General features: G+C 39.5%; 4 protein-coding genes across 11 annotated transcripts in view; 1 reads left to right on the top strand and 3 right to left on the bottom strand.

The window, feature by feature from the left end:
* Positions 1-11,703: 11,703 nt before the first annotated feature.
* On the bottom strand, positions 11,704-51,236 carry EOGT (EGF domain specific O-linked N-acetylglucosamine transferase). 2 transcript variants are annotated; one of them, XM_025377928.1, is made up of 18 exons: positions 50,293-51,236; positions 49,107-49,536; positions 48,676-48,731; positions 46,342-46,565; positions 45,130-45,230; positions 44,413-44,521; positions 41,821-41,915; positions 41,075-41,179; positions 37,483-37,589; positions 33,843-33,946; positions 24,430-24,522; positions 23,999-24,070; positions 23,785-23,871; positions 22,944-23,012; positions 17,255-17,316; positions 14,197-14,316; positions 12,861-12,963; positions 11,704-12,290 (listed from the first exon to the last, which is right to left on the bottom strand). In XM_025377928.1, exons 4-18 carry the CDS (start codon positions 46,549-46,551, stop codon positions 12,144-12,146), a joined length of 1,584 nt encoding a protein of 527 aa, XP_025233713.1. In that variant the 5' UTR covers positions 46,552-46,565; positions 48,676-48,731; positions 49,107-49,536; positions 50,293-51,236; the 3' UTR covers positions 11,704-12,143. The 2 variants fall into 2 exon arrangements, with proteins under 2 accessions (XP_025233713.1, XP_025233712.1); XM_025377927.1 differs by having other exon boundaries at positions 49,253-49,536.
* A 6,918-nt stretch (positions 51,237-58,154) lies between these two features.
* On the bottom strand, positions 58,155-89,259 carry TMF1 (TATA element modulatory factor 1). 2 transcript variants are annotated; one of them, XM_025377925.1, is made up of 17 exons: positions 88,799-89,259; positions 84,216-85,426; positions 81,333-81,436; positions 80,579-80,705; positions 79,656-79,761; positions 76,444-76,586; positions 75,746-75,912; positions 75,467-75,623; positions 71,786-71,878; positions 70,309-70,465; positions 66,599-66,791; positions 65,205-65,274; positions 64,879-64,971; positions 62,998-63,099; positions 62,562-62,714; positions 61,069-61,194; positions 58,155-60,348 (listed from the first exon to the last, which is right to left on the bottom strand). In XM_025377925.1, exons 1-17 carry the CDS (start codon positions 88,938-88,940, stop codon positions 60,205-60,207), a joined length of 3,288 nt encoding a protein of 1,095 aa, XP_025233710.1. In that variant the 5' UTR covers positions 88,941-89,259; the 3' UTR covers positions 58,155-60,204. The 2 variants fall into 2 exon arrangements, with proteins under 2 accessions (XP_025233710.1, XP_025233711.1); XM_025377926.1 differs by having other exon boundaries at positions 84,225-85,426; positions 88,799-88,943.
* Positions 89,260-91,559: 2,300 nt separating this feature from the next.
* On the bottom strand, positions 91,560-116,956 carry UBA3 (ubiquitin like modifier activating enzyme 3). 5 transcript variants are annotated; one of them, XM_025377929.1, is made up of 18 exons: positions 116,888-116,956; positions 116,666-116,707; positions 114,347-114,467; positions 112,034-112,114; positions 108,323-108,405; positions 104,757-104,837; positions 100,747-100,790; positions 100,108-100,172; positions 99,515-99,670; positions 98,609-98,711; positions 98,339-98,452; positions 94,081-94,134; positions 93,604-93,640; positions 93,437-93,518; positions 93,008-93,108; positions 92,826-92,889; positions 92,677-92,731; positions 91,560-92,354 (listed from the first exon to the last, which is right to left on the bottom strand). In XM_025377929.1, exons 1-18 carry the CDS (start codon positions 116,905-116,907, stop codon positions 92,266-92,268), a joined length of 1,392 nt encoding a protein of 463 aa, XP_025233714.1. In that variant the 5' UTR covers positions 116,908-116,956; the 3' UTR covers positions 91,560-92,265. The 5 variants fall into 5 exon arrangements, with proteins under 5 accessions (XP_025233714.1, XP_025233715.1, XP_025233717.1 ...); XM_025377930.1 differs by having other exon boundaries at positions 98,339-98,449; XM_025377932.1 differs by lacking the exon at positions 112,034-112,114 and having other exon boundaries at positions 116,888-116,932.
* A 4,072-nt stretch (positions 116,957-121,028) lies between these two features.
* The window catches only part of ARL6IP5 (ADP ribosylation factor like GTPase 6 interacting protein 5), a 22,144-nt gene continuing 14,696 nt past the window's right edge, over positions 121,029-128,476 (top strand). The window contains exons 1-2 of one of the 2 annotated variants that reach the window (XM_025374720.1): positions 121,086-121,704; positions 123,991-123,997. In XM_025374720.1, coding sequence (XP_025230505.1) covers positions 121,629-121,704; positions 123,991-123,997 — 83 coding nt within the window. In that variant the 5' untranslated portion in view covers positions 121,086-121,628. Of the gene's footprint in view, positions 121,713-123,990; positions 123,998-128,476 lie in introns of both variants that reach the window. The other variant, XM_025374719.1, reaches the window with a different exon arrangement.

The following is a 128,476-nucleotide window of genomic DNA, read 5'->3' as shown; positions in this document are numbered from 1 at the left end:
GAAACTACCATCAGAGTGAACAGGCAACCTACAGAATGGGAGAAAATGTTTGCAATCTACCCATCTGACAAAGGGCTAATATCCAGAATCGACAAAGAACTTAAACAAATTTACAAGAAAAAAACAAACAACCCCATCAAAAAGTGGGCAAAGAATATGAACATACACTTCTCAAAAGAAGACATTTATGCAGCCAACAGACACATGAAAAAATGCTCATCATCATTGGTCATCAGAGAAATGCAAATCAAAACCACAATGAGATACCATCTCACACCAGTTACAATGGGGATCATTAAAAAGTCAGGAAACAACAAATGCTGGAGAGGATGTGGAGAAACAGGAACGCTTTTACACTGTTGGTGGGACTGTAAACTAGTTCAACCCATTGTGTGGTGATTCCTCAAGGATCTAGAACTAGAAATACCATTTGAGCCAGCCATCCCATTACTGGGTATATACCCAAAGGATTATAAATCATGCTGCTATAAAGACACAAGCACACATATGTTTATTGTGGTACTATTCACAATAGCAAAGACTTGGAACCAACCCAAATGTCCATCAATGGTAGACTGGATTAAGAAAATGTGGCACACATACACTGTGGAATACTATGCAGTCATAAAAAAAGAATGAGTTCATGTCCTTTGCAGGGACATGGATGCAGCTGGAAACCATCATTCTGAGCAAAGTATCACAAGGACAGAAAACCAAACACCACGTGTTCTCACTCACAGATGGGAATTGAACAATGAGAACACTTGCACACAGGGTGGAGAACATCACACAGTGGGGCCTGTCATAGGCTGGGGACCAGGGGGAGGGATAGCATTAGGACAAATACCTAATGTAGATGATGAGTTAATGGGTGCAGCACACCAACATGGCACATGTATACCTATGTAACAAACCTGCACATTGTGCACATGTACCCTAGAACTTAAAATATAATAATAATAATAATTATTATTATAAAGACTCTGGTTTCCAGGTAGGGCCTTCTGTGGTTTCTAGGTAGGGGTCTTCTCTACCACATTCACCTGAGTAATGAGTATTATCATAATAACACCTGCTTCAGGAGTTCCCCTCCCCCTCCACCAAGCAGCAATTAATTTTCGTAATTTTGTTATTTCAAAAAAAAAAAAAAAAAGGACAGCTTTCGTTTCCCCACTCCTGGTAGGCATTTTCCTACTGTAATTGAAAACACTGGGCCGGGCGCGGTGGCTCAAGCTTGTAATCCCAGCACTTTGGGAGGCCGAGACGGGCAGATCACGAGGTCAGGAGATCGAGACCATCCTGGCTAACACGGTGAAACCCCGTCTCTACTAAAAAATACAAAAAACTAGCCGGGCGAGGTGGCGGGCTCCTGTAGTCCCAGCTACTCCCGAGGCTGAGGCAGGAGAATGGCGTAAACCCGGGAGGCGGAGCTTGCAGTGAGCTGAGATCCGGCCACAGCACTCCAGCCTGGGCGACAGAGCCAGACTCTGTCTCAAAAAAAAAAAAAAAAAGGCCGGGCGCGGTGGCTCAAGCCTGTAATCCCAGCACTTTGGGAGGCCGAGACGGGTGGATCACGAGGTCAGGAGATCGAGACCATCCTGGCTAACACGGTGAAACCCCGTCTCTACTAAGAAATACAAAAAACTAGCCGGGCGAGGTGGCGGGCGCCTGTAGCCCCAGCTACTCGGGAGGCTGAGGCCGGAGAATGGCGTGAACCCGGGAGGCGGAGCTTGCAGTGAGCTGAGAGGAGGCCACTGCACTCCAGCCTGGGCGACAGAGCGAGACTCCGTCTCAAAAAAAAAAAAAAAAAAAAAAGAAAACACTGGATTATGTGAGTATTTCTTTCTCAGCCCATCTCTCAACAAAAGCAGATGAATAATCCCCCCACTAACACAGGATGAAGAACACACGCATTTTGTATAAAGACTTTAGGATAAGGCACAGAACAACCATTTTTCCATCAGAACCACCAAGTGGCTATTTTACATAACATGAGTTTACCTGTGTGCATATATTTGTATATATCCACATTTAATTTGTCATTTCATCATCAACTTGATGAGCAGAAGTCTAGACTAGATAGCTAGAGCTCAGATAACAGGTCCAAACTCCTCACTGAAAAGCTGAGAATGCTAAGGCCTGGGGAGGAAGGTTGGCAGACAGGGCCTTTTTAGTTAGTGAAGTTCTCAGATGATGTTGATAAAATTACCGCAAGGCGAGTTCCAATCCTGCAGCCCTGGAGCATCTGCCAGTTTTCCCAGGGGGCATCATTTGCCATCTGGTCTCACCCTTCTCACTGAGGGTCTACATCTCAGACTGTCAACTCATCACAGGGCCAAGCATTCTGGGGTTGTAGACCTCAGTGGCCATTGGCATCATGGCATCTCAGATTAAAGTTTGGCACCTACACAAAGGTTTCTCTGGGGTACATGGGCACATGGCCTTGGCTTCCTATATGTCTGCATCTTCTTCCTCCTCTTCCTCCTCTCCCTGCCACTTTACTGTTTATTAAGGACTTGCCAGGTTCCAGGCATTAAGTGTGCTTTCTTACATTTCCCTGGGAAGAAGCTCCCCTGACTGCTCTAGCCCTCAGGATAAAGTGTTTCTCTTGGTCAGGAACATTGTTGAGTTTAGCCTAGACAGGGCATGATGGCTCACACTTGTAATCCCAGCACTTTGGGAGGCCGAGGCAAGCAGATGGGTTGAGTCCAGGAGTTCAAGACCAGCCTGGGCAACATGGTGAAACCACATCTCCACTAAAAACAGAAAACAAATTAGCTGGGCATGGTGGCACATGCCTGTAGTCCCAGCTACTTGGGAGACTGAGATGGGAGATCATGTGAGCCCAGGAGGTAGAGGCTTCACTGAGCAGTGATCGTGCCACTGTCCTCCAGTCTGGCTGACACAGGGAGACCCTGTCTCAAAAAAAGTTTAGTCTAAAGCTGCCTTCTCACATATTTAAAGTTCGGCCTAAAAGTTTCTATGTACACAGGAAACTGTATCCTAGATGGAGGTGTAAACAGATTGTAGCCTACTCTTGTGCCAATCACAGGGGCAATCGAAGGAGGCCAACTGTTCAAACCATGTTAAAACAAGAAAAACACCAGGCTGTAACTAATCTGGCTGTTTCTTTACCTCACTTCGGCTTTCTGTCTATCACCTTCCTTTTTCTGTCCATAAATCTTCCACCGTGTGGCTGCACTGGAGTCTGTCTGAGCCTGCTCTGGCTCCGGAGACTGCCTGATTCCCGAACGTCCTTTGCTCAATTAAACTCTGTTAAATTTAATGTGGCTGAGGTTTTCCTTTTAGCAACATGTTCCTTCCCTTCAGGGCACTTCTCTCCCTTTTTCCTCACATACCCTCACTTGTGTGATTATCTGACTAATATCAGTCTCCCCTATTCCTTACCATTGTGTTCTCAGCAGAGTGCCTCATACCTGGAATGACCAAATAGCTCCTCACAACCACCTGATGAGATTGGGCCCCTTAATACCCTCTAATTACAGATGAGAAAACTGAGGCTCAGTGAGCTTAAGTGGTTTGCCTTAGGTACACCTGTAAAAAGTAGCAGCACGGGGCCCGTTTGAGGCCAGAGCCTATATTTTCACCCGTCTCCCACACTGCCACTCCTCATGAGTCTGCAAAACCCCTCTAATTTCTGTCAGGATGTCGTCTGCACACATTTGCCAAACATCACTACCTTACGGAAGACTGTCGGTGGATGTCAAGATGTCTCAATGGGCGAAGCGGGTGTTATCTTCAGGCTAATTTGGGTTCTCTTCCAAGGGTCAGGCACAGATCCTAACGAAGTAAGTCCAAAATCTGCTATGATGTCTTACCACATGGGTCTTCACTTGGACAAGACACTGTTACCCAAGAAGCAACTAGTCAAGTCATTTCTGTAGGATTCCTGGCTGATGGGTGCTATTAAGTTTCAACAGGAAAGCAGACTTTTACACCACAGACTTTTAAATGCTATTAGAATTTAAAAGAAGGAGGAAGAAGAAAGGAAGAAGAAGGAGAAGAAAGACAAAGAGAAGGAGAGCGTATTTCCCAGCTATGGGCTCTTTTCACTACTTTAAAAGCAAAACCATCAAAGAATGGGCACCTTTCTCTGGGTATGACTTTTATCCCCTTGTTCTCTAGATTTATTGCTTGCACCATGTAGCTTCTACCATAAAACTCTTCTTTCCAATAGACTGCTATCTGAATTGCAAAAGCAAGACTCTCCAGTAACATATAATCTAGTAAAAAGTAAATATCATAGACTAATAAAGCGATTTCTGAAGGCGATTTATTTGCATAGAGATACCTGACAGGGAAAACCAAAATTCCGTCTCAGAATCTGGTGATGATATACTATGAGATGCTCCATCATCACACCTTTTAATTTTACAGAAAAGCAGTTGTAGCAACTGGAGGAGGAAATACGCTCAGTCTCATTTCTGCAAGGTGAACCATAAACACTTCTAAAAGCCTCATGTGTAAACTCTCTCCCAGCACATTGCTGAATATCACTTGAATATTTGAAAAATGATACGTAGACAAAGGTATTTTTCTAGAGGATTCACATTTTTCCATCAATGTAGAATTGCCCTTGCTGTGAATAACTACTTGCTTTCTTTTCTCCCCATTTTCCACGTGCCTTAAGTGAAAGGTTGCTATGGAAGATGTTGACTTGTTTCCTTAGTTTTTCCATTTTCCTCCTCATCCTGCCTTCTTTTAGCTGGCTTTCAAATGTTAATTCTGGCATTTCCCTGTCTCGCCTTAGATCTGTTCAATGTGTCCCCAGTACTACTCTCATTTCACCTGTCACCTGCTTTATTTACATGTCTATACCACTTTAACTTCGGGTTTTCTTCTGGGACTTGCAACAGTCACCTTTAACTTCATCCCCTACCTGCTGATTCCTCATCCAATGGCCTTATATCAAACTGGCCTGATTTTGCTGGCACCTTTACTTAACACTGTGCTCAACTTGGATTTCCACCCAAGACAGGAGACACTTCAACTGAATTGTGTCCTTGCCACTTACTTTCCAGATTTCTCTGAAAACTACAATTACTTCTTACCTACTCTTGTTCTGCTGATTGAATGATCTCAGCTTCAGGGGAAACAACACAGTGATGTAATTGGCTGGCATTCAACTTGGAGTAAGACAACAAAAGTCCAAGTCCCTCAACCTCAGTTTGCTTGCATCTTCATGGCATACTATGGGGATAACATGCAGTGTTGGCGCTGCTGTAGCAGTGAAGTTCTTCCAGATTGTAAGGATGAGCTGATCCAATCCATAACCTAAATGTACTAGTGGCTTCATGGATAACTGGAAAGTGACTCATAATTGTACCCCATACAGGAGGAGCCCCAATAGCTCAGATCTGGTGTCTTTGTCCCAGGAACTTTGGCAATCTCTTTGCATCTCACCTTCAAATGTTCCCAGCAGAATGGCTCTGGATGGGTCATTTATTTACCATTTATCTCGCAGTCTCTTGATTGAATAGACTTTGGCTCAGCTGTTGATTCCTGGTCCAATTAACAGGGACCAAGTAACACAGTTGATTTAACTCAACAAATAAGATACAACTGACCAGAATAACTGCATGGTGAAGGCACTGCCTGGCCCCCCTTTCCCCAGAAGGGGGCTTTAGCCATGGCAAATGCTTAGGGTAGCCTGCCTGGAGTGGGATTCTTGCAACACCAATCCTCATACCTCTTGAAGAAAAGATTCCATGGTCAAATAAACTTGCATGCAGTGCAGTGGCGGGATCTTGGCTCACTGAAACCGCTGCCTCCCGTGTTCAAGCGATTTTCCTGCCTCAGCCTCCCGAGTGGTTGGGACCACAGGTGCACGCCACCATGCCCAGCTAATTTTTATATTTTTAGTAGAGACAGGGTTTCATCATGTTGGCCAGGATGGTCTCGAACTCTTGACCTCGTGATCAGCCCACCTCAGCCTCCCAAAGTGCTGGGATTACAGGCATGAGCCACCACGCCCGGCTGTAACCTATTTTTTATGGAACATCTTATGGACACTCAGTGGAAGATACTTTGGCAAATTCTGGCTTAGACCTCATGAACTGTCTACTGCCACCAGCTTCATCAGTGTCTCCAGAACAGCAGTTCCCAACCCCTATACATCAGAACCACCTGGGAACATTTAACAAAATATAGTCAGCCAGACTGTGCTGCTAGGGATTCTGATTTACTTGGTCTGAGGAGAGGTCTGGAGATCAGAATTTAAATGCTTCCCAGGTATTAGACCCTTAAATAATAACCCTATATGTAATAGCGCAATAATAGCATTTACTAAACATGTTTTGTGCCAGGCACTAGGTAAGTGTGATATTATTCTCTTATTTTATCCTTATAGGAACCCTGCCTAATGTATATTACCACCAATCTACAAGTAAAAAAATATAACCTAGAAGACCAACATAAATTTGGTCTGGAGACGGGTGGATCACGAGGTCAGGAGATCGAGACCATCCTGGCTAACACGGTGAAACCCCGTCTCTACTAAAAAAATACAAAAAACTAGCCGGGCATGGTGGCGGACGCCTGTAGTCCCAGCTACTCGGGAGGCTGAGGCGTGAGAATGGCGTAAACCCGGGAGGCGGAGCTTGCAGTGAGCCAAGATCAGGCCACTGCACTCCAGCCCGGGCAACAGAGCGAGACTCCGTCTCAAAAAAAAAAAAAAAAAAAAAAAAAAAAAAAAAAAAAAATTTGTTCTGAAGAAGAATTGAAGAGTTCATGTGCCAGCTATAGATCCTAAATAGAACTAGAGTCCTCATCAAATTATCTACCAAGTCAAAAAGAATGCATTCCCCTAAGCAGCTTCTGTCACTAGAAATCATCTTCTGAGAACCAAGCACTCTTCCCACAAGATGATCAGGAGATATTATACAGGATCCAGCTATTGGTGGCAGCTAAGCAATTTCACATTTAAACCTGAAAACCCTCCGTGATCATTTTCCTACATTCCCTCAAATCAGGAATAACAAAATCCATCACACTCAGAAGAAAGGCCTTACTCCTAACACTCAGGTGCCTGGAATCTACAATGAAATTCAGACATCGGGCTTCAGGCCACCCAAGAGGCCATTTGAAAGGGCTTGACTGCCACCTTGTGGTCCTGTGCACTACCAGCCAAGGCGAGGGCACACAGCCAGCGAGAAAGAGTATGTGAGCAAACTGCTTAAACCCACTTCTGTTTTGACAAGAATGGTTATAATATCTTTTGACATGGCCCAGTAAGCTGAAAGAGAACAAAGGTATTAAAATATTCTGGCAACAGCCCTTGCTTGGGAGTAGGTTATTTTAAACAATTGCTTTCTCCCGGGCAATCATATCTGAGTTGATTTGTGTATATGCTCCTAGTTTAGAAAAAGTATTTTCCATATTTTCTCTCTACTGACTAGGTTTCAAAAAATAACTATGTTGGGCCAAGAGTGGTGACTCACACCTGTAATCCAAGCATTTTGGGAGGCTGAGACCAGAGGATCTCTTAAGCTCAGAGTTTGAGACCAGCCGGGGCAACATAGTGAGATCCCATCTCAACAAAATATGAAAATTATCCAGGCCTGGTGGTGCATGCCTGTAGTTCCAGCTACTTAGGAAGCTGAGGCAGGAAGATCACTTGAGCCCAAGAGTGACCTATGATTGCGCTGCTGCACTCCGGCCTGGGTGACAGAGGGAGACCTGTGTGAAAACAAACTAAAAAACAAAACAAAAAATTCGTTTTGTAACGGCACGAAAAGGCCCAACTACAGGACTGTTTTCTCCATGTTCTATATCCCCCAACTAATTTCTCCCTTATCTTTCCCTTCCTTCTTCTCTTCCTCCTTTCCTTCCTTCCTCCCTTTCTTTCCTCCCCGACCTCCTTCCTTCCTACATTACATGTAAACATCCCTATCTAACTCGAAATTCCTTCACCAAGAAAGCCCTATGTCCAATCCTTCTGCTACTGACTGTGTGACTTTGGCCAAGTTCCTTAACCTCTACTTAAACATCTTAGAAGAACGGTTTTTACATTTCTAAAAGACTGCAGGAGGAGGGCAACAAATAATAACACGCAACAGAGACCATATGTGGCCCACAAAGCCTAAAATATTCACTATCAGCCCTGTACAGTGTGCTGACCCCTCCCCTAGACTTCTACCATGTGAAGTACACAGTATCAACTGCAAGTATTCTTTAAAAATAGACATTAAATCTGAATCGTAAGGAGACTTTAGATCCAACTTCCAGTTGACAGGAAGCAGGAGGGAGAGTAGGACAAGCTAAACGCACCACCTTGGTACCACCTCACCTGCTAGTGAATGTGCCGCTGAGCTCCCCTCCAGACTGAAGCACTCAGTCCCCAGATTGCTTGAAATGTGGCCGCTGATGGTTCACAGCTGACCTCCTCACCAGGCCTTGCCCTCAAATGAAGGGAGTGGCCTTGCTAAGGCCCCACCCTTCCCTGGGATGGCCCCTATTTGAACTTGTTATGTGCATTTCTTGCCTCATCTGGGGACCTCACTGAAGGACCACACCAGCTCTACAGCACCCCACTGAGGCCTCACCTGACATTGCCCCTCTATTTCTCCCTCTGCCCAAGCCTGGACCCCTTACATCCTCACAGGTATTGTGAGAACCTTCCCCCGCAAAAAACTATCTGCATTCAAATCTCCATCCCAGAGTCTGTTTTCCTAAGCCATCCCTCCACACCCTATTCTCAGCATAACAGCTGTTATAAGGCAGGTCTTTACCCCTTTACTCAGATCCCTTCAATGGCTTCCATCTCATCAGAACCGTGCCATCTACACCCTTGTTGCATTATCTCTTGACTTCGCCTCCTACTCCTCTGCCCTTGATCACACCAGCGACACTGGCTTCCTTGCTGTTCCTCAAACATACCAGGCATGCTCCTGCCTTGGGGCCTTTGCACGTGCTCTTCTAGCTTCCTGGAATGTTCCTTTTCCAGTTATCTGCATAACTCCATCCCTCACCTCCTTCTAGTCTTCAGTCAATGAAGACTTCCCTGACCCCCTACTTAAGTGTGCAGGACTCCACCGAACCCCAGACTCCACATCCCTCTTTGGTTTCTCCATAGCATGTATCAGAATCTGGCACACTATACATCTTATTTATGTTAATGTCTGTCTCCACCAGAATGTAAGCTCCATGAGGGCAATGACTTTTATCTAGTCGTTTCTTTGCTATATTCCCAGAACTTACAATAGTAACTGATACAAAGCTGCGGCCCAGTCAATATTTATTGAATGAACAAGTAAATAAATGAATGGAAGACTGTGAACGTGGAATCAGAAGGCTTTTGATCTTTAGGGAAGTCCCATAACTTCCCTAAAATGGAATGGAAGACTTCCCTAAACGAATGGAAGACTGTGGATGTAGAACCAGAAGGCTTGTGATCTTTAGGGAAGCAATCTTCACATGAAAAACAGGAACCATAATTCTCATGTCATTTTGGTAATGATTATACAATGTACCATTTATAGAGGCATCATGTAATAAACTGCTAAATAAAAGGTATAATTTTTGATCAAACTGAATTCTTCACCAGAGAGGTACTTAATTTTTATAATCTAAGAGCTACCAGATTGCCAAAAAGGAAGCACAGAAACATTCAGACACAGAAAACCTTAACAATGGTTCTGATATTCAAATAAGATATAAAACGATTTATTCCAAAGCCATACCCAAAACATACAATGAAATGCATCCCTGTTAAAGACTTAATAAAAAGAGCAATCTTTACATTTTACAATGTGAAGAACTTCTGTTCCCACAAAAAGTCTCATGAAAGTTAATTCCATAAAGTGTCAAATGTATTTTCCTGTTTATATAAAATGTACTCTTTAAATGCAAAATATTCAAATACAGCATTTTATTTCGAAATTGTTCTCAATTTCTGAAATTCTCACTACTCTACAGCATCCCATTTCCACATGCTTCTTAAAATGAGGTAAGAAGACAAACGGTGAAACCTTTTTTTCAGAGCATTTTTTCAGAAGTCAGTGCCTTGCTGACGCGAAGTACAACATGCTTTTGTCATTCCTTTCATCTGAAATATTTTCGCAGTGGTTACTCAGTATTTTGCACACACAAAAAACTTGCAATACCTGTCATTTAAAAATCTGTAACATGTAATTCTTTTTATACGATTTTAAGATCTGAATCAAAGCTATTGCTACAGTGATTCACTATTTTCTTTACAGGTACTTTAATAAATATTCCTCAATTCTAGAAGACTATTCAAATCCTTTAAAGTGGGGGTCAGCAAACATCTTCTGTAAAGGTCCAGATATTTTGTTTTGTGTGTCATTTTTCTGATGCATATTTTTTACAACTGTAAAATGTTTTTAAAAAATTATTTAGCTATTCTGTAATTTGCTACCCCATTATTTTACAAAATAGAACTAGTCTCTAAATTAGACTACTCAAGTGTTAATAAAATGTAAACTTCACATTGTACAGTAAAATAAATCCACGGTTTCTGACTACTAAATTGAAAGTTCATAAGCAGTAAGAAATGAATCCCATTCAAAGAGTAGGGCTACATTCCAGATATTCTTTTTAATCAACGACACTTTCTTGTGGCTTTTCACTTTGATTGAATGTCACACATCTGTAGTTTGTTTTTTCTTGGTCTTACTTTTTATAGGGAAAAATTATCCTCATGAGGCTAATTTGAAGTTTTTGAAATTAAAGACTAGAATACTTTGATGCTGACAGAGGTAGATGCACACACACTGGTATATGCAGTTACAAATACTCACATAAAATGGAAACCACTATTTCATATACAAATTAATCACAAATGCACTCCATGGCTAAGGAGGAATCAGTGGAAACCAGATAGAAGGTATGCAAAACAGTCCTACAGAATGTTCTAATTTTCTTTTACCACATATAGTTGCTACATTTTAGGAAAACATGACTTGAATATGAAACATGTAAATATAAATTAGTATAGTGGCATGATTTATTCAGGTTCTTGATGCATATAAACTGGAGGTGACTAAACTCTGATCTATGTAACATGGTCCTATAGCTTGGTACTGAGAATCACAACTCTGCGTGTGTGTGTGTGTGTGTGTGTGTGTGTGTGTGTGTGTGTTGCATGTTTTCCTTTCCTACTACAAACAGTGTTATAACCAGATTATGGCAAATAAAAGAAGAGTTGTAAATTTACCCAAATATATAATAAACAAGTTGGAACACTCTGGAATTACAGTCATATGATATTCTACAAAAATATTTACAAATTCTAAAGCTGAAAAAGTTGAAAACTTTGGCATCCGTAAAAAGAGAAAGTTCAGGGCCATGCGTGGTGACTCACACCTGCAATCCCAGCACTTTGGGAGGCCAAGGTGAGAGGATTTCTTGAACCCAGAGTTCAAGACCAGCCTGGCCAACATGGTAAAACCCCGTCTCTATCAAAAATACAAAAATTAACCGGGCGTGGTGGTACACCCCTCTAATCCCACCTACTTGGGAGGCTGAGGCACAAGAATCACTTGAACCCAGAAGGCAGAGGTTGCAGTGAGCTGTGATCATGCCACTGCAGTCCAGCCTGGGTGATAGACTGAAACTGTGTCTCAAAAAAAAAAAAAAAATTAGCCAGGTGTGGTGGTGCAGGCTGTAATCCCAGCTACTCAGGTGGCTGAGGCAAAAGAATCGCTTGAACCTGGGAGGTGGAGGTTGCACAAACTGAGATCATACCACTGCACTCCAGCCTGGAGTTAAGCAACCTATATCTTTAACGTTATAAAGTCAGCTTCATGAAATTTGGGCTTAGAAAAATCTATTAGGTTATATATATCTATTAGGTTTTTTTTTTCTGTTTCAGAAAAAAAAAAAAAGAAAGAAAGGTAAAGTGTACCAGGGAGTCCATGCTCAATTTTTGAACTACAAAAAGATTTCAGTGCAAAATTATTGCTATTGATAAATAGCAATGACACAAAAACCACATGAAACACTTAACGTCTACAAAACACATAACAATATCCTGAAGGTATGTTTTGGCATAGAAAAGGTAATTCGGGGATAGGAAATAACAGATTGCTTTACTGATTTAATTCTAAGTCTGGGTGCTGGAGTGTTTAAACACTCTCTTTTTGCAAACAGACTCAACATATTTATAGCTCATCACGTTTCTTTTTAAATGGCCACTTTGGGTGTTGCAATACGTGGTCTGCAGCCTGAAGGACAAGATACATAAATTCTTCTACATCGAAAGAGTAGTTGGTGAACTTCGGGTGCTCTCCCAGGGTTGGATGGTGGCCCTGCAAAAACAAACCAAAACACGAATCCATAACTCACTAAGGGCATGGTTTTCTCTACAGCAAGAAAATTATGTTACTTTGGCTAAGGCAACTAATTTATGTTCTACATCAGAGACCAGCAAACTTTTCCTGTTAAGGGCCAGAAGATAAATATTTTCAGCTCTGCTGACTCTAAGGTCTCAGTCACAGTTACTCCACTCTGTCACTGAAGTGCACGAACAACTAGAGACAGCGCATAAACAGACAGGCATGACTGTGCTTTCTTTACAAAAACATGTCATGGGCTGGATTTGCCCACAGGGCTGTTGCTTCTTGATCCCCTCTCTATATATAATCTAATAGATTTTTCTAAGCTCAAATTTCACGAAGCTGCCTTTATAACATTAAAGATACAGGTTGCTTAATTCCCCCTTTTCTCCTATTTGCAAATATAAAATAAAACAATTCAGTATTCCAGAGAACAGTTTATCTTTGCAGCACTCGAGTTCAATAACTGTTTTTCATATCAATAATTGGATACTTTAAACCAATTAAAAATGAAGCAAGGTAAGTTTTGTGACTGAACTTTACCTTATCCTGAGGAAAGACTTTGTTCTGCCTTTGCCAAGTGATGTAGTGAATGCCTCTCAGCCTGGCCAAGTCTAAGTAACAGCGTTCATCTTCACAGTTGTACCTAAGGACACAAGGGTGTCACAACATGAGGCTTTTGTCCAAGGTTTCTGCCAAATCAACAACTCCCTGTGAAAATAAAATGCAGCTCCCAAATATGTCCTTGCAAAAGGTTGTAAACAAGACTGAGGAAGATAGTAAACAAGACTGAGGAAGAGAAAGTAAAAATATTCTCTGAACTAAATGAACTTAACTTTCAAAAAACAAAATAGGGTCATGGAATGGAAAGAACTGACCTTGTTCAGTAGGGCCTGCTGCCTATGAACTTGACATCACCTTATAATACCTCTGTCTTCAAATGTATTTAAGTGGCAAGGGGGATAGGTAACACTTCCAAGGTCATATAACTGAATAGTGAAGGATGCAAAAGTAGAACCCAGGTCCATTAGACTCTAAGGCTTGAGTTTTCTCAGTTACATTTCCCTCCCTTCTCTCTCCTTTTTTCCATCCTTCCTTCTCTCTCTATAGGAGAAATGACAGAGACAGAATCCATTATCTGGCTATTTCTCTACATATATCATATATATTTTTGAAATGTTTTGCAGGGCATTGGAAGTTCATGACAACTTTTTTTCCTAAATAGCCTCCTATATAAATACAGAGTCAAATCATTTTTCAAATGAAACCATAGAATCCAGATATTTAGCATAATGGGGGGAAACAGGTAACAGTAACTGTTATTAGTGTCTCAAGACCTAAAATGGAACACAGTGTCAATAGCAGAATTATTATGAGAGGGAAGGCCATGTCTCCATAAACGAACCACTGAGTTAAAAGCATGCCCTGGGCAAGTCACTAGCACCCAAGGGCCTCAGTTTCCCTGTGTATGGGATCAGCAAGCACTAAGTGAAGTGATTGGCTTGTGTTTTGGAGCTATGTTGTGCATGAGCCATAAATGCTTTCTTTTAACACAATAACTACACTGTTTGCAAGAAGACGCTCAGAGTTTGGGAGGTATGCATGAACAAACTCAGGATAAGGAAACCACAGATTCACATCTTCCGTATCATGCTGGGGATGGGAAGATGAAGGGGTAGTTGGCTTACTAAGCGCAATGGCAGGCTACGGTCTTTGTATTTTTAGCTTCAGGCCTTTTTTCTTTCCAGATGTCTATATGATGTGACTTCTGTTTTTGAATGATTAAATATTAAGCCTTTTGATGCTCAGAATGAAAGCCTTAGCATGCATAAAAAGCATTATCAGTTGCTTCAATGTAAGACTGCCTCCAAACACTTACAGTTCAAATACAGCAGCCCAGTCTGGAAGGAAAAGTAAATGGGTCAGACCAGCTCCATGCATTCCAATAAATATGTCCGTGTTGTGTGTGATCCTCAGTTGATCCAAAAACCCAAGTTCTCTGTGAACATACAGAGTAACACGAGAGAGATGGGGAGAAGAGAGAAGTATCAGGTTGAGTTAGTTCATGATTCACAGTAAGGATATTTATAAAAGTGTATTGCCCATTTTAAACCACATTCCATTTTTAGAAGCATTTTTTCCAATTTCAAGTGCTCTCTAGTAATTAATAAATTTCTTAATAATTTAACATATTTTCTAAGTAAGCTCACCTATCCTTTTAGGTTTAAGCATATTTAGTTTTAAAGGAAACTTTAATATCTGTCTTAAATGGAAAATCAGTGACATATGACATTAACAAAATTGTAAAAATTGACACAATCAAACTAAGTAGTGTTCAAATCGAGATAGATACTATTGCAAGACAAAGCTCAGAGCCTGAGGCCTGCTCTTTCTTCATGAAAAAGAGAAATTGGCAAGTGTTAAAGAGATGTTATGACACGCTAGCACTAAATTAAAAACTATTTCCTTAGGATAATATAAGGACTTCTCAAAAAGAAAAATTTCTCCTTGTGTGATTTAAGTTTTTTAATGCCAGCTGGGTACATCCAAAATTATCTCAGATACCATCAAGGCATTATCCTGCCTTTGGAACAGACAAACACACAATTTTATGCATGTTAGGACTGTACAAGTGTTCTCTAAATCCAAGACACTAATAAGTGTGTAACCCTTGAACCAAAAATCAGTCCCCAAACAGTTCACTGAGGTGAGGCTAGGGATAAATGCTGGAATAAGGGTGACACTCTGAATAAACAGAAAGAAATGAGATCTCCCAGCCCCATTTTACCCAAAGTAAAGAAAAAGAAATGATCAAGATTATTTTGGATCTAAGAAGGGAGGGTGAATTCCCTTTTACACCAGCTAACAACAAAACTCCGCACAGGAAAAGGAAGACAGCTCCATGTGTATATGTATCGCAATGAGAACATGTGCCTCAGTTTCTCCAGGAATGTGAACTGGTGCCAAGGGAAGGACGGCCATTCACCCAGATGAACATACCCCTGGAGCTGCCAGTTGTGGAAACGCCTGTGGTCAGCACTCACCAATCCCCATGCTAACGTGTTACTAATATTTCCTGCAGACTGGCAAGATACGAATTCATTGTCATTCTTGCTTATCTGAGAAACTACAACATATCCTTAAAAGCCAGTCAATGATACAACCTCAGAGGTGCCCTCCCCAGTTCCTTCCATTTCTTCCCAGCCTCATCTCAGTGAATGGTTTTGGGACTGATGTGGGGGCCCCATCTTGGCTCACTCATTTCTTCAAGCAACACTGACACAACATTTCTTCAGCACTGCAGAGTATAATCTGTAAAATGGGACTGGATGGGCCAACTCAGAAGACTGTTGAAAGCATGAGATGAGATAAATAATAGCTGTTTTTACGATTGCTATTTATCTCTATTCAGTGTCTGAGATCCTCAAGACCAGGGCTATGCCATCCGCCATCATGGGATGGGATTCCTACTGCTGAGACTGGCGACCAGCTCATGGGTCCCCAGTAGAGATTTACTGCACAAATGAACTAATGTATGAATGAAGTGCAAAGCTCCCATGCTTACATTCTCTGAAATTAAGTGTATCTATATTAGATATCCACATGCTGGGACGTGTACTTCTTTTAACTGGAAAGTCTTCATAGTGTTAGATTTGGGAAACACAGCTGTGATTGCAGGTGGACATGGAGACAAAAGTTTTCACTTTTCCTTTTGATCTTTTCTATACTGCTTGACTTTTTCAACCAGAAACATGTACTACTTTTACCAGTAAGATGTAATTCTAGCAACAGGAATTACCTAAACTGTGAATAATAGACATATTCTGTCTTTCTAAGTCTTTTAGTTGTATTAAGAGTTTTAAAAGAAATGTAAATATTTCATAACATTTTTAAAAATTTCATGTTATTCTGACCCTCAAATTATCCCCATATAAATAATTTTAAGTCAGATGTTGAAATCTGGCAGCAGGCAGGGCAAATTAGGTTTATAACATCTGTAAATTTTGAACTAGTTGCCCTTTTTTAAAATTTTTTTTTTTATTTTTTGGAGACGGAGTCTCGTACTGTCACACAGGCTGGAGTGCAATGGTGCGATGTCAGCTCACTGCAACTTCCACCTCCCGGGTTCAAGCCATTCTCCTGCCTCAGCATCCTGAATAGCTGAGACTACAGGCACATGCTGCCACACCCGGCTCATTTTTTGTATTTTTTAGCAGAGATGGGTTTCACCATGTCGCCCAAGCTGGTTTCCAACTCCTGAGCTCAGGCAATCCGCCCTTCTCGGCCTCCAAAATGCTAGGATTACAGGCATGAGCCACCGTATCCAACCTGCTAATTTTTTAAAATTATGAAATTTTAGGCCGAGTGTGGTGGCTCATGCCTGTAATCGCAGCACTTTGGGAGGCAGAGGTGGGCGGATCACTTGAGGTCAGGACTTCAAGACCAGCCTGGCTAACATGGTGAAACCTCATCCATACTGAAAATATAAAAATTAGCCGGACATGGTGGCACATGCCTGTAGTCCCAGTTACTCGGGAGGCAGAGGCAGAAGAAATACTTGAACCCAGGAGGTGGAGGTTACAGTGAGCCGAGGTGGCACCACTGCACTCCAGCCTGGGCGATGGAGCAAGACTCTGTCTCAAAAACAAACAAACAAACAAACAAACAAAAAATTTCTGAAATTTTAAATGAAAATCTGAATTCATCACTTCTTTTGAATAAGGAGATGGAGTCCCAACATCAGGCCCCAGAAAGAAAAAGAGTAACTGCCCTTGTTCCCAGGGCCCTCACCTGCCCATTTCATTCATTTATAAGATCTACTTGTCCCTTCTGGGCCTACAAATGCCAATGACTCCCACTGGAAAAATGCTTTCTAGCCCCCTTGACCTCATCCAAGCAAAAGTTGACAGTGTCTGCTGAGATTGGCTATTACTTACCTATACTTGTAATCAACAATCTGGACTTCAAATGTAGGTACTGTTTTCAGTGCATTTACAAGCTGGGAAAAAAGAGAAACATTTAGCATCTCTTTTCCTTCTTTCTCTTCTGTTTTTCCTTTATGAGTCCTAAAATTTCTTTTTTTGCATATACTATTTCAGAGATTAAATATCATTTCGTAACGACAACAACAAATAAAAAGAAAATAAATATCATTTGGGTCAACAGTTTTGAACTGTCATTAAGTTCAAATCCAGGCTCCACCTGTGAACACATGACTCTACCTCCCTCAATACCAACGCACTGTGTTGTTGTGAGGCTGAAAGGAAAAGAAAATTCATGGAAGCAAAGTGCTAGGCACAGAAATACACTAATCATTAACTGTTACTCCAGCCTTTACCTTAGAGTTTTTGTCCCATCCATTATCTCATTTCAGACAAACCACTAGTGCTTTGAACCTCATCCTCTGAAAGTACTAAGGTCTTGGCGGAAAAACATTTTCAGTACTTCTACATAGAAAAACTATTACTCTTCTAGCAAACAGACAGTAACAAAGCATTGTTAATCTGTTATGAAAAATATAGTCATGGTTCTCTGTCCCTCACAATTAGGTCATAGAGGATCACCACCATTCAGAAATGTCTGCACTTGAATCATGTTGCCTTGTGGCATGCACTACACTGCAATAGCAACATCAACAGTTGCATGTATCATTGACAGGGCATATAAGTGGTGCTGGCATTTCTAAGTGTGTCATTAGGCTTACTTCACTTATACCAGTGGCCAGGCGCAGTGGCTCACGCCTATAATCCCAGCACTTTGGGAGGCCAAGGTGGGCAGATCACCTGAGGTCAGGAGTTCGAGGCCAACCTGACCAACATGGTGAAATCCCATCTCTACTAAAAATACAAAATTAGCTGGGTGTGGTGGTGCATGCCTGTAATTCCAGCTATTCAGGAGGCTAAGAGAGGAGAATCACTTGAACCCAAGAGATGGAGGTTACAGTGAGCCGAGATCATGCCATTGCACTCCAGCCTGGGCAACAAGAGCAAAACTCTGTCTGAAAAAAAAAAATCATACCAAGTAAGTATTAGTACTATGCCCACTTGATAAATTACACAAGATAGGCTCAGAGAAGTGAAATAACTTTCTCAGGATCTCACAGCTCCCAAATGCACAGCCAAAAATAAATCTAGGTCTTCTGACCCCAGAACCTGTGCGCTCTAACCTTCTTAACCAGTGCGCTCTATTGTCCTGCTTACAGAAAGCAACAAGCAGTGACCAAGATTGAATCCCCCCCATGTCACTCACACACACATACACACACACACACACACACACACACAGAGTCGTGACTGGAAATTTCTCTCTCCAGACAGCCCCTGAACTCTTATGAAGAGTTGAAGGGGTAAGAAGATTAGCATTCTGTTTTACAGGAAAGATGGCAGATGGCATAAGCGTTAGTCTTTTTTTTTTTTTTTTTTTTTGAGACGGAGTCTCGCTCTGTCGCCCAAGCTGGAGTGCAGTGGCGCGATCCTGGCTCACTGCAAGCTCCGCCTCCTGGGTTCACGCCATTCTCCTGCCTCAGCCTCCCGAGTGGCTAGAACTACAGGCGCCCGCCACCGCGCCCGGCTCATTTTTTTTTGTATTTTTAGTAGAGACGGGGTTTCACCATGGTCTCGATCTCCTGACCTTGTGATCCGCCCGCCTCGGCCTCCCAAAGTGCTGGGATTACAGGCCTGAGCCACCGCGCCCGGCAAGCGTTGGTCTTTTAACAAAATTGCCCACATAAAAGGAATCACGTGTGCTGAGGGTCTCAAGGTAAGCATGCCCTTTTTCATGAGTTCTAGTTGCACGAGAAAGGTGGCCCTATCCCTTCCAATAGCTATTCAAACCCTGCAGTTGGGCAGGATTCCACAAGCCATTATTTAATGAGGCTATTTAGGTTGTATTATCTATTTATTAATCAAAGTATAGCCAAAGGTGCTTTCTTCCCTGCCCGGGAGCTGCCTTTCTAGTGAGATCCAATCCTCAGGACAGAAGCAGCCAGTTGGGTGCTCTTTGGTTTGGAGTTGGGGGCTGAATGATCAAATTTCACCTTTGGGCGCCATCATCTGGGCAATGTGCATGACTGAATCTGAAAATCTCACGCCTGCATTAAAGCATCTACCAGCACCACATCTTTCTTTTTTTTTTTTTTTTTTCATTATACTTTTCAGTTCTAGGGTACATGTGTACAACATGCAGGTTTTTTACATATGTATACATGTGCCATGTTGGTGTGCTGCACCCATTAACTAGTCATTTACATTAGGTATATCTCCTAATGCTATCCCTCCGCTTTTCCACCTCCCCACAACAGGCCCCGGTGTGTGATGTTCCCCACCCTGTGTCCAAGCGTTCTCATTGTTTAATTCCCACCTCTGAGGGCGAGCATGCGGTGTTTGGTTTTCTGTTCTTGAGATAGTTTGCTGAGAATGATGGTTTCTAGCTGCATCCATGTCCCTACAAAGGACACAAACTCATCCTTTTTTATGGTTGCATAGTATTCCATGGTGTATATGCACCACATTTTCTTAATCCAGTCTGTCACTGATGGACATTTGGGTTGGTTCCAAGTCTCTGCTATTGTGAATAGCACTATACCTTTCTACTGGACTTCTCTGCAGCAGCCTGATGCTGTTCCTCAGCCTGCCCCTTCCTGATGGACTGGGGCCACAGGTAGATTCTGCCTCCTCTGAAATCTATTTGCTGTTTCAGTAGTAGCACACTCTGGCTAGGAAAGCAGTTTCAGTCCCTGACTACCTTGACTCATGTCCCCGTTACTCTAATCACCAGCTGGGTGACCTTAGGCATGTTTTTTAACCTCTGAGTCTCAGTGTCCTTGTCTAGGATAGAGGATAATAATACAATACCTACCTCATGGGTTTGCTGGGAGGGTTGGGGGGCACAATGTACAAAAGGAGCACACAATAATATGCGTGACCCCCAATTGCACTCAATATGTATGGTCCATACCAATATATACTGTTGATCTGTTGGCTACTGAGGTTTCCCATTTGTATACCCAACATTGCACTATTTGATACGTTATTTCTAGGTCTTTAAACACACACATACAAACACACACACCCTCCACACACACACTGCTCATTTCTTCCATCCACAGAGCTTACAATTAACACCTCATTATGCCATATGTTCATGTCCTCTGTAATCCATATGGGTCTCAGGAAGAGACGTTAATTACATAATTCTGATCAGCTTGTTAGGCAGCCAAATTAGTCTGTGTAAAATATTTTACCCATCAAAACATGACCCCCCTCCCCCAACTTCCCTCTTAATAAGTATTGTCCAGTTTGTTCCCACTTACCTGCTCAAGTTAAAAGCCTCAAATCACACTTGATCCTTGATACTTTTCCTGGCCTTCTCTAGTGTGAATGTACTTCTGCATTCCAAAAGTAAGTATCATAGGTCCTATCTCCAAAATATATCTTGAATCCATCTACCATGTCATCTCTACTGTCATCACTTTGGCTAAACGCTCTCCCCTGGGCCACAATAACAGCTTCTGATCAGTCTCCTTGCTCTCACTCTTGCAGGCAGAATGACTTAAAAATAAATGTCAATTCATGTCTCTCCCTCTGTATTTGTTTTCTATTTGCTGCTGTAACAAACTGCCACAAATCTAGCAGCTCAACACAACACAATTTATCCCCTTACAGTTCTGCAGGACTGGAGCCTGACATGGGTCTCACTGGGCTAACATCAGGGTGTCAGCAGGGCTGTGTTCCTCCTGCAAGCTCCAGGGAAGAACCCACTGCCTTGCCTTTTCCAGCTTCTAGAAGCCCTCCACACTCCATGACTCAAGGCCTGCCCCCTTCATCTTCGAAGCCAGCAACATGGCATCTCTCTGGCCCCATTTCCCTTATATCTCCTTCTCTGACTCTCTTTCCTGCCTCCCTCTCCCACTTTTAAGGAAATGATGAACTGAGACCTGATCAGTGAGAAGAAGCCAGTGAAAAAAAGAGCTGTCCAGGCAGAGGCAAAAGTTCTCTGGCAGATGGATTTTAAGGCCCATTTGTGATTATACTGGGCTCACGTGGATAATCCAGGAAAATCTCCTTACTTTTAGGACAGTTGGTTGGGGACCTTAATCCCATCTGCAACCTTACTTTCCCTATGCCATGTAACCTAACCTGTTCGCAAGTTCCAGGGATTTGGATGTGGACATCTTTCGGGAGGAGGAGGAAGAGACATTATTCTACCAACAATGCCTTGCTTTAAAACTTCACAGTGGCTTTCCCCTACACTGGAATAAAATCCCTCTCCCACCAAGGTCTAGAAGGCTGATATGATCTGTGACCTCCCTGCCCCATGCCTAACTTCTTGGATATTGCCCCACCTCTCTCAAGATGTTACAGTCATATTGGTATTCTCTCTGTTTCTAGAATACTGAAAGCTCAGTCCACTAGAATACATTTGCCTCTGCCTGGGAGGCTCTTTCCCTTGCTAGATCCTTCTCTGATTAGGTCTCAGTCTAAGCAGTGTCTCTTTGATGCCCTCATGTGAGTACCAACCCCCTCCATCCACATTCCCAGTCTCTATGACATCACCCTGGTTCATATCCTTCGAAGCACTTATCACTGCCTGACATCACCGTACTTACTGACTTTTTTACTTACTTCTTATCTGTCTCTCACCTCTAGAGTGTAAGTTGCATGAGGTCAGGCACCTTCCCCATCTTTGCTCTACTCTATCTCCAGGACCTAGAACATGGCCTGACACATAGCAGGTGCTCAATTAACTATTGTAGAATAAATTCTTACTACTGAGAGGCTACCTTCAGGCCATGATGTTGTAGGTAGTGGACCTGCATGGTGATCTCATTGAGGTTAAATATAATTTATGAGTTGGTGCTACTGAAATGAGTCAGGATGCCGAAAATGCAGTTTCTAAGACATGGTCATGTAACAGAATAGAGGTTCTTCCAACTGAATCTGCTGCTGATACCACAGGATTAATGGCCTCAACCATCTTTTGCATCAACTATGCAAAAGAAAGTCTTGCCTTTTTGCTACTTGTTTGTCTGGATGCCCTCTACTGCAGTCAAGGCAAGATTCAGACAGCTTTCTCCAGGTTGAGTTGATACAGATGAACATTTACTATAAGGCAAAGCTAGTTTGTCCATGGTTGGTTTGGTGAATCTCACTAGAAATTCAAATCCAATAAATAAACTGGGTATAGGCCATCGAACTTTTCTCAAAACGAATAGTTTTAAAGCAAAGCTTTTCTTTTTTTTTTTTTTTCGAGAGAGTCTTGCTCTGTCGCCCAGGCTGGAGTGCAGTGGCCGGATCTCAGCTCACTGCAAGCTCCGCCTCCCGGGTTCTCGCCATTCTCCTGCCTCAGCCTCCGGAGTACCTGGGACTACAGGGCCCGCCACCTCGCCCGGCTAGTTTTTTTTTTGTATTTTTTTAGTAGAGATGGGGTTTCACCGGGTTAGCCAGGATGCTCTCGATCTCCTGACCTCGTGATCCGCCCGTCTCGGCCTCCTAAAGTGCTGGGATTACAGGCTTGAGCCACCACGCCCGGCCTAAACCAAAGCTTTTAATTGTAATGCAAAAAAAAAGCACAATTTCCTTTATAAATTCAATATGAAGGCATTAAAAACGCATACCAAAAACTAACCTCATTTTGGTTTAAGATTTTCCGGTATTCTGTGCTCCGTGCAAGAATGGTGACTCGAATTTTTCCATCCTGTAATCAAAATGAAATAGTAAAATAACACTGTATATGCCTGGGTAGATGAATGAACATCTGAATCTAAAATGTGATTTTCACCAAGAGATGAAACTCAACCAGGATACATTAATAGAACTATTCTTTTTTAGCCTGATTCCTTCACCACTCTCAGGGAATAAAAACGTGTCCACTTCAACCACCGAAGGCAAAAACCAGTTCATTACATTATCTGTTTGGTTGGGTGGGTGAATTTTTTGGCAGGGGTTGTGTAAGTTAAATGAATATTTGCGGAGGTGAGGGATATATAGCCAATGAAGGGGGAAAGGAGGGCATGAGGAAGCACATTCTTGCAATATCCCTTAGTTTCTCTTTTACAGGTTTTTGACATCTGGTTTCAGATGACTCCAGGTCAGAAAATGTTTTTGGGTTTTGTTTTGGGACAGCATCTTGCTCTGTCACCCAGGCAGAAGTGCAGTGGCATGGTCTTGGCTCCCTGCATCCTCTGCCTCCTGGGTTCAAGCAATTCTCGTGCCCCAGTCTCCTGAGAAGCTGGGACTACAGGCACGTGCCACCACGTCCAGCTAATTTTTGTATTTTTTGCAGAGATGGGGTTTCGCCATGTTGGCCAGGCTGGTCTTGAAATCCTGGACTCAAGTGATCCACCTGCCTTGGCCTCCCCAGAAAATGTTAACACGAAAACATGGTCTCCTGATTATTTCTGTTTCTGAAAAGGTGGTATCAACTTTTATTAGGGAAGAAAACTCAAGCCCATCTCAGAATCCATTACCTTGGGTCCTTCTTGTGTGATGTTTAGTCTGTGTAGCACATGCTGGGAAAATGCCCTGAATAGTCCAGTATTTTGACAGCCAGATATCTAAAATAAAAACACTGGTTGATATTACAATGAATACTTCTGTATTATAATTTAAAATACTGTCAAGTTATGTATAAATGTTATAATGTCTGTAAATATGAATGCTAATGGTAGACAGCATGCTTACCAGAGGAGTATTATAGAACAGCCCATACCTCATGCGGGGGAGTAATGAAAAAACAGCTTCTTTAAAACATACCTAAGAACAAAGATACATTAAAAGATAAGAGGATGTAATTTGCACCCTTCACACCAAAATAGCATGTATAATTTTGAAAAATTGATTTCAATTAATCTCCATTTTGCATTAAGATTGTTTGAATAGCACGCTATTTCATTCAAAGAGAACAGAATTCATATTTTTGGAAAGATTATAGAAAAAAGTTTTCAAAGGCTGCATGATTAACAACACTGAGGATTCTAATTATGATAAAAGAAATTCAGAATTCAGAAATCAGTGGTAATGGCTAATAGGAACTCATAATAAATGTTTATTTTATGAGTGAGTCATCTGCACTCAAGAGATATTCACAAACATTTCAGGAAAATTTCCAGTACCCTTTTGGAATCATAAGTTTTCAAATGTATAATGTCATAATCAGTAAATGCATTCCATGTGTCGGAGAATAGGTCACCATATCCGTAAGAACTCTGAAAGTAGAAACAAAACAAGGTTTTAGGGCAATGAAAGGATACAACATGACTTTTCAAAGATGCAACAAAATACCTGAATTTGCTTGTGTTAAAAACTAACAATCCTACACAAAATCCGTATAAGCAAAATGGATCTTCATCTTGGGCCAGAGCAAATGCCTAATTTCATGAAATATCATCAGAAATAATTATCACAATTATACTCTTAGCCATTAACAGTGTTTCATTTTTCTACCTAAACTTCTTTTATTCTCACGTCTTTGAAGTTGTAGTTCAGGGTTTTTTCCTGTGAACATCTTATCCAAATTATAGATGCACACCACACACACATATGCCACCGTTTGTACACACTCTGTTATGCTCAGTGTGCAAAAACCATCAGGGTGAATGAAAAATACTTTAGAAAAAAATTTCAGAGCAAGAAAATGGGTTCAAAGTTTTTTTTTTTTTTTTTGAGACTGAGTCTGGCTCTGTCGCCCAGGCTGGAGTGCGGTGGCCGGATCTCAGCTCACTGCAAGCTCCGCCTCCCGGGTTCACGCCATTCTCCTGCCTCAGCCTCCCGAGTAGCTGGGACCACAGGCGCCCGCCACTTCGCCCGGCTAGTTTTTTGTATTTTTTAGTAGAGACGGGGTTTCACCGTGTTAGCCAGGATGGTCTCGATCTCCTGACCTCGTGATCCGCCCGTCTCGGCCTCCCAAAGTGCTGGGATTACAGGCTTGAGCCACCGCGCCCGGCCTGGGTTCAAAGTTTTAACATTGGCTGGGTGCAGTGGCTCACAGCTGTAATCCCAGCACTTTGGGAGGCTGAGGCAGGCAGATCACCTGAGATCAGGAGTTCAAGACCAGCCTGACCCATATGATGAAACCCTGTCTCGACTAAAAATACAAAACTTAGCTGGGCTTGGTGGCATGTGCCTGTAATCCCAGCTACTCGGGAGGCTGAGACAGAAGAATCACTTGAACCCGGGAGGCAGGGGTTGCAGTGAGCCGAGATCATGCCATTGCACTCCAGCCTAAGCAACAAGAATGAAACTCAGTCTCAAAAAAAGAAAAAAAAAAAAGTTTTAACATTAAAAATAAAGGCTGGTCACAGTGGCTCATGCCTGTAATTCCAGCACTTTGGGAGGCAAAGGTGGGAGGATCACTTGAGCCTTGAAGTTTAAGGCTGCAGTGAGCTATGATCATGCCATATACTCCAGCTTGGGCAACAGAGCAAGACCTTGTCTCTAATAATATAAAATAAAAATATATAATATATGTAATTCTATGAAATATTCCCCCACCCATTGACTAGTGAATAAAAAGTGGTAATTTCCGATTAATATTAATGGTGTCAATAACAACTTTATATAATAATAATAGCATCCTACACACTTCCTGTGTTCCAGGCACTGTTTTGGGCACTTGACATTATTAATGTACATTAAGCCACCCACAAGCCTGATGAGCAGATAATATCATTTTCCCTATTTTGCTGATGAGGAAACTGAGACACAATTTTAAGTCATTTGCCTACACTGCAAAGCAGCTGAGTCATAGAGCTGGGATTCAACCTAGCCTTTGCTGCCAGCTCCATCTGACAGTTGCCTCTCAGTGGGAATTAGTTTTTTCTAGTATAATTACATGGTTTTTTGGTTTTTTGTTTTGCTTTGTTTTTGTTTTGAGATGGAGTCTCACCCTGTCGCCCAGGCTAGAGTACAATGTCATGATGTGGGCTCACTGCAACCTCTGCCTCCCAACTTCAAGCAATTCTCCTGCCCCAGCCTCCCGAGTAGCTGGGATTATAGGCGCACGCCACCACATCCAGCTAATTTTTGTATTTTTTGATAGAGACAGGGTTTCACCATATTGGCCAGGCTGGTCTCAAACTCCTGAGCTCAAGTGATCTGCCCACCTCGGCCTCCTAAAGTGCTGGAATTAAAGAAACCACACCCAGCCTCATTTCTCTTTTGAAAAGTAGTTAATTACGAGCTCCATTAGCTAAGAAGAAGATCAATTAATTTTTAAATGGTTTCACTTAGATTGAAAAATTCAGCCAACAGAAATCAGAAATACGCATTGTAGCATTACATTCAAGCTCTATAGTTATACATTATGTTCATGTCTTTTTATCTTTATAGCATTTTCTCAGATTTTGAAAATTTTATGTTGCACATACTGCAGTTATTTCAAAGTTACTGAGATCTGTTAGACGTGAAAATTAAAAAAAAAAAAAAAAAAGGCTTCTTTCCACGTTCCTCCAATGCCATTCTAATAAAGGCCCTTCTCAACACCATCTAAAATGAAATGTCCCTGTTCTGGCTCAATAATAAATAAAGGGCAATTAAAAGAAGTGATTCTGGATGGTTTCCTGAGATAAAATACTCCAGATAAAATAAGATATGTTTGAAAGGAAATTTTAATAATAAAATACTATAATCCTGACCGATCCTTCCTCAGGGAAGTCATACATTATTTAATAAGAACCACTTCCAGAAGCTTCTTTTCCATGTTTCCCAAGTCCAAATTATCTACCATGAGGGAAGGAGGGGCTTCTTCCTACACTCATGTTGAAGAATATTTGGATAGTCTTCAAGATGACACAAAATTTCCTTTAGTGTGTCTCAAATTTAAACATGCACATAATCTATGACTTAGAAATTCCACTTACAGGAATCTGTCCTACAGAAATGCTAGGATGAGGATGTGAAGATATAGGTATATTGAAAGGATGTATGTGTTTACAGTAACATTTCAGTAAATATCAAAGAACTGGAAACAAAACCAAATGTGATGGGGGGGCGGTGGCTTGGGAAATGAATACATGCACTGATGCATGCATCCAACTTCCAAAACATCCATTAAACAGAATACCACATAACACCTAAAGCAAGGATAGCCCTAAAGGTACTGACTTAAAGAGACATTCCAGAGATAATACTAAGGTGGCAATATGAGACAGAGAGTGTATTTTCCACAAGAATATAAACATATTGGCCAGGCATGGTGACTCATGGCTGTAATCCCAGTGCTTTGGGAGGCTGAGGTGGGAGGATCACTTGAGGCCAGGAGTTCAAGACTGTATTAGTCAGTTTTCACGCTGCTGATAAAGACATACCTGAGACTGGGAAGAAAAAAAGTTTAATCGGACTTACAGTTCCACATGGCTGGGGAGGCCTCAGAACCATGGCGGGAGGTGAAAGACACTTCTTACATGGCAGCGGCAAGAGAAAATGAGGAAGAAGCAAAAGCGGAAAACCCTGATAAACCCATCAGATCTCATGAGACTTATTCACTATCACGAGAATAGCATGGGAAAGACTAGCCCTCATGATTCAATTACCTCCCCCTGGGTCCCTCCCATAACATGTGGGAATTCTGGGAGATACAATTCAAGTTGAGATTTGGTGGGGACATAGCCAAACCATATCATTCTGCCCCAGGCCCCTCTAAATCTCATGTCCTTACATTTCAAAACAAACCATGCCTTCCCAACAGTCCCCCAAAGTCTTAACTCATTTCAGCATTAACCCAAAAGTCCAGAGTCCAAAGTCTCATCTGAGACAAGGCAAGTCCCTTCTACCTATGAGTCTGTAAAACCAAAAGAAGGCTAGTTACTTCCTAGATATGATGAGGGTATAGGTATTGGGTAACCATAGCCGTTCCAAATGGGAGAAATTGGCCAAAACAAAAGGGTTACAGGGCCCATGCAAGTCCGAAATCCAGCATGGCAGTCAAACTTTAAAACTCCAAAATGATCTCCTTTGACTCCAGCTCTCACATCCAGGTTACGCTGAAGCATGAGGTGTGTTCCCACAGTCTTGGGCAGCTCTGCCCCTGTGGTTTTGCAGGGTATAGCCTCCATTCCAGCTGCTTTCACGGGCTGGCGTTGAGTATCTGCAGCTTTTCCAGGTGCACAGTTCAAGCTGTCAGTGGATCTACCATTCTGGGGTCTGGAGAATGGTGGCCCTCTTCTCACAGCTCCACTAGGCAGCACCCCACTAAGGACTCTGTGTGGAGGCTCCAACCCCACATTTCCCTTCCACACTGCCTTAGCAGAGGTTCTCCATGAGGGCTCCACCCCTGCAGCAAACTTCTGCCTGGGCATCTAGGTATTTCCATACATCTTCTGAAATCTAGGTGGAGGTTCCCAAACCTCAATCCTTGACTTCTGTGCACCACAGGCTCAACACCACATGAAAGCTGCCAAGGCTTGGGGCTTCCACCCTCTGAAGCCACAGCCCAAGCTGTACATTGGCCCCTTTCAGTCATGGCTGGAGCGGCTAGGACACAGGGCACCAAGTCTCTAGGCCGCACACAGCATGGGGACCCTAGGCCCAGCCCACAAAACCACTTTTTCCTCCTAGGCCTCCAGGCCTGTGATGGGAGCAGCTGCCATGAAGGTTTCTGACGTGGCTTGAAAACATTTTCCCCACGGTCTTGGGAATTAACATTAGGCTCCTTGCTATTTATGCAAATTTCTGCAGCCGACTTGAAATTCTCCCCAGAAAACAGGTTTTTATTTTCTATTGCACAGTCAGGCTGCAAATTTTCTGAACTTTTTATGCTCCGTTTCCCTTTTGAAACTGAGTGTCTTTAACAGCACCCAAATCACCTTTTGAATAGTTGTCTGCTTAGAAATTTCTTCTGCCAAATACCCTAAATCATCTCTCTCAAGTTTAAAGTTCCACAAATCTCTAGGGCAGGGGCAAAACACCACCACTCTCTTTGCTAAAACTTAACAAGAGTCACGTTTGCTCCAGTTCCCAACAGGTTCCTCATCTCCATCTGAGACCAACTCAGCCTGGATTTTATTGTCCATTTCACTATCAGCATTTTGGACAAAGCTATTCAACAAGTCTCCAGGATGTTGCAAACTTTCCCACATTTTCCCGTCTTCTTCTGGGCCCTTCAAACTGTTCCAATTGCTGCCTGTTACCCAGTTCCAAAGTCACCTCCACATTTTTGGGTATCTTTTCAGCAACACCCCACTCTACTGGTACCAGTTTACTGCATTTGTCCGTTTTCAGTCTGCTGATAAAGATATACCCAAGACTGGGAAGAAAAAGAGGTTTAATTGGACTTACAGTTCCACATGGCTGGGGAGGCCTCAGAATCATGGTGGGAGGTAAAAGGCACTTCTTACATGGTGGCGGCAAGGGAAAATGAGGAAGAAGCAAAAGCGGAAAACCCTGATAAACCCATCAGATCTCATGAGACTTATTCACTATCACAGGAATAGCACCAGAAAGACCAGCCCTCATGATTCAATTACCTCCCCCGGGTCCCTCCCACAACATGTGGGAATTCTGGGAGATACAATTCAAGCTGAGATTTGGTAGGGACACAGCCAAACTATATCAAGGACCAATCTGGGTACCATAACAAGATCTTATCTCTACAGAAAATAAATTCAAAAATTAGCCAGATGTCAAATCAGAAGACAGTAATACGTATTATATATATACACACCCATGTATATGTGTTATGACAATATATATATTGTCATATATATACATATATAACATATTTATGGAAAAGAACAGCCAGGGATGGTGGCATGCACGTATAGTCCTAGCTACTTGGGAGTCTGAGGCAGGAAGATCACCTGAGCCCAGGAGAGCAAGGCTGCAGTGAGCTAGGATCATATTCCTGGACTTTAGCCTGGGTGACATATTTGCACTTATTAAAATAAAGAGAGTCCTGCAAGGGACTCACATACAACTGCAGTTACCCTTGGGGGAACAGGGAATTGGAGAGGAAGAAGGAGACTTCTTAAAAAACTTTGCATACTTCTGTGTTGTTTGAACTCATTATAAACAGGTATTACTTTCATAATTAAAAAAGTAATCACGGCTGGACATGGTGGCTCACATCTGTAATCCCAGCCCTTTGGGAGGCCGAGGCAGGCAGATCACCTATGGTCAGGAGTTCAAAACCAGCCTGGTCAACATAGTGAAACCCTATCTCTACTGAAAATATAAAAATTAGCCAGGTGTGGTGGCACACACTGTAATCCCAGCTACTAGGGAGGCTGAGGCAGGAGAATCACTTGAACCTGGGAGGCGAAGGTTGCAGTGAGCCAAGATTGCAACACTGCACTTCAACCTGGGTGACAAGGCAAGACTCTGTCTCAAAAACAAAAAAAAGTAATCATAAAGCTATACTACTACTCAGCACAAGCAAATGTGGAAAGCCCACAGTAATTTCTCCTTTTATTCATTCTGCTTGATAAGAGCAACCCTGCTGCGCCCAGAGAGGCAACTGAAGATGGGTCCCTTTATGCATGTTTGCAGGTTGGTGGCCTTGCCCATCCCACTGAGGATGCCACATGCTGAAGGAAGTAAACCGCAGAGCTTTTCAAGGAGGAGAGGGAAGGCCCCATAGGTTTCCTTGTGGGGACAGTTTGGAAAATATCACCAAGATGTGAACTGCAGTAACAGCTACCTCCCTGCTCTTCCCTGGGCAAACTGCTCGTCCAAAACCATCAGGACTCTGGCAACACTATCCACTGTGAAGGATTCATGTCATAGTCAGCCTGCAGGTCACAGTGCTGCTTAATTTAAGGCCTTACCAACAAAAGGGAAACAGCAGCCACACAAACCCTTACTTAGTGCCATCCCCATCCAACCTACCATCTTCTGTGGGCCTGATTTCTGGAGCAATCTGGCAGAGCTGCCTGTCCTGAGAACCTGGCTTAGTAAATGGCAAAGACTTCTTTGACCAAGAATGCAGGTTTAAAATGGATGCACAGGGAGTGGTAAAGGAGTGGGGGTAACACCGAGCAGCCACCCTACTGGGCTACCCCCATCCTGCCTATCTGTGCCAGAGCGGAGGTCAGACTGCCCTCATGTCTCATGCTCAGCAGACTGAATAACCTGGAGTCTTCATGGTGGCCGTGCATCCTACTCCAGTAGCCACAGAGAAGGGGAGGGTTGTAGAAGCTGGCTCACTATAACAGTCCATTTGAGGAAGATGTGGAAAAGCATGCAACGGGTACAAGGAAGCTTCTGGAAGCATCTGATAAATTTATGTCAACTTAGTTTGGCAACTTAGGTACAGTCCTCTTCAGAGGACTTTAAGAAGACGACACAGCACTGTGGTGTCCAAGCACAGGTCTGGGGTCAGGCTGCCTGGATGGAAACCTTGGTTCTGCCCTCACTGACTGCATTATCTTACAACACTCACCTGCTGCTCAGGCCTCGGCCTCTTGTCTGTAAAATAAGCTAATGAAAACTCAAGTCCATGGGGGGTCATGAGCAGGAAATGAAGTAACATAATTTATGTTAATTACAAAATTTAAAAATAATTTTGTTTAAAAAGGGCAAAACAACCATGAGTTAACAATTTAGGGCTTGTAATGGCTGCTGAGTGTGGCCTGACTTCACTGATACAAAAAGAAGAAAAGAAAGGGACTGTTGTTCCCTTTGCTCACAAAACATTTCCAAGAAATGAAACTGTGGTGGCAGCAAAACTGAAATACAAAAGGGAAACGTAAATGTATATAGATGGAAAATAAAAGAAAGTATTAACATACCAAGAATTATAGTCTCATCAGACTTCAAAATCTAACTCAAAGTCTAGGGAGCAGTTTTCCTGAAAACCTTTTTACACAGCTCTACTACAAGCCTCTTATCAGTGAAAAAAGGGTCAGCAAAACTATCTCTCCTTCTGCATGAGAATTTGACCTCCTGTTAACTAGCTAACTCAGCTCTCTGGAAATGGCAATGGCTTGTGTCAACCGTGCGCCTAGGCAGCATTGCTTCTGATCTAAACAGATAGATGCTTGATGGGTAAATTGCATCTGGACTGGGAAAGCCATGTTCCAGCTTTCCTGAGTACACTGACTCCTGAAACCAGGCATGTCTCTTTCAGGGATCCTGGGGACTTTGCCAATGCAGTTGTGTCAGGAGATGTTGGGCTCTACAGGATATGAGGCTCTTAAGCCAAGGCATCGCCTGTGCCTGCCCCAGGCGAATCTTGTCTCCTTGCACCTGAGCTGTGCTGTGTGAACTGCTAGCACTCCCTCTGGAAGAAACACCTGAGGATGCCCTGCCAGCAAGCTGTGGTTCCCCTGCAATGTCATCCTGAATAGACTCACATCAAGAGCCGAGCATATGAATGTCGTGAGTCAGAATGTTGAGTGGAACCTTATATGACCCCTTGGTAGGTGTTCCAACTTCCCAGTATAGGCAACCTCTCTCATGTACACTACAAACCATTTATTCTCCTTATTGTAATTGTCACAGTTAACATTCAGAGCACAAGTACTGTGTACCAGGCATTGCAACTGTTCATTCACTATTTGGTTCATTCTCAAAGTGACACCTAGGTAAGTGTCATTATCTCACTATCTCATTTCAGAGCTGAAGATTCTGGGGCACATCTTGGGGTTTCCTTAGCAGGTGGAGGGGCCAGATATGGGAAGAAGCAGGGAAAAGGCAGGCAAAGAGAGAGAAGGAAAAAAGATTGCACCAAAATCAAATAAATAGCAGGTGTCACTCAATGCATGTATTTATGTGCATGCCTAGGAACTGCCCTATACAGTGAGCTGAAACTCACAGCATAATTCAGCACAAAGGACATAGTAATGGGGAAGCTGCTATTAAGCAAAGGCAGACAGTAAATGCAAAAGGTCAAACAGTAAACAGAGGCAAGCACTTCCAACATAGGTTATACAGGTTGAGTGAACAACAGCCTTTTTTTTTTTTTTTTTTTGAGACAGAGTCTTGCTCTGTCACGCAGGTTGCAGTGCAGTGGCATGATCTTGGCTCAATGCAACCTCCACCTCCAAGGTTCAAGTGATTCGCCGACCACAGCCTCCTGAGTAGTTGGGACGACATGTGTGTGCCACCACATCTGGCTAATTTTTGTATTTTTAGTAGAAACAAGATTTCACCATATTGGCCAGGCTAGTCTCGAACTCCTGGCCCCAAGTGATCCACCCGCCTCGGCCTCCCAAGGTGCTGTGATTACAGGTGTGAGCCATCACACCCAGCTGAATAGCAGTCTTTCATATGTGTGTCCCAGAGGAACACTGAGCCAAAGTCACTAAATCTCTGGCCTTGGGAGCTCCACCCATCCAGAAAGGGAAAGAAACCTTCCCCACTGCCTCATTCTAAAATTCAAAGAACGAAGGTACACACATACATACCTATCTGCCTATACGTATATGCACATGTCAACACATATATGTACAGATACATTCACACCCATCCGCATATGCGCCGGAGTGTATATTGAAAAGTATGTGTCTGAAAATTCTGTTTCACAACATCAGAGTCACACACTGATACAAGGGAAAGACAGTACTGAAGCAGAGAGCACATTCATACTTACAGTGTCCCACATCACGATGTACACGTCAGTACTGAATGAGTTATTAACGTGCTGAGTAAGATAAAGATTGATGAAATCACAGAAGTGATGATACATGTTAACACCTAGTGTTGGAAAATGAAACTACATTAATTAACACCAAAGAGTACATGATCAAGCAAGTTTTATTCTATCCCATCTATTTACGGTTTAAGAGAATTTTAGTTGAAATAAATGGAGGAAAAAATAACTGTTTTGTTTTTCCAAACATGAAATGATCTAGATACATAGGTAGTCCTCAATTTACAGCCTGATTGGGTTTCAAAAGTCACTCTAAAATTGGTTATTTAAAATCAGGAATGCATTTCCCCATATATCCCAAGTAACAAGTGATCATTAAGTTTCCAGAAAAAAACAAGGTAGGTCTATTTAACTCAAAACCGAGTTGAACTACAGGGCCAGGAAGACAACTCATTCTTTCTTCTGACTTTATTTATTTTTTTTTATCAGGGGTAGGGTCTTGCTATGGTGGCATGTGCCACCATGCCTAGCTTGATCGTTTATTTTTTAAAGTCAATTAAGGGGCCAGGCGCAGTGGCTCACACTTGTAATCACAGCACTTTGGGAGGCTGAGGCAGGCCAATCACTTGAGGTCAGGAGTTCAAGAACAGCCTGGCCAACATGGTGAAATCTCGTCTCTACTAAAAATACAAAAATTAGGCGGGCGTGGTGGCACCTGCCTGTAATCTCAGCCACTAAGGAGGCTGAGGCAAGAGAATTTGCTTGAACCTGGGAGGCGGAGGTTGCAGTGAACCAAGATCACACCACTGTACTCCAGCCTGAGCGACAGAGTGAGACCGCATCTCAAAAAAAAAAAAAAAAAAAAGAAAGAAAAAGAAAAAAAAAAGCAATTAAGCAACATCTGTTCATCATGGAAGTATTGGCAATGACGGCAACTAATATTTTGGTAATTTTCATTCCTGTCTCTTTTTTCCCTATTTAATTATTATATATATCATTCCGGGAAAACCATTAACCAACTATCATATAAAAGAGGTGAATGTCTTGTGTTCTGATTGAAAGAGAAGGAATTCTGGAGTAAGAAGCTGAATTCCAGCACAGCCATGCGTGTGCAACATTCTTAGATGAGTTCATCAAGTCCCTAAGCTTTAGCTTCTCTATAGAAATGGGAAATAGTTACCTAAGTGCCAGCTTTATTATGAGAAACCCAAAGATAATACATCTTAAAGTACCCATCCCAGTGCCAGGCACATAGGAAGACCTGAATGAAGACTAGCTGGATCCCACTAGGTCAGATAGAGTGGAGAGGGCTGTGGGTGCCACTATTTGTAAATTCACATTCCACTCATTAAAAAGAAACAGAACGTGCACCCTCTCCACTTAGGTATGCAGGACCCAATATTCATCCTGGAAATGTACAAATCTAAATGGGATGAAATTCCAAGAACTGACACTTAGAGCATGCATTTTAAAGGTGGGAAAATATTAAGTAAAAAAAAACCAGGGAGTCTCAAAAGCAGAAATCATAAAATATTCTGACTTCATTCCCACAGTGAATAATAACATTGTGTGCCAGAAATAACAGTATAAAAATACTCTGTTTTTTTCAGCCTGGTTATCTTAGATGATTGTTTGGAAGGGCTAATTTTTTCATCCAGAAAAAAACCTGGCAAAGAATGTATTTTCAAATTAACAAGAAAAATAAAGTTCTATCAGAATCCATCCTCTTTTCCCAGGTTAGCCATAGAGCACACACAAGCTCTTTCACATAACGTTTAGTGAGTTCCTAACAGTTACTGAGGAATGCAGCAAGCACCAATCAGTGCTTGGGGCTGCAAGAATTTATAAACAGAGAAGAAAACATAAGCTCCATCCTTGAGGAATGTGCCCCCTAATGAGTCTTGATCTGTAGAATTCTCATTTTCCTAAGGTACAAGTTAGCATGAAAAGGAAAACTGAACCAGGCACAGTTACTCACACCTGTAATCCCAGAACTTTGGGAGGCCAAGGCAGGAGGATCACTTAAGCCCAGGAGTTCAAGACCAGCCTGAGCAACCTAGTGAGATCCCGTCTCTAAAAAAATATTTTAAAAATTAGCCAGGCATGGTGGTGCATGCCTGTGGTCCCAGCTACTTGGGAGGCCAAGGTGGGAGGATCACTTGAGCCCAGGAGGTTGAGGCTGCAGTGAGCTGTGATCATGCCACTGTACTCTAGCCTGGGCAATAGAGCAAGACTCTGTCTCTAAAGAAAGAAAAGTAAAATTGGAAGACAGCATAATTTAGAAGAAAAAAAGTAGAGTTATGAATATAGGAAAGAAATGGGACATGTCTACTCTAGCCTATTATTCTCACTTTATATACTTTATTGTATAAGTATCTGCATAAATTTAATAGCTCACACATATTTGCCACTTTTACAGGCAGTTCAGTGTTTTCTTTGCCCCTTTTTAATCTTCATATTTTAAAAACGAGTCAAAACCTGGAACACAGCATTTTTACTTGCTCTTAGTTCAAAAATCTAAACTTGTTTGATTTCAGAATTTAATACTTTGTAATATAAGAATTATGACTTCAGAAGGCAGAGCACATTAAAACTATGATCAATAAATTATAGTAATTCTGAAATATGTGTGACAGAGGCTCTCTATATTTCACTGTAAACCCAACCTCTCATGAATTTTTATATGATCTAGCACAGTAATCCCTGTCTCTCATAATGAGAGAGACAATATAGTACAATCTGTGTTTCTCCTCTCCAGTGTAACTAGTTCACAAAGTTAAAGCTCTACTTGCAAGCTGAGAAAGAGGCTATAAGTATAAATGATAAAATAATTTTAATCTTATTTCAAGAATAAATTACACTGGTAACTTCCAGAAGAATTTTAAGTTCACTTTAGTCATGAAAATTACACAGAAGGTTTGCTAGCACAGGTCATGGACACTTCTTTCCCACCCATACTATACACATGGCTTTTAATATTTTTTTAAATTTATTTTTTATTTTTAAGACGGAGTCTTGCTCTGTCGCCAGGCTGGAGTGCAGTGGCGCGATCTTGGCTTACTGCAACCTCCACCTCCTGGGTTCAAGTGTTTCCCCTGCTTCAACCTCCTGAGTGGCTGGGACTACAGGCGCCCACCACCACACCCAGCTAATTTTTTTATATTTTTTTAGTAGAGATGGGGTTTCACCATGTTGGCCAGGATGGTCTTGATATCCTGACCTCATGATCTGCCTGCCTGTGCCTCCCAAAGTGCTGAGATTACAGGCGTGAGCCACCGCGCCCAGTCCGGCTTTTGATTTTAAACATCTTTTAATGAAAGACCATCTAAATCAAGCGATTAGAGAAACGAGATGGGATAAATTTAGTTACAAAAGCATAAATATGCCTTCTTCATCTCTCATTCTTTGATTTTGGTTAAGTCCTTTGATACAAATGTGAAGGTTTCTTCTAAAATGCCAAACGTGTAAAATAATGGGAAGTTCAAACTAGTTCAACTACTACTTCAGAGAAGAAAGCAAAAAAACAAATCTGCTGTTTGTCATACTGCCTCCAAAAAATTCATAGAGAATTACTGCATCCAAAAAAAGGAATAATGTCTCATTAACAAATACACAAATAACAGACAAATTAACTTCTCACCTGCATCTAATTTCATGAAATATGTTGGTTTTTCAATGACAATGTCACATTTAGCATCTTCTATAGGTGTGAAGTTGAGCTGAGTATAGCTTTGTAGCTCAGCAAACCTGAAATTATGAATTGGGATATGACTTTAAACTGATTCTCCCAAACTTCCTATTACAACATTGTAACTTAGGATCTGTTCATTAGGCAGATTTTACCTCTAGTTGGTAGAGACACTCCTATGGACACCTGTAACTTCTAAAACTTACTGACATTTATATAGGTTGATATCAATTTTAATGTTAAGACAAAGAACACGCCAGGTGCAGTGGCTCACGCCTGTAATCCCAGCACTTTGGAAGGCAGAGGCAGTCCAATCACGAGGTCAGGAGATCAAGACCATCCTGGCCAACATGGTGAAACCCCATCTCTACTAAAAATACAAAAATTAGCTGGGCATAGTGGTGAGAGCCTGTAGTCCCAACTACTCAGGAGGCTGAAGCAGGAGAATCGCTTGAATACGGGAAGCGGAGATTGTAGTGAGCCGAGACTGCGCCACTGCACTCCAGCCTGGCCAAGAGAGCAAGACTCCATCTCAAAAAAAAAAAAAAAAAATGACAAGGAACAAAAATTATTTTAAAATTCAGTCTTATGTGCAAGATAGTTAGACTGGGAACTTACCACACAAAGAAGATATTTATATATTGGGTTGTCTAAATAACCTACCAGTAAAAGGAGAAGACTCAAAAGATTTCCCAACGAGGCTCAAAAAGAACAATGAGCCAGAGGAACCTTGACAGACTTCTTGGATTCTGAGAGACAGCATTCCAAGAATCACCCAGTGCCTCAGAAAGACAGCAGAGACAGCTAAGTGTCCCAGAAGAAAGGAAGTTTATCTCTTGGAAAACATCTTTGGAAGCCACACAGCACAAATTTCTTCCAAACAAAAGAAGACAATCCCAAGCATGGATCGTCTGTACCTCTTCCTTAAGATCATACCTCATGTAAAACAAATATCAAATAGATCCTTTTAAAACACAATGCCAACATAGTGTGGTGGTTTCAAACATAGGTCTACAAACTCTTTAATACCTCTCCCTTCAAGAGGAAGAAGTTAATTCCCTCCCTTTAAGAGTGGGCTGGACTTAGTGACTCACTCCTAACAGGCAGAATACAGCAGACCTGATGGTAGGACACTTCTGGGATTCAGTTATACAAGTACTGTGGCTTCCATCTCAGAGCATGTACTCCCTCAGACCATGTGCTCCTGGGAAAGCCAGGAGCCACACTGTGAGCAGCAGTAGGGAGAGGCCCATATGATCAACACTGAAGTCCCTGGCCAAGAGGAGACAAGGCTTACAACAACAACCTGAGTGACTTTAGCAGCAGATTCCCCAGGCCCAGGTTGAGTCTAGAGATGGCTACAGCCCTGGCCAACTCAGCCAAGCTGCTCCCAAACCCTGACCCTCAGAAGTATTGTGAGATAATAAATGTCTGTATTTTAAGCTGCTAAATTTTAGAGTGATTTGTTATACACAATAGGTAATAAATACAAATAAACCCTAGGGTACACTTTGGAATAACCTGTCACACAGCAATAAGTAACTAATACAATTAAGCCCTGTGCAACTACCATGTGGAATCAAATATCAAAAAGTACCAGGAATCAAAAAGCCCACTTGATTATAGAAACTACCTCTTGTAAAAGTCTGCTAAGTGACTTGAGAGACTGCATTGCAGACTGCAAAATGCCAGATAAATGTGTGGTAGATTATTATTCTGAATGATCTGCAGCCAAGCAGTGAGGTCTCTTTAAGGGGGAAAAAAAAAAAAAAAAGTTTTCTAAACTGGGTTTTTTTTTTTTTTTTTTTTGAGACAGGGTCTTGGTCCATCACCCAGGCTGGAGTGCAGTGATACAATCATAGCTCACTGCAGCCTCAACCTCCTGAGCTCAAGCAAACCTCCCAGCTCAGCCTCCCAAGTAGCTAGGATTATAGTGGCGTGCCACCTCACCCAGCTAATTATTTTTTATTTTTTATTTTTTAGAGATGAGTTCTCATCCTGTTGCCCAGGCTGGTCTTGAACTCCTCGCCTCAAGTAATACTCCTGCCTTGGCCTCCCAAAGTGCTGCAATTATAGGCATGAGCTGCCATTCCTGGCCTTGGCATGGACGTTTGACCTTGAAAATTAACATGATGTAAGTAACCTATGTGACTATACAGGAGTAGCAGGAGAGTTTCTTTGGGATGATGGAACGATTCTGCATCCTGATTATGGTGGTCCCCACCCCCACTTCCCCCTCCCCCTTCCTCTACCGCTCCCTACCTACACACCCGCACCTACATACATGATAAAATTTTAATGAGTGCAGGTAATTGCTGGTGAAACCTGCACAAGTTAATACTACTGTACCAATGTCAATTTCATTATTGTGATCATTGTGCCACGGTTATATGAGATATTATCATTAGAGGAAGCTCAGGGAATTAGACAATGTACAAGTTCTCCTTGTACTATGATATGGTTTGGCTGTGTCTCCACCCAAATCTCATCTTGAATTGTAGTTCCCATCATGGGAGGGACCCAGTGGGAGATAACTGAGTCATGGGGGTGGGTTTTTCCTGTGCTGTTCTCAAGATCTGATGGTTTTACAAAGGGCATTTCCCTCTGCACACACTCTCTTGCCTGCTGCCATTTAAGACATGCCTTTGTTCCTCCTTTGCCTTCTACCATGATTGTGAGGCCTCCCCAGCCATGTGGAACTGTCAGTCCATTAAACCTCTTTCCTTTAAAAATTACTCAGTCTTGGGTATATCCTTATAGTAGCTTGAGAACGGACTAATACATACTATTTTTAAACTTCTATGAGTCTAAAATTATTTTAAAATAAAAATTTTTTAAATTCAAAAAGCTGGCCAATGATGTTAACAGTCAGAGTAGCATTTACCTTTGGAGAGGGGGATGGGGGTAGAGCCTGGAAGGGAGCCTGAGGTGCGCACGATGTTCTATTTTTGGACCTGGGTAAAAGTTACATGGGTGGGTTCACTTTTTCACAATCCAAACTGTACCTTTTTCTGTATGCTTGTTACATATTTTAATATATGTGTATTGTTTTTTAAGTGTGTTCCCCAAAAGACATTTTTATTTTTTAGAGATGAGGTCTCATCATGTTGCCCAGGCTGGCCTTGAACTCCTGGGCTCAAGGAATACTTCTACCTTGGCCTCCCAAAGTGCTGCAATTATAGGCATGAGCCCCCATTCCTGGCCTTGGCATGGACGTTTGACCTTAAAAATTAACATTATGTAAGTAACCTATGTGACTTTGTAAGTGAATAAAACTCAGCAATTGTGAGTTAATAAAAATGGATTTTTGAGCTGATTTTTTTCTTTCATTAGCAAACAGTAAGTACTATATCTACTATTATAAACACATATTTAATTCAGATGCAGCTGAGGGATTCACTCGGTTTCTGTCACTTCCCAGAAGCTCATGCCAAATTATGTACAAATGAAGTAACATTTTCCATTTGAGAGTCCCCATTAATATCTGCAAGTGCCAAAAATAACGGCAAATATTTCTGAAACAGATATGTTAAAAATATCTTACCATGACTGCAGAGGGCTTTTGCGCTGACCTTCAGACATCAATGTACGGATGTCAAGTTGACAGTGCCCTCCAATTTCACCACTCTGGAAAAAGTCCTCCTTAAATCTGGTGTATAACAAAACATTAAGGAGAGTTCAGAAAATTTCTTCATGACCCAAGCACGTGGGTTGTAACTAAAGAGGGTTACCAACTTCCAAACTCAATTTTTTAAAAGAATTCAACTATTTATAATAGAAAATTTCAAGTGTATATGAAAGTAACAGAATCATATCAGGACCTAATGTATCTACAACCCAACTTTGCGATGCGATCTGAGTCATCCATCCCCCATCCATTCCCCAACCCCTCCGCCATATCATCAAAAACAAATTCAAGAAATATCCCTTCAGCCAGGCCTGGTGGCTCACACCTATAATCCCAGCACTTTGGGAGGCTGAGGTGGGGGGATCACCTGAGCTCAGGAGTTTTAGACCAGCCTGGGCGATGCTGGGAGACTCCATCTCTTCAAAAATTAAAAAACTAGCCAAGCTTGGTGGTGCACTTCTGTAGTCCCAGCTACTTGAGAGGCTCAGGTGGGAGGATCACTTGGGTTTGGGAGGTCACAGCTGCAGTGAGCCATGATTACACCGCTGCACTTCAGCTTGGGCAACAGAGCAAGACCCTGTCTCAAAAAAAAAAAAAAAAAATCCCTGGATCTGAAATATTTCACAATTTATATTAGATGTTAACATTAACCACTTAAGTACCTGTCATGATTTCTCTTGATGTTTCTTAAATCAAGGTAGAGATTGGTTGCTCTGCAGTACTGAAGATAACGGGAACACATCAGACTTGAGTCACTCTGAAGGTTGTGCAAAAGAAAAAAATAACCATAAGTATTAACATAGCAAAGACTCACCCAGACTTGCTGGACATGTTGACAGCATGGATACCCTCACGTTCGAACCACACGACATGACAAGGAAAGCTCTCCAAAGACTGCATCTGCTGAAGGATATTTTCTCCTTCCCAGCTGACCCTGGCCAAGCACACTTTTGCCAGTTTCCCACTTTTAAGGTACTATGGAGAACTCCCAAACAATCTGTCACTTCAAATTTTAAAACCAAGAGCTGTAGAGGTGGCTCAGTTCAGTCCCCTTTAAAAGAAAAAAAAGCACCCAGAAACAGTACTACTACCCCCACAGCTATGTGAAAAAGCAGCTTCCAAAAGCAAGCCAAAAGAAACAAGGAAAAATGCACACATAAGAGACATTAAAAGCGGGGAGGGAAGTTTGCCAGTTTTAATAAGAGGTACTTTCTGCAAACCGTAAAGCTTGTGGGAGCCTCTATCTCAACAGCAACATGAGGGCAATATTTTCTAAATAATTGAAGAAAGGAATTGAAGAGTCAGCTACCAGAGTCTGATTCTATTTCAACCAATCTGGGTTGTGCTGAGAGCTTCAAAAACTTTTATCTGCTCTGGGTTTTATTTATCGATTTAAATGTCATTTTAATTGTTTTTCCCTAACTCCCAATGAACACAAAGCCTTAATCTTGACCTGCATGGCGTTTTGGAGTCTGTAGTTGGTAAAAGATTGCAATGGACTGAATGTTTGTGTCTCTGCCAAATTCATATGTTGAAATTCTAACCCCCAATGTGATGATATTGTTTAGAAGCCACCCAGTCTATGGTATTTTGTTATAACAGCCCAAACAACTAAGACAAGGATCATACTCTGCTAGCACAAAGCAAATCAAGGTAAATCTTAGCCAAAAGAACATTCTACAAGCCATCTTGAAAGAGGCGTGCAAGATAGGGGTTGTCATTCTTCTCTTGCCTTTTCCATGTGAACAGCTAGACTTGAGCCAAGTGTGCAAGACAGAACAGAACTCTGTTAAAGATACCCTGCAGCCGTGCAGTTTAATGGCATGCCTCACATCCTCAGGCCTCATTCTCCTTGCTAGAATGCTCAAAGCTCTATGACGTGACACCCCCCAATAGCTCTATAAAGCATATAATCAGTTTTTGAATGTGAGTAAATTAAAAAATTTTTTAGGTCCCCAGTGTGGTTGGAGATTGGAGACTGGAGACCCCTGAGATGTCAGAGACTCAGGGTTCAGGATCATTGAATTAAAGAATAGTGTACCTTAATCGTAAGTGCTTACAACTTCATCAACCTTTAAAAAATAATGCTCAGCCCTTTGCTGGGAATCAGGCCCTGCTGCACTGAGCATTTTTATCTGCAGAACCTCATTTCTTCCTTACCATATACTACATAATGGGCATGGCTTTAAGGCAGAGGAAATTGAAACAAGGAAAGCCTAAGTACCTTGTCCAAGACTCAGGATCTGAGTTGTAGTTGAGAGCCTGCTCTTGTATTTACTACCCCAAACCACCTCTGGACAACATGTTTATCTGATCCACTGAGGTACAATATGGTATGGTTGAAAGTAAACTGGAAAAAACCTGCATTTTAATCCTAGATGTATAATTAATTCTAAAGGGCAGCTGTGCAGTCTTGGAGAAGTTGCTTAACTCCTCTGAGGATCCTGTATTGCACACTGATAAAGTGGCATCAGTAGTATCTGCTATAACGCTTATGAGCATCAAACCAGGTAACATACATAAAAGCTTTCTGCAAACTGTAAAGCTCTGGGAAAACATAGAGCGGTATGGTGGTATTACATCATCTGTCCCAAACTATCTGAGAATAAATTTGTAAAGATGCAATTTATCAACTTCTCTTCTTTAGCATATGTTTGGGGGAAAGATTCTAAACCTAAAAATATTTCGACTGTCTTAAAATATGACTATCTGATAAACGTGGGATAAGGAGGACAGGGTTTCCAAAGGAAAGAGAACAACCTATTTAGGAAAGTTACATAAAATTCTAAGCCAATAACTAAGTGAGAGTGAGGAATTCCTTTCATAGTGCCGTCTATCTTATTTTTACATTACAACCTAAATGATAAATATTAAAAATCAATAATCAATAAATAATAAAAATAAAACAGCTTGGTTGGACACAGTGGCTCACGCCTGTAATCCCAGCACTTTGGGAGGCTGAGGTGGGTGGATCCGTTGAGGTCAGGAGTTCGAGATCAGCCTGGCAACATGGCAAAACCCTGTCTTTACTAAAAATACAAAAATCAGCTGGGAGGGGTGGCACACGCCTGTAATCCCAGCTACTCGGGACGCTGAAGCAGGAGAATCCCTTGAACTCGGGAGGCAGAGGTTGCAGTGAGCCAGGAGTGTGCCACTGCACTCGAGCCTGGGCAACAGAGAGAGACTCCGTCTCAAAAATAAATAAAATTAAAATTAAATAAACAAGCTTATTTAGTAAGGAGCGAAATACCCACCGTTTCCTTAGGCTGACAGAGCATATGCATCTCCTCCAGCCTCTCTCTGGCATATCCAAAGTCAGCCTGTTTCCAGAATATGTCCTCAGCTGACTCAAGAGTGTCCGTCCTATTTGCAAACAAAAATATTCTGTGGTTTTTTCTTTTTACTTTTTTTGGACCTTGAATTTTTATTCTAAAGGTTAAAATGCTAAAGGTTCCTTATTACTTTAATTTTGTTACAGTATACTATCATCATAGTTTTTCCAAAACTATGCCTCACTACATGAAATTACCAAACTAAGTTATTCACAGAATTATTCCCTTATCATAAAAATATGTAACAGACATGTATGAAGTTATCCCCTGAAACTGAAGACAATGACGCATTCTTAATTACTATGTTTTCTTTACCACATTAACACTGCATGTATTAGAAGTACTAATTACACTTAATTCTCCCAGGAAGAATCAAGAGGAAACCATCCATTTATCTTCTTAGTATACACTGGGGGAAAACATCATCTATGGTCCCAGCTGTTTCTCCCTCTGGCAGAGGAAATGACAGATATTCCTATCCCAGTGTGAAATAGTCAAGTTGAATTCATGACTGTGTAAGCAAATTAATATCTAACTGAATTACTATCTAAAACCAAAAGAATCCAGCTAGAAATTAGGGCATCAACATACACTGTATAGAAAGAAGACTTGAAGAGGGTATTCCACATGGAAACTTACCATCCCATGTCGACATAGCTGCAAACTGGGTAACCAAACCTGAACTCTGGTTTACAGGATTTCTCATAACCCCAGCAGTACTTTAGCTTTTCTAGGTGTTTCTAGAACATAAAACTTACATTGATTTCCCTTCTTCTGACATTTAGAGAAGACTCTTACATTTTTCCATTAAGAAAACAAATCATTATAGAGCATTCATGTTTACATTTTATAATATGTCATCTTATCATAATAAATTTAAAACTTACAGTTAATTCTAAAAAGAGCAGTCTCAAGGTTCTTAACAACCCTCCCTCCTTATCACCCCCACCATATCTGTCCCCTAACCAAAAGTCTGGGCTTTACCTAGATGCTCAAAGACCACTTGAATTTGAATTTCTTGAAGTAGCTTAAGAAACTGCCTTTCTCAGTGAGCAAGCAGATTCTAAAATCAGTCCCTAAAAGACATATAAACTGGAATTTGTGCTACCAAAGGAATCACAGCTAAAGTGAATGAATCAGCAACTTTACTCAGCAATCAAGATCAGCAGAGACCCCACAACACATGGACAACTCTGCCACCCTTGGGAACCACCCAGCTGCTGCTGGACAAGGAGCTCAGAATGCTCTTCTGCACGGCCCCAGGAGCGATGCTGGTCTGGTTCCCAAGTCTGCTTTTCCATATGCTTCCTGTGCCAGCACCATGGGAAAGGAAGTGTCTCACAATGCCCAGCTTTGATCTCTGAGGCCCTGTGAGATGTCTTAATGGGCTCCTATTTGAGACCTTTCCAACTCCTCTAAAACAGAAAGAAAGCCACAGTAACAGGCTTAATTATGTGGAGTCAGAGGCTGAGGTGTCATTACTGAAATTAAGTGCTAAGTGATCCTCTTATGTGCCATTTAAGAAAGAAGAGGTGTGAAATTCTTTAGTTACTTTAAACAAGATGTTCTTTCCTGCATAAAATCTAATTGCTTCTTTACAGAGTTTACAAATAGTATTGGCTACTTGTTTTAGAAGTGATTTCGATTTTAAATTTCTCTCTTACGAATGGGACATAATTTTAAGCAGTTTAGTCACTTAGAAGTATTATATGAAACTGAAACAATGATTAACTTATACAGTGACAACCAAAAATTAGAATTCTACCTTCAGCTTCAGGTTATAAAGCAGAACCAGTAAGCCAGCCAAAATTGCATCCTCATAAAAATAAGGAAAGAAGAAATAATACCTACCTTATATGGACAAAGAGAGTCTTTCTTACAGACAGTGGCAATATGCCTATTGTTGTGCAAAAAGAAGGGAATGTGCTCCTCTGGCAAGCGGATACTGGCATAGTTATACAGAGGTTCGCCTGGAATGCTGTGAGTGTTAGGAGGAGCTTCATTCTGATCACTCAGTGGGACTTCATGAAGTAAGACTCCAAAGACAAACAACATTAACATAGCAACCTGCAAACCTAGAGATCAAATTGAAGACATCTTTGTTAACAAATTTCCTTTAAAAGCCAAAACAACAACAACAACAACAACAACAACAAAGGGTCAAGAGCTAAGTATAATTACAAAGCACTTTGCTATCCCACTGTGTAATGTTCCTTTGTTAAATTTTCTTTTAGCACTTGCTTGGTGCCAGGCACCACATTAGCAAATGGGTATACAGAGGTGAACAAAACAAGAAAGCGCCTGGCTCTCATGGTGCCTTTAAACCTAGTACGACTGTCGTAAACAAGCAATCAAATAAATAAACAACTTCAGCGGATGACTGGGCCTGTGACTCAAACCAACTAGGGGCCAGCAAACTTTTCCTGTAAAGGAGAAGCAGTAAATATTTTTGGCTTTGCCAGACATAAGATCTCTGTGACAAGTACACAATGCCTCTGTCCAGAAAGTAGCCATGGTCTATTATAAAAGAAAGGATGAGGCTGTGTTCCAATAAAACTTTATAACTTAAAAAAATTATGGAATGGCTTGATAGGATCCAGTTTAGTGATACCTGAAATAAAATAAAGCAATATAATAGACAACGTAGCATGGTGGTTAAGAACCTGAACCTTTAAAGCTTAACCACCTGGATTTGAATCGCAAATCTGCAGCTTCCCAGCTGTTAAGACTTGAACAAGTTACTTAACCTTTCTGCATCTAAGCATTCCCCATCTGTAAAATGGAAATAATAATAAACCTTCATTGTAGAGCTGTCGTGAGTTAAATGAGTTAATTATTGGTAAAGTGTTTAGAAAACTATCTGGCACACACTAAATGCTATGGAAGTGTTTATTAAATAACTGTTTAAAGCCATGTGGGGCAGAAAAGGGGCCCAAATAACATTGGAGCAGAGATCTGAATGATGAGTAGGGGAAAAAGCATCGGTGAGAGAGCAAAGGGAGTGGGACGGCTCCAAACAAGTGTGTGTCTGCTGAATAAAAAATTATAATCACAATCAAGGTGTGAGCACAATGTTCCAGGAGCTCTTCTGAACCCAGGATACAGCAAAGAAGGTGCAGTCATGAACTAAACTCATTGCCCTTATGAAGCTTACATGCTAGTAGGTATAATAATCAGCTATGATAATAGCTAAGACTTAGAAACTCCAGGAGTGATATTAAGCAGTCTGTGTCAAAGACTGCGCCCTTAAACTTTCCCTTCACGCCTCTACATTGTGAACACTGACAATGGTCACAAACTTCACTGCACTTCTAACTCACCCAGTAAGTGTTAAATCTCTTAGACCAGATTTCTCCTATATATCCCAGACAATGATCCTGCCATTCTCAGGTCACTTTAGTGGGATCTTTCTTCTATTTTTTGTTTTGTTTTAAGTGGTCTTTCCACTGGATGACAGAGTCTTAATATACATTGGATGTTCATCATCTAGGACTGCTGTTTCCTGGGTCATGCCGGAAAACCCATGTTTTGAAATTAGTCTTCATTGATTATGGGCTGTGAAGATGGAGCCTTTAGAAACAGACTGCAGGCCCAATGCGGTGGCTCATCCCTGAAATAGCAGCACTGTGAGAGGCCGAGACTGGCAGATAAGCTGCTTGACTCCCTGAGTTTGAGATCAGCCTGGGCAACATGGTGAAACCCGGTCTCTGCTAAGAATACAAAAAATCAGCTGTAGTCCCAGCTGAAGCGAGAGGATCGCTTTAGCCTGGGAAGTCAAGGCTGCAGTGAGTAGTGATCTCGCCACTGCACTCCAGCCTGGGCAACGCCAGGGAGACCCTGTCTCAAAAAAAAAAAAAAAAAGAAAGAAAGAAAGAAAAATGGAAATTGACTGCTATGTTCCATCAAACCTCAAGTTTCAAGGCCATGGAATTCTAAGTGAACAGTGGGGACACCCAGAAGAAATCCATTTCCCCCCATTTTTCCCCCCTGGAGTAGTTAAGTACTACAGATTTTCACTTTGGCAACTCTCAAGAGTATGGTGTTATCTGCTGTAAATCTGATCTGAATTATAATAATATTTTCACTTGGGGCTTTCACCCAAGAATGAGTTGACAGTAGTGTTATAAAAATTTAAAAATACATATTCATAGTAACAATGACTCTACTTAAAATAAAAATATTTACCTCTTGAATCCTCAGAACCACTCAGAAGCTTCTGTGATGTTTCAGGTCTCTAAAACCTGTCAGAAATGAAACATATTACCTTAAAAGGATGCTAAAGTAAACTTGATCATTCAGGTGATGTTGTGAATTAAAGGAAATATTAAGAAAGAAAATAATGTAACGGGATAACCCTCAGCCAGAGGGCCTGGCCGGTGGTGCGCTTTCTTTTCCTTAATGAATACCACACTGCTAACCTAGTTCACAGGCACCACCCCCAACACAGCAACTCTGACCAGATTCCAATGGGGAACAGGAGGAGGTGGCCCACTTTCTACAGGCATCCACTGGAACTGGCCAACAGGATAGTTAATGGATCAAACATTCTCAGGAGCAAACAACTGTCCCATTCTCACAGCAGTAATCCCCGTTGGCTGAATCACAGTGCTACCCACCTAGAGTGGCGAGCCTGAGGGTTCCCAGGCCTTCCTATTTTTTGAATTGTCCTTCCCGGTAATAAAGTCATTGTTATGACCAAGCCCTGACCCTTGTTATCCAAGTCCATTGTCCTCCAGTGAGCTCTGGCCATCACTAAACTCACCGATCAATTGAGAAGTAAAACTCAGGCGATGGAAAAAATCTAAAGACGCAGATCAGAAAGCTGGCTTCTGGCGACGGCATGTACCCACTTGCATAAGGCGGGCGGGGTGGCTGCCGGGCCTGGCACAAAGCCTTCCTGGTGTCGGTCCTCCTGCAAGGCCCGCGGGGATGGGTGGCTGCACTCCTCCAGCACAGGGACGCTTTGGTGGCCAGGCTACTTTTCCTTCAGCTCAAAGCAGCTGGACTCACTCCACTCCAGAAACCCTTGATTCGATTTCCACAGGCCTAATGAGGGAGGAAAAAAGGGAAACATCTGAAAGATGATGGATAGGAGGCAAAACCTGGGGCTGACACAGTGGGCGAAATGGGGCAATGTTGCAGAGCGACAAAGCTTGGAAAAGTTTAAAGAAGGCAGTGGCCAAATGGAAAGTTCAACACGTGAGACTCCGAATGACTCCTCAACGGCTGGCCCCCACTTGAGCCAAAAAGTCTCTCGGCGGGTGCCAGGCAGGGCTCAGGAAGTGCTCGGCTGCCCGAGAGCCCAGCTGTCCGCTTGAACGTCAGTCCCGGCCCAGGGCTGAGGGGTCAGCGGCGAGCGCCCCGCCGCGGCTGAGACGACGCGCTGGGGTTCTGGACCGTGGGTGCTGCCAGGAGCTGCTTTGGGGGCGGAGATCTCCCGGGGCCGCCGGCCACCCTGCACCGCGGCGCCCCGGGTCCCCAGCGCGCCTGGGAGGGGCCCCGGGGAGCGGCTCCGCCCCGGCTGGAAACCTGGTCAACGCGGCTAGGGCCGGGGCCCGCCTGCGCTCCGGACGCAGGGAAGGGGCCGTGCGCCCGGGGCCGGGGAGGGCCAGGATCGGCTTCCGACGCCCGCCTCCCAGCCCGCAGGGAATGGGAAGGCGCGGGCTAAGTGCGTGCGCAGGCTATAGCCCTCCGGGAAGCCGCGCCGGGAGCTGGAACCACCCGGGGCAGGAGCGGCGCAGAGCGCGGCCGCGGCGGGAAGGAGAGCGGGGGAAGGCTCCGCAGACTGCGGGCGAGTCCCACCTGGAGCCGCGGCAGCCGTGACTATCGAGGAGGAGGCGGAGGAGACTGCGGCTGTTGCAGAGGAGGGAGTCGTCATAACCGGCTACTGCCGCTCACCGGAAACCTCGGGCGCCGGAGCTGGGCCAGGGGGCGCCAAGGAGCAGCTGGGACACCTTGGCCAGCCGGCGCCGTGGGCGGGCTCGGGCCCCGCAGAGGCAGGACCGGACGACACCCGGGAGGGCCAGGGCACGGGGCCCGACGCGCGGAGCGGCTTCAATCCGGCTAGCGGCCTGGACCCGGAGAGCGCGGCAGGAAGGTGCTCAAAGTGAGGGAACCATCTGCCTTTCGTGGCGCTCTCCCGCGAAGGTTGGCGCGAGTCCGCCAGCTCCCTCACCAGGGCCGGAAAGACCCGCGGCACGTGCCGGAGCCGGACGCCCACGTCCATCGCAGCAGCCGGCGCCTTCTTGAGCGAGAGCGTTAAAGCGCTCAGAGGATATTAGGGCCTGGTGGGTAGAAAACCTGACTCTTCTGCTTGCACTGTGGCGGATTTTTACTTTTGTCTTATTTCAGGCAGAAATTGCCCCCCTAACTTCCAAATTTCAGGACTGAACATTGTTCACCGAATACACTTTGTGATGGTGAGGATACTCTGGAGCGAACACACATTTTAAAAGCAGTATAGTTTTACCTATCTGTAAACACATCAAGTTCAAGTACTACTCTGTGGAGTTTAATTTTTATGGTTTTGTTAATTTACTTTATTACTGGTTATTTATAATTATTTGAACTCCCATTCCCCCATTGTCTTTTCCTCTAAACTCCCCCAGGCCTACTATTCCATCTACAGCACAGTAGAGTTGATCATTAATGACTAAAGTTGAACTGATTATATGAAGGTGATGCCTTCAAAATAAACGTGCTCAAATGCATCAAGTCACCAGAAGTTAAGTAATATCATAAGGAAACAAGTTTGTTTCCAAAGGCTTACATGCTTTTTACGTAATTTTTTAAAGTAATGTTGTTTAAGAATTATTACAAGTTCCATTAGTGACTTGCTAAATTAGGAATCTTATCTGGATTTTTTTTTCAGATAATAACAGCAAAAACATATGTGGTGGTTAACATGTGCCAAACATTATTCTAAAGCACTTTACAGTATTTATTTATTCTTTTTATTAAAAAGATTTTGCCTCTAAGGGAACTGTCAGAGGTATGTGAACCAGAGCAACTCCATCTTAAATAGGAGCTGAGTAAAATGAGGTTGAAACCTACTGGGCTGCATTCCCAGACCGTTAAGGCATTCTAAGTCACAGGATGAGATAGGAGGTCAGCACAAGATACACGTCATAAAAACCTTGTTGATAAAACAGATTGCAGTAAAGAAGCCGGCTAAATCCCACCGAAACCAAGATGGCCATGAAAGAGACCTCTGGTAGTCCTCACTACTACACTCCCATCAGCGCCATGACAGTTTACGAATGCCATGGCAGTGTCAGGAAGTTACCCTACATGGTCTTAAAAGGGGGAGGCATCAATAATCCACCCATTTAGCATCATCAAGCAATAACCATAAAAATGGGCAACCAGCAGCCCTCAGGGCTGCTTTGTCTATGGAGTAGCCATTCTTTTATTCCTTTACTTTCTTAATAAACTTGCTTTCACTTTGCCCTGAATTCTTTCTTGCTCGAGATCCAAGAACCCTCTCTTGGGGTCTGGATCGGGACCCCTTTCCTATAACAGAATTACTGCTCTATTATTTTATACTTTGCATACTTCACCCATCCCACACTAATAAGGACAGTAATTTTTTAAAATGCTTCCTCAAGCCAGGCACTGTGGCTCATGCCAGTAGTCCCAGCTACCCAGGAGGATCGTTTGAGCCCACTGAGGTTGAGGCTGCAGTGAGCCATGATTGAGACACTGCACTCTAGCCTGGGCCACAGTGAGACCCTGTCTAAAAAAAAAAAAAAGCTGCCTCAGCCTGCTTGCTACCATACTGTTTTTATCACATACAAAACGGTTCAAATTAGTATGACGTGTGCATGGTACTATTTTATTATTATTATTTGTAGAAACAGGTTCTTGCTGTGTTCCTAGCATGTACTTCCAACTCCTGGCCTTAAGTGATCTTCCAGTCTCAGTCTCCTAAAGTGCTGGGATTACAGGTGTGAGTCACCACGCCTAGCTACATGGTGCTATTTTAAACAGCTACATATTGAGTGGTCATTCAGACTTACAGGAAACCAGGTATGACAGACTTGAACATGAGATTGAGTCTCTCTTACTGCAACAGCCATTCTCAAATAGAATTTCTCTCCAAAATATCAATGTTAGAATTTAAATTTTCTTTGAGTTGACATAAAATTTAAATGTCTACTGATAGAAGGTTGGTTGAATAAACTATGGTTTATCCATAGTGTAAAACTATGCATGCATAAAAAGGAATTGAGAAATATCTCTATACACTACAGGATATTGAGTGGGAAAAGAATATGTCATATGTAAATACCATTTTTATAAGAGGAAAATGTATGTATACATGTGTATACACATATATGTTTACTAATTATTATTTTACAAGTAGATTAACATTTAAAATGACTATATGGGCAAGGAGGGAAGAGGAGGGGTATAAGGAACAAAGAAGACATGACTTTGTTTTTTGGTTTTTGTTTATTTGTGTGTGTGTCAGACAGAGAGAGTCTCATTCTTTTGCCCAGGCTGGAGTACAATGGTGCAATCTTGGCTCACTGCAACCTCTGTCTCCAGGGTTCAAGCAATTCTCCTGCCTTAGACTACTGAATAACTGTGATTACAGGCATGTGCCATCATGCCTGAGGAATATTTGTATTTTTAGTAGAGATGGAGTTTCACCTTATTGGCCAGGCTGGTCTCGAACTCCTGACCTCAAGTGATCCGCCCACTTCGGCCTCCCAAACTGCTTAGATTACAGGCACGAGCCACCATGCCTGGCCTGAAGACATGACTTTGGAGCCATGTAAATATGTTACATTATAAAGCAAAATTCTGTTTTTAAAAAGCAATCCTTGAAAGTAAAATGAAACTAAATGAACCTAAATGTTTTCCAATTGTGGCATATACCCGGAGGAGCTATCCCAAGTGACTTTAAAACTTAATTTGTATATACTTAGTGGGATGTAGTCTCAGGACTAAAGTACAAAAAAACTCTTGTAGACTGCATTCTGTAACCAAATTGTTGGTGGCAATATTGGTATTGTGGGATACACCAAGTTGAAGTAATTATGATGGTACCTTTGAAGCTGAAATTTTTGACATGAGATAGAGATATGAAAGCTTAATCAGGCTGTATAAACATCCTATAGTTCTGAATTTCATTTAGAGGCCTCAGTATGATTAACAGTATGGTTAATCTTTAAAAACACATCTCTCCTACATGCTCCATTGGAAAGGCCTAGAGACAAGCTACCCAGTAGAAAGAAGCACCCCCTTGCGCTCACACTGTGATCTTTATAAACCATTTCCCATTAAAAGAAACACTTGTAGAACAATGGATGATCTTGGGTCTGGAGCAGGAAATGTACAAGATAAGCCTGCAATATCTTACACCAGGAAGCAGCAAAGCAATCAAAAGGCTATTAGGGTCATATCAAAAGGACTCAGGAGCCACCTTGAAAACCTTCCTACCAGTCAAAGATAGGATAATTTAAAGCATAAATAAAGGTAACTAATTGGATGAAGGACAGATAAATTTAAATAATTACATCAGACACAACCAGTCAACCAAACATGCAAGCCAAAAAGTTATCACCATTCATTTTTAATGATAGAAGGAAACCACCTCTTATTGTGAAAACTGGTAAACAAAGGGAAAGAATCAGGAATATTTATACTGTCTTTCCTATATGAATTATGATGCAAGTAACAAAATAACTGAAGTAAATTTTTTTTTGGAAACATTCCAACTACTAAATGAAAAAGAAATGACAATACCACTCCACAAGCTCTGTGAACTAATAGATTTAAGAAGTGATCATCAATGATTTCTTTATCACAACTGAAAAACCATGGGACATTATCTGTCTCCTGCTGGAAGAATATACTTCCACCTAATGAAGTATTTTTGTTGAAAAATAATTGCCTTTAGATTTAAACACAGGAGGCAGAACACACTAACAAAAGGTAAGAAATCAACATCCAGACGGAGGGAAACTCTACAGGACAAATGACCTAGATTTTTCTACAAATAAGAAACTCCATCGAAATTGCAAGAAGAAAAAGAGAGAGATGGAAGAATGCATTGCTTAAAAAAATTGAGACAAATCCCACAAATTACAATGAGTAAATTCTAAACAATATCAGCAGAATATAGTATACTGGTTCTCTGATATATCCAACTGTTAGACCACAATTAAAAGGTGTTGACATTTTTAATGAATAAATTTTTGCTGTAACTGATCTATATGCTTATGATTTTACAGAAAAGCAGTAGGAAAAGTAGCACCATATAGTTAATAATTCAAAACATGGACTCTGGAGCCAAACTGCACAAATTGGAATCCCAGCTTTGCCACTTACTTGCCATATGACCTTGAGCAATTAATCTTTATTTTTAAAAATGGGGGTGATAATAGCATCCACTTTAAAAGGTTGACTTGATGATAAAGTCTGGGTACACACCTCCTTTTCCAAAATCCTTGGGTCCCTGTGTGTGCCTGAACTTTAAAAAATAGAAAAGATATGCCCATCGTTTAACTTAATACCACCATTGAGTCCTGGGTGAGTACCCCATAAAATCACACAATATTTCTGCAGCAAAATGTATGAGTATTCACACCAAATGAGTTAAAGACTATACATAGCCCTATGTCACTGCAGTGCAGGCTTTACCACCAAAGTAGATTTAACAGCAAATGTATTAAAATATATGTGGTTTTTAGAGCTTTGTGGATTTCAGAACAATGATTATGGGATTATAATCCTACATTACTGAATTCCTTACACAGTGCTTGGAACAAAATAAGACTATGTTTCCCAAAAGAAGAAAAAAGAAGAAAAGACTATATTTCCTATTACCAACCTGACCACAGATTTTTGAACAACATATATTTTTAAAAATTAAGACTGTAATTTTAAAAGAGACAAATTGGCATGGCATTTTATAAAAATGGAAGGAATACCTCTATCTACCATGCTATGTCCATACCTGTAGAAGCAATAAGAATGTTTAATATTAAACAAACGGAAAAACCTACCATTACCTTCTTGTTTAATATTATTTGTGATTCTAAATATTAAATTTAGCCTACTTGGGAGTAGGGCAGTGCGGGAATTCCAGAAAGTTCTACGAGTAAATTCTCTTTACCATATTTGTGAATTACTGAAGCATTTGAGTTTTTTGTTTTGTTTTGAGAAAAGGTATTTAAGTACTAAGAAGAAACACATTTAATTTCCAGTCTATCTTACAAAAAGGTCTTAATTTGCTGAAAGGTAAAATGCATATGTATAAAGGCAACAGATTAAAAGTACTTTAAAGGTTACAGAGCTTAATACAAGCAATATGAACTCAGAAATAGAGGATAACTTATTTTAACTGTTATTACTTGAATACAGAAACATAAGAAGACTTTTAGAAGAATGTCTTGATACTGTTTAAGATTAAAAATGGACACAAATTATCCTTACAGTAGTTACCAGCAAGTTATAAGTAAATTCTTAGAACTGTGTTTTCTGAAAACATATCTTCATCAGAAAAACTATACTTCAGGCCAGGTGCGGTGGCTCATGCCTGTAATCCCAGCACTTTGGGAGGCCAAGGTGGGCAGGTCACTTGAGGTCAGGAGTTCGAAACCAGCCTGGCCAACATGGTGAAACACATCTCTACTAAAAATACAAAAATTAGCCGGATGTGCTGGTGTGCACCTGTAAACCCAGCTACCTGGGAGGCTAAGGCAGGAGGATCACTTGAACTTGGGAGGTGGAGGTTGCAGTAAGCCGAGATTATGCCATTGCACTCCAGCCCAGGCAACAGAGTGAGACTCTGTCCAAAAAAAAACAAAAAAAAACTACACTTAATACTAATAATATAACTTATAGAAAATTGGGGCTTATCTTCATTTTCTTAAAATATTAATCTCAAATGTAAACAAGTTATATTTTCATAAAACAATATTGATTCCTCCTCACTCATTACTATTGACCACTATACATTTTGTTAAAAATGAAATACACTATTACTATTTTAAAATCTTTATTCAATCAGATCCATGCTTATTTACATTATCTTTCATTTAGAATTAAAATATTATGTCAATCTGTAGTTTAAATCATACTTTTAGCCCTTTACAAAATATGTGATAAAAGTTTTCATGGTTTAAAATGGACCTAGAATAGGGAAATTTTGATTCACTTTAATGAAAATATAAAAATTATGATACACTACAACATAAATGTATATGTACTACACATACAGTATTAAAACAAGATAAAACATCTACACTTTTCTTTTTTCTTCTATTTTCTAAATACTATAAATCATATACTTTTAATAAGCATTCAAATAAAACTCTCAATAAATGCCAACTGAAGAGATGGCGAAAAAAAATTTCCTGAACATTCTTTTCACTTACTTCACTGCAAACTTTATGTTTCCTAGGTCAGAAGTTATCCACATTTAGAATATCTTAAGTCACAACATAGATATATTTGGTACATTCCACATGCTAAACACTGTACAACTGGCAGTTCCCAAAAAAGAGGTAAAAGAAATGTAAGAAATGGTAGACTCAATTTAGCCTCCCAAGAATTGGAAGGACATCTACAGTCTGTGCTTAATTGTCTATAAATCACCACACAACCTTCCCTCTGTTTACTCACTTTTTATATTATTGAAAATGTTATTTGCAGCTTTTTTCTTTCAAGAGTGGAAACATCTAATTGCAAATCATTTTCCTATCCATTAAAATATAAATATTATTTTGCAAGAATATGGGTAGAGATGTTTTAATGACAAACAGCAAAGTATAGCAATGAATATTCAATAGGTATTCTGCCACCTACTGGAGTTTTTCAAGAAACTATTTAAGTTCACTTTAACTTACAGAAGTATTGAGAGATCCGAGTGTATAACAATCAAAATATGATCAGTGTGAGTATCAGCTATTTATTTGTAGATAATGAGTAATACATGGTAATATGTAGCCAGAAACTTAAACAGCTGTTTGTCATTTTAAAATACAATGGAAAACACTTGAAAATTTTCAGTGAATTGATCTTTTTTTTTTTTTTTTTTTTTTTTTTTATTGAGACGGAGTCTGGCTCTGTCGCCCAGGCTGGAGTGCAGTAGCCGGATCTCAGCTCACTGCAAGCTCCGCCTCCCGGGTTCCCGCCATTCTCCTGCCTCAGCCTCCCGAGTAGCTGGGACTACAGGCGCCCGCCACCTTGCCCGGCTAGTTTTTTTTACTTTTTAGTAGAGACGGGGTTTCACCGAGTTAGCCAGGATGGTCTCGATCTCCTGACCTCGTGATCCGCCCGCCTCGGCCTCCCAAAGTGCTGGGATTACAGGCTTGAGCCACTGCGCCCGGCCAATTGATCTTATTAATGTTAATAAGGATTTAAAAAAGAATGTTTAATATTATAAAATTGAAAGGTTTAGGAAAGAGTTTTATTGCACTCTTTTCTCTGCAAATGAAGTTTTTTCTACTAGTGGATACTTTAAAGGGACTACTTCATAATTCCGAAACGTCTAGTTTCAAATGCTTCACAGAATTTTGTAACTTAAGTTTCATAGTCTCCCCTTATCCACGACTTTGCTTTCTGTGGTTTCAGTTACTCATGGTCAACCACAGTTTGATTACAGGTCAGTACAGTACAATAAGATATTTTGAGAGAAAGAGACAGAGAAATCACATTTACATAACTTTTATTACAGTGAATTTTTATAACTGTTCTATTTTGTTATTATCTCTTGCTGTCCCTAATTTATAAATAGAACTTTATCATAGGTGTATATGTTTAGGAAAAAACAGTGTATAGAGGGTTCTATACTATCCATGGTTTCAGACATTCACTGGGGGTCTTGGAACGTATGTCCCATGGGTAAGAGGAAACTGCTGTATTTTCTAATTCTATACATTTCTTATTGCTTATCTGTCCTGTCATTCTGCCCTTGAATATTACAAAAAAAAAAAACAAAAAATCAAGCTGACAAAAAGCTATTAGACTGCTTTTTACCACTAAAATGAAGAAAATTAATTTTATGAATCTGGCTCACACTGAAAGAATATTTTTTAATGCTACAAATCAGAGATCCAATGACAGAAACACTGTCTGGAATACAAAAAGAACAAAAATGAGGTCATTTGAATTGCCCTGAAAAACTCCAAATTCTTCAAGATGTCTTACTTGTATTCATACTCTGAAGTACCAGTGTTTTAATTTTATCTAAAAAATGAGTTTTCTTTATTTTTTTTTTGAGACGGAGTCTTGCTCTGTCGCCCAGGCTGGAGTGCAGTGGCGCAATCTTGGCTCATTGCAACCTCCACCTCCCAGGTTCAAGCAATTCTCCTGCCTCAGCCTCCCGAGTAGCTAGGATCACAGGCACACACCACCACGCCAGGATAATTTTTGTATTTTTAGTAGAGATGGGGTTTCACCAAACTGTTGGTCATGCTGGTCTTGAACTCCTGACATCAGGTGATCCGCCCGCTTTGGCCTCCCAAAGTGCTGGGATTACAGGCGTGAGCCACGACACCCAGCCGTAAATGAGAGTTTTTATGTGCAAGTAAAGGCAGTTAAATAACTTTCAGTAATAAAATGCATCAAAATATTTCACAGGTTTAAAACACAGCCTGGTTACCTTTTTGAATAAAATAACGCTTGGAAGAAAGCATAGCTATTTTTAAAAGCTATTCCATGCCTTCCTTGTGTTTGAAATTTCAAGAAAAAATAAAATGATAAATCACACAGAATTATAAAATGTCAAATTTAAGTTAATTCCTATAATTTTTCCATTTTGTTATGAATACTCTGTAATATCAAACATTCATTTTTAATGTGCTAAAAATATGGGTTTACAAAATATGAACAGGTAATTTTTAAAGAGCAAATTATGTTAAGAACTTTATTATTTTCAATTCATTTTATAGGGTAGTAAAATAATACTTCTTCAAAATCATTTAAATGTTATTGATGCCACTGCAAAATCATTATAAATTTTCTCCATTATCTAATCACATCTAGATAACATTGAATATGTACAGGTTTCTCTGGATAGGTACCAAAAGGTACCACATTTTATACAGACTTAATTGTGAAAGCTGGGTGAAATAAAATTTCAGACCAAAATTTTATTTTTAAGTTTAAATCATTCACTCTTTAAATTTCAGACAGTGTCAGTGTTACTCTTACTTTTAAAGGAAAAAAAAAATTAGTTTAAAATTTAATGACCACCGATGTAATAATTTTTTACTTTAACACAATGTACATTTTCATGAGTAGTAATTAAGATATGTTGAAAATTTAAATTGTGAAAGATTTCAAAGTTTCAGTATGTTAACATTACTCTTTAAATGTTCTTAATATGTATATAAACACTTACAAATTATAGATACAACTAGCTGTATATCTATAATACATATATGAACACCACTCTTCTTCCCTAGCCATATTGATATGAGGATAAAGTAATAAATCTCTGCTATTCAAGGGAAAAAAAAATGAATGCTTTAAAAAATAAATCTTTAAAGAATAGTTTCAAAAATAAAGTTCAAATATTGCACAAAATAATTTAATTGTAAATATTACTATATAGTGTAAAACAATTTAAAAAAAATTCTTATGCTCTACAGTAAATCCCATTTTCTAATTCTATAAAAGAATTTATTGGAAGTCCACATTAAATGTTTAGATATTAAATGTTTACATTCAGTTTGACGGGAATTCAATTTTCACAAGTTAACTGAGCCTTTGTCTTAAAAGTTCATCTATTTGAGTTTTATACATATTTTTTACATCTTCGAGATCTAATCGAAGTTCTTCCGCCTCTTCTGCTTTTTCTCCATACATCTGCAGAATAGTGTTGTATCTTTGATCCAAATCCTGCAAAATGTATTTGTTTACAATTTTTAAAATAACTACACAAAACATCTTTAATGTTTATATTGCCATAGGAGTCAACAATGAAAACACTACAATTTAAATAAAAGTATATACTCATCTCTTTTAAAAATTAAACTCACACTTCAATGTTGAACTAAATAGCAAAAAAAGGAATTAAAGAAAAAAAACAAGCTAGAAGGCTATCAATTTTACCCCCTCTCTTCACTAAATCTACAATTCTTCCCATTTATGAGTTCTCTCCCATTAATGTAAGCACATCTGATATAAAATTTAGTCTCTTTGTTCCGTGGTGGTGAAAGTATTACCTGGCATTTAGCCCACAGGAAAGATCAAAAGAAAACATATTCTCACTTATGGCTTAACAGTGTCTTCTAACATCCAGATAAGACAATTGTGATGATACATATAACATCAATCAATAGAATATTACTAAGATCATACAAAGTTCAATGTTATAAATGAAGCGTAGCCAAATCTAGTTCTTTTCCTATACTGGGACTAAATGTGATTGTGAAAATTACTTTGAATATGTAAAGACACAAGCAAGATAAAAGATTCATTTTTAAAGTTCTTTGCTCAAATATTAATACTCTTTAATTTTCAAAGAAATCACTAACACATACTATAAACTAAAAACATGAGATTTAATGTAAATAAACTAAAATATCTTAGACTCATCCTTAGGTGAAGAATACTTACTCTTAGCTGAGTTCTAAGTTTGGGTATCTCCTTCACCTTCTCTTCAAGTTCATCATTTTGATTTGTTAATTTAACTAGTTCTTCAGCCATTATTGATCGAGTTTTTTCTAGATTGCCAATTTCTAGCTGAGAAGCATTACCACAAAATAGTTTAAATCAAAACATATCTTTTTTAATACTCCCACTAATATAAAAATATTTAATGGGGTTTTTTTTTTGAAATAGATATGTCAACATACAACCTTGAGCTAGCTCTTTCTTAAGGGAACAGTGGCAGAAAAAGGGTGCCAACTTTCCTGAGAGATATACCATTTATAAGATTTACTATGCAACAGAGATAAAGAAGAAAATCCAACTTTTTGTTTGAAAATATTCAACCGTATATTTTTCTAATCTAAGGAAATGACATATATTTCAGTTATTCTAAATTACTACAAGAACCCAGAGAAATAAAAACATACTTTAATGTAGCCCCACCTGTGTAGGTTGTATCGACAGAAGCTTTCATCACTACCAAAGAAATTTATTAGGTCCCTGTATAGCGTACTGGTTATACAAACATCTGGGATTAAGATTAGTCTGATCTACTTTTTGCCAATTCAAGTTCTTTAATAGAGTAATATTTTCATATAACTGAAAGTATATAATGGGAGTTGAATTTTTACCTACTTCTGAGTGTATTGTGTTTAACACTGAAAAAAGGTATCCTGATTCAAAATGCTTGAGACCAGGAATGTTTCAAATTTCTTTTTCTTTTTCAGATTATGGAATAATTGTATTATGTACTTACTGGTTGAGCATCCCAAATCTGGAAATCCAAAATGCTCATTTGAGCATTTCCTTTGAGTAGCATGTCAGCACTCAAAGTTTTGGATTTGGGGGCATTTCAGATTTCTGACCTGGGAAGCTCAACCTGTAAAACATTTTAACATTTCTGACTGCATAAAGTTTTTTAAAAGCCAAAAAGGTAAGATGGAAGGATGCTCCCTCAACAACTCCTGTTGTTTCCTCCCATGTACAGTGTGTTACAGTTCGAACATCTCATCCCTTTATCCCTTCCTTCCCGGGGTAGTTGGCACAACTTATCTAAGAGGTAAATCTGAATATAACAGGCATTCACAGCTCAGCAACTTCCCTTTATTCTGTTGGGAAACAGCTGCTTGAAAGGAGGAGGCATTCTCTGCTCCTAGATGCTTATGTCTTAGGTAGGCAGGTTGTAACACATGGGAGGCCTGCTCCAGCCCAGTATTTCCTGTGACAGATCACTCAAAACTGCCTAATTCTGGCAATCAGCAGGTTCAGTTGGCTGTTATCCTTAGCTAATTTCTCTTTTTAGCCTTTATCACTGATATATGTGATACATTTTGGGCTTCACATGCCACTACGTCATCTTGTTTCTCAATTTGCTCAGAATTCAGATGGCAATGAAGGGTGCTATTTATTGGGCCTCAAAACTTCATTTACTTCTATAGCAAATTTAATTTTTCCAATACCTGCAAATGAGTAATTTCCCCTTCCCTTAGCTTTAGCTGAGACTGTAGGTTTTCAATAATGCTTGATCCTGCTCCCATCCTTACAGCATCATAAAGATTGCTTCCATTTGCTGATACAGACATTGGTCCAAATGAGTGATCATGAGATTCATCCTATGTTAATTAAGAAAGTTTACACAGTTACTCAGTTATTATAGCTTGTCTTCCATTACCAGGTTCTAACAAAAATGGTTCTGTCAATTTTTGCTTTAAATGTCTTCTCAAAGGCAGAAAATCATTCATGTATTTCCTCTCACTACAATTAGCACTCCTCCACAAGTATTCAGATGAATTGCCTACAGAATGGCAAGGTCATGATGACAGACAATATTGCCATTTGCATATTTCCTTTATTATTATTCTAAGAACTAAGCACATATAAAACATAAAACATCACCTGAGACAGAAAAGATGTCTGTAGTCCTGCCATATCAACACCACTTATTGAACTTGAGCGTGACATGGTGGGAGTGCTAGAAACAGAAAATGGCTTGCGTTCCTTAGGGAGTAAAAAAAATTCTGTTCAGATTAAAGAGCAAAGAGATAAGCAGAGAAAGCAAGCACATTTCCCAGGGTTAACGAGAACAAAGATTCAGTCTTTTAAAAAAGCCACACTACAAAGGAATTCAATACAATCAAAAGAAGAAAAAAAAAATTTTTTTAAGATTCATTCTAATTTCCCCATAAAATGGCTTCTGAAGTCTTATCAGAAAGATAGTATTTGGCCAGGCGTGGTGGCCCATGCCTGTTATCCCAGCACTTTGGGAGGCCAAGGAGGGTGGATCACCTGAGGTTGGGAGTTCAAGACCAACCTGATCGACATGGAAAAACCCCATCTCTACTACAAATACAAAATTAGCTGGGCATGGTGATGCATGCCTGTAATCCCAGCTACTTGGGAGGCTGAGGCACAAGAATAGCTTGAACCCGGGAGGTGGAGGTTGTGGTGAGCCAAGATAGCACCACTGCACTCCAGTCTGGGCAACAAGAGTAAAACTCAGTCTCAAAAAAAAAAAAAGTACAATATTTACTAATTAAAACTGTAGATAGACTTGCTTGGATCATCACAGGACCCATTTATTACAACAATGTAATTTGTTGGGTTTTATAATGGAATGAGAATGTTTCTGTTAAGTTTCATATTCTACAATATACTATCAATTAAACCTATTTTTTTAACATAAAATTTCTAATGAGTGTTACAAACCATAAAATTTCTGGCTTATCCATTTTATTTTTAATGTGTTTTTAAAACTCCAAATAAATTCAATAGGTAATTTAAATTTACCTGTCAGCAGTTTAAATATATTATGCTAACTCCAAGTACACGGTAATTCTTTCAATACGGAAAATTCATTTTATTTTATATATATATATTTTTTTTTTGAGAAAGAGTCTCGCTCTGTTGCCCAGGCTGGAGTGCAGTGATGCGATCTCGGCTCACTGCAGCCTCCGCCTCCCGGGTTCAAGCAATTCTCCCACCTCTGCCTCCTGAGTAGCTGGGATTACAGGCACACGCCACCATGCCCAGCTAATTTTTGTATTTTTAGTAGAGACGGGGTTTCACCATGTTGGCCAGCTGGTCTTGAATTCTTGGCTTCAAGTGATCCACCCACCTCAGCCTCTCAAAGTGCTGGGATTACAGATGTGAGTCACCATGCCCAGCCTCAGAAAACTCATTTCAGAAAAATTACCCTCATTAACCAGAAAGAAAACAAGCCAGATTTACTCCTTAAGTGCCTATAGACCAAATGAGGTGCACTGGTTTCAGTGACAGGCGATTAAATTCATTTTAAAAAAAGGGCAAGAGGTTTTATATTTCAAGTCCTAGAAATCATAGATCTCTTTGGATAAACTCAAAATTACTTTGGGTCCACTCTGAGCAGGACACTGATTATAATACTAGAATTCATCACTATATTGATTTTAGACATTAAAAAAATGATACTTATAAAGCAGGGATGTCCAATCTTTTGGTTCCCTGGGCCTCATTTGAAGAACAAGAATTGTCTTGGGCCACACATAAAATACACTAACAATAGCTGATGAAATAAAAAATAAAAAAAAAAAAATCATGAAAAAAAAAATCTCATGATGATTTAAGAAAGTTTATGAATTTGTGTTGGGCTTCATTCAAAATCATCCTGGGCCACATGCCAACCAGGGCCACAGGCTGGACAAGCTTGTTATAAAGCATAGCTACAATTAAAAAGCAATGATTAATCACAGCATCTACTAAATGGTTACACAACAAACAAACAAAAACAAAATTCAATACCTTTTCTTTTATTGCTTCTTGAGTAAAAATGGCTTTCTTCCTTTCTTGTTCAACTTTCATTCTTTCCATTTCTAACTGACTATTCAACAGTGTCTAATGGAGAGAGATAAAGTTAGACAATTTCTGTGACAGTAATTCACACCATGATAAGTCAGTCTCAAAGTTAGAAGCATAAAGTATAAACTCATATTTGTTTTACTACTAAAGACTAAGTTCCAAAAGCAGTGGCATCACCCATTTCATCTTGTTGTCTCATTAGTTTGCTGCCATCCCCAACCATTCTCTAATGTAAGCCCTAAGAGGTTAGTGATCACGAAGAGAAATACCTTTTCTTTCCTTGTCTCTTCAAGTGTTCTTACATATTCATCTTTTAGGTTTTCTAATTCAACCTGGTACCTATTAAACAAGAGAGAATTAAAAAAATAAAAAAAAAAACAGAAAATGAAAAAGATGACAGTATAGACTATTAAAAACTCTGTACTTTATTAACTCCAGCTACATATTGAGAAATCATTTTTATTTCCAGCTTGACATCAGTGATTTTCCAACAGTGTATTCCAGATCCCATCTGAGTTTCACTCAGAAACCAAACCACTGAAAAAGCTCCACTTTTGTGCATTTTATTTATTGGTGCTCTGGGTTAAGATTTCATTTAAAAAGAGACTTTATAAAAATAATTTTGAGTATCATCATCCTATAATATCCTCAGATTCCACAAAGCCTATTAGGGAGTTCTATGAAAATGTTTATAAAAGTTCAGACATTTTACTTTAGAAATCATTTTTACTTGACTACTTTTTTAAAAAGTAAAATTTCCAAGGAAGAACACAGAGGGTAAAAAATACTAACCATTACCTTAATATAATCTCAGATGGATGGATTTTATAGCCCATGGTTTCCAAGAACCCAGAAATTTATTTAGAAAAGTCTTAAATTATGCTACTAAAACCCTCGTAATATAAAAGTAACTCCGAAGAGTAGTCTCAAAACTATTTTGTGGTGTTACAGGCCCCTTTAAAAAATCTGATTAAAGGTACAAATCCTTTCCCTGGAAAAATAAATAAATACAAAACATGTCACACAATCTCAACAACCTATATGACATTCAATGAAGCCCAGTACTAACTTCTTGCTGTAATATATAATATCCTGTTACGTTTTTTTTTTTTTTGGAGACGGAGTCTCGCTCTGCTGCCCAGGCTGGGGTGCAATGGTGCAATCTCTGCTTACTGCAACCTCCGCCTCCCAGGTTCCAGCGATTCTCCTGCCTCAGCCTCCCAAGTAGCTGATTAGTTTTAGTTCTTGGTACTCTGAAGCTAAAAGCCAACAACATACTTTGTTTATTTAGTTATTTAATTTTATTTATTTATTTATTTTTTGAGACCGAGTCTCACTCTGTCACCCAGGCTGGAGTGCAGTGGCGGGATCTCGGCTCACTGCAACTTCCGCCTCCCGAGTGTAAGCAATTTCATGCCTCAGCCTCCAAGTTGCTGGGATTACAGGCACACGCCACCACAACCGGCAAATTTTATTTTTAGGTTTCACCATGTTGGCCAGGCTGGTCTCCACCTCCTGACCTCAAGTGATCCGCCCACCTTGGCCTCCCAAAGTGCTGGGATTACAGGCGTGAGCCACTGCACCCGGCCCAACAACATACTTTAAAAAAGTGCTTTAGGATGTCATGGAACTACCACAAACATCACTCAGAAACCATGCTCACCTATTGTTCTCATCCTCCAGCTTACATAGCCTATTTTTCTCTGATTCTAGCTGGGCTTGAAATCTACTGTTTTCCTGTCTTAAGAGAGAATTCTGTGACTCCATGGAAGACATCTGAATTTTGTTAGCAAGAAGTTCTTCTGTAGCTGCACGTTCTCTTTCAACTGCTGCTGCCAGCAAGGTCTGGGATTCACCTGATTATAGGACAGAAAGAAAAATCACATACACATATAGCCCAGAGACCAAACTACCAAGTCAATTCTGATTTCAAACATTTAATGATGCAAGTAGCCACACTTAAAACTGATAACTATTTATTGCCTAAGGCAGGACTGTCTACTGAGACAAATGAACCAATCTTAATTTATATTTGCTTTATCATTCTTTTCCAAAAGTATTTTAATTTCAAAATGGAGTCATGCATTAAAAGAGTAGTGGATCAACAAATGATCCTGGAGCAACTGGACATCTATATGCGAAAAAACAAAAAGCCTACACATCACATCATTTATGAAAATTAACTCAAAATGGATCATAGACTTAAATGTAAAACATAAAATTATAAAACTTTAAGGAAAAAACAGAGGAGAAAGTCTTCAGGATCTACAGCAAGGCAGATTTGATACAAAAAGCAAGAGTCATAGAAAGAAAAACTGACAAACTTCCTCAAAATTTTCAACTTTTAAATCTATGTAAAGAGGATGAAAAGGCAAGCTACAGAGTGAGAGCAAATAAATGCAAACAATATATCTAGGACTAGTATCAGGAATATATAACAATCCAGTTAGAAAATGGGTAAAAGACATCGAAATTTCACCACAGAGCATATACAAATGGAAAATAAGGACACAAAATGATGTTCAATAACATTAGCCATTAGGGAAATACAAATTAAAATCATAATGAGATATGACTACATGCTATCTGAGTAACTAAAAGAAAAAACAGGGACAACATAAAATGTTGGCAAGGATGTGAAGAAACTAGACTACTCTTATACAGTCACTTTGAAACAGTTTGGCATTTTCTTAAAAACACTAAACATGACCTGGCAATTGCACACTTGGGCATTTATCCAGAGAAATGAAAACTTAGGTTCACATTAAAACCTGTCTGTGAATATTCACAGTAGCTTTATCTGTAATAGCCAGAGCCTGGAATCAGCCTGGACGTCCTTTGTGCAGTGAATGGTTAAATAAACGTGGTACATATTATGGAATAACACTCAGCAATAAAAAGACTGAACTACTGATACAAAAACAACTGTGTTAACCTCTTCCTGGGAATTACACTGAGTGAAAAAAGCCAATCCCAAAATGTCATACACTGTATAATTTTATTATGTAACATTTTTGAAATGACAGAATTTTAGAAATGGAGGACAGATGAGTGATTGCCAGAGTTTTGGGACAAGGGAGGAAGGGTTGAGAGAGTGGTAGGTGTGTTTCCAAAAGGGTAACATTAAGAGTGATTATCTTCAGCTTAGAAAAAAAGAAAAAAAAGCTAACAGGAAGGACTCAATAGTGTTGGAACTGTTCAATATCTTGACTATGGTAATGGATATGTGGTAAAGTTGTACAGAACTTAATACACACACACACATACATACACACAAATGAGTACCAATAAAACTTTGGAAATCTCAATAAAATCAGTGGATTGTATCAATGTCAATACCATGGTTGTGATATTATACGTTAATTTTATAAAATTTTAATACTTGGAGATATTAGGCAATGTGTACAAAGGGCCTTTCTGTATCATTTCTTATAACTGCACATGAATCTATATTATATCAATAAAAAATTTCAATTAAAAAAAGAGCAATTGGTAAGATTCTGAGATTTAACCTAGGTAAGAATTATCATATTTTTTCTCCACCAAAGTAGAGCTAGTAATACCTCTATTTTACATTTTACACTCCGCTCCACAGCATATCTATGGTCTTTTTAATAGCACTCCTTGGTTATGTTTGTCCTGTGGCTTTGCCTATATGCTAGCACAATACCACACATTGCTGAGGGTATGCAGACTTCAGTCTAAAAACCACAAAAGTACCAGTTTCTAGCATTCATTTATTGCTAAATATTTATTTCAAAAGGTATCATTTTCAGATGTCTCATATTTCATATCACATTGGTCTCAAAAGCTGTCAGAGATAAATGACAGACCTAACATTCATACCTATAAATATAAATATATATGAAAGTTTATCTAGTTCAGTACTTTTTTTTTTTTTTAAGTAGATGAATCTTTTGCTAGACCAAATCTTTCATGGAACTCCAATAAAAAAAGATAGACAAAGTAGGCCCTATTTTCATTAAAGCAGCCAGAGAAGCCCAGCCTCTTATTTATCAGGCTTCCCTCTCACCATGACAGCAGCCCCAAAGGTATCTAACAGTCCACTGAATACCATTTGAAAGTCACTAATCTAATTCACCCCTTCTGATTCACAAGGAATAGCACTGAGAAAGTTGGAAAAATGTAAGTGACTTGTTCCACACTGTTTTGCTGAATGATTCAAAACACAACACACTGAGTCCATGTCTCCTGACTCATACTCAGGTCTGATTTTATCACTACACTGTGATTTCTCAAATTACAGTTAGTGTCAGGCATAGAAGGCATACATGAATTTTTCATGAATTTGCTAGCTTCTGGGATACCTATAATATACATACACTACCTGTCTGTGCTTGAAGGGAAACATTTTAGAACAATACTTTTCTTTTTATTAACATCACAGAAGGGCAACCTGGGGCATGACGGTAAAGAAGCAGAATATGGAATCTTTTTTTTTTTTTGAGATGGAGTTTCACTTTGTCACCCAGGCTGGAGTGCAGTGGTGCGATCTCAACTCACTGCAGCCTCTGCTTCCCAGGTTCAAGTGATTCTTTGCCTCAGCCTCCCAAATAGCTGAGATTACAGGCGTGCGCCATGACACCTGGCTAATTTTTGTATTTTTGGTAGAGACGGGGTCTCATCACGTTGGCCAGGCTGGTCTTGAACTCCTGGCCTCAAGTGATCCGCCCGCCTTGGTCTCCCAAAGTGCTGGGATTACAGGTATGAGCCACCGCGCCCTGCCAGAATATGGAATCTTAAGACTCCCTAGTATCTCTCTTCTAGGGTCGATCTTGACTCTCCTTAGACCTATTTTCACTCTTGGAATTCTACCAGTGATGAGAATCAGATCTGATCTCTACCTCCTATACTATGGCAGACAAGCTTCAAAGGGGTCAGATTTAGCAATGGACAAGAAAAAAATCGAGTGCAGCAGTCTACTAAAAATACAAAAAATTAGCCAGGTGTGGTGGCAGATGCCTGTAGTCCCATCTATTTGGGAGGCTGAGGCAGGAGAATTGTGTGAACCCGGGAGGCGGAGCTTGCAGTGAGCCGAGATCGTGCCACTGTACTCCAGCCTGGGCGACACAGCGAGACTCCGTCTCAAAAAAAAAAGAAATGAATGAAAGACTGACATGGAAGTACTTTAGCCAGTATCTGATAACATTGTGTAATGGGAAAAAATGGTTTGAAACAGACATAATAAAGGTATTAAAAATACATGTAGAAAAAGAGAAAACATAAAAATCTACATATTAGATACAAAATGTAACTATCAGATCAAACAAATTTCAATTTCATACCATTATTCTAATTCTATAAACAAGATGGAAGGGCTTCCGCATCGAGCATAAAAACTAAAGCAGTTACCAAGCCTATCAGAAAGATTCTTCTCTAATTTCTCCCACGACGATGTCTGGGATCCCAGGGTTGCCTGCAAATTTTCTATTTGTCGAAGCAATGGTCTTGTGGTTGATGAAACACTTTGACTCAGTTCCTGGTTTCGATTCTCTGCTTCCTGGAGTCTCTGAATCATGAAATTCTCAAGTCATTACCAATGACAGCAATAAAAACATTAAAAACACTAGCAAACCTAAACTTTATGAGAAGTTCCTGGAAAATTATTTTTCCAAGAGAAAATTATTTGCTTTTTAATAATTATTATTATTATTTAGAGACGGGGTCTTGCTGTGTCACGCAGGCTGGAGTGCAGTGGCACAATCTTGGTTCACTGTAGCCTCAACTGCCTAGGCTCAAGCGATCCTCCCACCTCAGCCTCCCAAGTAGCTTGGACTACAGGTACACGCCACCACGCCCGGCTAATTTTTGTGTTTTTTTGTAGAGACAAGGTTTCATCATGTTGCTCAGGCTGGCCTCAAACTCCTGAGCTCAGGCAATCTGACTGCTTCAGCCTCCTAAAGCACTGGGATTACAGGCATGAGCCACCATGCCCAGCCCTTAATTATTTTTCTAACTGTTCGATCCTTCCAATAGAGTTAGACTGTGTAATACAGTATCTTAGTAAGTGCTTCTTTGGCCAGGCATGTTGGCTCATGCCTGTTATATATATTCAGTATTGCTTTTCCATTTGTAATGGCTTATTAGTGATTGTCAGGCTTTGGTTACTGTGGGACAGGTAATAGTTCCCGGTTTCTATGCCTCTGTTAATTTTCAGTGATTTACAACATGCACAGGAAAAAGGAGAGGAAATATAATTTAGGTTGATTTCTGTTTTTAAAAATAGTTAGAAATATTTGGATGAGGAGGCAACTACTGAGAGGTTTGGATGAACTCTTTTTTAACCTTTAGGTAATTGAAGACTAACTTAGAAATGTTTTTTAAAGAAGCACTTATTTATTTATTTATTTATTTAATTTATTTATTTTGAGACAGAGTCTTGCTCTGTTGCCCAGGCTGGAGTACAGTGCCATGATCTTGGCTCACTGCACCCTCTGCCTCCTGGGTTCAAGCGATTCTCCTGCCTCAGCCTCCAGAGTAGCTGGGATTACAGGAATGCACCACCATGCCCTGCTAATTTTTGTATTTTTAGTAGAGATGAGGGTTCACCATGTTGGCCAGGCTGGTCTTGAACTCCTGACCTTGGGTGATCCACCCGCCTCAGCCTCTATCATAACATTATTTTCTATAAAACAAAATAAGGAATTCCCTTGTATATATTTTTAAGGTGCCCTTTCTGATTTATTCACACAAGCCACAAAAATACAGCAAATGCTAAGTGTGATAGTAATCCTCTCAATTCCATGAACATTATCCCGCTGAGTAATTATTTTATTTCTAGAAAAACACATACTTCTTGGATTTGTGTTTCGGAAAACTGTGACAGTACCTGCTGAAGTTCACTGATCTCATGGCGTAAATAATCCTCCTTTCTGGCAGCTGCTTGTTCTGTACGCTGCAATGCAAGCCTAAGGTCCCCCACCTGTAGGAGGAGAAACAATACGTTCACAAACAATGGTACAGTATTATCTATAACTTCCCGCTAACTACACATTTTGTGTTGTGTCGACATTGTTCATGTATAATATTTCATACTCTCCAGTGAACTTTTAATATGATTATCACACCTCTCATTGATCAAGCAATTCCAAAACTGTATGTATATTCAGTGCTTACTTAGAAGCACTCTGTTAAGGCGAAGAAACACAAACAAATATATATAAGGCACAGCCATTACCATACAATATTGGAGAAAAGACAATGCATCCATAAATATTTGCCACATCAGACAGAAAGTGATAGGTGCTATATGGGTTATAAAAGCTAGGCGCTCCACTCATATGCAGGAGCATACATTATAAACTACCATAGCCATTTTGGAAAACATTATAACATGTTTAAAGAATCATCAAACTTCTCATATCCTTTCATCTGGCCATCCTAGTCTTGGGAATTTACTCTAAGAAAGCAGATATGTAAATACACAGGGATATTCCCTACAGTATTAAATAGGCTAGCAAAAACAAAGTTGGAAATATTCTAAATCTCCATCACTAGTAATCTATATTTGCAAATGTTGATACAACATGAATATAACCATTAAAAATTACAATAAATGTATAAAATGTAAAAAAATTTCTAATTTACCATTACATGGAAAAACTATAAAATAATATGTAAGACATCAATTATGAAAAATACATATATGGAAATAGGATAAAACACTAATACATAAAACTGACAGTACTTGTAAAAAGTGGTAGATTCATGGATGGTAACTCATATATGCTCTATCTCCCATTCCACCAATTTTTCTGTACCATTATTCTAATGTATTTCAAATTTAAATTACTGATATTTTATCTATCTCAGTAATAGAGTAGCAGAAACACAAAGGATATATGGACCATAGCATGACTTATAATAGCAAAATACTGAAAATAACCCAAATATCCATCAATAAGAAATAGCTGAAAATACTTCACCTAATAAACTATTTTAAAACTGTAAAAAGATATTTTTTTAAAACCTCTATGTTTACTAGAGTGATCATCAGGATATTTTATTAATAAAACAAGTTATAAAATAGTATAAATAATAAACTATCATTTATGTAAAAAGGATGTAGGAGACAGAAATAGGTGTATAATCCATCAATAAGAAAGAGCTGAAAATCCTTCACCTAATGAAATATTATAAAACTGCAAAAAGAGATTTTTCAAAAACCTCTGTTTTACTAGAGTGATCATCAGGATATTTTACTAAGAAAATAAAACAAGTTATAAAACAGTGTGAATAATAAACTGTCATTTATGTAAAAAGGATGTAGGAGATAGAAATAGGTATATAAGTGAATGTGTATGTATACAGAACATGTAAATATATAGATACATATATTTTCTTGCATTTTGCCAATAGAAACACTGAAAAGATAAGCCAAACTCTAATAAAACCATTACCTACAGGCAAAGAGAGGAAATGGGGAGCAGCTAAATTGGAAGTAAATGTCTGAATAGATTTTGCTCTTACTTTGGAATCATGTAAATGTTTTACATATACAAAATTTAAAATTAAATCAAAAGGGCATAGGAGTCAATAAAAATAGTTTTCTCAACAACCGGTCCTGCAACAACTGGATATCCACATGCAAAAGACCTAAATGTCAGAGGTAAGACTACAAAACTCTTAGAAGGAAACTGATGAAAATCTGCATAAATTTGGATTAAGCAATAGTTTCTCAAATATGATGCCTAAAGCACAAATAACAAAAGAAAACCTAGACAAGCTAGACTTTATTAAAATTAAAAACTTTTGGCATCAAAGGACACTACCAAGAAAAAGACAACTCACAGAGAGGCAGAAAATATTGACAAATCCTGTATCTGAGAAAGGTCTAGTATGCAGATTATATAAAGAACTCATAATAACAATAAAAAGATAAACAGCCCAATTTAAAAATGTGTAAAGGATTTGAATATTTTAATAAATTTCTCCCAAGAAGATATATAAATTTAGGCCAATAGGCAAATGAAAAGACATCCAACATCATTAGTCATTAAGAGAACGCAAATCGGCCGGGCTTAGTGGCTCAGGCCTGTAATCCTGGCACTTTGGGAGGCCAAGGCAAGCGGATGACGACGTCAAGAGATTGAGACCATCCTGGCTAACATGATGAAACCCCGTCTCTACTAAAAATACAAAAAAAATTAGCCGGGTGGCAGGGTGCGGTGGCTCACGCCTATAATCCCAGCATTTTGGGAGGCCAAGGCGGACGGATTACGAGGTCAGGAGATTGACACCATCCTGGCTAACATGGTGAAACCTCGTCTCTACTAAAAATACAAAAAAAATTAGCCGGTAGAGGGGCGCAGTGGCTCTCGCCTGTAATCCCAGCACTTTGGCAGGCGGAGGTGAGCGGATCACCTGAGTTCAGGAGTTCAACACCAGCCTGGCCAACATGGTGAAACCCCGTCTCTACTAAAAAAAAAATACAAAAAATTAGCCGGGCGCAGTGGCGGGCACCTGTAATCCCAGCTACTCAGGAAATTCAGGCAGGAGAATCGCTTGCACCTGGGAGGTGGAGGTTGCAGTGAGCCGAGATTGCGCCATTGCACTCCAGCCTGGGCAACAAGAGTGAAACTCCGCCTCAAAAAAAAAAAAAAAAAATTAGCCAGGCATGGTGGCACCCGCCTGTAGTCCCAGCTACTTAGGAGGCTGAGGCAGGAGAATCGCTTGAATCCGGGAGGCAGAGGTTGCAGTGAGCTGAGATCGTGCCACTGCGCTAAAGTCTGACAAGAGTGAGACTCCGTCTCAAAAAAAAAAATTTAAAAAAAAATGCAAATCAACACCATACTCAGTTACCACTTCACACACACTAAAATGCCTATAATTTTAAAAACAGACAATAATATATGTTGGCAAGGATGTGGAGAAACTGAAACCCTCACCTATTGCTGGTGGGAATGTAAAGTAATGCAGCCACTATGGAAAAGTTTGCCAGTTCCTCAAAGAGTTAAATATAGAGACTTACCATATGACCTAAGGATATATATCTAGGAGAATTTAAAATACATGTTTACACAAAAATTTGTGCCTGGGTATTTATAGCAGCATTATTGATAATAACCACAAAGTATAAATAACCCATATGCCCATCAACTGATGATTTTATAAGACAAAGCCTCACAAATTTTGTTTTTCCTACTTCATCTGAGGTCCTTGGACTCCCACAGATGTTATGAATGAGCTCAGGAGTTAAATGGACTCTCTCAAAATTATATGCAATATGTATGTGCATTTTTGCTCTTTTCTTGTAAGAGGGTCCCTAGTTTTATAAATACTCTCAAATGGGTCTAAAACTCACAAAAAAATTAAACAATACTGGTATCATGTAAGCATTACTTTGTTTTAAAAAATACAACTGGTTAAATTTAGCAGAATCCAGTACTCTGAAATCTAACACATGTATCACTACATAAAGTTTGATTCAAATCAGCTAATAAATTGTTTAATTGGTAGAAGCATAAACAAATATTTTTAAAACTACTCTAATTCATCATCCATTGCTTACTTGAATGGCTAATGTTTCTTGCTGCTGACGGGCTTCTTCTTGGGCCTTCTCTAATGCTGCAGAAAGTTCTTCTTTAGCTTTCATTTCACGGCTCAGAGCAGCTTCCTGTGCCTCACTATCCTTTGCAGCATTGGCTTTGTGAAGATCAGTAAGTTCTCTTAAAAAATTAGATTGAGTTTATAAATGTTGCCAGTCATCAGATAATAGAAAAAGTATTTCTTCAACATCCTACTCTGATAAGTCATTCTAAATGGGTTGCATATTTGTTCATTTTCTTACTTGTATGCACTATCCAGGGCAGCCTGAATACTTCGGTTCTTTTCTTCAAGTTCATCCATGTCTACCTGAAGACGGCCAAGATCTTTCTCCTGGCGTTCTACCACGGAATTCAGTTTTTTAATATTTTCTCTATGTTGTTTCTCCACCTCTTCTTTGCCATCAAGGACCTATATGTTATAAAAACAGACAAAAGTATTTTTCAAGAAATAACAACATGATAAATAATTGTATTCCAGCAATCTATAATAATGGAGAAAAATATATATATATTTTTAGACAGAATCTCGCTCTATTGCCCAGGGTGGAATGTTCTGGCTCACTGCAACCTCTGCCTCCTGGCTTCAGGCAATTTTCATGCCTCAGCCTCCCAAGTAGCTGGGGCTACAGGTGTGCACCACCACGCCTGGCTAATGTTTGTATTAGGTTGGTGCAATATTTTTAGCAGAGACAGGGTTTCACCTTGTTGGCCAGGCTGGTCTCGAACTCCTGGCCTCAAGTGATCTGCCTGTCGCAGCCTCCGAAACTGTTGGGATTACAGGTGTGAGCCACCCCACTTGGCTGAAAAATCTTATCTATTGTTTGAAAAATTCTTCTTACTACACCCCATTAAATCTTTTCAAATGCTCCATAACCATGGCCAACTGCTCATACAGGAAGTAATAACAATATATATGTAGAGAATTATGATTGCTATTCACCTGTTTCAAATGCTGCAACTCCTCTTCTAGCTCTTTAACTTTTTTGTTCAGTTTTGCAACCATATTTTCATTCTCCTTGTCTTTAGCTCTTAATTTCTTGATGATGTTAGAATTATGCAGCTGCTGTTTTGAAAGTTTTTCTCCTGGTGATGGTAAAAAAGTATAAACTCAAATGACAACTATTCCCTAAAAATCTCAATAGAATGTTTTATCTAATCAATAACACAAAATAATAGAATTTTTTAAAATCACAATTTTGTAACCCACAATGTTACAACTAATTTGGACAAGAATCATCAATGAATGTTAAAATTACTGAGTAAAAGGTTGTTGGGAAACTGGATATTGACACTGTCTTAAAGAATCACTCTCACATATCACCTACTAATTTTAAAGAGAAAAATCTGGCAGTCAACTCCTTAACTAAGCATTCAGTTTTGGCATCACCAATTATAGTACAGTTTGACAATATGTGCCTGCTGATGTGAGGTAGGTGTTCAATATCACCTAGATATTTCCTACTAGAAATATGATCTAAATCTAATCATGAAGAAAGTAACAAATTCCCAAACATGGGACATCCTGTGGGACAACTGCCCTGGACTCCACAGAGTCCTCAATGACATAAAGAAGAGAGAACTGTCCTAAATTGATGGAAGACTAAAAGGACATAACACCCAAATGCAATGGGCAAACTTTGGATCCTGGGAGAGAACAAATGATCAACTACAACAGACACTTTTAGAGTAAACTAGGATAAATATTTAAATATATGCTGGACTATAATTCTGAACTAATGCTGATTTCTTAGGTTTGACTATGATGTACCTGTCAAGGAAAATGTACTTGCCCTTGGGAGATGCAGACTGAAGAATTTAGGAGCAGAATGTTAAAGTATTTCTAACCTCCTTTCAAATGAGTTGACAAAAGGGTAGTGTATGTATGTGCAGAAAGATATGGAAGAGGTGTGGCAAGATGTTAACACTTGATGAATCTAAGTGATGAAGTAATCAGGTATTCATTGTAGTGTGCTTTCAGCTTTGAGTTTTACAGCTCTTTAGCTTTAAGTTTTCAAAATACTGGCCGGGTGCAGTGGCTCTCACCTGTATTCCCAGCACTTTGGGAGGCCGAGGCAGGCAGATCACCTGAGGTCAGGAGTTCAAGACCAGCCTGGCCAACATGGTGAAAACCTGTCTCTACTAAAAATACAAAAATGAGCCAGGCGTGGTGGTGGGCACCCGTAGTCTCAGCTACTTGGGAGACTGAGGCAGGAGAATCACTTGAACCTGGGAGGTGGACGTTGCAGTGAGTTGGGATCATGCCACTGCACTCCAGCCTGGGCAACAGAGTGAGACTCTGTTTCAAAAAAAAAAAAAAATTTCTGGGGCATGCAGAAACAGTATGTAATACCCTTGTGTAAAATGTAAATACTCTGTGAATATAAAATACTCCCATGTGAAATTGCTCTATTTTCTCTGTAAAAAGGTTCATTAAGCAAAAGAAGACATCAGTCCATTCTCTGACAAAATTACTAAATTATAAAATAGTTAACATTTGATATTAATATTTTAAATAACTTTTTAAAAATAAGGAAACCATGCAGTCAGCCTTGCCCTCGGTCTCCAATATTGTAAGGCAAGGCAGTCAATGACTTCAAGACAGCTTGAGAAAATAATTATAACAATTCTCCCTTCGTTTTTCTATTTTAGTGCTTAGAACTGTGTTTTATAATTATCTGTGTTCCTATATTTCCCTCTCACTAAACTAAGCTCCTAAAGGACAGAGTGTGTCATATTTATTATTATATCAAACATAATATTTGACATACTAACTCTTCAGTAAATATTAGTTGAATAAATTAAAAAGTTGAGTAAAGCTAACTTTGAAATGACTGCTTCCAACTGTTCTCAAACTCTACACTTTCTCTGGAAATTCACTTAGGTTCAATGATTTAAGCACAAAAACATTCATCCTACCACTAACTGTAATATTAACATTACAGAAATAAATATACAGCATTAGAAACAGTAAAACATATTATGGTATACCCATATAATGGACTTTAATGTAGCCATTAATAATGATAAAAAGCATTTAATGGCACAGAGAGATATAAGAGAAGGAAGATTGCAAATTAAATATATGATCTTAACTATGTTTAAAAATGCATGGAAAAATGCATTAAAACTAGAAAAAATTAATAGTTCCTTATAATATTGAATTATAATCTACTTTTCCTCTTTATTCATATATTTTCCTATAACTTCAAAACTTTCTACAAGTAGCAAGTATTACTCTTATAACTACAAAAACTTTAATTAACAAGAGAAGTAAAAAGAGAGATTCACTTGACCACCTTTTCCAAAACCTCCTGTCTTCCAGGATATTACATGAAGAAATTAATTCAGTGTCCATTTGTAATGATTTATTTCATGAATAGATCTTTAATTTCTATAATGCTGTTAATTTTATTTTATTTCATTTTTTGAGACAAGGCCTCACTCTGCCGCCCAGGGTAGAGTGCAGTGGCATGATCTCGGCTCACTGCAGCCTCCACCTCCCAGGCTCAAGCAATCTTCCTGCCTCAGCCTCCCGAGTAGCTGGGATTAGGGGCATGCACCACCACCACTTGGCTAATTTTTGTATTTTTAGTAGAGGCGGGGTTTCGCCATGTTGGCCAGGCTAGTCTCGAACTCCTGACCTCAAATGATCCACCCACCTCAGCCTCCCAAAGTGCTGAGATTACAGTCATGAGCCACCACACCCAGCCAACTCTGTTAATTTTAAATCTTTTCAGAGACAAAGGTGCTTAATAATTTAAAAATTAAAACAGTACAATGAAAAATTCACTACCAAATGCCAGAACAATACAGTATCATATAGTAGCCAAGCTATAAATCCCAGAATTACACACTTTGAATGTCTTGGTTTAAATGACAGGCTCTTAAGATCTGTTTAAAGTTTTCTTAGGGCAGCACACAAATTTCTGTCAATTTTACAGGGATTTATTTTTTTTTACTCCCTAAAAACAAAAGCTAGAAACACATATCTCTGTCTCAATATATCTTACTCCTCATTCTTCTGTAAACTGTCACCTACTATTTTTATGGTTTACGTCCAAACCCTCCTTGCTTTCAGTATTTTTAATTAGGAAGCATCAGCTAGTTATGTGGCAAGAACTTCTTACATAGTCAATCAAATACTTTACGCACCTTCTTCCATTAACCCTCGGATCTGCTCGTCTTTCTCTTTCAAAAGGTCTGCAGTTTCACTACTATTTAATCTAGTGGCAAGCTCTTCTTTTATGTTTTTGATTTCCTAATAAAAAAGAAATCTGTGAATACCATAAAGAATTACTTTCACTCTAAGTACAGTTCTCATTTTTCCCTCATCCAAAGAAGCTATCCATAATCACATTCTCAATAAAAGTCTGTAAGTTTTGTTCAGTTAATCTACTACCTTGGTTAACTAAGACTAAGAAAACAGCTTTGAAAATGATATACAAAACCTAAATTCAGATATACAAGCAAGTTTTAATATGAAAATATAAATGGGAATAAACTTCTTTTTTTTGAGACAGGATCTTACTCTCTCACCCAGGCTGGAGTGCAGTGGTACGATCACGACTCACCACAGCCTCAACCTCCCAGGCTCAGGTGATCCTCCCACCTCAGCCTCCTGAGTAGTTGTGACCACAGGCGCCTGCCATCATGGCCAGCTAATCTTTGTATTTTTTGTAGAGATGTAGTCTCACCATGTTGCCTACTCTGGTCTTGAACTCCTGGGCTCAAGCGATCCACCCTCCTCGGCCTCCTGAGTAGCTGTGACCACAGGCGCACACCAGCATGACCAGCTAACTTTCTGTATTTTTTAGGAGAGGCAGGGTCTCACCATGTTACCCAGGCTGCTCTCTAACTCCTGGGCTCAAGTGATCAATCCACTTCATCCTCCCAATGTGCTGAGATTATAGGCATGAGCCACCACACCTAGCCAAAAATCTACAATTTAAATGTTAATAGATGATATCCTTTTCACCTTACTTCTCTTTTTTCCAATATCAAAATATGATGAATGCACCCCTCAAAAATCTATGTCTCTATAGAGTTTAATTAATATTACTTTACATTTCAATTACCTTTTTAGCAGCATCTCTCTCTTTGCAGGCTAGTTGAACTTTCTTTTCTGCTTCTGCAATTCTTTGAGTAAACTCATCTTTCAAGGAAGAAATGCTACTGCTTTCTTCTTTCACTCTGAACATTTCACTAAATTTAAAATAATATTTGAGAATGAGGATGGTGTTTACATATCCCAAAGGTATATATTAGTTCAATTCTCAAAAGGAAGATAACTTTTCTGTGACATATACCTTATTAAAATAGAACAGTTTAAGGCCTATTAACTTCTAAGAAAAAAAATAAGGAAATTTCCCTTGTTAAATTTATTTTGAAACACCTCAAAGAAAACCTGTTAGAAAGTGAAAATGTCACCAATATCTGACATGCAAAAATAAGAGAAAAGTAAATACAATGATTCAATTCTGAATCTTCTTAAGTCCCATTTTCCCAATGAGCTCCTTATAGCAAAACTGTGTTATTGTATAATACAGTTTTCTTTAAATACATGTTTTAAATCTCTAATACTGAAAGACTAAAAATGAAAGGAGAGAGTTTTGCAGTTTTTGCAAAACGACTCTCTTCAACGGCAAAGGTAATATGGTAAAGACAATTAAAAGAGAAAAGGAATCTTTAGGGTTATACTTGAAAGCCATACAACTTTCAATAATGATAAAATTACAAAACATTTTAATTTCAAAAACATTCTTAAATATGTACAAAGTATACAGGCTTCCAGAAAATGTGTAACATTATTCACATTTGCAGAATACTTACTCTTTCAGGTTATCATAAGCTTCTTCTAGAAGTGCTTTTTCCTTACTAAGAGATAATAACTGAGCCTCCCTTTTTTCCAGCTTTTCATTCAGAAATTCAACTGTCTGGATAAGGCGAATACATAAAAATCAGAACACTTAGCTTTAAAAAAGACCATTTTTACATGCAGTTGTATCACTGTAACAAAGAAAACAGCTTTATCTCATAAAAACAATTAAGAACAATATGAGGAACACAGAGGATCCAGAACAAGAAGAACTCTTAGGCAGCTGATAGGAGAGTAAAAGTAAGTACAATCAAATAGCTAGTGGGAGTGTAAGTTGAGAAACCACTTGGGAAAATGATTAGGCAATATCTAGTTGGGGATCTACACACTCTTTGATACAGAAAATTTCACTTTTAGGTATAACTTAGAGGAGAAAATTCTTGCATAAATGCAGTAGATGACATGTATAAGAATACTTACTGCAGCTTCCTGGTAATAGCAAAAATCTGGAATAATCTGTGTATACATCAAAAGAAGGGAGATGGATGCAATCAAAAGAGGTCAAAGAGGGAATTTAAAGCCTCTATATCTTAGCTAGGTTGTGGATACACGAGTGTCTGTTTTCTGTATTATTCTTTACCTGAAACACGTATCCTTTTTAAAATATGATATATTGCATTTAAAAAATAAAAGTAGGTCGGGCACAGTGGCTCACACCTGTAATCTTAGCACTTTGGGAGGCCAAGGTGGGTGGATCACCTGAGGTCAGGAGTTTGAGCGCAGCCTGGCCAACATGGCGAAACCCAATCTCTACTAAAAATACAAAAATTAGCTGGGCATGGTGGCAGGCACCTGTAATCCCAACTACTCAGGAGGCTGAGGTTGCAGAATCGCTTGAACACAGGAGGTGGCAGTTGCAGTGAGCCAAGATCATGCCATTGCACTCCAGCCTGGGCAACAGCGAAACTCCATCTCAAAAAATAAAAACAAATAAATAAATAATAAAAGTAGAGGCCGGGCACGGTGGCTCATGCCTGTAATCCTAGCACTTTGGTAGGCGGAGGAGGGCAGATCACTTGAGTTCAGGAGTTCGAGACCAGCCTGACCAACATGGTGAAACCCCATCTCTACAAAAAATACAAAAATTAGCCAGGCATGGTAGCACGTGTCTGTAGTCCCAGCTACTCAGGAGGCTGAGGCAGGAGAATCACTTGAACCTGGGAGGCAGAGGTTGCAGTGAGCCAAGATCGCGCCACTGAACTCTAGCCTGGGTGACAGTGCAAGACTCCGTCTCAAAAAATATATAAAATAAAATAAAAGTAGGGCTGGACACAGGTTCATGCTTATAATTCCAGCACTTTGGGAGGCCAAGATGGGAGGACTGCTTGAGCCCAGGAGTTCAAGACCAGCCTGGCAGCACAGTGAGACCTCATCTCTACTAAAAATCAAAAAAATAGCCCGGCGTGGTGCGAGCCTGTAGTCCCAGCTACTAGATTGGATCAGGTGGGAGGACTGCTTGAGCCCAGGAGGTCGAGGTTGCCATGAGCCGTGATCACATCACTGCACACCAGCCTGAGCAACAGAGAGAAACCCTGGGAGCCGTGGTTGCAGCACTACACACCAGCCTGGGCAATAGGGAGAGACCCTGTCTCATTCATACATACATACATCCATACTAAAAGTAATTTTTAGAAAACTCATAAGAATTTTTAAATCTCCATAATGTATCAGTATAAAGCTAAACAAAAAGTAATGCTTAGAATGTCTCATTCCTTAGGTCCTGCTCAAACAGTGATAAACTTAAGTATAAAAAGAGTAGGAATGGTTCCTTTTTGGACTTAAAAAAATGAAGTCTTACCTGAGTTTGGTTTAGATGAACTTAGAAATCACTTACCTTCTTAAATACACTGAAATTCAAAAATATCTGATAGTAATTAGTGCTGGTTCCTAAGAATTCAAACTCCTATTATAATCTTACAGTACATAGCTATTACTAATTGAAATATTATTGCACAGCATTTTTGTTTGTGAATATTTAACCTGAATAACAGAATCTGGCACTTTAAAAAAAATTAAGTAATTCAATACATGGCACTTACAGGACATTTCTTCAAGACATCCTACATCTCAGAAGTCTATTAAAGATGCCAGATCCAACTCAATTTCTATATCTAAAAATCACAGTAAAAACCAAAACTAGGACTTAATGTTAGTTAAAGAATTTATATCACTTTCTTTTCACATGTATTGGGTAGAAGCAATTTGTTACTCCTAAGCAATGCTTTTGTTCCTTAGACATTTCTCTTTCTTGTTCATGTGAAATATAGCTATCAATAGATCTCAAAAATAACATAAACAGAAAACAAACTGAAGCAATATAAGGATATACACTCCTTATATATGAATGAAAATACTAATAACAGAAAAGCACCAATAATAAAAATCTTAAATTATCATTTAATATTTGCTACAAATAATGTAAACTTGCAAAAACAAATCCTGATACAAGAAAAACCATAACATTTAGGGTTTTTTTGGCACATCCATCTGCAAAGGAGGTGAAGATACATGTTAATGTAAGAAAATATTCCTTTGCAAACTGACATACTAATGAGCATAACAGAATTTGAAAGTGATAAGGACTCAACAATAAAGATGTAAGATGAAAATTTTCATGCTTAACTATATTGAAGTATCAACTTATTCTACCATAATTGCCTTGGAGAAATTTCAAATTATATTAACAATTGTTCAACTTCAAGGTCCTTAATGCTACACTGAAATGGCAAAAGCCTATGTTTTTAAATCTGTATGAATTATCATGCATCGATGAAAATATATTTTAAAACAAATGATTTAATCTCTGAAAAGTACATCTAAAAATCCCTTCCACTTACTAGAGTTACCTTGCAAACATCTTCCTTCTCAGAAAGTGCTTCTGGCTGACTTTCAGCAGGTTCACACTGCTCAGCCACCCTGTCTAACACAGTGTGTCCTTCATTTATTGGTGTAGAAGAAACCAAGATATCAGGCTGTTCACAGTTAACAGGAGTTGCACTTCGTCCACTTTCTTCCATTTCTGCTTCCTCAGTGGGTATAACTAATGTTTCATTTACTTCTTCAGATTTTCCTTCAGCAGATTCAACTGTTTTAGACTTTGGAGTTGAAGAATTAACTGTAATAGGCACTAAAGCATATCCCTTGCCTGACAATTCATCATCTGAATTGATTTCACTTACACTCCGGCTATCTAATGACTGTACACTAAATGAGTCTATTCTTTCAAAAGCGTCAGATGAACAGCAACTCTCAGTGAGTTTTTGGAAATCATCTAAACGATTATATTCAGGACAAGCAGATGCAGAGAGAAGCTGAAAAGATGTCTGCATCAAGTGAAGACTTGATTTTGAATCTGTAGTCTCTTGCCTCGAGCTCGCTGAGCTCTCACTTATTACACTTTCATGATCTAAAACTTCAATATCACTGGTGGTAGAAGTACCTGATGAAAAGGTACTAACAGGAGGAGAAGGTGTATTGCTCTGCCTGTCTTCATGTTTTTGTTCCTTAGGTTCCAAAGCCATGTCCTTTGTTTCTGCTGTGAGAGACTGTGTAGACATATTAGATATACTTTCCGTAGTTGTTTTCGCATCAATTACACTTTCAGATACTTTCAAACTTACAGTTGGCACCTTCATATCCGATTCTTTATTAACAGTTTCTTCATGCTTGCCTTCAGTTTTAGGTGATGAAGTACCTGCTGCCAGAGTTTCCCCTGAAACACACAAAGAGTCTTTTACTTGTGACTCAGTTGTTTCAGGAGTTCTTGACTGTCCAATGTGCAAGGATTCATGTAAGCTGCTTTTCACTTCTTCTTCTGGTCGTTGTGATTTTGCTGGAGGTTTTGATACCACTGGACTCTTCTGAATGGTCTGGACATCAGTTGGTGAGAGAAAGGCACTGAAGAAATTTTCAGATTCATCGACCACAGTCCTCCGAACTGGCTTTGTGATTGCTTTAGGAGAGGCTATTGGTGGACTCTGAGGTTCAGTGTTTGATTTCAACCCCCAGGTTGAAGTATCCCATCCTCCACTGACAGGCGAACTTATTCCTTTGATAAAAAAGTAAATATTAAAAAAAAAGAACACATATATGTTACATTAATATTTCATTCATCATTATAAATCAGCATAAATATAAATTTAGAAAAAAAATACCCTATGAAATACCTATAATTTGCACCTGCTAAACTTCTTGCTTACTAGATCATTAAGTAGTTTCCAAGTTAATACTGGGACTTAAAGAAGAAAACTGGTGTGAGTCTACCTGAGAGGAAGGAGGAGCACAGACAAAAGACTGGGTCTGGCCTGGACTACCAGATGCAAGTATGTTATTCCTCCCTACAACAAATTAAGGAAGTAACAGTATATGTTTTATAACCCACAGAAAGTCTAAGATACCTATGATTGATTTCATAATAAGTGGCTTTACTTATCAATATGAAATAAACTAATATGAAACTGACTGAATATGTAGGGCCATGTGCAGTCACTGAAAAATTACCCTACCTATTCAGTCAGTTTCATATTAATTTTTACTTGTAATATCAGTAATATAGTTAAGAGGCAGACAAAGGGCAACACTCAAAAACTGAACTCAGTGAGTATGGAGGTTCATACCTATAATCCCAACACTAGAAGAATCATTTGAGCCCAGGAGTTCAAGACAAGCCTAGGTGACGTAGTGAGACCCCTGTCCTTACAAAAAAAAATTTAAAAATTAGGTGGGCCTAGTGGCCCACATATGTGGTCCCAGCTACTCAGGAGGCTGAGATGGGAGGATCATCTGAGCCCAGGAGAAGCTGCAGTGAGCCATGATCGAACCACTGCACTCCAGCCTGGGTGACAGATCGAGAACCTGTCTCGAAAACAAACAAAACAACAAAAGCCTCAAACCAAGATGCTGGTGAGAAATGTTCTTTCGCGAAGATCAAATTAAACTGATTGGAATGGTAAGTTTTAGAGAATAAATTCATTTTCATCCACTTAATCACAGGCTGATTTTCTAAATTCCACTCTCCAAGCCCACTCTAAGAGGAGGTTTTGTTCTCAAATTCTAAATTATGTCAGAAATTACAATGTCATTATGAATTTCAGAAATGTGTTTTTAAGAACTATTGCTCTTTGACATAGATCTAGGTAGTTGACACTAGGGTTTTTAAAAAAATACTGCAAAGAAAATGACTACTTTCTTGGGGAAAAAGGTAATTATCATATCAGTCATACAAATAGCTACTATTAAAATCCTGATTTTTAAAAATGGCATAATCAGGATCTTAAAAATGGTATATTTGTTAAAATATTTAAAGCATTTCTTTAAAAATGTTTTCTTTTCCAAATTAAAATGTGGCTGAACAAAATATTCACAATTAGAAGTTGGTGGAGAGAGCACAAGTAACTAAAAGCTTCTAAAAACTATCAAGCCTTACAGTAGCATCTATCCTTTAATATGACTTCAGGCCAGGCGCAGTGGCTCACGCTTGTAATCTCAGCACTTTGGGAGGTGAGGCGGGCGGGCCACCTGAGGTCAGGAGTTGAAGACCAACCTGGTCCACATGGTAAAACCCTGTCTCTACTAAAATTACAAAAATTAGCCAGGTGTGGTGGCGCAAACCTGTAATCCCAGCTACTCAGGAGGCTGAGGCAGGAGAATCACTTGAGCCCAGGAGACAGAGTCTGCAGTGAACAGAGATGACACCACTGCACTCCAGCCTGGATGACAGAGCCAGACTCTGTCTCAAGGAAAAAACCAAATATATATATGTAAATATATATATGACTTCAAAACCAAATATATATATGTAAATATATATATGACTTCAGTTAGGATGAAAAGTAAGTAGAAAACTTCAGTTTGGAGGCATAGTTCTACACATCCATTTGCATAATATATCCAAACCAGAGAAAATCAAAATTAAAGATGCAAATGAACAACCAAGATTATGTCTGATTAATTTAAACACATTCAAAGGATGACAGGAATTAATGTTGCCTCTTGGAGAATACTTTATATAATCCCAGGGTTATCTGGCATCCATCAAAATTATACCATTCTGAAGACTATGGTCATTTTCAGAAAACAAATATCCTTACATATAAAACCTATATTCTTTCTTATCTAAAGTTTAGTAATTCTAATTAACTGGGGCACATATGAAAAAAAACAGTTACTCCAGCAAGGTTATATGGCATCCTGAGGATCATGACATACACACATGGACTAAAATGCCTTAAAATGAGGTACCTCAAATTTAGGTCCTGACTTTTCACTGATGTAAAATTAAGAACAGAAACCAGAAAGGAGTAGTCAAGCACATCTCTTATCCTTTTTCACACAAAGGTTCACATCCCCCACACCTGCAAATCTTTACCCCACACATCAAATGCTAAACTGCTCCTTAGACTTAAGGGTCAAAAGCAACTGAATGAAGATCCCTGAAAGATTAAGCTCAATGAAACTGCAAGAGAGATTTGGCTATTCAGAAATAAAATGTGATACAATCCAAAAATCTTGGATCACACATTCCTTGGGTAATACCTCCAGCACATTCTAATCCTCATCCTCCGTGTGACCTAGAGCAAGTTACTTGGCCATTCTGGGCCTCATTTTCCTCTTATGTAAAACACAGATATAAACTAAGCTCACTCTGGGAGTTGTTCTGAAGATGAGAAGGCCATAAAAAAGCACATTACAGGTTTACGCCTGTAATACCAGCACTTTGGAAGGCCGAGGCGGGGGATCGCCTTAAGTCAGGAGTTCGACCAGCCTGGCCAACATAGTGAAACCCCGTGCCTACTAAAAATACAAAAATTAGCCGGGCATGGTGGTGGGAGCCTGTAATCCCAGCTACTAGGGAGGCTGAGGCAGGAGAATCGCTGGTACCTGGGAGGCGGAGGTTGCAGTGAACCGAGATCGCGCCACTGCACTCCAGCCTGGGCGACAGAGTGAGACTCCGTCTCAACAACAACATAAAACCACATTACGCGCTACCAAGCGTGAAATGCTCACGGAATGTTAGCGATTGTTCTTCCCTTCCCTGATGATTTACGTACTTCAGATCTTGGATCCCAACAGTGCAGGAGACGCGAGGCAATTTGAGGTTCAGGTTCGGGAAGGTTGTGCTTGGAAGTTGCGGCGAGGGAGGGCTTGAGGGCAAGACCAACCAACCAAGTCCCCTGTCATCGAAGTCCACAAGCCTCGCACCCACGACCAAAGACAAGGGGGAACCTGGGGCTGGGTTTTCCCTCAGGAAAACGGCAAAGACCGACTTGGAGGCTGAAGCAGCATTAGGGAATGGGCCGGGGAGAAATTACTTCCAGAGAACTCTCTCAGCAAGGAAGGACCCCTCTCTACACCACTTAACCTGTCTGCATCAGGAGAACAGCAGCCTCCGAGAGCCGGGAACCCCGCTCCTCTCTCTTACCCGGCTCTCCATACGGAATGGTCTCGGCCCAGATGCTCGGCTCCTCTTCCTGGATGTCCAGAACCCTGTCGATGGACTTCTGGGCCTGGGACAGGGCCTGCTTAGCGAAGCTGGAGAGCTGGGAGGCGTTGAACCAACTCATCGCCCCTCCTCAGCCGGCAGTAGCGGCGGCAGCACCAAGCGGGAAGGTCTCAGGCCTGCGGAAGGGTGCAGAGGAACGGCTTGGCTCCCTTTTCCACTCGGCTAGTTCTGTCAGCGTGTGGCCATGACCCCGAGAGCCTCCCGCGAGCCCGGGATGTTACCCTCTGCCGTTCCCGCACAGCTGAGATGAAGGGGCCCGTGTGCGCATGCGCCTGCTTCTTCCACGTACACAGCAAACAAACCTGGCAGCCTAGAGTCCGGTCGACAGACGGAAGAACAGAAGACAAGAACGTTGACGTCACATCCGGGAGCGCAGGGTTGCCCTTAGTTACCGAGGAACGCGGAAGGGTTTCTATTGATAGCGATTCCGTGCTTACAGCAGTTCTTAGCGAAGGGGGAGCTATGGCTACCAATAGAGGTCGATTTCCCCGGAAGGAATACTCCAGTTTTCATGTGTGTGCTTTCCAGGAAAACAGTTCACGTGCTAAAAGCTTGCACCTTGCCAGCAATAATTACAAAGGGAAATTTGGGCCTCACATTTCTCTTGGCCCTTTGTCTCAAATATTTAATAAGCTCTGTATTAACTTGGTATTATAAGGAGAAACACTTGTTTGGGCTTGCCTAAAAGGCAGGATCACGTATGAACACTGTGTCCAACCCGTGGAACACATGATGCATAAAGCACAACCTCTCTCTCAAAACAGCAGCAAACTCATTGCTGCAGTCAAAATACCCCTAATACTGTGGTCTATCGCAAATTCCTATGTTGAAACCTAATCTCCAATGGGACAGTATTAAGGGGAGCCTTTAGGAGACGATTAGATGATAAGGATGGAGCCCTCATGAATGGGATTAGTGCCCTTATAAGAGAGGCCCAAGGGAGCCCACAGCAAGAAGGCACCAACTCTAAGCCAGAAGAGCAGCCCTCACCAGACACCAACTCTGCCAGCTCCTTATCTTGGACTTCTCAGCCTCTAGAACTGTTAAGAAATAAATTTTTGCTGCTTATAAGCCACCTAGTTTATGGGAATTTGTTACAACAGTCCAAATGGACTAAGACACCTAGGAAGCACTAAAGCTGTTATCCTTACAATGTGCACTGTGCATATTACTTAAAATATAACCTTTTCTGTGTGCATTCTCTTCAAACATTTGGACATGGAAAAATACCTTAAACTGGTGGCCTTCCTAATCCAGTCTGCAGCTATATTTGGTTTGAGCCCAAGTTAAAGACAAAATCCTATCAACATTTAAAAGCCAGACTTCATTCAAAAATCTAGATTTCCAGCTGCTTTTGAAAAATATGAATACCAAGCATGGGAATAGTCAGCTAGAGTGGTCACCAATAATTTTCACTCACTCCAGTTTGCCACAGACCTCTATCACTCATCTTATTACACCCTCCCTGCTGTGGTCATTTACCTTATATGCCTGCCTCCCATATTTGAATATTTTACCTCACTGCAAGGAACTCTGCAAAAAAGAATTATTTTTCTTTTAAAAAATCAGATTGAACCCCTTAAGAAGTTATAATCATCTTCCAATAATTTTGTCTAACTACAATAAAAATTTGCATGTTAAAACTAACAATTTAGTCATTTACACAAGTAGTACTAAGTAACTCAAGTACTTTCAAAGAGCTAGTCTATAGAGGAGATTTGGGGCAGATTCGGGTTGAAATTAGCTATATAATTACAGTTCCAAGACTTCTAATTGTACAGCTTTGGCTAAATAACCTACCTAAACTATCTAAAACTATTTATTCAGCTCTCAGATGGAGATAGTCACCTTCTTACAATGCTACTTTGAGAATTATTATAGCACCTATATGGTGTTAAATTTTAGTTCCTTCACTTTCAAAATTGTAGGCTGCATCTGTAACTTTTCAGGTAGAGCATATAAATTTATTCCGTGTGGTTTTATAATAAAACTTATTTGTCAATTTGTAGCTAGAAAGATTAATGAAAACTTGAGTGACACATAAGTAACCAAAGAACATTTGAACAGAAAACTGCCTTCTAAGTCAAAAACAAGGAATGAGAACACATACTTGTTCTCATATTAAAATACTAGCACCTACTTTCTTAGTATTTGTGCTTAATTTTGTTTCAAGTTTTATTCACTTAAAAGAAACAAAAACATAGTCAGGCATGGTGGCTCATGCACTGACCAGCACTTTGGGAAGCTGAGGCGGGTGGATCACCTGACGTCAGGAGTTCGAGACCAGCCTGGCCAAGATGGTGAAACCCCGTCCCTACTAAAAATACAAAAAATTAGCCGTGCATGGTGGCAGGCGCCTGTCATTCCAGTTACTCAGGAGGCTGAGGCAGGAGAATTGCCTGAACTGGGGAGGCAGAGGTTGCAGTGAGCTGAGGTCACACCATTGCACTCCAGCCTTGGCAACAAGAGTGAAACTGTCTCCAAAAAAAAAAAAATTATATTATTGATACAGCAAGTTAAATTAAACCAGTAAATTTTTACTATAGAAATCGCTGTAGCAAAAGTATTAAGAGAAATAAAAATTTGATGTAATTCTGCTATACATTTAAAAATTATTCCTATATTACCATGGAACTACTGATTACCTTCAATGTACTTTTAAAAACTTCAGTGAAAGAAGTATACAATATATGATTTTATTAATAAATAGTGCAAAAGCATCAGTGATAACTGTTTGAACATTAAATTTTTTAAACAGCCATGTCTTGGCATTAGTTAATATTGTGCATATTGGCCTCTATGGCACTACAAGTAAACAGATGAAAATATTGCCCATTTTCATGCACAGGTATTCAGCTATAACACCATTTACAAATTATTATGGACAAGATAAATTCTGCAATAATATTCATTTGGATGGCCACAATTAAATGAGTATTAAATCAAGAAATAGCCTATGTTCAATATACTCCAGATGTCGGATTGTAAAATTTAATGTTATTTAAAACTTAATTCTTTATTTTCTTTAAAGGGAAATCTTTTGTGTATTTGGGTGCTCAAATGAAAACCAGGAATGCATTATTTGACCATAATAACAAAATTCACACAAAAGAGGGTGTATGCCTCCTCCCCTAAAAGAAGCAATACATTTGCTCATAATCTCTCTCTCCAGGTATCATTTCTCATATTATTAACGAAAATGCTTACAAGCACCAACACCAAAATTCTGTCTTCAAGGGCAAGTTACAAAGTTAAAAAAGAGTGGTTCATTATATAAAAAAAGACAAATCGCAGCAACACTATTGCTAAAAATAACATCAATTAAACTTCTTAGCATCCACAAAGTATATTATTTCCATAAGTTTTCTATTGTGTGGAGATTTTCCTTAAGAAGTAAAATGAAGTTTGAATAGTACAGTCTGTGGGGTGGTGACATCAGCAACCGCCAGTTCTTGTCCATCAACGAGCCCCAATTCTAAAACAGAAAAAATATAATTAATACAAGCAAAAAAAATCTCAACAGAAAGGATAATACACACGTAAACAAACTATAGAGTATTATGGTCTAGAAAAACAAGAAAATCCAATCCTCTTTAATCAGAGTAATATTTGATATCTTAGAGATTTTAAAATAATCTACTAAAAGAGCAATTAATTCTATTAATGTCTAAAGTTATAATTATTACCTGACCGTATACAAGGCATTAAGAGGAAAACTAGAACAAGCACTGATTACTTTCACCAAAAAGAGAGAAAAGAAAAAAAAAAACAATTAGTAAATACCCTATTTAAAATACCTTTCAATGTTTTGGAGAGATTTGGCCTTGTTCGTTCTTCAATAGAGGTTACCGACTAGAAAACAAAATTATTTTAATGTAAGACACATTAAAGTAAAATAAAACTTGATATAATTTTCTGAAAAAAATTAAAAATACACATTGATAACCTGTAAGTAAAGTGTTCTATTTTTTCCCTCTAGAGTGGCTGTAATGGCTGGAGATTTCATTTGCCTGAAGATTATGATGAGAGAGAAGCATCAAACATCATTTTTATCAAAAGATAACGTTTCTAAGGTTTCAAAAATCACAAAGATGATTTTACGACATAACAAAAATCTACAATACTTACAAAGAAGCACTATTGGTTAGATAATCCAAAACCTCCTGTAGTTTAGCTGATGGAGAAAACTGAATATTTTGAGGAAGCTGGCTACAAGCTGGGCAGTTTTCCTACACACATAATACACAACAAATTACAGCAGCACATGTACCAATACTAGTCTCTTTATGAACAATAAAATAAAAATCAGGTTGTTTTATAATCATGCATATTTCCTATGAAAAAATTTTTATGCTTTAAAGCCTGACTTTTCATAATAGACCATTTCTTTTAAATTACTTTGTTATAGAGTTATTTCAGGCTATAAAGCAAAAGATACATAATAAGTAGAGTTCTGGAAGTTAGAAAATGTATGGGTGACTTTGTTCAAATTTCTAACCAATAATATTTAAAAATCAAAATATGCATGATCAAAAATGTGTTCTTAATACTACTAACCTTTCTTTCTGCTTCAAATGTGTATGTATACAGCCCATCTACATCATTGAACACTAAGTAATTATTCAAGGGAATGTATGCACTGTAATGAAAAAATGTTCATCTTTATATAATTGAACCAAGTCAAAACATGGATTTACATACATATTAAAAATGAAACCCATTACCTTGTGGCTATTTTAAAAACCTCAGTGGCACACACAGCTGAAGGGGGGAGAAAACACAGGTTCTTTAACTCAATGGAAATCAGGCATGTTAAAAGTCAGTTATAAATCAGAACAGATAAATCTACATTGGCTCTTCATTAAAAAAGATATATTCCAATTTTTAAAAACTGAGAAAGTAACAAATTTTATATTTGTTTTGTGTGATTCAAGTAATAGAGTAACATTACATGTTTTTCTTGTTTATTGGATTAATAAACGGCCTGCTTCAAATGGAACTAAAATGTCTCTTGACTGCAGAGAACTTAAGATATAACGTAAGAAAAAAATATGCAAAGTCTAATGGCTAGTTCTTTTTCGACAGCTTAGTTACACAACCCATCCAAGAAGATATCAAATTCCTACAACATAAAAAAGCTGCAGCAACGTCAAAAACTAAAGGAAGCAAAATAAACTACGTGATGGCCTTTTTTTCCTCACCTGCAATGACGGCATTTGTGGAAGCTACTGCAGGAATGATTCTTTTTACTACCCCTGAAAAAATATATCAATTAAAATATGGTCATCTCTTTAAAATGAAGGAGTTCTCTTAAATTAGAAGGCATGATTATTAAATACCATTTTCTAAAACTTGATTTTTCAGACTTTCAAGCCAGAAAATAAATTTAACCATGAAACAATCTTTCACATCCCCATCATTTTGTAGTAAATTCAGAATCTTAAGCTACTGTAGCAAAGAAAACTCTCTCAAATAAGTACTACAGAAAGGTGAAACAATAACATCATAAAAGTTAACAATTTAGAGTATTTACTATGTTCCAGGCACAATGTAAAGACTAAATAAGATATTATTTAATTTTAATAACATCCTCATGTTAATTACTCTGATTTTAAACATAAGAAAAGTGAGACTGAGAGAAATTTAATAATTTATCCACAGCTATATACTTAGCAAGAGGTGGGGATGGTATATGAACACAGATATTAACTGATACACCATGAAGAATAAGTGTTATCTAATTATTCCTATAGCAGTTTCAGTCATTTGATTCACAAACATTCACAAAAAAAGAAATGCTGCCCTTTATTATCTTTTACAACTGAGGCTACACAAAATATTAAATACACTTCTCTACTTCAATTCCACATTTTTCACATCAGTATTATTCACATATTAGGAATAAACAAAGCTCCACGTTAAACCATTTTTTAAAAGTACAAAATAAATACTCCACTTTATAACTATATTTGAATTGTTCATTTTAGAAGACAAAAACTTCAGGAAATAGTAGCCATATTATTTCAGAGTGTGAGGAAGCACTACAAGATGTGTTCCCAAGACTCCAAGTATAGGCAGGTTTCAAAAACTTAAGGGAAAACGGCAAGTAGTTAAGAAGACATGAAAGAAAGACAGTTACGAAGGCTGGAAAACTTTTTTAAAAAGTTGACTGTGACCATACGATTCTCTATAGTTTTGGAGAAGAGGAAATTTAAAAAGAGATAAACTGCATGATGGTTAAACTGGAAGCTCTCCATTGAACCACATGTAGCAGGATGTACTGAAAGGAGGAAGTGGTAGTCACAAACAGTGAAGAGTATAAGAGATGCTGCCCAGTAAGAACATTGCCAAAATGGTAAGGACTCCCCTCTTTCTCCACCCCTGCCACCCATACCCCTGCCCTTTGACCAAAAAAAGCTAGAGTGGGCAGAAAGGTAACTTTCTGTTACAATGAGAACAAGGGGGAAAATCACAGAATAGATAGAACCACGGGCTTGTGCAACTTCCTTCCAGTTCTCTTTCTGTACTCCTTGTTGAGGCCCTCATTCATCAGGCTAGAAAGTACACACCAAGCCCTGGTAAAAGGTAAAGAAGGATGAATGAGACTGCATATTAAAATGGGGAGTTTACAGTTCCTGATTAGCACACACTGAATTCATTTGTGAATTCTAACAATTAGCAAATATGTGTAACACATGCTGCAGACACCATTCTAGGTGTTGTGCACAGTAGCAGTGAAAAAAAGTATCTGCTCATATAGTGATTTCATTTTGGTAGGGGAGATAACACAAAAGTAAATACTTGGAATACCTCAGATATTGAAGGGTTCTATGAAGAAAATGAGGTATGTGTTAGAGTGAGAATGAAGGATGCAGCCCATTACACAGAATGGTCAGGGAAGGCCTCCTTGGAGAGGTGACAATTTGAGCTGAAACCTAAGCCATGAGAAAGATACAGCCATGAAACGACCTGAGGAAAGAGCTGTTTGTAAACAACAACGGCAATGGTCCTGGTCCTGGGGCAAGGATGTAAGATAATGTAAGTATGAAATATTCTTTGCATAGGAGAATGAGGCTACCATTAATTAGTTCTGAGCAATTACCAAAAAAATAGAATGGTGAATGGCTCAGAAGTCATTTCAGGTTGAATGATTAGGAAAACTAGCTAAGCAGACACCTAAGAGATGAGGAGTCAGCCTGAGGGGATCCAAGGAAAGGAACTGGGGAGTATTAAAGCTCTAAGGTACAAATGAACTTGGTGTGTTCAAGAAACACAAAGCAGGTCAGTGTAGTGAGAATGCAGAGGGCAACAAGGATTAAGTATAAAATGGAATTTTAAAATGATGTTATGAGATCAGTAAATATAAGGAAACAATCACAGGAGAGAAATGGCAGATTTTCAAAAAGAAGACAAAGCTCATTCTGGTGAACTTGGTAATGATCTTGGGCAAAATTCTAAAAAAGGAAACTGTAACTAGATTGGAAACATCGATCACTACAATTGAGCATGACTGGTTACTAGACAAATCATGTTGGAGTAGCCTCATTTGGCTACTATGACTAGCTTAGCAACTCAGGAAAATGCAAAAGATAGTATACCTAGGCTTCAGGAGAGGATCTGGAAAGGTTTTTCATGACATCCTCATGAACAAGATAAAGAAATACAAAGTACTCAAGGAGGTCTGATGAACAGAATGAGATAAACCTAAAAGGGCCTGGCCAGAAGTATGATTCAGATGTCTGTTCTCAGACAGTTCAGTCTTATTACAATTTTTAATCAATTATTTGAAAAAGAAATAAAAGATATAATTATCAAAACAGGAAACTAGAAACACCAGGTAAGTTGGCAGAATACATATAAAGAGAAAAAAGCAGGTTGAATTTTAAGAATATATTTGCAAGGACCAATACTTGGATATTAAGGAAAAAAAAAAAAAGATGCTCCCCAAACTGCCAAGTTTATAATAGGCAGATGTGGCTTAGCAACTGTATATGTGGACAAAACATCCAGCTTTCAGTGGCTAGTAACATCAAAGAATCGAAAGTATAGCATCAATGTAAACAACGAACAAACAATAACACAAATACCTGCTCTCCTTTAAGACTGCATCAGTTATCAGAAGTCTATTATCTAAAATAAGACCAGTCACATAATGCTGCATGCTGGCCTGAACAATTAGGAAAAGTTGTTTTCTCTAACTATATTCCAGTTAATCAATATGGATAGCTGGAATATGATTAGAGAAAAACAACATGAGAACCTGAAGTTGTACAACATATCAAAGGGTTGGATATAGTTTGGATATTTGTCCCCTTCAAATCTCATACTGAAATGTGATCCCCAGTGTTGGAGGTGGGGCCTAGTGGGAGGTGTTTGGACCATTAGGGCAAATCCCACATGCATGGCTTGGTGCGCTCCCTGCGATATTAAGTTCATGCAAGAGCTGGTTGTTAAAAGAAGCCTGGTATTCCCTCCTCTCTCTCTTGCTTCCTCTACTGTCATATGACATACCTTGCCATCTCCCTTAGCTTTCACCATGAGTAAAAGCTTCCTGAGGTCTCACCAGAAGCCAAGTAGATGTTGGTGCCATGCTCACACAGCATGCAGAACCATGAGCCAAATGAACCTCTTTCCTTAATAAATTACCCAGTCTCAATTATTCCTTTATGAACTAATACAGGGTTAAAGAAAGTACTAGGGAGGTTTATGGCACTGATAAAAACATGCAAAGGATGTGATCACTGTCCTCAATATGTTAAAAGTTATTACTTAAAAGGGAATTAGATTGTATATGGTACTGAGACAACACTCAGACCAAACCAAAGACGATTTCCATTTTTTTGTTTGCTTGGTTTTTTGAGACGAAGTTTTGTTTCTTGTTGCCTGGGCTGGAATGCAATGGCGCAATCTCAGGCTCATTGAAACCTCGGCTTCCTGGGTTCAAGCGATTCTCCTGCCTCAGCTTCCTGAGTAGCTGGGATTACAGGCATGCACCACCACACCCAGCTAATTTTTTGTTTTTAGTAGAGACAGGGTTTTGCCATGTTGGTCAGACTGGTCTCGAACTCGTGACCTCAGGTGATCCGCCCGCCTCAGCCTCCCAAAGTGCTGGGATTACAGGTATGAGCCACAGCAGCTGGCCTGAAGACAATTTCTGTTCAATATATAGAAACTTGCCTAACAGTCCTGTCCAAATGTGAAACAGACTGTCTCTAGGAGGTCATGAATTCAGTGGAAGATAAAGTGGACAGTTTGACTTGGATGACTTACAGCCTAAGTAAGTAAGATTCAATAATTTTATTAAATTCCCCCTAGCTAATAAGTACTATAATTACATGGTACCTTTACTGAACTTCAAGTGGACGGTACTGTCTAAACTCACTTACCAATTATTCTCCTGAAAGCATCCCAGCCCTAAGTCATCCCAACATCATAATTCATGACAATTCGCTGACTTACCTTGAGTGAGTCTATACGTAACACCCCTAATATTATATTGTGATGCTCTCTCTAGGGATTTTTGGAAAATCCATTGTATATGTTCAGGATCATCTCCATCTAATGGAACCCCTTCTGTTTAAAAAAAAAAGAGAGAGAGAGAGAGAGAGAGAGAAAAGACAGGAATATGTAATCATAAAACAGTATGTTTTTAATGAAATTATCCAAAGGAATAATATAGAAAAAATACGTATTTTATGTAATCCTAGATTATTAAATTAGGTTTATTACCTCCAAAAGGCTGCTCCTTAGGCCACTGCAACATCCTTACATACTCAATACAGTGTTCTGGTAGCCTGGGCATAGATGCAATGGTGCACATGGGAAAATTAACCTAAAACCACAGTTTGTCCTTTTTAGTGAATTTTAAATGATGAATTATTTTAAAATGCAACTTGCAGTTATGATCTAGTTCTTAACAGTTTCATATAATTTGTTTCAACTCAAAATATTGTATACCATTAAAAATGCCTCTCAAACTAATATAGATTATCTGAGTCACTTCACTTAGGTTGACGTGCCTATAAAGACAGGTTTGCCTTACATTTACAAGGTATATAAAATTTAAGCTTTGTTAGACTATGAGAAGAAAAATACTGAACAGATTCTCAAATATGAAGACCTTGTTATGTTTACCTAATATTTAAGTATAAAACAAACCAAAACAAAAGCAAATTCAGAGCTAAGTGAATCCCAAGTGAATACTCATAAAATTGTTTACATTTATTATTCAAAATTTCAACTGTTCTTTAAAGTGGGTATGTAAATCAAAAAGCCCCATCCTTGGAAAGATCATTCTCATCCCTGGTATCTTTATTTCCCTGAAATAAATACAGGTGAAAACCACATAGATTACAGCTCGACATCAATATACAGCTTTGTAATTCTACTTGATATCTACTCCCCAAATAAAAAATACAAATAAAGTATGAAAACAGAATAGTATCAAAACAAGGTACTCGGTTCATATCTTTCCTCAAATAGAGCAGAATTTCATATTTTATCTTTCTTCTTAGTGTAATTTTTAAAATACAGCTACCTCTAATTAAAATTTCTAAATATTAACTAGACTTAATAATTAATCCCTAATTCCATGCCAAGATACTATAAAAGAAATACAGGTGCTTTTTTGATTACCTGTGGTGGATAAAGTTCCAGCGTGCATTCGATACAAGCAGTCATTCCAGGCAGAATCACCCGGGCATTTCCTTTAAAACCTTCTGTCCCCCCATCTATCAAAGGGACAATGGAGCTTGGATCTAAGACACCATCTTCATAATTTAGAAGAGATATCTAGGAAAACAATTTGAAGGGCTTTAAAGGAGAAGGGGATAAGAATTCAAAAGAAGATGTGAAACATTATATAATTTTTAATAGATCCAAATATATTGTGTTTTCCTACAAAATTTAAGAAGCCAAAATTAAATAAACATGAACCTTTGATCAGAAAAAAAAAAAAAAAAAAGAATTCAAAAGAAGAAGTATGCTTTCAAGTAATTCTATGAGTCGGTTGTGCTATTGAATACCAATGTATCAAATCAAGGGATTATAATATTAACAATTTGTGTCTTCACCTGAAAACCAATGACTGGCAATAAACAATGAAGTAAATATACTTAATTCAAAATTAAACTCTGATTTTTCAAAAATATGATATCAATTCTAATTTTGGGGATGTGAAGCACAGCAGCAAGAACTTCAGAGAACTATAACAAAACCAAAGTCTTTACCAGCATGCCATTTATCCATCTTCTGGCAATGATAGAGTCCAGTCCACATACAATAATATGAAATTCTACAAAAAAAAAAAAAAAAAGCAACTTTAGTTTTTAAATATGCAGTTGCATGATGATCTTTCAATGTAGATTCATCAACTGCAACAAATGTACCACTCTGGTGCAGGATGTTGATTAGGAAGGTTGTGTGTTTGTGGGAAAAGGAAGCTCCAAGCTCTATGAGAACCCAAGTTTTCAAAAATTTTCTGTTCAATTTTGTTGTAAACATAAAACTGTCCTAAAAAATAAAGTTTACTAATAAAAAAAAAAAAGCACTTGCAAAAAATAATTTGCACTTTCTAAGAAACAAACAAAAAACCACAAGCACTTTTTATTGTAATCCCACATGCGCTCTCAGAGTTCCTATTCCTTGAGTGAACTCTCATTCAGGTCAGCATAGAAAATTGTAGCTAGTCATGTCAGCTAAAACTAGCACTCTCTTTTCAGTCTATCAGCAACATTACTGAAAAGCCAACTGTGAGAGAGGAAAGCAAGTGAAGAAACAGCCTTCAAATAGCTAGCAATATTTGAACAGCTACCAACTAAAAAAGTCTAAGAATCTAGTGAGCATTTAATTTCAAGTAAAAAACTTACGTCGATAGAAAGTGTCGTTAAAATCTTGAATCTTGTTGAAATGTCTGAATATAAGTAAAGGAACTTAAGCGGCTAAGTTTTAATTTCTAAAATGAATTTGACAATGCCATAAGGAATACACTCTGCGTATATTTAAAACAAGAAATAAGTAATCAATGTTCACATCAGTGGAATTCAAGGAATCTGACTAAATGAACACAACTCTCCTTTCTGACAAAACTTTTCTGCCATTCCTCCCCTAACTACTTACTTTTTCTCATTCCTGAACCCCCATATCATTATATTTATGCCTTTGGTAGGAGGTATACTTTCTACTTTGCTTTGGTTTTTGTATAAAACCGTAAGTCCCAGGAAAGCAGAATGTGTATCTTCAATCAGCATCAAGAAGAGATGCAATAAATGTTTTAGTGAAGGAAAGATGCACATTATAGTTCCTATTTGCTAGGTGATTTTAAGAGTTACTGCAAAGCTCATTTTTTTTAACATACACAAAATTTCAAAGCTTTTTCAGGTGGTAAAGATTTTACTGTTTTTATTTTTTGTGGGGAGGAGACAAAGTATGAATTTTTTCTACCTTTCTCATTTAACTCAGTTTTCAAGTTTCCCTACCAAACCCTTGCCAGTCTTCCCATCCCTGGAGGCTAAAAAGGAAACCCCATTCAAAATTGACTGTGGGTGAGTCAATATAGCACTTAACGTTTTAATAGCATATGTGTGCAAAAACTTGTTTTAATTTTTCTAATGAATGGAGCAATTGTTTAATAATTTATAAATTATGCTACTTCTCTAAAGTGAAGATAAATAGTCCACTATAAATTTTTTAAAAGCAATACAGAGAAAAAAGGGACAATCCATGCTTCCTCTAGATTTTTAATTCTTGCCTACAAATAAAGCTATGAACAATAATTTCAATTCTAGCCCTCAGCCATTCAGACCTCTATTCCCTTTGAATACTAGGCAAGCAGGAGACTTTGTAGCTACAGCTACAAAGAGGTCAAAAAACAAACAACGCAAACAGTGGAGGAATGACAATCAGGGAACCAAGAGTCAGACTAAGAAATCTAATCTGGATTTCTAGAAAATACCCAAAGTTTCCCAGACCCACATAATGGGGATAGACTAACTGAGTGCCCCCCACTAACCAACCCACCCCCACCAACTCAATTCTTCCTTTTTCCCTACAGGGGCCTGTATTTGCATTTTTAAGCTCTTTATTTTGAAATAATATAGATTCACAGTAAGTTGCATAGACAGTATAGGTAGGTACCGTGCACCTTTCCCAGTTATATCTTACTATAGTACAGTACCAAAACCATGAACAGAACATTGGTACAATGTGTGTTTATAATTCTGTCATTTAAACACACATAGATTTGTGTAACCACCACCCCAGGCAACACACATAACTATTCTACCACAACAAAGATCTCTCTCTTGCTATGTCTTTATAGTCAGTCAGACCATTCCTCGCCTCCATGCCTAGTCCCTGGTAACCACTAATCTGTGCTCCATCTCTTTATTTTTTTTTTCTTTCTGAGACAGGGTTTCACTCTGTCACTCAGGCTACAGTGCAGTGGCACAATCAAAGCTCACTGCAGCTTCCACATCCTGGGCTTAACTGATCCTCCTGCCTCAGCCCCCTAAATAGCTGGGACTACAGGCATGTGCCACCATGCCCAGCTAATTTTTCTAGTTTTTACAGAAATAGGGTCTCATTTGTTGCCTAGGCTGGTCTCAAACAACCAGGCTCAAGTGATCTTCCCGCCTCAGCCTCCCAAAGTGCTGGCCTGAACCACCACACCCAGTCATCTCTGTAATTCTGTAATTTCAAGAATATTATATAAACAGAATCATGTAGTATACAACCTTTTGACACTGGCTTTTTTTTTTTGTCTAATAGCTGTATAACAGTATCGCTCATGGTGGTCTTGGTTTGATGTGAAATATCTTTTCATGTGCTTTTGTCATCCTTTTTAGTAAAATATCTCTTCCTATCTTTTGTCTATTTTCTAATTGAATTTTTTTTTACTGTTGAGTTTTTAGAGTTCATTATATACTCTAGATATGAGAGTCCTGTCAGATGCTTTACAAGTATTTTCTCCAGTCTGTGGCTTTTCTTCATCCCTTTAAGACGGTCTTTCACACAGCAAGTTTTTAATTCTGATGAAGTTCATTGTAGCAATTTTTTCCTTGTATTGGTCATGCTTTTACACAAAATTATTTTAATTTTTTAGAGATGATGCCTCACTAAATCATGCCCAGGCTGGAATGCAGTGGCTATTCACAGTATGACCACAGCCTACTATAGCCTCAAACTCCTAGCGTCAAGCAATCCTCCCACCTTAGCCTCCCAAACAGCCAGGACTCTGTAGTGGTGTGACAAAAGCTCACTGCTTCCTCAGTGATCTGCACTACCATGCCCCACCTTTTACAGGTCTTGCTTTTGATGTGGCTGACCTAAGCACTCTCCACCAAACCCTAAAGTTCTATCGTTTTATGGCTGTTTTTTTTTTTTTTTTTTTTTTTTTTTGAGATGGAGTCTCACTCTGTCACCCAGGCTGGGGTGCAGTGGTGCGATTTCAGCTCACTGCAACCTCAGTCTCCCAGGGTCAAGCGATTCTTCCATCTCAGCCTCCTGAGTAGCTGGGATTACAGGTACATGCCACTGTGCCCAGCTAATTTTTGTATTTTTAGTAGAGATGGGGTTTCACCATGTTGCCCAGGCTGATCTCGAACTCCTGACCTCAAGTGATCCACCCACCTTGGCCTCCCGAAGTGCTGGAATTACAGGCATGAACCACCATGCCTGGCCCATTTTACATTTTATATTTATACCTATAATCCATTTTGAGTGAATTTTGTATAAGATGTTTAGGTCAAAATACATCTTTTGCCTATGGATATGAAATTGCTCCAGTACAATTTGTTGAAGACTATGCTTCTTCCATTGAACTGTTTTGCATCTTTATCAAAAACAAATCGGCCATACTTATATGGGGCTATTTCTGGCTTCCCTATTCTGTTCTAGTCATCTATATATCCCTCTGATAATGCCACTGAGTCTGGATTACTACAGCTATATAATAAGTCTACAATTTGGATAGTGATTCCTCCCACTTTCTTTTTCAGAACTGTAGTAGGTATTCCTTTGTTTATGTAAATTTTAGAAGAAGATCATCTGTATCGACAATTTTGCTGGGATTTTAATAGAAACTATGGTATATATGTATACAAATTTACAGAGAAATGACATCTTTACTATATTTAATCTTCCAATCTTTGAAGATGGACTATCTCTCCATTTATTTAAATTTTCTTTGATTTCTTTCATCAGCAGTTTGTAGTTTTTCACTATATAAATCTTACTTAGCTTGTTAGTTTACATCTAAGTATTTATTTTTACTTGTAAGCACTTGTAAATGGCATTGTATTTAACGTTAGTTTTCACAAGTTCACTGGTATGTTGATTTTGAATTCTGTGGGACTTCCTACATAGAAATCACATCTTCTGACTTTCTATAAAATGCCAAAAGTTCTCCAGATCTAAATTCAAACTACAGTGTAAATACTCCTTTTTAAAGACATATTTATTGTAAAAATAAATTTACTCTCAAGTACCTTCCATTTGGCTAATACTATATTGACTGTCTACTCTGTCTGCTACTATAAGGAAACAAAGATTAATTGGATCCAGTCTAGGAATTTACACTCTAGTAAAGGAGATATGTAATTGATACTGATTAAGGGCAATAATGCAAAATAAAGTAGATGATGAAACAGGCTTTATAAACTTAAGTTAAAAATCAGGGCCAAAAAAATACTTATATAACTGTAAAGAAAAGACTGGAAGAATAGATAGCAAAATGTTACCAGCAGTTATCTCGGTAATAAAGTTACTACTGCTGATTTTTTTTTCCCTCTTGCTTATCTGTATTCTCTTTTAAATATCTCTTATAATAAAGGAAAAAAGCTTTTAAAAATTAAGAATTTTCTTTTTGTCAAAAGGATACGGAACTACATTGCAATTAGGAACTCTGTCATTTAGAAATTCTGCAGCAACTTCAGCCTTAGGTCTTCCAATATCTTTAGGCCTACAGGAAAAATATTTAAATTATAATTCATATTATAAATCTATATGATCTACATAACTTATTTTCAAACATAAAAATAAATTCACAGTAAGTTTACTTATAGGAAATTTAGAAGGAATATTTTTGCCTAAGTATTTTGATTTCAGTAATAACTTTTGGTAAACGGTCACTTAACCTTAAATGTCAACGCTTGCTGACGGTCCAAATTAACATGACAAGTCTAATTAAGTATTGCTTTAATTAAGTGAAAATCTGAACAGTGTTCTTCCTCCCAGATAAAGCATAATAATGCTATGATTCCTGGCCACTTTCCACTGTAAAAAATTATCCCACTCTTAGAGCTTAGAACCTTATGGTGTTACTCCGCAGGTCTTGGCTGAAATATACACAATAAGATTCATCCTTGGGATGCAAGAACCTTCATTTATCCCCTTCTTCCTGTGTGTGCTGATTAAGCAGCAAACTTTGTGTCCCCTAAGGAGCTACATGAAAAAAAAAAATCTCACTGAACCCTATATAAAATGGAAAAAAAAAAAAAGAAGTTGTAACCATGTTTTTTTCTTTTTGAGATGGAGTCTCACTCTGTTGCCCAGGCTGGAGTGCAGTGGCACGATCTCGGTTCACTGCAACCTCCACCTCCCAGGTTCAAGCAATTCTCATGCCTCAGCCTCCAGGTAGCTGAGATTACAGGCGCCTGCCACCATGCCCAGTTAGTTTTTGTATTTTTAGTAGAGACAGCGTTTAGCCATGTTGGTCAGGCTGGTCTCGAATTCCTGACCTCAGGTGATCGCCTGCCTCAGCCTCCCAAAGTGCTGGGATTACAGGCGTGAGAAACCACGCCCAGCACCATGTTTTTAAAGAAAGAATAATTCCAAAAGTGTCAGATAAAATTGCAAATGTTACTTATTATATCAAAGAAGCTGAATATATAAAGCCTCAAAAGGTCACTCTTAAATAATAACCACACATATGGATAGGAAAGGATATGAATTTCCTCCTCTAAGTTCTATACAAATGGTATTTTCTTTCCTAATATTTCCATATTCTCCTCAGAGAAATCACTCCACGTATATAATAAGAACATTATTACTTTTTTCATTACATATTTGTTTGTTATATATACGTCTATGATACCCACTAGACTATTATTTGGATGAAAGTGACCATGTTCTTACTCTCTTCATATTCCTTCATATCTAGCAGAGAGTAAATACTTTTAAAATAAATGAAAATAATAAATCGTGTGCTTAATAGAAAAAAAATCTGGAATTTCAAAGAAAAACACTTTAGCATGTCAATTTTTCTTTTTTTTGAGACATAATCTCGCTCTGTTGCCCAGGCTGGAGAGCAGTGGCGCAATCTCGGCTCACTGCAGCCTCTGCCTCCCAGGTTCAAGCAAATCTTCTGTCTCAGCCTTCAGAGTATAGCTCGGACTATGGGCATGAGCCACTACGCCTGGCTAATTTTTGTATTTTTAGCAGACATGGGACTTTACCATGTTGGCCAGGCTGGTCTCCAACTTCTGACCTCAAGTGATCTGCCCACCTCAGTCTCCCAATGTGCTGTGCTTACAGGCATAAGCCACCGTGCCAGGCTAAAGCACTGTTCTTTTTTGATTCAAAACTTTTGGTAAATGTTTTATCCTCATTTTGTACTAACTTACATAGAAAAGGCCCTGTCATAAATCAAAGAACTTAATTTCAGTATTGCATTCAATGGCTCTGCACACAGAAAGCTCCTTAGGTATGTAAAAGGGATAAAGCAGACTTCTAAGATTATTTTAAGTAACATATTCTATCTGCTTTTACAGCAGATCCCAAACAAAAGAACTCCTAGATGGTTTCTGGGAACTGTTTGTTAATTTAGCATTCCAGGATGAAGCGATCAGATTGCTCCACCTCAATAAAATGGCCTTTCACACACATCATCCTTGCAGGACACTCTGCCCAAATTATTTAACGTTGAACACAAGAATCTACCCTGAGGTTGTTGAGATTAAATGAATAATATGGATAGTTTAGAAGTACTTGCTACATATTATTACCATCTTCAACCATTTTAGCCACAAATTAAAGGGTATCAATAACCAATCAATTCAGTGGTATCTTTTTCAGAGCATTCACAACTCAAAATTTGACAAGCTGGACAGAGCCCACAAACTTTGCTATAGAGAAGGGAAATTTCAAGGGTTAAAAAACAAACAAAAAATAAAGCTTACGAGTTAAACATAAAGGTCACACTGCAATTACACTTCATTAACTTGACTTATTTTAATCCATACTTCAGTCTCATTAAGATATTCCACAAAGATAATGTAGAGGTTTTATGCCTATCCAAAAATTTAATGTTACCTTTTTGGCTAGCTCAACTTTATTCTATATACCCAGAACAATTTGAGCACTGTCAGTAACAGACGCAAACTTACTAACTAGAGAGAGAAAATAAAAGTCCTTATCTCTATGTATCTGTATCCTTTGACTAACAAATACACGCTTTTACCTAAGCTACTCAAACCCCCTCAATATTACATACTAAATTCATGAATGAACATTTCTTCATGTCTGGATACATGGCCTACTTCAGTTTTTGGTTTTCGGGTTTTATTTATTTATTTATTTATTTATTTATTGAGATGGGGTCTTGCTTTGTTGCCCAGACTGGATTGCAGTGGCATGAACACAGTTCACTGCAGCCTCGAGATCCTGGGGTCAAATGATCCTCCCACCTCAGCTTCCTATGCAGCTGGGACCACAGGTGCACAACACCACAGCCGGCTAATTTTTTTATTTTTTTGTAGAGACGAAGTCTCCCTTTGTTGCCTCTTGGGCTCAAGCAATCCTCTTACCTCAGCCTCCCAGTGTTGGGATTACAGGCAAAAGCCACCATGCCTGGCCTCTACTTCTGTTCTTAAACTCATCTTTAACAAATCACTCCTTGATGTTCTCTATATTCCATATATGCCTAAGGTAACCATCCCTCTTTGTTCTACTCCAACTGGTTCTGGTTTTTCTCTCCTCGATTTTCCATTTTCTTTCCCCTTGTAGGAAAAGCTCAAACTCTTTCCCAACTTTATTGCTCTAGTCACCATTCAAACCTTGGCTCACAAATCCCCGCCAATCTCTCACTAGGGCCTAATACTCCAGCCAATATTCTCTTCTGACATCAACTAGAGGAAGAGCTACCGTTCTTTTCTTTCTTCAGAGCACAGTTAACCTGAGGATATTCCCCAAAATCACATAAACCTTTGGAAGGAGACCTCTTTGAAAAAACAAAAACATGTATTTGTTTACGTAACTACTATCACCAAGATGCCCGAAATTTTCTTACAAAACTTTACCTAAAATGGGAGTAGTAGTTTTGTTTTTTTAAAAATAAAATTAGTATTATCCTCTCAGTCATTTTTAAAAATTAGTAAACTGCAATGTACAAGTTCAAATGATTATCAGAGCTTAAAAAAAGAAAACCACTAAGATATTAAAACTTACCTAAATAAAAACTGCCTATTTAGATTGGAAACATCTATAGTGTCCATATCTATAACATGAATCTGTCTAAAACCAGACAAGGCCTGTGGGAACAAAAACAATCCAATTAAGCAGAAGTTTCCTCACATTTAAAAATGTTAATATTTGTTTTCAATGTAGTCTTAAGTCTACAAATTCCCAGTAATAAATTCTGTGTAATTGTATTCAATGGCTGAAAAAGAGTCTTGCCAGGTATATAAAATTCAGAGTTCTTGAACAGGTCAAAAGTGTACAATCACTCAGTTTCAAATAATCTATAACCAAAAGAGAACAACTCAAAATTTATACAGATTAAAACTATTTTACATATGTATATAATTCTATAAACACATCTGTAAAATTTGTTGCTTCACTGCTATTTGATGGATACTTTAATTTTACTATGCTTGCTATTATTTTTTCAAAATAATTATTAAAAGCAATTCCTACAAGCTTTATCTTAGTTTACTTAACATTAAGCATGCCACAATTCAGAAATGGTAACTATTATAAGACATATAAAAACACACACATAGGTAGACTGTATATGTAAAAGGAATATCTTAAAAGACACTGAGTCAAGAGCAAGCAATTTAAAAAGTAGGGAAAGGCAAAAAACAAAAAACCTGTTAGGTTTCAATAACAATGCCATGAATTCTAATACTACAACCACATTCAAATTTACCAGCAGATGCAAAAAGCTGAAAAAAATAAGTCTCAATAACTAATTGATTTTCTGGTCTTGGTCAGTTTACTTAGATGATCAAATAACTTGACAATAATTTCCCCATTTTTCTGTACCCCTTTATATACCAAGAGATCTTTAAGACTTATCCATATTTGTGCTTTCAAAGTCCTGACTGTTCTCAAACTTTAGCCCCAACCACTCCACAGAAACTGTACTTGTCAAGATCACCAATAACCTCCGTATTGCTAACTCCAATGACCAATTCTCAGTCTATCTGACCTTACCTTTCCGAGATATTAGGTGGGGTGGGTCACTTCCTCCACCCTAAAACATGTTCTTCATTTGGTCACCACACTCATGAGAATTTGAACACTTTTTAAAAATTGCTTTCCAGTTCATTCAGTTTCCCTCCTACTTTACTGGCTAGAATTCAGAGCAGCCTTGTGCTTTGTTCTTGTAAGATCTCAGATGATCTTATAAGATATAGACCATCTAGCAGACATCTCAGACTTAACAGTTTCCAAAACCAAACTTGATCACTCTTGCTCACCACAACCACCAAATCTGTTCTTTTCCAGATCTTCCTCATTGCAGTAACTCCATGTTTCCAGGTGCCCGCCCCCAGAGCAAAAACTCTGTTGTATCATCCTTGATTCCTTTCTCTCACAGCACACCACCAATCCATCAGTTAATCCTGTTGATTCCATCTTCAAAATATATCCATAATCTGACCACCTGTCACCACCTCCAATGCTACCATCCTGTTCCAAGTCACATTGTCTCTTGTCTAGAGGACTGTAATAATCTCCTAATTAGTCTGTTTCTTCCCCCTCCCTGCTCTTCCCTTAGTCTATTCTCAATGCATCAGCCTCAGTGATCTAGGTGAAAAGTCAGTCAAGTCTCTCATTGCATAAGTCTCTCCAATGACTTCATGACTCAGAGTAAAAGCCAGAGCACTTACAATAACCTCCAAAGTCTTTTGCGATATCCACTCCAAGCTCCTCCATCTCCCATTATCTCTCTGATATGGTCTCCAAAAATGCTCCCCCAACCCACTTCTGCTCTATGATAGCCGTCTTGCAGTCCTTGAACAAACAGGAGTGCTCCACTTCATAGCTTTGTACCTGCTATTCTCTCTAACTAGAATATTCTTCCTACAGATATCTGTATGGCTCATTTGCTCACCTTCATACTCAAACAGCACCTTTTTGTAAACCTTTTCCCTTCACACCATTTGACATACTATATACTTACTTTTTCATTCAACTAAAATGTGAGCCCCACCAATGCAAACATCTCTATTTGTTCAATGCTGTATCTTCAGCATCTAAAATGGTGCTTGGCATATGGGGGAGGAGGCTCAATAAATATGTGCTCAACCAGTATTATTATTGTTATAATAATAATAATAATAATTATTATTATTATTATTTGAGACAGAGTCTCGCTCTGCCGCCCAGGCTGGAGTGCAGTGGTGTGATCTGGGCTCACTACAAGCTCTGCCTCCCAGGTTCACGCCATTCTCTCGCTTCAGCCTCCTGAGTAGCTGGGACTACAGGCACCTGCCATCACACCCAGCTAATTTTTTTTTTGGTAGTTTTTAGTAGAGACAGGGTTTCACCGTGTTAGCCAGGATGGTCTCAATCTCCTGACTTTGTGATACACCTGCCTCGGCCTCCCAAAGTGCTGGGATTACAGGCGTGTGCCACCGTGCCTGGCCTAATATCATGTTCTTTTTCATTAGAATGAGCCTTTAGGGGGCTTACAATGAATTAAATAAGCAAAACAAGGAGTAACATTGAAAACCCTTAGTTTTCTTCTTTTGTGTAAAAGATTACTATAATGCAATAAAGAACAGGGCCAGTTCTTAAAGTTGCTTGGTGACTAATCTTCAGATTTAATCTTCAATTATTTTACACTTAAAATTAGTAAATATCACATTTGCAAATAATGGCTTCAAAATTTAGTAAGCTTTAGGAAACTTTTATAGGTACATTCATAATACCTAACAAAAACCAATGCCCATCCTCCATAAATACAGTGGAGTACATTTAAACTTTTACAACTTCACTCAAGTGACATTAGTGTTTCTTAATAAAACTAATGTGGCTATGTTTATATTTAAACTTTAACCCCCTTGGCCAATTATTAGGGTCCTCCATCTGGCTGTGACCTGCTTTATGTTCTAAAGAGTCTATTCCAACATTTCCACTTTTCTACACAGCAACGAGAAGCCTAGCATATAACTCTAAACCAATTCTGCCTCTACTCATTTGTGTTAAATAAACTCATGAAGATTTATGAAAAGTTATTTTGTGATTAGAAAAAGTCAAGGAAACCAATTAATTAAATCAAATTGTATACTTAATTTACTTCCAAATATATGGAAATAAGTTCAGTAAAGGTTTAGCTTTCCCAAATCTTAGGTGTCCACAATTGTCTTATCAGGTCATATAATGACCTAATGGTTCACTGAAAAAGAACACTTAACTAAGAACTGATGACCTGGATTCAATTCCAGGCACATAGCTATAATCCAGAAAAACTTCAGCAAGTCAGCCAGCATCACTAAACCTCAATGTCTCCCTCTATATTAAATTGGGCAATGCCTTACCCGCCTAGCTGGGTTATTTGGGGAAGCAAAAGAAATAATAAATTATTTGAAACTATACATTAAAATATGAATTACCAGTTTTGTTATTTACTTCACTGAAGTTAGGAGCGTTTTGCCACAGGAAGAACCAAAATTTGTTAAAGATCAGAGAAAAAAATGGAAGTATGAAATTTTATCAAAAACCTTATAGGTGAGAGCTTTAGAATTTAAAAAGTTCCAAAGTTCTACCATTTTAATTACTGTTTGGAATTTGACATGCTAAACTTATCTAACAAAGGCTCAAGAGAAAAGGTTAATAATCACAAGAAATTTCCTAGTATGACAGATAAGTAAGGTTTACTTATCACAAAGAAGAAAAAAATATGTATTTATATATATATATATATATTACCAGATTTTTCAGGAGCTCACATCCTAAGCCGCCAGCTCCAATGACTAGAACTTTACATGTATCTAATAAGAACTGGAGAGACTGTAAAGAATGGAAAGGCATATTAAAAGCTGGGTGATAACCACAAGGACTATAAATAAAGCAACAAACTTTAAAATGGTTTCTGATGTTTCCATGAAAAAATGCAATTAGGAAAAAGAGCAGACTTTGTATTTGATCAATTATTTGAAATTTATGAATTCTATCAAACCAGGAATTCTAAGACTCTAATGATTTCAGAAGTTTCAATGTTAATTTTTTTTTTTTTTGAGACGGAGCTCACAGGCTGGAGTGCAGTGATATGATCTCGGCTCACTGCAACCTCCACCTCCCAGATTCAGGTGATTCTCCTGCCTCAGCTTCTCCAGTAGCGGCACTACAGGCATGCACTACCACGCCTGGCTAATTTTTATATTTTTAGTAGAGATGGGGTTTCACCATGTGGGCCAGGCTGGTCTCGAACTCCTGACCTCAAGTGATCTGCCCACCTCGGCCTCCCAAAGTGCTGGGATTACAGGCAAGAGCCACTGTGTCCAGCCGTTAATGTTTTTAAACTGCCTTTTATTGTATGAAATTAAAAGGCTATTTTTTACAAGGAAAATTATCTCTAGTTTGTTTTTTAAATTTTGGAAAGGGATACAGAACATCAAATTCAGTTATTTAACTGACTTCCCAAAAATATAAAAGTTTAAAAATTTAAAAAACAGAGGATCAAGCACTGCCCCAGGTTTTTAAAGGACTAAAACAATAAGGTAAAAAGAGTAACAGGGTTGGGCACTGTGGCTCACACCTGTAATCCCAGCCCTTCGGGAGGTCGAGGTGGGCGGATCACCTGAGGTCAGGAAAGACCAGCCTGGCCAACATGGTGAAACCCCATCTCTACTAAAAATATAGAAAATTAGCTAGGTGTGATGGTGGGCACTTGTAATCCCAGCTACTCGGGAGGCTGAGGCAGGAGAATCACTTGATTCTGGGAGGCAGAAGTTACCATGAGCTGAGATCCTGCCATTGCATTCCAGCCTGGGTAACAAGAGCAAAACTCCATCGGGTGGGGGAGGGGGGCGCGGGGAGAGTAACGGCTGGTTTTTTTTTTCTTTATGAGACAGAGTCTCACTGTGTCACCCAGGCTGGAGTGCTGTGGCATGATCAGAGCTCTGTGCAGCCTCCACCTCCAGATGCAGTCAAGCAATCCTCCCACCTCAGCCTCTTGAGTAGCTGAAACCAAAGACATGTATCATCATGCCCAGTTAATTTTTTTTTTTTTTTTTTTAGAGATGGGTTCTCTCTATGTTGCCCAGGGTGGTCTGGAACTCTTGGGCTCAAGTGATCCTCCCGCCTTGGCCTCCCAAAGTGCCGGGATTACAGGCATGAGACACCTTACCTGGCCAACATCTCCTTTTGAATAAAGTGAACAAAACTCACAAAACATGAGATAGACAATTCCTTATCAGTAGAAATACAATCATTTAACAGAAGTAATAATCTTAAATTATCAGGCAAAAAAAAAAAAAATTTAGAAGCACAAGAAAATATGGTGTATTATCCAAAGAAAGACAGAATTAATGCTTTCAAATCTTTTTTTCTTTTCTTTTATTTGTAATGCTTTCAATTCTGCCCAGCATTAAAGGAGAAAGTTATTCAGATGAGACACTGGGCCAAACCAAGAGTTTGCATGTTATTTTATAGGAGTAACACAATATTTCTATTTCAAAATATTATCTTTTTATAAATACAAAAGGACATAAAGATGTGCTATAGAGTACTTTTCCCTACCCTGTAATAAAAAAATAAGTCACATATAACTGAACACTTGCCTTAAGACACTATCAGTCCAAAATTCTATGCCTCTATTATTTAGTACTCACATAATTCTTAACATGCAATTAATTATACTCAAAGCTAAGATGTTCATTCCAATTCAATTCCAAAATTTAAATAAGCACATCTATATTCCTATAAAAATTAATTTCTCACAGTAGCACTACAAAAGGGGAGTATGTTTCAGAAAGCATTTTAAACTGAAATTTTAAATTTTTACATGAGGTCATACAGTTATTTTTCTCACGAAAACTTTCAACTTATATTACATGAGAAATGTGATGACTCAAATAGTCATTCAAACAAAATCAGTTGTGAATATTCAATTTCATATTTTAAGAAAAATTTAGTTTCACAAAACAATTTTATTGTAAGAGCAAATTAAAAAGGAAGCATTCTATTAGTTTTGAAACATTAAACTATTAGAGCAGTTATTTAAAAATAAACGTTTCTCACTTCAGTGCTCGGTTCGAAATCAGGGTGTGTGAAGGGTCCAGATCGCTCGAGGAACTTCTTTACATGGTTCCAGCGACCTTCCCAGTCTCCAGTGTCCCCACACCCACCATCAACAGCCATTCTGCACAGAACACAGTAAATTCAGCTGCAAAGATCAGTACGAAAAAAAAAACACCTACAACTATTATGGTATCCCCAAATGAAAAGGTAACCACACCAGACCTGCTCAAATAAAAAGGGAAATTTTCAGCGTGATTATGTTTATGCTTTGAAATTTTTTCTTGCCTATTATACAATTCACTTAAAGTTAAGAACTGCATGTTTCTATTTTTATTTCACCTAATGGATGAAATAAATCAGTCTACATGTTTTTGGTTTCCTAAAGGAATCCAAGGTCCAACTTAGGATATTGGTCTGTGTGAGAAATTGACTTCTCTACATTTGGTATTTACAAAAAAAATCACTGCAAACTTCCTCAATCTGTTGCTTCAACACACTTGCATTAGGAAATATGAGATATAACAGAGAAAAAAAGTCACACTTTGAGAATTTTGATGCTTATGTGTCTGATGCAAATTTAGTATTTATGTGTCCTTTCCAAAGGTGTAATATAAAAATCATTTTGATGCGAGGACTTTTCACACACTTTTCTCAGAAATAGAGGTTATTTTTTTTCTTTTCTTTTTTTTTTTTTTTTTTGAGACAGAGTCTCACTGTGTTGCCCAGGCTGGAGTGCAGTGGCATGATTGCAGCTCACTGCAGCCTTGCCCGTCTGGGCTCAAGCGGTTCTCCTTTTCTCAGCCTCCCAAGTAGCTGGGCCTACAGGTACGTGCCACCATACCCAGCTAATTTTTGTATTTGTAGTACAGACAGGTTTCGCCATGTTGCCCAAGCTGGTCTGGAACTCCTGAGCTCAAGTAATCCGTCCACCTCGGCCTCCCAAAGTGCTGCGATTACAGGCGTGAGGCCACCGCACCTGGCAGAGGTCCTAATTTATTAAATAATCTCTTAATACTGTGAGGCGGCTTTTCTTGCCACTAAACACAAAGTTTTAGGTTACAATTACGCCACAGATAGGCATATAGATAGGCAGATAGAAACCTTTTAGAACATACAACAGAATAAGGTGGGACTCCTCTACAAAATGCATCTATTTTATAATTCGTGTAAGATTCATGTTTGGCTGTGATTATTTTTAATTTTCTAATTTCCTATAACCCCACGGTTTCTACCGTCAAATATATTAGTAATATCCAATTTTTACAAAAGGGACCAAGAAGTATTGCCTAGCAATAAAAACCATAGGTTTGATGTCAGAGCTGTGTTGGGTTCCACAATCAACAGCACTGTGACCTTGAGCAGATTATTCATAGCCATAAACCTCATCTGTAGGCCGTTCATAGCTACTTATTTCGGCCATGAGGAGAGAGAATCACATAGCAGACTCAGTACAGTACATGGGATATGGTAAGCAATGTTTGTGATTTCATGTAAAAATGGGAGGGAAATAAAAGGCAGGAAAGAATGTGAAATTAAGTTTGTCATTCCAGTCCTCTTGCAGCTGAAATTCAACTATCTGAGGGATATACATAAAGATCAAAGCACTGCTACTGGGAACTGGCACGGAAATTACAAACTCACCATAACCAATGCAAGAGTATTTTTTCCCCGCCCAGGCAGGGAGGGGAGTAAATTTTGTGGCGCTGGCCAGGTTAGAAAACACTTCGATTAAATCTGTCTCACCAGCATAGAACTAAGCATCTGATAAGAAATAGGTTGTGTAGTAAATGGGAAAAATAGGCTGTTTGAGGTCAACAACCTCTTTTAAGAGTCAATTATTTTGCCAAAATGACTGGAGTGCCTAGCACAATATCTGACATGTAGAGTTATCATTAAAAGTTTGCAATTAGTACTACTGTCTCAGTGTTTGCAAAAGGTCACAAAACGGTCTTGTGCCCTTTTCCTGTGTGTTTAAGGTAGATTGCCTTTTCACAGGGTCACGGCTCTGACAATTTGGGATGGAGGAAGAGGAGTGCACAAGGGTCCTTCCTCAAAATCTTTACGTCAGGCACCCCGGAGGGCCCCTGCAGGAGCTGGGGCAGTGCAGCCTGGCCCCGATGCCCGCACCGGGCAGAGACCGGGAGCGGCCCGCCAGGCCCCCGGGGTTGCGGGACGGGGATCAGGGGATGAGGCCGCGCGGCCTGCGCTCCGGGTGTCCCCCTCCCAGCCCCCCGGGCCCGCTGCGGCTGGTCCCCTAGGCCTGGGGTGGGGGGAGGCGGGGGTCCCCGGAGAGGGCCCCGGCCTCCCGGCAGCACTAACTTCTCAGCCAGCAGCTCCTCTATTCTCCTTCTTTTCTTCTCCCTAAAAGAGAGAATAAAAGAAGGGTCAGCATCGCGCTACACACTGGGCGCCGCGAGGGGAGGGGGGCGAGGGGACGGGGCGGGGGGTGAGGGGATCCCGGGTGGCGGCGGCAACCGCCCACCGCCGCGCTCTCTCACAACCCAGCCCAGCCCTGCGCGACTGCAGAGCCCCGGTACTTACGGCTCCTCGCCATCCGCCATATTGTTCTCCGCCTCTTCCCAGGTGCCCCCGCGCGGCGGGGCGGGGAGGAGTGGGACAGGCAAAGTGGGGAGGGGCGGGGCCGGCGAAGCGGGGAGGGGCGAGGCCAGGAACTGAGCCGGCAGGGAGGGGCGAGGCTGACTGCTGTCGGGCTCCCGTGGGCTTTAAAGCCTTGCCCTGTAATTATAATCTTAATTACCTACGCTTAATTAGGTAAGTCTTATACCGTGCATAATGTTGCTCTGCAGCGTGAAAATGTAGATAACACATTATGCGTTTATACAAATTATATGTTAATACGTAATTATATAAAATATTGGTATATTCTATGAAAAACTCCTGAAGAACCATCCCAATATGCCAGAGCTTTCCTCCGGGGGCAAAGATCAAGGAAATTTTCACTTTCTGCTTTTCAGGATGGTTCCAAAGTCTTTGCCTTTATAAGTACTCACTTGAATAATAAATTTATCTAAATCAGTTTACAGTGGTAGGGTGGGAGATTATTTTCTTTGTACAAATCAGCATTAATATTTTCATGTCACATTCTGTTTGATAAGTTCAGCGGAAACGAAATGACTTTTAAAAACTTTTTTCCTGAGACAAATGTGTATATTTAGATACAAAGAAAAAAGTATAAAGGAAAACAATCACAAAAATCAAAAAATAAAAGTTTCAATTATTTTCTTCTAGAGTCAGAAACACAAATATACACTGTGAATCTGAATGGCTAGGTAGAGGGAAATGATCATGTTCAAAAATGTATATATATACATACACACACATCTCCTTTTATGGAGTGGGACAAGAATGAGATTTGGAATCAAAAGTAACTGATTTTAAATTCTTCGCAGTTATGACCTATGAGACCCTTAGACACTTCTATTTCTTCATTTGTAAAGTAGGCATAACACTATTCACCTTGTGAGACTGGTAATTAAGTCAAATCCAGAGTGGCTCTCAAAATACAGTTTCTGATCAACGTCACTTGGGAATTTTTTTACACAAATTTTCAGCCCCCCCTCCTCCCCCACCCCCCCCACCACCACCTCCCTCCCCACCCCCGTCCCTGGCCTTCTGCAAAGCCTGGGGTTATTCTCCCTGGTAAAGTTTGAGAGCCACTGAAATGGGGTACATAAAGCCTGATGGGTACTCAGTAAATGTAGCTGCCATTACTACACTGTGATATTTAATCTCCTCTTGTCCTAGTTTTCAGTGAACCTTAAGGAAAGCTTGTCCTTTATGGTCCCTCAATTAGGTTCAGTTCAATAGCATTCATTGAGCTGAAAGTCAGTGCCAGGCAGTGAGTGTGGGAGTAGAGTTCACAGTCCATATCAAGAGATACCAGCCTCCTTCTGCATCATGTGTCTCAGCATCAACTATGAAACCATTTTTTCTTGGCCAGACAACTCCACAGATGGTTTCACTGAGGATTTAACCTCAGTGCTTATCAAAATGGGCTCTTGTAGTCTGAACCCCCAACAATACTGGATACCCTTTGATTAGTGGTAGTGAGCATTACAACTGTCTCAGATGGCGAAAAACAGCAGGCACCTTAAGGCCACCTAGTCCAGTCTCACCCATTTCACAGGGGAGGAATCTGAGGCCTAGGGATAGAATACAGCTAGCAGATGAAGAAGTCTGCAAAGGCATTGGCCCTGCATCTGCTTGCTTTGAGACTAACACCCTGACTCACCATGGTGGTATTTTGATAAATGACACCAGGCGCTCTCACTGGCTTAGACTGATTGACGGATTAGAAATAGCCATCTGCCCTTGCCAGGAATGAAAGCAACAGAGACATGCAAGCAAAACCTTCAACAGATTTATTTTACTTCAAATGGAACAGATCATAAACAATTAGACTATCTGCCATGGTGTTTAAACAGACAGTCTGAATGATCCTATCTAGACACACCATCCCATTATAAAAGCCCCACGAAGCGGGACTCGGCTTCCATGCCTGTAATCCTGTCTATTTGGGAGGCTGAGGTGGGAGGACTGCTTGAGCCCAGGAGTTTAAAACCAGCCTGGGCAACATAGCAAGACCCTGTCTCTAAAGATAGTAATAAATTAAAGCTCCAGGAAGACCTCTACAGTTAATCTGACCCCTCCCTCCCCGGAATGAACACTAACAAAGAGCTGCTACTAATAGCATTTCAAACAGTTACTGGAAAAAATAATGACTCATTATGTGTTCATTTTTATTTAAAATAATTTAACAAAGGTAGAAATGTTTAGAGAAAAAAAAATCTCTCACACCCCAAAGAGAGACACAGGGTTAACATTTTGGGAGGGAGGCAGAAGGGAATCATGCTATAAACATCTGTTTTTTTAGAATTTATTTATTTATGTTTAAACCTCTTTAGAGAAATAACTATTTCTTGGGTATCAATTGTCTGTGATCAAGGAGTAATCATATTGTTACTAATATACTCTTGACAGCTTTTGGTCATGCAGTTCTGAGCAGTTGGAAGATACAGTTCTTGGTCATAGCTTCTAATACTCATCAATCTCACCAACAGGTGTGGGGCCTCACTGGAGTTCCCACTTTCATCTTGACCAAGATGATTTACTCAGCTGGTACACAGTGATGCTGCTTGACATTCTGAAGCCCTGGGGAATTCCTCCACACCCTCTGACTTCCTGTAACTGATAACTGAGGCTCGGTGCATCTCTATTTAGCACTCCTCTCACCATCTCATATTTAACTAGTGTTTCCACTGGATTGCAGGAGTTTTGAAGGCAGAGCAGGGTTACATCTTTCTCCTCTTTAAAAAAAAAAAAATACCCCACAGTGCTTTCACAGAGCCTCAAAAGAACTTGAAATATTTGTTGGCATTGTACTGAATATTCTCAGCCATTTCCCCCTACCCAGATACAACCACAACAATAAAATTGGAGCAAGGTAGAGAAAAGTCAGTAGATGTTTATAATGAAAGCATAGAAAACAAATCAGATTAAAGCACTATTAACAGCAGACATGAATCGTGGGCTATCCTATTACTAATAACAATAATAGTAACATATAACTGTGAACCTTTATTATACACTAAGCATTTCCTATACATTCCTTCACTTATCCTCACCTATGTGGCAAATGTTCCATTATCCCCACTTTACACATGAAGCCACTGAGGCTGGGAGAGATTAAGTAATTTCTCCAAAGTCACCTACCAGAGAGGAAGGAGCTGGGACTCTAATTTTGCTTTCTCTGACTTCACACCATCCCATTTTTCCAGAATCAAGAACACATGAGCACTCAGGAATATTTCACATTTTAAACTTTATTCAAAAAGCAGCACATAAGATATATCTTAGTCAGCATTAATTCCATGCAATCACCAAACTTTCCTAAACACCAGTAGTAGTAGTAATTTCTTAGAGTCACTGTAAGCTCCTTAACTGTCTTCTAAATCAATAAGGAAAATTAAATTATGTTTTCTAGACTTTGCATTAGTATATTTCATTACTTTCCAAGTTTTTAAAAATTGGTGATCTGAGAAGAGTGAATTCACCTTGTCTAAGCCACTTATGGGCTTAGAGACTCTGTTATCTTAGAAATCTTCACCTTAGAATTCTACCTATTACATTATACCATTAAACTACTTTTTCTCATGCATTATACCAATCAGCCCCTTAACTGAAAAAAGATGACCCTTTGGAAGCTTAGAAGAGAATTTACAACGAATACATCTTTTGCCAGTTCTTTGGGCTGGGATACTAAACATCACCTTATCTATGAATATACTGTGGTCCCTCAGTGAAAGTTGTCACCAAATATTGCAATAAAACTAAGAAAACTTCTGAAGTGGAATGCATATTTCTGCCCAGAAAATGCTAGATGCATAACAGCTAGTTCACTGCAGACAACTGTTTGCTTTAAAATGTAAGCAACGTGCCCAGCTGAGGACTGAAGTGGCCAGAGTGCCTACTTTATCACTTTATCAGAATGGCACAGCAGTCCAACAATTTAGCCTCGAGAGAACAGAGATGGAGAATAAAGAAGAGAAGTGAAAAAACACCAGTTCTTCTGTTCTACATGACCTTCTTTCCCGTTTTGCCAATCTGATTTCACACATAGTGACTCATGGTGAAACAGAGAAAACATGGGAATTGCATTCAGATGTGTAGAGGTTAGTAAGACTTAGTTTTCAACAGCAGCTCATTCTCCAGTAACACTATAGTTGCCTTCCATTTCATTTCACTTAGATTGGCATCTGCACAGCTGCCAAAATTTTTCTCTGTAAGTCAGAGAACACACTCCCAGGTAAACCTTCAAAAAAGGTATTTCAAAGGAGGCAGCTGGTATTCGGACTGCTAGAGAAGGCATTGCCACCTCGCTTCAGACAGAGGATTTCCGCTGATTGCTTTCTGTCGTTTCATCTCTATTCTGCACTCAGTCCCTTGTTTTGTCTTGAGGTCCCTGTTTTCCTGTACCCAACCAAGAGCCAATCAAGAAGTAAAGAGGAGCAAACACGCCCGCCCACTCCCAATTTCCTTTGCTCTGCTGTCTACCAACCGCAAAGCCGATCGAGACAGAGCCGCTGTCAACTCTTCAACTCAGCTCAGCTGATCGGTTGCCGCCGCCGCCGCCGCCAGATTCCTGAGGCGAAGAACGCGAAGCTGAGAACATGGACGTTAATATCGCCCCACTCCGCGCCTGGGACGATTTCTTCCCGGGTTCCGATCGCTTTGCCCGGCCAGACTTCAGGGACATTTCCAAATGGAACAACCGCGTGGTGAGCAACCTGCTCTATTACCAGACCAACTACCTGGTGGTGGCTGCCATGATGATTTCCGTTGTGGGGTAAGTGGGGTCCCCCTACCCGGGACACCGATCTGGGGAGAGCACGGAGGGGCCTCGGGGTGCAAGATTCCGGGATGTAGAGAGGCTCTCTGACCACACTCAGCGCCTGCCCTGGCAATTCTGCAAGCGACCAAGCCAGTGGAAACTTGTTCGCAGGGCGAGGCCGCGGTAACCTGGGATCCCCTTTTCTGCACCAAGGGCTAAGACTTGAGGGGGCCCCTTGAGGAAAGAGGACGGGGAAAATTTGCCAACCGCGGGGAAGAAAAATGAGAGGTCCCCCACCGCACCGCCCCCCACCCCCCGCCCCCGTGCCAGGATCGGGCTCTTGCTGGAAAGATATTTGTAGCGCCCTCGTCTTTTAAAAATAAGAAGAAAAAGGAAAGTGGTGTAACCCTACCCTGGGGCTGGCTAGGACGGCAGGGTGTGGACCCGGGGTAGTGTAAAAAGGGCAACCAAGTGGCGACGCACTTTGTTGGTTTCTCTGCCTAATGCCAGTCACACTGTACAGTAAAGCTGAGCTTGGGATCAAAAGGGTGGGTGTCTCCTGGTGGCGCATCTCCCATTGTGGGGTGAAGGCTGCCATGACTCTGAGAAGATGGCCTTCTGGCATTTTCTTCCAGCAGTGGCCAGGCGTGGTCACTTTCTCTGCCTTCGCTTCCTAGCCTGGGGTTTCAATGTATCAGAAGGCCTTTTCAATACCTGATACTTACAAAGTATCCTGTATTAAGACTGCGTGTACACCTGCTTTCCTAGAAACCACCTTTCCTTGTAGTTCACCCTTTAAGAAATGCTTTTCTCGCTTATGCAGGATGGGTGGTGATATTCTCAATCTTGCTGATTATCTCCTACGCATCTTTAAAGAAAAAGTCACCCTCAGACTTCATAAAGGACTCACTTGCCCTTAAATGTCTGACATTTCTATTTCAGGGCAGAGGTAGAGGGAAGAAGGAGCAAGCTGGCTTGGGAGAAAAGGGAGAAATTCACACTTGAACGGTGTGGGAAAGGGTGAACAGGGTGGCTTTTCAGTTGGCTCACAGTTAGTTGGCTTATACATTGAGCCACCTCTCTGTGCCTGGCCCCATGCCAAGCTCCAAGCACACCAAGATGAATCAGACTTGAATTCTGGCCCAGGGGCTCCTGGCAGTTGTTGAGAAGCTAAAGGAGCAAACACATAGCACAGAGGAGAGGGGGAGACTTCACAGTTTCCGAGTATGGTTCACAGCAGTCACCCCCATGCAGACGTGGAAGCTCACATGTGGGACTCTATAGACGACAGTACAGATCCTTCTTCTGCATTGCTTAAGGAATTCTTAAGGAATTGCACTCTGGGAATGGCTTGGTGTGTAGGGGGCACAGGCTCTGAGTGGACTCGGAACTAGTGTGGCAGCCAAGGTACAAATTAGTCAGGGCGGGGTGGGGCAGGCCCAAGGCCTGAGGCAGCTGCCTTCTGAACCTTCCCTCAGCTCTGTGCTTCAGGCTGCTTTCCTGGATCACTAAATTTCTTTCTTTTTTTTTTTTTTTTTTTAATTGAGACTGAATCTCGTTCTGTCACCCAGGCTGTAGTGCAGTGGCGTGATCTCGTCTCACTGCAACCTTTGCCTTCCGGTTTCAAGCAATTCTGGTGCCTTAGCCTCCTGAGTAGCTGGGATTACAGGCATGCACCAGCGTGCCTGGTTAATTTTTGTATTTTTAGTAGAGACGGGGTTTCCCCATGTTGGCCAGGCTGGTCTTGAACTCCTGACCTCAAGTGATCTGCCCGCCTCAGCCTCCCAAATTGCTGGGATTACAGGTGTGAGCCTCTGTGCCCGGCCAAAAATGTCTTTTTAAAAATTTTTATTATTTATTTACTTTTGAGACAAGGTTTTGTTCTGTTGCCCAGGCTGAAGTGCAGTACTGTGATCACAGCTCACTACAGCCTCAACCTCCTAGGCTCAAGCAATCCACCTACCTCAGTCTGCCAAGTGGCTGGGACCACAGATGCGTGCCACAATGCCGGGCTAATTTTTTTTTGTTTGTTTTTTTAGAGATGTGGTCTCACTGTGTTGCCCAGGCTGGTCTTGACTTCTGGGCTCAAGCCATCCTTTCACCTTGGCTCTCAAAGCACTGAGATTATAGGCAGGGGCTACCGTGCCTGGCCAAAAATGTCTTTAAAACACAATAAGTAGTAAATAGGTTTGCATCAGTTTTGTTTTTTTTTCCCCCTTTCTCTTTGCAGTGAAGCAGGAGGGCATCTTATCTGGTGATCTAGTTATGGAGGTATTTTCTTGAGGTAACTTAGATGTGGGGCAAATTTTGACATAGACCAATAATAATTAAAAAAAAAAAAAGTTTATTTTTTTCAGACATGTATGCTGCCCAGACGAGGCACAAGCTCAGGCAGCCTCGCTGCCTTTGATGGAATCCATTTTTCACTGTGAGGGCCAGGGGCCAGCCCTTTGACTAAATATAGCTCCGTCGGTATTGTGCCTTAGGCCACTAACTCAGGTGGTTTAGGGGTGTTGGCCCTCCTCATTTTCCTTTCAAATAAGAGTTGTCGGTTGTCAATAAAAATTTTGAAGTGAAAAGTATCCATAAAGTTTTTAAAACTTATGCTTATTTTTAAAAACTTACAAAAGATACAGGCTAGTAGTAAAGGTTGATTTGAAAATTATGTGGATAAAATGGGAAATTTTCTTCATACTTCAGTAAAAGTTTGGTATATAACCTTCAACTGTTTTCTGTGTAACTGTAAACCCAGTCAGTAGTTTTTTCCACCAATTGTTATCTTTTCTTTCTTTATAATTTAATAATATAAATAAAGATTTATTGACTGCTCTGTGTGTCAGATACTTTGCAAAGTATTTTACCTGCATTATGTCATAGAACCCAATTTTAAAAAACTGTTATTTTTTAAAATTATTAAACCTGAGGCTCAGAGAGGTTAAATGATGTACTCAAAGTCACAAACTTAGGCTTGTGCTCTTAACTACTATTCTGTCTTGCTATGAGTCACGAGGAAGAAACCAAACATCTTCAGGGTTAGGGAGCTTCCTTGATTCCAGAACACTTCTCATTCTAAAGAGAACTATCCTCTTTCGGTGATGCTAGTAGATGGGTAGGTCAAAGCAGTGCTGAAAGCTGTTCATCTGGATCCTCCACAGACTTCTCTCTAGTTTCTCAGAGTATCTTGGTAGAGCGTATGTGAAAATGTGACCTGGATAAAAGAGTGTTCAATAGTGGTTCCATCCCCTGCTGGTGAGGAGAGCCTCAAGGGCATTGTAGGAGGGCTGTAGCCTCAGCTCTCCAATGTTGAAAACTGGCTTAGATGAGGATAGAGAAATCTTTAAGATTTCAGGAAGGGTGAGGGAAGAACATAGCAAATACTGTCTAGATCCAGAAACATTGGAAAAAACTGCCCATACCAAGATGGAGATTAAGAGGGATTAGGATAGAGATAAATCTGTGTTTGAACTTCTGATCAGAAGAGATTGAATTATTTAAAAGGAATAGCGTGAATAACAGGTTAGGAAACTTGCATTTTGCTGGAAATGCCTTTGGATCCTTTACATTAAGAAGGAAAAGTGTCTAAGATTGAAGTTGCCATAGCTTACCTTCTGCATCCTTGATGTGAGACGTTTTGGGATAAAGATATTCTTTTTACATCACACAAAACAATAGAAGTCTCCACCGTGATCTTCAAAGTAAAAAACAAAGGCAACACCTAATTGCACTTGCAATTTAAGTATTAAGCATGTGATACATTCTAGTTGTGGATGAGAACTTCTATATGCTTAATAGAATGCCAAATGATTTGAGCTGGAGAATTCTGTTCACTGTGTGTGAGCCATGGAACAGCAGCATCCTTCACCTGAGAGCTTGTCAGAAGTGAAGCATCTCAGGCCCCATTTCAGACCTACTAGGTTAGAATCTACATTTTAACAAAAGTCTCAGATGATTCATAGGTACATTAAAATCTGAGAGACACTGGATTGGTCTGGCTCAAAAGAAAATTTAAATAAATATACCTATATGCCCAGGTGTCACCTTCCATGATTCAAAATGAATAGTTCTTGGCAGGGTCTAGGCATCTGTTGTTTTTTTCTTTTTCTCTAACTTCCTGAGTGATTGTGATATACACCCCTAGGAGAACCACTGATCCTCTTGAACCCTGTAACTTTCTGAAATATAAAAGCTTGAGGTCACAGGCTAATTGGAACTAAGGCTGCTAATAATAGGAAGTGAAATATTTTTTCCATTTTAAGCCATATTGCAAATTTTCTAAAGCTCTTGGTTAACCAAATTCAACTGCATCCCTGACTCTTACAACATTTGCAATACTATTGCTGTCTCATTCTAAAAAGTTCTTTCCTAGATGGGTGTAGTGGCTCACACCTGTCATCCCAGCACTTCGGGAGGCAGAGATGGGAGGATTGCTTAAGGCCAGGAGTTTAAGACTAGCCTGGACAACATAGTGAAACCCTGTCTGGAAAAAAAAAATTCTTTTCTGCCATTAGAATTCATATTTTCTGGTGTGGCCTCAGAATCACCAACCACACACAGAATTTGCACCATATAAAAATGCCTCTGCTGCTTCTCCAGCAAGAGAGGTGCATTTATTCTCTTGTATATACATTTGTGCCTCCCCATTTACATAGAACCATGTAGCTGCTGAAGGAATGAACCCGTGTTTTCTCAGTTAAGCAGCTCCTCACCATGTGGCCCGATCATTTGGCCTATGGAGATTTTGCAGGAGGGTAGAATTGACAGCTGCCACTTTATGCTTTCAGTTACTCAAGATTATAAGGAGTTTCTGGAAGGCTGGTAGTTCTAAGTTTGAAAAGAGCATTAGTGTAATCTTTTCAAAATGAATATGGCTCAGTGGCTCTGTAATATATTCTAGGCCTGTGGCTCCCAGCATCTGGTTTTATGAAAAGTTCATATTGTTTGTACCTTTAAATGCTGCAAAGATGAAGAACCAAGTTTCCAGTTGGTAGAGGAAAAAAAGGGTAAGGCAACCCTGGGATGTTCTGTATCAGAATGTATTAAAATGATTACAGATAGAATGAGTTGCAGTCTGTTTATACTAAAGCGAGTGGAAATGTTTTTGAGATTAGTCAGCTTCAACACCAGTTCTACAACATTACTCTTATTTGTGTTGCTTCATTCATTCAATTAACAAGACTATGAAGCACTTACCAACTTCTCAGACACTATTAGGAGATAGTGAAGAATAGGAGAGCTGTGTTTCCTGCCTTCACGGAAAGGCAGCAAGACCACACTGAACACATGATAATTAATTTGTATACAAGTTTAGCAAGTCTACAGAAATACACACCTACATAAACACATCCTTCTCAATCTGATTTATCTGATCTCCCCTGTTCATTATTATTCCAAATTCCAAATCTCTCAGGTGTTGGGAATAGGGGAGGCATTGAGTACGTAGACAGGAGAAAGGTTTATTAAATTTTACTTATCCTAACCCACAGCTCAGATCCTTCTATTCCCTTGAACAAATACTGAGCACCTACCATGTGGCAGACACTGTCTAGGCCCTGAGGATACAGTCAGGAGTACAACTCCACCAGCCTTCCCAAATCCTCCCAGAATTCTCCTGCCCTTCCGTGCACATTTATTTGCTCTTGAGGCTGGCATCTGTCTTCCTCTGATGGCTTATGTATTTCTTCTGAATACAGAACTTTTAAGAGGTCTATCAACACACCGTAACATTGTAATCTAAAAATCTTTATCTAGGCCGGGGGTGGTGGCTCACGCCTGTGATCCCAGCCCTTTGGGAGGCCGAGGAGGGTGGATTGCCTAAGCTCAGGAGTTTAAGACCAGCCTGGGCAACATGGCGAAACCCCATCTCTACCAAAAACACAAAAAATTAGCCTGGCTTGGTGGCATGCACCTGTGGTCCCAGCTACTCGGGAGGCTAAGGTGGGAGGATCTTTGAGCCTGGGAGGTGGAAATTGCAATGAGCCAAGAATGCACGCCACTGCGCTACAGCCTGGGCAATAGAGTGAGACCCCATGTAAAAAATAAATAAATAAATAAATAAATAAATAAATAAAAATCTTTAATAAGGATTGTTTTTCATTAAATAACCTCTGACAGAGAGTATGTGTGTGTGTGTGTGTGTGTGTATATATATATATTTTTTGAGACAGGGTTTCACTCTGTTGCCCAGGCCGGAGTACGGTGGTGCATTCATGGCTCACTACAGCCTCTACCTCCCTGGGCTCAGGTGATCCTCCCGCCTCAGCATCCTGAGTAGCTGGGACTATAGGCGTGCGCCACCAGCCCGGCTAATTTTTTTTTTTTTTTTTTTTTGTAGAGAAGGGTTTTTGCCATGTTGCCCAGGCTGGTTTTGAACTCCTGGGCTCAAGCAATCCTCCTGCCTTGGCCTCCCAAAGTGCTGGGATGACAGGTGAGAGGTATGCCTGGCACACCTTTGACACTATTTATGTAACTGTGTTTATCTTAACTTCTCCTCTCCCCTCCCCGTCCAGCTGTTGTTTTTTTTTTTTTTTCCAATGTTGCCTGCTACTTTCAGCCTTTGGTTGGTAGTTTCTGTTTCCTTTCCCTAGGTAAGGATTTACAATGATTCTAGGTAAGTGTGCAAGTATATGAGTGTATTTTGGATTCCTGGCCCCCTGTCTTAGAGAGGAGAAGCTCTCAATCAGCTTAGGGACAGAGAGCTCTGTACAGGAAATCCAGTTCAAAAAGATCAAGACCATTCTTTTTTTTTTTTTTTTTTTTTTTTTTTTTTTTTTTTTTTTTTT

This window comes from Theropithecus gelada, chromosome 2 (genome assembly GCF_003255815.1).
Source record: "Theropithecus gelada isolate Dixy chromosome 2, Tgel_1.0, whole genome shotgun sequence".
NCBI classification, from domain to species: domain Eukaryota; kingdom Metazoa; phylum Chordata; class Mammalia; order Primates; family Cercopithecidae; genus Theropithecus; species Theropithecus gelada.
Note: the sequence above shows the minus strand (reverse complement) of the source record. Positions and strands in the feature narration are given on the sequence as shown.

Bases quoted from the DNA above. Each gene is read 5' to 3' on its own strand.
- UBA3 (XM_025377929.1), bottom strand. From the start codon at position 116,907: ATGGCGGATGGCGAGGAGCC. The intron at 93,109-93,436 runs GTTAGTAGTATT...TTATGTGTGTAG, and splicing joins CATTTGAAGCAGAAAGAAAG to GAAAACTGCCCAGCTTGTAG. The intron at 92,890-93,007 runs GTAAGTATTGTA...CATAATCTTCAG, and splicing joins CTAACCAATAGTGCTTCTTT to GCAAATGAAATCTCCAGCCA.
- EOGT (XM_025377928.1), bottom strand. From the start codon at position 46,551: ATGTTAATGTTGTTTGTCTTTGGAGTCTTACTTCATGAAGTCCCACTG. The intron at 41,180-41,820 runs GTACTTAAGTGG...GTTATACACCAG, and splicing joins ATCAAGAGAAATCATGACAG to ATTTAAGGAGGACTTTTTCC. The intron at 14,317-17,254 runs GTAAGTAATAGC...GTATGTTCACAG, and splicing joins ATTGTTGATTACAAGTATAG to AGAACTTGGGTTTTTGGATC.
- TMF1 (XM_025377925.1), bottom strand. From the start codon at position 88,940: ATGAGTTGGTTCAACGCCTCCCAGCTCTCCAGCTTCGCTAAGCAGGCC. The intron at 76,587-79,655 runs GTGCGTAAAGTA...TACCATCACCAG, and splicing joins CCGAGGGTTAATGGAAGAAG to GAGAAAAACTTTCAAAACAG. The intron at 75,624-75,745 runs GTAAGAAAATGA...TAATTTTTTAAG, and splicing joins GCCCTGGATAGTGCATACAA to AGAACTTACTGATCTTCACA.